We start from the raw sequence: 142566 nt of genomic DNA, 5'->3' as shown, positions 1-142566 counted from the left end.
CTGCATCTCGCAGTGCTAACGCAGGGTGGAGGGGAATGCAATCCCCAGCTGATCTGGCATGATCCAGTCTGAGCGAACAGAAGGAGAAGGGTGCAGGGTCTGTGCCAGGGTACATGCCACAGTTTCACCCTGCCACTGGGCATACTCCAGCTCTGGATTGCTTCTGGGTGGTTGTACAGCTGCATGCAATATTCACTCGCTTCTATAAAATAGTCAGCTCACAAAACAGTGCAACACAGACATTGTACATGGTGCAAGCAAAGGGTATGACAGCCGAGTAAATAGCTCTGCAAAACAACTGCACAGGGCTTCCGAAGTGGGCTCACACCAGGGCTGAGACAACCGGCATCCTCACAGTCTGGAAATGGGGCTGTCTCAGTGTTCTGAACTACAGTTTGCTGAGATGAGTTAACTGAGGATAGGTGAAACATAAGCAGCTATAAATATTCACTGAAGGCCCAGGCAGATGAGGAAGCTCACTTCTCCAGTGCACAGCGAGCACATGACTGTCAGGAAGGAGACCCAGGGATCAACGTAGAGGGTGCACTCAAAATACTACCCTACGAGGGGGCAAAACAGACCCTCAGAAGCAAGAAATTATTAGGAAAGGAGTCAAGAACATCACTGCTCCTTCAGCAGACCAGGAGCCGTAGGGAGAGAGGACACTGGAGGAGATGAGCGTGAGAAAGGGACTGGGAACAGCTATTGAGAGTGCCAGGCCCAGCACTCTGACCAGGCAGCAGCCTGAGCATACCAATTTAGCCAGTGCATAATTAAAACCTGGAACTCATTGCCCTGGGGGGTGGCATGGACCAAAAACATAAACAGATCTGAAAAGAGATTAGACAAAGCCGCTGCACTGAACATAACCCAGGTGCAACTTCCATCTTTGAAAGCTCCTGAAACATTGTTTGTGGGATGCTGGGGGAGGGCTGAGAGGAGAAGCACCTCCATGAACCTCTGTTGTTTCTTACACCCTTCCTTTCTGCACCCTCCAACATCCATCTAGAGGATGACTGCCAGGCTACAGGAACCTTTGGCCTGAGCCAACACGGCCACGTTATGCTCTTGTGATCTTTATGCATTTCTCTGTTCTCACGCCTGCTCTATGCGAGAGCAGATCTCTCATGGGAGCTTTCCCCTTCAGCCTGCCAGCACGCCCTGCCTGCTCAATGCACTCAGCGCTGGGGGCTCGGAGCGGGGATTGCATCAGTCCCGGCACGACAAGCGCTGTGCTAAGCATCGCTGCCACAGCAAGGGCAGTGCTACCAACAACGGCACTGTGCAGGAGGCCAGATTCCTCCTAGGCATTCTGTTTGGTCACACACAAAGCTACAGCCATGGAGTTATCGTCTCTCCTATTAAAAGAGAATTCAAATGCAGCTAAAAATGTTGGAAGCATTGCAAACTGCTGGGGTTTGACAGACTAGCCCATACGAGAGGAGAGGGCTCTTTTCTGTTAGTAGAGTTACACCCTTCCCAGTCTCCCAGGTGTAATTTTGGGGTTCAACCTGCAGAGAAGATATCTGCAAGCTTCCTCCTAAGACCCAGATAGATACCATGCAGGAGCTGGCAACCTTTCCGAAGTGATGAAAATAGATTAGGTTTTGCAAGACATGCGTGAGATTGCATTTTTCAAACACAGATTAGAAGTTAAACTCCCTGAAAGCTGGGACATGGTGTCCCTCTTGGAGGTAGTCAACTGCTTCATGGCATCCTCCCGCAGCAGAAGGCAGGTCCAAGCTGAGCGTGTGGATGCTGCCTGTCATGCAGCTGCTTGCTCACTCCTTCCCTCTCAGGAATGAGGAAGAGAAAATAAAACAAAAGCCTCGGGGACTGAGACAAGGACAGGGAGGGAAGACTCACCAGTTTTGGTCAGTGGCAAAAGAAAGACTCAACTGGGGAAGAAAAAATTATATCAATTTAATTTGGACACCACCACCACTAATGTACCAGAGTAGGACAGTGAGGAATACAGCCACATCTTACAAACACCTTCAGCCCATCCCTTCCTTCTTCCTGGGCTCAGCTTTGCTCCCCATTTCTCTCCCTCCTCCCACCCAGGGACACAGGGGGATGGGCAAGGGGGTTGCCATCAGTTTGTCACCGTTGTTTCTGCTGCAACTGCTTACTCAGGGGAGGACTCCTCACACTCTTCCCCTGATTCAGTGTGGTGTCCCTTCCATAGGAGACAGACCTCCACGAACTTCTCCAACGTGGGTCCTTCCCACAGGGCTGCAGCTCCTCACGAGCTGCTCCAGTGTGGGTCTCTCCCACGGCGTGCAGTCCCTCAGGAGCAGACTGCCCTGGTGTGGGCTGCCCTCAGAGTCGCGGCATCTTTCGGGCGCAGCCCCCTGCTCCAGCATGGTGTCATCCATGAGCTGCAGGAGGGCACCTGCTCCACCAGTGACCTCCATGGGTGCAGGGACAGCCTTCTCTCTCACCGTGGGCTGCAGGGGACTCTGCTCCAGCTCACCTCACCCACTCCTTCTTCATTGACCTGAGTGTCTGCAGAGGTATTTCCCTCAGAACCCTTCCTCCTCCCAGGTTCCCCTTCTTAAATATGTTATCACAGAGTCACAGCCACCATCGCTAATTGATCCAGCCTTGGTGCAAAGGTGGGTCTGACTTGGAGCCAGGGGAGCTTTCAAGAAGCTTCTCACAGAGGGCCATGGCTGTAGCCCCCTCCCCTGCTACTAAAACCCCACCACACACACAAACCCAACACACTGTCTCTCACAGATGTGCCAGGTCCTGGGCCAGTTCTGCTTATGTTACACACTATTTTAAATCTCTGCTCTAAAGCTCTGACTTCTGGGTAATAACTGATATATGTTATATATGTTAATAAATGTCCCATGCCGCATGTGAGTTCTCCACCCCATTCAACCCTTCAAAGCTGGCTCCACTTTATTTTATAAAGTGGCAAACAAAACTGGTGCATTTTGCTTTGCATTTCTTTCATGGCAGCTCTCATCACCACCTTTCTCTCCCTGCCACCACCATGGATCAAGGTGATCTTTTTGCTGGAAGCAGGTGGTGTAACTCCAAGGTCCCTTCCCTGTGCTCTGGATGTACAGTTTTGTCTTCCATGCACATTCCTTTCCACTGAAGTTAAATGTCACTGGATCATTTTCTGGCTCAGGCATTCAGTCCCACAATAATATTTGGTAGTTCTTCACACTCAGATTTTGTTAGCCTGACCAAGTTAATTTAATGCCATCAGTCAGTTCTGCAGCCTCACTGCTCCCTGCCTTCCCAGACCATTTATGCCTGTACAGAGCACCACAGCCCAGGTCCTCATTTGACTTCATGGGTCAACTCCCTCCCATGTGTGAAAATAACTAATTTTTTGTACCCTTTCTTCCTATTTTCTCTACTAGGAGAGTTACTCATGAAAGGAATTTCCTTTTTGACCCATAGCAAGTTCATTTCCCGATGAGTCTCTGATAAGGGACATTGCCCAAAAGCATTTTGAAAATCCTAACAGATTATGTTGACCAGACCACCCTTGTGCACATATTGATCCCTTCAGTGAACATTAATGAATTTCTAATGTCTAATTTCATTCCACAGAAATGGAAGCAACTTTCTCCTATTATATCCTATTCATTAATTTACCCAATAGCTCTATTCTTTGTTACAATTTCTACCTATTTGCATGTCACAGAAGTCTGACCTACTGCTCTGTAAGACTCTACATCCCATTTAATACTTAAAAAATCCAAAACCAACCAACACACAACCCCCCTAATGTCACACTTGATACCTTCCCTTAATTTGCTACAGAGACCATTTTAAACTATAGGTTATGCATTACAGTTAGTAGATGGGAAATGTCATCTTTACTTTCCATATGTTTTTTGGGTGAATCTCCCTGTTTCTGGCAATTAGTTCTAATTCATGCTGCCAATTTGTTCTAAATTCTCTCTTCTAATGGCACTTCCATTTGAATCAATTCCTTTGATTTTCTAATATCAACCTGGAGTGTTTGTTACCTGAGGTAAGCCAGCCTCGGGGAATCGAGGAGTCCTGTTCTCTCCCTCTTTTCCCTTTCTCTTTTATTTTCTTCCTGACTCTCTAGCTGAAGTTCCTCCCCCTCTATTTTTCGCTGGGACTGGGTTTCTCTCTTGCCAGCCCTGGTATCTTCTCTGGATTTATAGCCTGACTGTGTTCTCAATTAGCATGTTCCTTCCAGCTTTTATGGCTTTCAAGTCACAACATTTTCAAGACTATGGCAACATATTATAGACTGTACATGTAAAATAGGTATTAACTGCATCTATATCTTCCTAGGCTCATAATTTCCATCTTCTGTGAGCTCTCCAAAGACTACACAAGACTTGGAGGTAGACATGACTTTAGACAGTGCTCTCTAAATTACCTTCCCTAGAGCATCCTGATGAACAGAAGACCTTCCTGCCATTCATCCCCCACCCTCGCTTCTCTTGTACAACTGCACTGAGTTGGAAATAAATGCAGATACCCTTCCAACAACTTCTCTGTTGCTTGCCTCCTCCTCCAGCTCCTCTAGACTTGTGCAAGGCAACAGAGGCCTGGTCAGATCTACCCCTTTCCCCAGGACAACCCACACTGCTCTCCTCCAGGATAAAGCAGAGTGTGGTGGGAAGCCAACTGTCAAGTTTTTGGGTTGCCTCTTTAATAAGTGAGGAATCAGTTTGTGGATGGAGACAAGAACAGATGCCTGCCGAGCTGGTATGAAATGTCCCGGAGCAAAGGATTGCTCTCAGTGAGGGGCTCCACACTGTGGCATCTGCAGGCTGTTTGTGTGGGCATCCAGGAAACTCTTTCAAAATCTCCCAGCGGGGTGATTTAGACTGACTGCTGACTTGCAATGTCTCGGGGCGTGCTCTCTGGTCTGCACACCATCAGGGCTTCTTAGCTGGGCTGCCGAGCTGCTGTGGAGAGAGAGAGAGAGGAAAGGAGGGTCTAGCTTGAAAGGGCATCCTTGTGGATCTCTTGGCCCCCCACACCAGGAGTTTTATGCAGAACAGTATCAGCAGACAGTGAACAGACACTCCCTTCAGCCTTTGTCAGGGGTCTCTCATAAACTGCCTGCCTGCTAAAGGCTGACTCGTGAACGCAACTTTTCTCCTGCTACATCTCCTCTCTCATTGCCCAACTTTATTAGTACATGAAATGAAGCTGAACATCCCTTAGGAAAAGACTGTAAACCCTGCTTGACTCGCTAACTTCCTCCGCTGTAAACTGGGGTTGTATCACTTAGTGAGCATGTGGCTTGACGGACCATTTCAAGACTAAAGAGGTAAATGCCTGGTAAGATAACAGAGAGTTGCCTGCTGTGGTGGAGAAAGTTGCATGCGAGACTGCATTCATACCCGACATGAGGCTGAAGTGTCTCTGTGACCCCAGACTAAATTTGCAACACATACATGATTTAAGGACCTTGCTTTGCTGCCTGAATGGAGATGCAGTGCAGCAGTAACTTGGTCAAGCCCTTTGCAGTTCTCTTCTGATGGTGCAAACCGCATGAGGTCAGATGACTCAAGCAGTCCAGTGACCAAGAGAAATCCATTCTCCCTACAAGCTCAACTTAAACCCAAACACGACAAAATTCAAAAATTGTGAACCATTGAAAAGACAAAGCCACATGCACACCTGATTAATTCAGAGGTCATAAATAAAATTAGAGGGGCTTTCATCTACATGATTCTTAAGAGCGAGAAGCAGGCAGTGAAGATATTACAGAAATGGCAATGAAGCTTTTGGGAGGAGCACAATGTGCACTTTGGCAAGGTGGATGACAGGATCACTAAGTTGAAGCTAGTGGCTTTTATTAAACCATTTGGACATCAGGAATGTAAGTGAATGTCTTTTGGTGTTCGTTCTGCTCCCAAGGCATTGGAAAGAATAATAGAACTGATCTTGGAGGGATTTCAAGAAGCTGAAATTAGAATGAATGCTGTTTTTAATTTGGACTAAAGAGCTTAAAGAGCAAAATGAAAGACTCCAAGCAATTTTGCAGAGTCAAGACACTTAACACTAAGCTGAGGAACATCAGAATCTGATCTTTGCAAGCATTTTCCGTCTTATACACAGAAAGAGCAAACAAGACCCAGTGTCTGATTCAGATTAAATGGTTAATTATTACTGCTATTGTTGAACTCTGACAGTGTAGCAAATCAGTGATGTACGAGAGCAAAATAAAGCCAGCTTTGCTATGAACAGCCTGCGATGCAAGGGAGAATACAGAGAGCACCAGAGACTCACAGCATCACAAGCATATTTATTAGTGTCATCTCACTTCTCCCAAGATTGACAGAAGATGGGCATCTTTAGCATGGACTTGACTGGAGCAAGATGATAGCCTGGGGGCCAAGCACTGGGTGAGTGTTAATAGAAAAAAAAAATCACAAGAAATACCCAGATTTATTGGGATGGTCACCTGCTCAGCAAAACTCACTCCAAATCTGTCTGTGGTAGATAAACCCTGAGGGATTTGTTGGACGGTGACATTGTCTCGTTCTGAGCAGTCATACTGGTATTAAGTTAAAATTAAAATACCCAGTGCCTTGCAACAACAGACTTCAAGGTTGGTTTGGAGAGCATCTGGCTGTACTATCTGAAAAAAATGTGCAAATTACAATCGCGGCAAGATCTCTGCAGCAAGGTGCAAAACAGAAAATAAATGTTCCCAGCTGTGTCAGAAAGTCTACTTATGTGAAAGCCCTTACACCATCTCCCTATTTCTTGAGAACCAGGTCTTTGCAGCTGCTGCTTGAACTCCCTTGCACAATGCAAAAAAGAAGAGGTCTGTGAGGACTCGCGTACAATGTTTCCCACGGTAGGGACCTCAGGCGACTGAGCAGTAGTTACAAGATTTGTCTTTCTTCACAGAATCAGCTTCTCGTTCCGATGGATGCTGTGCCAGGGCTGAGCAGTTTTCTGGTGTCATTATGTGGCACATGTAGCAACAGAGTATGGCAACATGCAGGCATGGTCCCTCCTGGGTAGCAAGAACAAACCTGCAGTGCTGTGTCCCTCAACTCAGCAAGCACGAACGTTAGCAGGAAGTTGCCAAATAAGTGAAACCAATCTGTGTGACTAGCCAACCTCATCTGGAAGAAGCTTTTCCTCCTCTTCTTCTCCTGATATCACACACGTTACTGTTCCTCTCGTCCTGTGGCTGCTGATTCTTGATTTTGCATTAGCTTTCTTCCTACTCCATCTTTACACACATGTGCAAATCACATGTGCATGGAGGTGAAGGTGGCCAGTGCTTCCTCCATCCTGCACGCTTGCTGGTCACCATAAACCCTGCTTACATGGTATAACTGTCAGTGGGCCTCGTTTTGGGGATCATCCCCTTGGACTATTGTTCCATACTGTTTCAGCTGATGCTGTTTGGGAGAAAATGTAATTGTTCTTTCCCTGGAGACTGAGTTAAGTTTGACAGGAATGTCCAACACTTTCAACCAGGGCTTGATAGGTCCTCTTACCACCTTTCAATGGAGGTTTATAGTTTAATTTGTTGCAAAGAAAATCTTGTGCCTTATAACATGCACCTCAATGTTTCAGATGAAAAGCAACAAGTGATGTGTTTCCTAGTTTGCCAGGATAAGGGTACTGATGTGAGATGCACTTCCAGATGTTGGGGGGAGCTCAGATGACTCCCTCCTCATATCCCAAAGGCCGTGCTGGTCTAGGCTCCTTGGGACACCATGTGTTAATCAGCCTGTGCCCGGTCAACTTGAGAAACACTGCCTAGGTCAGTAGGTGCCCCCTCAGACCTTGTCTCTTAGTCCATCTGTTACCCCTAATGACTTGCCATGACACACTGTCCCCCAATGAGTCTGATTTAGACTGCACACCCTGAAACGGCAACCCTTGCAGCACTAGGACAGAGGCAGAGCCCTTTGCATGGAGGGGCTTTGTTCTGCTGCTGCTGGGAAGAGGCACAGCTTCCCTTGGCCAAAGCAAGAGAGAGCTACCTGCCAGGGCTCAGCACTGCTCCCAGCTCTTGTCTGGGAAAGGACATGCAAGGAGCAAGGCCCTCCCTTCCAGCCTGCCCTGCTCTTTGTCCCTACACCCGGCCACTGTCCCTCTCTGCCCTGAGGAATCCCCCATCTGGTCTCTTTGGCAGGACGGGGAGGAGGTGTATCCTGATTTCTTATGGTATAACAAGGATTAAAGTGTGGCTGAAAAATCACTCACTTTCCTCTGAGCTCCATCTGCATCCCTGTTAGAGCTTTCTCCCTCATCCTTCCGCCCTTCCTGAACCCATCGACTCTGCTTCTCTTTTCCAAACACTTGCCAGTAACCAGAAAGTGCCTGCGCACAGAGGAGCAGCGGAAGGGACGTGCACGGAGCCTCAGGCAGCAACCTGCACTTCCCACCTCAGGGAGTGGCAGCAGCAGAGATCGGGCTGCAGCTCCGAGCGAGCGAGGACTGTGCCTGCTTCAGCACGGGATGCCAGTACACTGATGCAGAAGCTCTCTCTCTGCTCTGGCATCCCTCTTCTCCTCACTCCCAAGCCCTCCTCCAGGCAGGAGCATGCACAGTGTGCCGCAACCTCCCTCCCGCTCGCTTCTCGCTGGGAGAGGACATCAAGGTGAGGATGGGAAGCCGGGCGGGATCTGCCGGGCTCTCAGGGCCAGCAGGGCGGGGAGGCTTGAAACAATCCAATTTAGCAGGCGCTGCTCACAGGGACATGAATAATGGGAAGCTGATGCTAAACTGGAGCCATAATTTTCATACCAGTGCAAACAGATCCAAATTGTGATAAAAGGTTTTCATCTGCGGAGGCTTGGAGAGGCCCCTGTGCTCTGATTTACTGCGCCTCTTAATGTCGCATCTGACAGCACTTTGCAAACAAAATGTTCTGGCCATAAACTAGCAGGAGAGTGAGTTAGTGAGACTGGGGGAGGGGATGAAAGGAGAGGGTGGGAGAGGGGCGAGAGGGATGCCGTTACTGCACTGTTGCTCGGGTATCGCTGCGGTGTTTGCCAATTTACCCGCGAGGGCAGCAGAAGAGCCTGAGGGAAGAGACCAAGTCAGAAGGCAAAAGGAAGATGATGCTGAAGGCAGAGAGGTACCCAGATTTGTGAAGCTCAAAGGAAAGCACCCAGCTCCTTCTGCCAACCTCTATGGGAGCTGCATGTCCAAATGGGAATCTGGACTATTCCCCTCCCTGAGGGCAGCCCAGGGGTATTAGTGCCGGCTCCTGTTCTGCTGAGTCAGCAGAGTCCCAGGAGCAGCGGTTCTGACTGCTTTGGCTTTGCAGGGACACACATCAGACAGGGCTGCTTCGTCTGCGCTTCTCTGACAGTTCTTCTGTGCCTACAGCTGCCCCATCCTCAGCCCCTGCCACCTTCCCCTTCTTCTGCCAGGGAGCCTGACCCCAAGCTGAGACCAGAGTGTACCACATCTCCAAAGAAAAGACCTCCAGCGAGCCAGAGAGATCACAGAGTCCAGAGGTGGACATCGTGTATCTTGTCTGGGAAGGGCTGTCTTCTGCCGTGATTTCCCCTTTCAGCACCAGACACGGCCAGCTGAGAAGCCTGCTGCTGGGATAAAGCTGGTCTCAGCAAGTGTGAGACTCTTCAGGTCCTGGGCTGGAGTCTGGCAAGGATGCTGGGTTAGTTGGGAATACGGGTAAAGAAGCAGGAGCTGCGGGCTGATGGATCACAGCCCCCAGGCGTCTGAGCACGCAGGCTGCTACGTTTTGCACCAGTGGAAGCTTTCTCAGCCTGCTTGGCTCCATTCCCAGATATAATGAGCTGCAGTAATTGAGCCCGGAGGTCAAAAATGTGCAGCTCACTGTTGCCAGAGTGTAGAGGGCACTGTCTTCTGTGCAGGAAAGCCTTGGCGAAGGTGATGTCTTGTCTCCATGAATATTTGAATGTTGAGCAGCATGGATGGCGCTGAAATGACCAAGAAACCTTCTGGGAACTGTAGTGCCAGGCAAACCGAAACTGGCCAGGCCCAAAGTCAATGTGCAGGGAGGTGCTCAGCTCTGCCCGCAACACTGCCCGGGCCAACACCACATCAGAGCAGTGCCAGGAGGAGCCCAGTGTCCAGCCTGTGGCTCCAAGGTGCTTGCAGGAGCTGCAGCACCTGACTGGCAGGCAGCCTGGGTGGCAGGGAGGGCAGGCAGCCCACGTGTACTGCTTCTGTATCCCCTTTTCTCCCTGCCAGCTCCAGGGTAATATGGGATCTCATCCAGCTTTTGTTGTCTACAATGCTGGGCTAGAGCTCTGATGGTCATGCTCGGCTTCCTGAGTCATTGCAGAGGAGTAGGAGATGGTTTGCCCAACCTACCTGAGGACAAGGGATTTTGTACACTCAGCAAGACTGAGTAGGTCTCCATTGGAGTCCATGCTGAAATTCAATGAGATGAGTCTCTTGATGCTGGATCGTGCTTTTTTTCTCCCCAGACCTTGTGACCAGGTTCAGGATGATTTGTTATGCTCTTCCCTGATCTCTCCATCACATTTCCCTTTCTCTCTAGCCTGGGCAGAACCTCCTGCCATGCACACATTGTCACTTTTTTAAAACATCTAGATGTTGTCAGTTCATAGTTTGTTCAGGTTTCTGAGGAGGTCCCATGGCCCAGACCCATGAGATACCAGAAAACCTGCAGCACTGTGCTACACGCTCACTTAGCAAGTGACCTATCCAGCAACACTCTGACTAAAGCGCTGACACATTTGCCATCAGAGCTGCCTCCTGTCCCCTGGGAAAAGCAAATGACATTATTGTAACCCAGGCGGTTAATATCAGGCCCTCCTGCCTCCTGTCCCCTGCATGTGCAATGACCACTTCAGCGCTGAAGGCAGATGAGCATGTTCTTAATGACATTCCCAGCAGCGCATCCTTGCTCTGGAGAGGACTAATCCCTGCAGCCATTCATAATGTGGCTGAAAGCAAGCAGGCTGGGATTTGCTTCCCCATCTTTATATGTCAGGCCCTGCTCCTGTTGAAGAAGCATCAAGCTCAGCAGGGAAGGAAAACTGAATGAAAATAACCCAGGCAAGCAGTCTGCCTTGGGTTCCTCTGCCTGCAGCATGCCCCTCTCTCCCTCGAGGCGCAGACTAATCAGCGCCAGCAAAACACTTCTCCGTGTCAGACGTGGTCCCCCCTGCTCTGCAGCATGGGTGTGCTCACAGAGGCTGTGTCCCTCCATGCCTGTGTCTGCCCTCTCTTTCTCAATTTTGAGGCAGGATCTCCCCTACCCTTCTTGGGGATTTGTCCTCATCTCCATCAGCAGGCTGGAGATGATAAAATTTAAAAGTTTCTTTTTTTTGATATAACTACTGTTGTCCCACTGAGTTTGGCCATGAGTTGTGATGTTTGATGTGGGCAACTGAAGGTTGCTGATGTTGCAGCAGTTTTCTCAGTCTCCACTGGGTCTCCACTTGGTCTCTCTCAATGTGCATTGCCCTGGAGTGAGACATGGGAGTTTCCATGATGTTAGGAATGGTCCTGGAGAAAATCCAGAACATGAAGGAAAGCCGGACAATGGCTGTTTTTCATGGGAAAAAGGGCACCAAAGTCAGGGTCCTGAAGCAGAGAGGTGCACAGCCACATCCAAGACCTAGGCACAGACAAAGTAACTTGGAAACCAAACCCAGGGTGAAACCCATAGTCTTCCTCCACAGAGACTGAGTGGCACTGAACACAGGCACCACACAGAGCACTCCCCAACCCTGGTCAAGTGGAAGGGATCACAGTGTCAAGCCCTGATGCATGGCTGGGTATAATGTTCACCAGACATCATGTACTCTATTGCCTGCACCCAAATCTGTTTTTTTTTATTTGATCCAGGTGGTGAAGGAATGATGGACCCATATGCTGAGATTTTTCATGTTTCTTTTCACCAGCTTGTCTCTAGCAAGGGATCCTAGGTGGGAGACAGGAGTTCTCAGACACAAATATGTGCTCTGGGTTTAGGTGGACCTCTTCATGGTACCTTCTGACCGATGCAGCACTGTGTGGTGGAGCTGACAGCTAGACCACCCTAGAAAACAAGGGCTTTATTTCAGAGACTGGAGCTTTTTAATACCCCTGAGGTATGGTTTAGTCCAAAAAGCAGGTATTCATAAGGCCAGAGATTTTATCTGCTGAATCAAGGAAAGGCACATGCTGTGCCTTCAAAGCCAGATCCATCAGTGGGCACACAAGAGCTGATGGTGCTGGTAGACACACTCATACAGCTCGCACAGAGCTCACATCCACCTCACCAAGGGACCAGGCTGCTTCAGCTGTTGTCAAAGCAACGGCAGCTGTTCTGCAGTTTCTCCTGGCAATAAAGTTTTGCACTGAACCTCAACGACAGTTACATGTACTCTCAGCCCAGATGCTTTCATGATATCTCATTCTCATGTTGCTGCACAGAAGAGCTAGCACACATGGCAGCATAAACCACTTTTGAATTGCCCCCAGTGAGAAACCTCATGACAGAGATCACCAGGCCAGTAAAAACAACCCCATTCACCAGTTAATTCCCCCTATAAACCACACCACAATAACACAGGGCAGATCATACCTTATTGCCAGCTGTGTTCCCCACCTGCATGCTGTTTGAAACTGTGGGAAGTCAGAGGTGATGGGATCAGTTCCTTGGAGTCAGGTCTGGGCCTTGAGTTTCATTTCACTGCTGAGGGTATGGCAAGTGCATGATGTGGGGATTTGTTTGTGTACAGGTCATTGCTGACAGATAAAGTGGAAGGTCCCCATCACACTGTCACCCTACAGCATTGCCTAGAGATGTGAGTTAAACGTCCTGCCCTCCTGCCACCACCTGCAAGGAGCTTTTGGTCCTTAGGTGCAACCCTGGGTGTTCAACATCTCTCAGGTGGCAAGGAGAGCACTCATGATGCTGGTGCCCTTGAGGGGATCTGGTACAGCATAAATAGCCTTTCTGAATATCTTATACTCTAGAATTTCTAACAAGCATGGATATGGACACCTCACAAAAAACAAACAAACAAACAAAAAAAAAAACAAAACCAAACAAACAAAGAAAAAAAAACCAAAACAAAACACAACAAAACCCAACAAAATCTTGCTGTCCCAGTTAGGAAGGGTGTCATGTAGTGCCTCTGGGGTCCTGCCTACCAAACCCTAGCATGTAGAGCAGACATCCAGGGTGATGTGCTCTCCACTTCCCACAGTCTACTGTTGTTGTCCCCTGGGATGGTGCACCAGGCGGCTTGGAGCAGTGCAGAGAGCTGCCAGCCCTCATGGCTAAAAACTCTGCTGTGAGAAAAAGGGCATATGTCTACAGGGAGCAAAACGAGCACCAGCTGGATTTTGGGGTAAAAACTGGAAGAGCTGCCTTCTCTCAGGGTCCTGCTTTGTTCTCTCCTAGTGTTTCTGCCACTGCCTCCAGCTCCCATGCCCGGGGGTGCTGGTAAAACTGCTGGATCAAAACTGCAAACCCAAACTGGTGGGCATCTTTAAGAAAGATGGCAAAGAGGCAGACTCTCTTTCTGCCAACAGGAGTGCTCGGCACTGGCCAGCACAGCGGCTCAGTAGGACAAATCCCCCACGTGTGGTTGCTCTGCATCCAAGGAAATTCCTAATCCACCTGCTCCTTGGAGCTGCTGGCCTGAGAGGGCTTAATGCTTCCAGCACAGAGAGCCCTGGAGCCCTGCCATCCGCCTCCCATAGTCTGGTGCCATTGCAGCACCGAGTCCTTCCTGAGCAGCACAATAGCTCTTTACAATAGCTCTTCCTCTGCCCCTCTGAGGACAGAGCTGCAATCTTTCTAATGAGTTTGTTCAAAATGAATTTTCCAGGTTTTTACCACAATTGCTCCCCCCGCCCCCTCATTCCTTCTTTCCAGCTGCCTGATTCCAGCACTCCCCAGCTCACCCAGCACTGAGACTGTTTCCCTCTTCAGTCACAGTTTAATTATATGAACTGGGTTTTTTTCCTTCCTTTTGGTTGCTATTTGGTGTGTGAATTCAATGTTCATAATGTACCCTGGGAACCCCCGCTCTGCGTGTGCTCCGCTGGGTCCCAGCACTGCTGATTAGAAAGAGATCCTTTATCCGTGCCGGAGAGGCTGGTGTGTCAAAGCAACCCAAACTTCAACATTCACATCTCCCCCCTTCTGAAATTCCTGTGGGTCCCTGTCACACTCAGAGTCCCTTTGAAAATCCCTGCAATTCGAATAGCCAGACCAACACTTTCATTGCTGGGGTCATGGCTCCTACCAAGAGTTATTAGTGTGCCTTTCTCTATTCTTTAAAGCTCTTTCATATAATGTTCTGTCTGTTTGTATTTAGAAAGGATTTTGTATAGATTTGCCACTGATGTGGCTCTTTGTGGAGCTTTCTCTGGACTGGGGCTGATGGTGCCCTTTGTTTCTCCCCTTGCCTGGAGACATTGCTTCCCACCATGGGCATCTTCCTCAAGGGGCTGTGGGACTGGGGGCTGCTCGTCTGGTGACTGTGCTCTGCCAGGGCATCTGTAAGCAGCACAGATTTTGCAGTGTCTCATATGTCCATGAGGATGTGCTGGGGCTCCTACGAGTGATATCAAGCCCAATGGACACTGATACTGGCAGCTGTTAGGCACAGGCTCTGCAGCCTGACTTCTGTGACAGAGGTGTTTCCATCCCTGTTTGACTATAGATGTTTCCTGTCTTTGAAATTTGTAAGCACAGCTGCATTCTCCTGTCCCCATCAACCTGTCCCCTAAAGGGCTGAGTATCCCCACACCACCAGGGCTTTTCCCACCCTGCTTGTGACAGCCACATCCTGCTCAGAAACCAGCTCTTGCTTTTTGTTCCCTCTTTGTTTCTGCAGTCAGAAGCAGATTCCTGTTCTCCTCTCTCCACGTCTCAGCCAACAAACAGTTTACCCAGAAAGAGGGAGCTGGCAGCCCTCAGGGTCCCGCAGCAAGGACGAGGCACTTGGTGGATCCAGGGAAGCAGTGGTCAGGTCCTGTACCCAGTGGGACACTCCAGCTTTGCTGCTCTTCTCCATGACTGTGCTGTTTCTTTTCCCAGTCTCCACTGCTACCATCGCAGCCTGCATCTCCTCTTCAGGCTGTTGTCTGACCTTGTCTCCAGCCTCCAGACAAAGTTCTGCCATATACCCAGACGGGAATCCCTTTCCTTGCAGATGCCCGAGAGCATGAACAAGTGGTTGGTTTATGGCCCAAAGCATGCAGGCTTCTCTCCTGGCTAAGGCAAATGTGTGATCCTGTCCAAGGGTGACCTCCAGGGACCTCATCTAGCCCATTTACAGACCTAACCCTCTTCTGATCCCTGATAAATCTACATCCTTAGGCATGCCTTGTGGCCATGAGTCCCTCCAGCTAAGCTTTTGCTGTACATATGAAACTGTTTCCTTTTATCAGCTTTAATTAGGTTGCCTTCTGCTTAATGGTCTGGCACTTTCTTTTTGAGTAAAGGCAAGCAGCAGTACAGGCTGTTGATTACATGATACCTGTAATGAACAGGTACCCTGCACCACATCCCTACTCATCTCTTCCCAAGACAAAATGGTCCCAGACTTTTCCAATTCCCTGTATGCCAAGTCCCTGGAGTGCAGCACTTCTGTCACCCTGATGTTGGCTGCTTCCTAGTGTGCTTGCTTCCAGGTAGCATGACAAAAAGGAACATCTAACTATTTCTTACAATTTTCCTGCAAGAAACCAAACCCGTGAGCTTCACCTGTGATCAGCTGCAGATCAGGGACCTTGCCTGTGGTAGCTTTTTCCCAGCCTCTAACATGAAGACAGATCCATAGCATCTATTTTCCCACTTCTGTATCTTGGCATGGTTGGTGGGTCCCTAATCAAAGAGGATGCAAGTGAAGAAGGATGTCCATGGTGAACCATGGCCCTGCATATGAATTCACAGTCATGTCCACCTTCTTTCTCAGATGTACGCTCTTCCTCTTGCTGGCACATATATTTACACTCTTAGGTCATTCTCCTTCTACTTCTACAGGCCTGACTTGCCTTAATTATTAATGTCATATGCAAGGTCACTGTTGCCCTTTTTTCCCATGTTATTAGCTAAGGCCTTGTGCCACAGCTGATATGTTGTACCACTGGAAAAAGTCTTTCAGATCTTCCTGAGCAAGTGAGAAAACAGTTAGTCTTGAGAAGGCAGGCAGTACCTGTGAAATAAGGGACACGTAGGATGGAAGCGGGTGAGAGCAGGACATCTATTAGCTAAAAGCCCTGCAGGAAAATCAATTCACTGCTGCTGAGTTCCCCTCTGCAGGTGCTGATATTGTGCTACAGTTCCTGGAAAAAGATATTGCCCTGCCTGATGTAGTGTGTGTGTGCACAAGGGTGTGACCATGCAGGATTGTGCTCAGACACCTGAGCAGAGTTCTTCTCACTTGGCTTTAGATGTCTGTGGTGTACATGTCACCAACTGGGCCACTCATTTCTGTTTCATTTGCACTCACTGCAGAGAAAAATACACTTCCAGGCAAGATACGTCTGATGTACTCTGGCACACACCCCAAACCTGCTGTAAGAGGAGCCCAGGATGATTAACTCAGGTGAAGATGCTTACCTCTGGTCAGATTAGACTGACCCTGTGGTTAGTTTCATCTTTCCAGAAAGCATTTTGCAAGGAGACCCTGTGACAAAAAAAAAAAAAAAAAAAAAAAGAGTCTGTACAAACACTGTGTCCAAGGAAGCTGGGAGCTCTTATTCCTAAACGAAGAAGAAACAAATAGGTGAAGCATACAAAAAAAGAAAAAAAATCTAGAAGGGCTGGAAGGACTTCAAGGTCTGTCTAGAAGCTTTCTAGGAGACACAGAGATATGCCCTACAGCTACGAAGAGGTCAAAGCCAATTGCCTGGAAGTAGAAGCTCTGCTGAGGGCTCAGATGTTCAGGCATATTTTCAAGTGCAGCCTCAAACTTCCCAGCTGTGGCTGGCAAAGGGGGTTGAGGAGCTGACCCCCAACATGTCTCATTGTAACCATAAGGCTTCATGAAAATAGAAAGAAGGCATCATACCCTGGCCTCTCTGGCACTTGCTAAGAGATGAGGGGCCCAGAAAACTGTCTTGTGCACAAACCTGAAGGCTGACAAAGCACAGGCAACCATCCAGCACAGCCCACATGCAGAGCCCAATTAAGGCATGACAACCCCTGCTCTTCCTGCTTTCTCTGCGTCCCATGGGAGCACTCAGGTCCAGGGAACCTCCTCCTCTTTCCACTGCTGCTAACCTCTCCCATGCAATAGTGGCTCAGGTCCATGTTGTGGTTTATATGGACAAGGCAGGGAGATGAACCAGAAGGAAAAGTGAACTAGGCAGGGTAAGGCAGAGAGATAAAGCAGGCAGGGGGATGATGCAGGCAGGGGGATGATTCTAGGCTGAGCAGCCAAGCCCTAGTGCTGCTGCACAAGTTCCCCTGGACTGACTTATCCAGAGCTGGCACTGCTCCTTGCATGCTGCCTGGGACCAGATGACAGCCTGCATTGGCCAGGACTCAACAGAGGTGCGGGCGAGGAGGTTCCGCAGGACCTCCACCTGCATTAACCGGGGAACTGAGGTTCACGGCAGGAGCACAACCAGGTCCCAGCAAGGAGCCCAGGCTTGAATGCTGAGAACAGCGGCCAGGACAGCAGCCAAAGTCAACTGAGAAGAGCAAGCTTATGGTGAGGCTGCAGGACGTGCTGCAGAGCTTGAGTCCAGCCATGCAAAGGAGAGACTGACTTCCACGGGGCTGCGCACATGAATGTGTCTCACGTACAGCGTGAAGCAGGGGCTGCTCATTTGATTAATGGCCCTTTTGGACAGTTAGAGAAATTGTTAGATTCGGCTAGTGAAACAAAAGAGATTGGCAATCATGTGAAAAATAAGGAAAGGGGTTCAGTGAAATCCTGGCACTGTGAAATGAATGTTATTAATTCAAAGTGAGCCAGGCCAGAGTGTCGCAAACTTCAAGGCCAGGCATTGCCCTGCTTAGGAAATGGGCAGATGCTGAGCGGAGAGAGCAAAGACAAGTAGCGTGGGCAGTGGCCCCATGGTCTTCCCATAGATCTGGGCAGCTGAACAGCAGGGAGGAGTATTTGGCCACAGCATGCATCAGGGTACCTGGGAAGTGCCTGGTAGCCACAGCCAGTGGCTCGTGGGTGATGGTGATGAGAGCAGATGTGTGAGAAGTTCCAAGGGTTGGGATGCAGAGCACAGGGATGCTCAGGCAGGACAGCAGTGAGGCAGAGTGTGAAGGAAAACAGCACTCTTGATGCTGCATGGAAGAGATGGGGAGATGGGGGAGATCTAGGAACTGCCCCAGATTCCATCATGGTTAATTCAACCTATGGATGATAGGAGCACCTGGTTGGCAGGTGACAAACCTTGCTGCGATCAGGCTATCCCACAGGTGCTCCAGCACTGGTGACACACAGTGGGGACAGGCGTGGGCAGCAGGGTCAGGCTGGGAGCCAAGAGCTGCAGCAGGCTGGGAGCCAAACGCTGCAGCGGCTGTATTAGCTGCTGCTGTGTTCGTAGGCTCAGAGCAGGTCCAGGTTCCTGTCTGGTCACAAAATGATTCAGTTTCACAAGAACTGAAAGAAAGGCCCAAAGCAAAAAAACCATCCAGGGACAAGGAGTAGTTGTTAGCATTTTGAAAATGAAAAAGAAACCAGCAACAGCCATTTCCCAAGGTGCCTGATGGACTCCTTCTCTACCAGAGATTTGCAAGAGCAGCAGGACATGTGGAGGGCTGCACAGATGCTCTGCCCCAGGCAGGGATGGGGTGTGCTGCAGTGAGGCCTGAGGGGGACACAGATCTGTGTGCTGGAGCATCTCTCACACATAGCGTCAAAGCGCAGCTCAGCAGGGACTGAGGGAGCCCGGGAAGTTCCTAGCATGAGTGGGGTAAGATGGTCCCTGCTGGACGACTTCCCAAAATGCCTCCTTGGATATTAAAATCCCCTGTGGCAGCTAGTCAATTTTCAGCGCTACCCATGAGGTTATCCAGCTCTTCACAGTGCAGACCCCACTGCAGACCTGCACAGATCTAATTTCTGTCCACACATGGCTGGTTACAACCCAATGGAGCTCCTCAACCCACACCCCACTGCTGGCAGGTCCTCTGCAAGAACCAGAGCAGGACCCAACAGGACCAGTGAGACACAGACTGCACGGTGTGGTGTCTGCAGTACACCTGGGGACAGCTTCATCCCAACAGCGAAGGCACTGCCTTTGGTGTCCTGCCCAAGGGAAGGGACTAAGTGTGTCTGTTGGACACAGTGGGTTTACAGTCTGTGATGTAAAGCAGAGAACAGGTTTGAAGGGAAAGGGAAACACTCTGGCCTCCAAATTATGGGGGATTTGAGGTGGAAAGGCACCTTTTTGTGTCCCTCTAAATGCATGTGTCTTTTTGAATGCCTTTTGGACATGAGATTGTCAGCTTCTGCAGGAAGAGAGGTAAATTGCTTGGCCTGGGGAGTTTCTGGTGTCTTTGGAGGGTCTGGAAAGCAAAGCAAGAGTATGAGGTCAGTTTGCAGAAGCATGCCAACCTGGATTTAACACATCACAGCTCCCCACACTGTCCTTCACTGCTCGTGACCCAGAATGCTTGTCACCCTGAATGGCTCACTCCTGTCATCTCAGAGCTGGCTCCCCTGTGAGGGGACTATGCCTCCAACACAAACATTTCTGCAGCTGCTGACAGACAATATTTTAAAAATCAAGGGTTTAGGTTGATGAGATGAATATGCCCAAGGCATTTCAATGTAAGAAACTCCAAAGACATTTGTGCCATTTCGGAGACCTAGGACCACCCCAGCAAAACCAAGTTATATGACTGACAAGGCAGGTTGGAATGGTAAGGAGCACGACAGGCAAAGGTGCCTATGAGATTGAAGTTTTGGACTCAACTGAAGGAGCAGAGGAGTCTGGAGCACCTTAAAACCTCAGATCTAAATCACAGGCAACTCTACAGATACAGGGTTTCTCTGCTGACATCAGCTTAAGTGATTTGGAGTACTTTATGTTCAGAGTTTGACAGATTGTCATGAGGACAGTCTATCTAAAATAGCTCGTGGAAGTACATTGTGCTAATTACAATCATGAGACCTGAAGCAAGGATTGTAAGCACTCCTCTCCTTGCCTGCCAGTGACCATATTTTGTAATTCTTTAAGTGGACCATGGGTTTTAGCAATATCTGCCAAAGGAGAATGAGCAAAAACCTCTGGAGCTTGAGAGAGTTTTCTGGCAGCCTCCAGGGATGGAGGACCAGTAGTAGCACAGAGCCAGGGGAGCCCTTTGCACTGTACCTCTCTAAGGCATAGCTGTTGCCTCCTGACAGAACTGCTATCCCTCGTTATTGTGCTGCAAGTCTCCTCATCTGCTGTTCATGAGCCAGGGGACTTAGATGTCACAGATAGGCTTTGACAGTCATCCCAGAGGAGTTTTCTTTCCAAAATCTGTCTCCAGGGCCTGAGCCAAGAAATCTGTCCTCTCTCCTGGAATTTGGTTGTCGCCATGGGATCCTTCCTATGAATCAGGGTGCTGGGTTAAAAGGGTCTACGGTTCAAGGAGCTTGCTCTTGTGGAGAAGGAGGGTCCTTTCTTCCCCAGGCCTACAGATCCAGGCATTTTCCCCTGCCATGCCTGAAGCTTTAGTGAAACTGCGCCCTTTGGACAGACAAGGAATAGCTGCAATATCAAGCTGTGAGGCTGTATGTTTTGGTTGATCGTAATTCATTAGTAAAACCAGAGAGGCAAAGACACATGGAAAAGGTTATATGAGCAGGCAGCTGTCTGTTGTTACTTTACTGAAGTTAGCATCACAGTTAAGCTGCTAGTTCTATAATAACCTCACTGGGGATTTTTGACAGGAGCAGTGCCTTGTTGGTACACAAATACCGTCACATTATACCAGCAAAATTCCTTGCACAGATGAAGCTATCTCAGGAAAACAGCTTTTATACCTACCATACCCAAACCGAGAAAGCAAACTCTTCCAGACCACAGAAAACACAGCTCTGCCTATGAATCGCTCCTTCAGGAAGGACTTTGTGTAATCCCACAGTCTCCTCTCCCAGCAGCACTCCTGCCTGCAGATGCCTGCAGGGTTTAGCTGCATGAGAAGCTGTCACAACTCAACTGACAAGCTACAACATTGTCATCTAGCACTCAGGAGCTCCACAGAAGAGCACTTCTCGTTTGACAAACCCTGCTCCTGGTGCTTGCTTGTACGTTGGACAATTGCACCTGCCGAAAAAATCCCTGGGAGTCAGGGCTGTGCACAGGCATGCTTGGATGGGGGGACAAGACCTGCTGACACCGCTTGTTAGTTCAGCTGCATGAAAGCTCTGGTTCCTATTTGGAGGTGACAATAAGGAGCATGAAGGAGTCAGCAGGAGAAGGCTGGAGACTGCAGACTTGAACATCCAGTTTTTGAAAGCTGAGAAATGGGAAGCGACAAAAGCCAAGTTGAGAAATGGGAAGTGACAAAAGCCGGGCTCCTTTTGCCGACAGAGGAGATGTTCTTGGCACTAACGGTCCACTCAGCATTTCTGTCGGCCGCAGCTCCCTGCTGGAGGCCCTGCCCTGGAGCTGATGCCACTGCGGCACAGGCAGAATCAGAATCTTTTTTCCTTCCAGCAGATTTGCTTCTTCAGCCAGTGAGGCGTAGCACGTGTGTGTGGTAGGAGATCCAGGCATTGCTCGCAGGGGAAGGCAGAACGAGACTGATGACTGTAACAGGTTACATGCTGCTCCAACATGTTTTACCAACTGGGTTACAGAGGAGTTTTGTGTCTTTAGCCTGGAGTGCATGGTTTAGCCCCCAGCACATGGCTGCACACTCCAGAGACAACCAAGTCAAACGGACAAGCTCCAGAGATGACCAAGAGGCTGTCTGAGATTTCAACATGGAGGCTGCAATTTCCACCCCTGTCCCAATCCTCCAGTTACCCATACTGGTACATACTGTGCCTCTACCTTTTATGTTAAAACATGATAGAGGCAAGGAGGAGAAATGGAAGAGGATACCCACTGGGAGTGGGCAACAGCCCATGCATGGAGATGTGCTCCTGGACCCAGGGAGGAGCTGCTCCCCATGAGCAGCCTCTGCTTTGGAGCACCCTGTGATCCCAGGCTTCAGGGGCCAGGGCCTGGTCCAGTTAAAAGGTATTTTTAGGCTTTCAGTAGGAAGAGCTAGCAAATTCTTAGTGTCTGAAGAGTACATATAAGTAATAGGTGACCAAAATTCAGGGTCTGGGGAAGCTCCAGGAACTCCTCTGGCTCTTTCACTCCCTAGTTCAAAGATGTGCAATGTTTCCAGCACTTCAGGCTGCTTTGGGAACTAACCAAAAATTCCTAGGCTACACCTCATTTGTATATAATCTGCATCTGAGTTTTGCTATGAGATAAATGCAGGCTGGCAAGAAGACACAGTTGTTTATACACCGGAGCTGCTAAGCACAGATCTTTGCAAACACAGAGAGAGCAGGGTGAAGGGGCTGTCAGAGTGGAAATGCAGCTTCCTGAACCTCTGAAAGCAAATGTTTGCTCTCCATTTTCCCCTTGGGTCTGCACAGTGTGGAAAGAGGGTCAGGCAAAAGCGGCCCTTCTTTGGTCACATTCCCATAGGAAGCATCTGCTACTAAACATATGTTGCTGAGAAAAAAAACCCCAACATAAATACATACACAGTCTTTTAGTTTGTTTCTGGTTCACAGGCACTTCTGTAAATTCAGAGTGGGGTTCTTTGAAGCTGGGAGAGGACCTGTCTTTGTACCCTGCGTAGCAATCTCAGAGTCAAGCCTGCTGGGAGCTGGACACAGGGTCAGTGGAACCTCTCCATGGATCCGTACACTGAAGGTCAGAAGCAAGCTCAGACAAGCCCTGGCAGGGCTGGTATCTATCCCAGCTGTGCCACCTTCACAGGAAGATAGAGTAGTGAGAAGGGTGAGGAAGATGGAGGAGTAGGGGCAGGCACAGTGCAGGAGTGGGGGAGGACAAGGGGGCTGTCTAAGGGTCTCCAGTCTGGAGTGCATCTTCTGGGCAAAGGTCTGGTTTATCTGCTGCTCCAGACATCTGATGCCCTTATTCAACATCGGGACCTACCAAGATCTTCCATGCAAAGCTCAGGCAGGAGCATACAGGCACACGATTTTTGCATCCCCAGTATCTATTGCACGGTGCCTCATGCTGTCAGATAATGTGTTTGGGAAGAGACCCAGGCCTGCCATCTCATTCCTGTCCTTGTGTGGGGACACTGAGCCTGGGCACAGTGGTGGTGTGAGAGCCACATCCAGTCATGGGGGGTTCTTCAGAATCAAGGTCATCCCATACCATGTGGGGCACTCCTGCTCTCTCCCCATCCACGACACATCACCATCACTACATGGCCTCATACCAAACCCAAATGGCTCCTTGAGAGTGATTTCCATCCCCTCCTGGGTGACAGCACTGGTGGTTATCACAGTTTAATCCCAGCCAGCAACTAAGCCCCACACAGCCACTTGCTCACTCCCCCCATGGCCGGATAGGGGAGCAAACCAGAAGAGTAAGAGTGATAAAACTCGTGAGTTGAGATAAAAATGGTTTAACAGGTAAACCAAAAGCCACATACAGAAGCAAAACAAAACAAGGAATTCATTCACCACTTCCCATTGCCAGGCAGGTGTTCAGACATCTCCAGGACAGCGGGGCTCTATCATGCATAACAGTGACTTGGGAAAACAAATGTCATAGCTGCAAACATTCCCCCCCTCCTTCTTCTTTCCTCAGCTTTATATGCTGAGCATGACCCCATATGGTACAGAACATCCCTTTGGTCAGTTTGGGTCAGCTGTCCCAGCTGTATCCCCTCCCAGCTCCCTGTGCCCCCCAGCCTCCTCACCGGTGGATGAGGTGAGAGGCAGAAAAGACCTTGACTCTGTGCAAGCTCTGCTCAGCAGTAACTAAAACATCCCTGTGTTATCAACACTGCTTCCAGCACAAATCCAAAACATACTTCCATACTAGCTACTATGAAGAAAATTAACTCTATCCCAGCCAAAACCAGCACAGCAGTTCCAGCCTGTTCCTCTCCTGCAGAGTGATCACTACCTCTGTCCCTCACTACCTCTGTTCCTCACTACCTCTGTCCCTCACTTGCATTTCAGGGGACCATTTACCAGCAAAGAGTTTAGGAATTTAAAATAACTTTGCTTCTTCCTGATTGAACAGAGGGCCCAGCTCAGAGGAGAATGGTTTCTAGTTGTTGTTAATAGGAAAAAAAATAATTTCCCTTTTCTTAAGCAAAGAAAATCAAGAGCTGGATAAATAAGAAAAGATGTCATGTTCAGACATGGTAATTTCAGGGGTGCTGATCCCCACAGCTTTTCCTCACCTCTCCAGAGGAAAGCTTTGAGCCCCACAGCAAAGAAGAGCACAAGCCTCCTGGGGCAGTGATGGCACCTGAGAAGGACAGAGGGTTGGGGAGGCAGCAGGTCATGGTGTAGCTCCTCCCATGTGGACCTCAGTGGTGCGGGACCCTCCCTCCTTGCCCCTGGGAGCAGGGTGACCTGCACAAGCCAAGAAGCTCTGAGCCTCTTTCATAAACATTGAAAAGGCTCTGAGCCAAACTCTCCCTGCCCCTCCAGGGAGGCTTTTCCACAGCCATCCTGATCTTCTGATGGCTTCAGCAGTTTTTCCAATTTCTGCTCAAAATATATTCATGAATAGTTTATCCCATTTGCTCTTGTGCCAACACTGGCCTATAGTTTAAATAACATGCTGTCGTGCTGATGTTTACCCTTCCCTCCCTATCTTTTTCCCAAAAATATTTATAGAGAGCTATCACGTGTCTTTCAGCCATCATTTTTTGGGTTAAACATTATGGGGCAGTCCCATGGTTTATACATGAGCTGATCCAGGAGAAGTCTGCTGCAGGGTCAATAGCTCCAGTGAGCATGTGCACTGAGCAGCCTGAGGTGCACCAGGAGAAAAGCATCCCACAACTGTAGTAGCCTCATGAAATGCCAACACAAACAGGCAGAAGGGGCAGAACAGTGTTATCTACTTTTAATGAGGAGAATCCCATGGGCACAGCACATCGCTGCACCGGTTTCCAGCAGGTGGGAGGCTTGGGGGTGGGGGATCAGGCCAGGAGTCTCAGCAGGAAAGGAGGGTAATTTCGTGGTGACCCATCTCATGTGCTGCACGAGTTGCCCTTGTTCCTCCTCCTGTAGGTTCCTTGTCTCAGTATACTGCTAACAGTCTCCTCTCCAGCTCTGCAGATATCTGGGCTGGGTAAGACACGTGGCTTTCCTGGGCAGGGATCTACCTGGGTGCTGTCCTTACAACTGTCCACACTGCCTCTCTCCTGGATGCCCATCCGTTCTTTATTTTTTTTTATTATTTCTTCTCCCTGGGTATTGAAATCAGATATAGAGATGATGTGGGTCCTTCCAGCCTTTCTCTGGTGTCATCTGATGACTGATCCTGTCTAACATGCCAAGCGTGATCCCATGAAGCCCAAAGCATTCTGGTGCCTTCTGAAACCTCTAGCAGAGAAGCTCGTCTGCAGAGACACTAATGGGCACCGTCACCTCCTGGGGACATGTGCTGACCTGGGCTCCAAATTCCGCAGCTCCCCTGTATGGAGACCCAGCTACCTCACAGCACATGGTGGGGAACCACCCCTGGAAAACCTTCCTGGGAAGGTTTAGATGTTTGCTTGCAGTGGGTGTATGGGCATCGCAGCCACGCTCTGGGCTTTGATTGTCTGCCCCTACCAGGCATCAGCCCCTTCTCAGTAAGTCTTCCAGCACCTACTGCAGAGCAGGACACCCCTGGCAGCTGGCGGTGGGTCACAGGTGGCAGTCTGCTCCAAGATGCCCAACCGTGCCCAGACTGCATTTCCAATAACTCTCTTCTAGACCACACCAGAGCTTGTGCTCACAGGAGTCTTTCACAGGGCTGACCAGAAACAGGATAAAAAAGGATCTGGAGAAGACAACTTGAGACCTGACCTGAGCAATAGGCCAGGCTTTATAATAGACTTTAAAGGAAGTTGTAATTAAAAGCATTGAAGTAAATAGAAAACAGGATTAAATACCACATGGATTTACCAAACGCATATTGTGGTAAGTTGGCTTGATAGCTTTCTTTAAGAAGGTATATGCTTTCCCAGACAAAAGAATTGAAGTAGATCTCATCTCTCTGAACCTCAGTCAAGCACTTGATGTAATGCACATGAGAAATTATTAATTAAACTGGTGAAGATGGGGATTAATGGAGAAATGATAAGGAACAAGGGTAAGATGGGAAATGGCTGGAGGGGAGGCAGCAATGGATAGTGTTAAAACAGCAAGCACTAAGCTGCAGGCAGGCTACTAATGGAGTTTCTCAAAGATCCATTTAGGGTCTGATTTTACTTAATATTTCCACTAATGATCTTTGCACAAAAGGTAGAAGACTGCTGATAAAACCTGCTGAGGATTCAAAGGAGGAAGGCAATGCATGGTAGCAGTGGAATATCAAACAGAAGCGATTGGGTGACCTTAAAGATTGCAGTAAGAGACCTGGAAGGAAATTCAATAGTACAAATGTGAGGTCAGGTGCTTAGGAACTGATGCAGGAACTTCAGCTGTAGCTGGAAGTAAATGAAAAGCACAGGGAGCTTGCTGGGGGAGTCAGTCACCAAAGGGCCATAAACTGCCAATTTGGTTCAGCAGCAAAAAAGGCGTGTGTGAGCCAAGCTGCAATATTTCCTGGAGAGAGAAACACATGAGTGCTCAGACAGTGTATTAGTGAGGCCTCATCAGGAACAGTCTCACCAGTCCTGCTCACTCCAAGACTCTCTCACCCCATCTTTGGAAGGATTTGGTCTTTCTGCCCACCAGGATGGCTCAGAGGGCATCCCACTCCCCCAAAATGCTGCAGGGAGGGCAATGGAGGAGAATCCTTTGAGCTAATGGGTGACATTGGCACAAAGGAAAATAGGTTTGAACAAACTACAAGTCCTGCATAACCTGCCGACAGCAGGGGGGGTGAAAAGACACAATAAAATGTATTGAACAGTTTGTGCAAAGGGCTACGCACTGTGGTGTAAACACTGGAAGGGATCTGGGACCCCCCTGAGATCTCCAGCGCTGTGACCATGCAGAGCTGCTCTGCACACTATGCTCCAGGTTTGCTGGTATAATGCTGTTGCCCTCACGTATCATTCTCATTTCCCTGTCTGCTGCCCAAAAGTTTGTCACCAAACTGGGTGAAAAGGACATCTATCAGAATACATCACCTGCTGTGCTTATCCTCCAAACCTGACAGGACACTATGTGATGTTGTGACCCAGTCTCAGTGTTGACAGTGGCCAAATCTCCTCCATGGCCACTCATTGAGAGCAGGCATGTCTTGGCTTCTACTGGTGGGTGATAAACCACCAGAGGACCCATGCAGGTGTCAAGCCCAGCCATCAACCATCCCCACTGAAAACTCCACTTCCCTGTGCCAAGCCGCAGCACTGCCTCCTTTCAAGATGTCATTTCTTTTGGCCTCCCCAAAGCCCATGGCTCTCGTCAGCTGGTGAGAGTTGCACATGCCACTGCTGACATGCTGCATCCCCCCCCACCAACATGACCTGATGAGGCTGATGTGGCACTCCTCCATCTGACCTGATAGCTCAGAAAATTCAGTCAGGCTGGCAGGACGCACACACCACTTGCTGAATGCAGCAGGTCCCAGCACTGGCACCAGCTGTTTCTGCTTCCACTTCATCACTCCTCTTGGACCAGCTCTTCAGCACTGGCAGCAGCAGCAGCTCCTTGACTCAAGACCTCATGGACGTCAGCTCTTGGAGAAAGCCTGTGCATCTGTGTCAGGCCGCTGACAGGGACTGCCAGGCATCCCATGGCAACATGGAACTTCTGCAGTGCAGCAAAGCAACAGCCTGGGCAGGATGCAAACCTGGCTGGGCATGTCTGGAGAGGAAACTGCTTGGGAGAGGGTTGCAGGTGTTCACAGCTCTTGGGATACCTGGGTCTGTAAAGCCCAGACTGGAGGGGATGGGATGCCCCATGGCAGCTTAGAGGAATGACCACTTTCCCTGGTCAGAAGATAGCTGCTGATGCTGCTGCCTCCAGCTGAACTCCTGGAGAAAAGCCGTGAATCCTCATTCACCTCCTCCCACAAAGGTCTCTCACTCTTTCTTTGAATCATATTTATTCCGTTTTAGGGCTGAAAATACAGCTTCGCTCCTGTACTTGTGAGCAGAGTGTGAACCCATACTACCTTCATCCTCGGTCAAAAAAAAGTGCCGTGGACCTCTTGGGAGCAGCCAGAGCAGGCACCTGGCAAGGAGAAGTGTCAAAACAGCCTGGGGATCCAGTTTGGTCCTGGGAGATGCACATCAGCTGAAATAAGAGCTCTAGGTATCTGCTGCAACTCATCCAGTCTCTAAGCTGTCCCAATGAGCTTCCAGCTCCCAGCTCAGCACAGTGCCCATCACCCTGTGACACAGGGCTGTCTTAGCCAGTGCACCCACCGTGGGGTGCAGCTAACACTCACAGTCTGACCCCCAAACCACCTGAAAAAGGGCATCTCCCAGCAGCTTGCCCTGCAGTTTGCTGCAGCCACCACCTCTGCTTACCGTGCTGTTTGCACCAGGGAGAGTCTGGGATCAGGTGCAGGCTGACGGGTGCTTCTGGCCTCTGGTGACAAGGGCATGCAGCACCCTTGGGCGCTCCCCTGGCACCCACTGCCCTGCATCCTCCGTGGGGTGACTGCAGCTGCTGCTGCAGACACAGTGCTCTCTCCTGACACATCAGCAGTTTCTCCATATTATTGCTGTGATGATAGTACCCCAAAACCTGATTTGAGATCCTCAAAGCCTGGCTGGGAAGTCAATCCCACACAATACCGGCTTCGTTACTTGCTATATATCACCAAGTATGTGAGAAGAAACACGGCAGTCATTCCACAGCCGAGCAATCTCTGCCACCTTGATGTGCCTGCAAGTGCTGGAGAAGCAGGTCTGCAGCTGGGGTGAAAGGATGTGCCCTGAGAGCACGCAAGAGCTGCGAGTGAGTCCTTTAAAGCCTTTAGAGCCCATCCTGCAGAGCTGAATGTTTTTCCACATACTGATTCGTGGGTTAGGAGGCACTGAAACACGTGTAGCTGCCTGTGTCAGAGTAGGGAAGGGCTGCCTGGCGTGAGGCATGGCTAGTGACGCAGGTACCTCCAGCACCCAGGTGGACCGATGTGACACCTGCTTGTCATCACTGTGCGTGCTCACTCCAGCAGATGGGGACATTTGTTCCTTGGGGTCAAGTGAACCATGAGTCAGCCCAGAGCAATGTTTTCCTGTTTCTTTTGTCCTCCTGCCTTCTACTCTGAGTCTGCTGGTAGAAATACGAATCTCTGCCTGGTTAGATGGCTGCTTTTCTCCTCTCTATAATTAGATCTTCTCATTGTCTGCACAGTGTTTGTGCGACTGTATCTGAGGATGGCTTCTGCTGTCAGGCAACTACAGGGCATCCCAGTCCAAGTGCTGTTGATTTCTGCTTTTATCCATCTGAAAAGAAATGAATGAAGAGACTGACATGCCAGTCCTGGCCCCAGTCCACATCACAGGCAGACGCCTGTCGCTCAGCCCTGCTCAGGAGCAGTTCTGGGAGGGAGGAAGCCAAGCTGCCCTCACACCACCTGAGCCACCTCTGCTGCTGGCTATGGAAATAAGAGATGCTGGGTGTTGTGTAGGGCTGTGCACAAGAGAGGGTCTTTGCTTCAGCCTCTCAGTGCCTGTGCTCATGCCTCTCCCATTTTCCTTTCCAGGGAATGCTCTGGGAATGGGAACTGGTGTCTCTTCAGCTTCACAAGCATGATGGGAGATTTGCAAGTGCATTGATGGCCAGTAATGAAATTACAACAGCTCATGTGGGAGACAGGCTCCTGTTTGGCTTCTGACCAGGATCCTGGCTACTGCAGGGTAAATGGTGCCATCACTGGCATGGGGCAGGGCAATGCAGGCAGCTACAGGGAGAAATCAGCAGTGGTCCTGGCCTGCCATCCCATCCATGGGAGTGACAGGTACGCAGTCTTGGCTCCCTTTTAGGCAGGGTCTGCATTTTATAGCTGCTAGCAATTTAGATGAAAAATTTCATCACAGCAGTCAAAACAGGTTGGCTAGATACAGTGCAAGTTTGAGTGAAAAATACCACAGATATTTCAAGTAATGATTTGGTCATCAGAGAGAAAACCCGGGGAGCATGGAGACAGAGAGGCATGGTAGCAGGAGAGATGGGGATTTTTAGTACTCAGGAGTCAGGAGTGCTTGTGAGGGTCACTGAGCACACAGAGCAAGGTGGTTCAAACCCAGGGAAACATCGGGGGGGGGGGGGGGGGGGGGAAGGCAGGGACCTAGCACCCTCCACACTGGGGGAATGTGAGCTGCAAACATGACGGGCTGTCACACATATCAAAATCTGCAGCATGAAGAAGAGCAGCTGCATCACAGGGAGAGATCTAAAACAATCCTGAGCAAACAACAGGGCAGAGGAGCCCCAGCTGCTGCTGACCAGACTCCATTTTGCTCATTTCTAGCAATCCGGGAACACAATTTTACTTTGACAGTTCCAGTTCATGATAACAATTTTTTTTCTCCTAACTTGATTTTGCTCTGAAATGAACTGACACAGAAGTTCATCAGTCCTACAGAACTGGAGTCATACTAGTCAGGCAGCTTCAGGGCGAGCCTCCAGGTGCTTTCAAAGTGCCTCACTTTGGGGAGGACTGTGGGCATGTGAAGGCACCTAGCTGAAGCACTGTTGAAAATCTGGCAGATCCCAGGTGCTCTGAGCAAAACACTTCTTGCTTAAATCAGCATTTCATGATGTGTCCCAAAAAGGGATGTTTTTTGGTTAGATTCTTCAGCAGCACAGCATGCAATGCTGACGTGGTCACACAGAGCTGCTGCACCCATCAATGATACCGTCGGTGCACCCAGGACACCATGGGCAAAGCTGGCACCTCCTAACACAGCATCCTGGAGGAGCTAGGGTGATGGAGTCCTGTAGCTGCTTCCCCTCTTCTGACCCAGACACTACTACAGCCCCACATGCTTCCACAGAGCAGGGGTCCCATCACCTTGCTTGGAACACACAACGCTAAATGTCTCTCAGAAAGTTTGCGATTCTATCTTTTATGCTGGTTTTGTCCAAATCAAAAAAATGGAATAAAATATCTCTTTTCCCAACTTATTTTATTTTAATAGGATTAACTACTCTAGTGCTATCAAAATGTCTGTTTCAACATTTCCAGGCTGAGGAATTTCTCTCTTTGTTCAAAATGACATTTAGGAACAAATTTAATTTAAGTGTTCTTTCTACTTCTGTTTGAAAAAGTCCAAATTGCAATGACGTATTTTGGCTTTGTTGACACTGAACATTTGGACTGATCCAAAAGAAATGCTTCCAGAACTTCATTTCTCGAAAAAAATCAGACTTTGATGGGCCTGTTTCATTTGCAAATGAAGAAAAGGGGGGGGGGGGGGGGGGGAAGAAAAAAAAAAAAGTCATATCCTCAGTATTTGCTGTAAAAATACAGCTTGTTTCCTTCCCCCCTAGTCTCTGAGGCTACATGGGGCAGATGTGAGATGCTGTGTCCATGGGGTAATCGGCTGCTTCCCAGCAGTGGGTGCATTTGCAGCTGGAGGTGTTAGTGCAGAGCCCTGTGAGCGGTGAGGAGGGTGGTGGGGATGCAGGTGCAGGCAGTATTCAGGCAGATCTGAGAGGTTGGGGAACTCCCAGGACCTGGGCTGGCTGGGTCCCCAGCGGTGGGATCTGCCAGCGGGATCCAAGTTGCATTTCAGAAGAAGCCGCCCCTGGCAGATACCACCCATCCTTCTCCCAACCAGCTCTTTGGCAAGTCCAGATTCCTACAAGTGGATCAGTTATTACCAAGTTTCAAGTGATGGGGAGATTTCAGGGCCCCTTGCTAATGCCTGGAGCACTTCAGAGGGATTTGGAGCCACTGGGATCTTGTGCCACACAGGGGACTTCAACCAGTGATGGATTAAATCTAATATATTTACTGCTACAGGTCAGTCTTGGCACTTCTCTCCCACTTTTTAAGTGATGTTTGCTTATCAGTTTACCCCATTTATCATGTGTTAGCTCGTGTACGCTAGCAACTCCAGGTCTTGCCTGTGGAGTACAGTTGATTAGGAGAGATTTCAAAGTCTCGGGCTGCCTTAGCAGCTCAGGGAGGGATGCACCTTTTCTGGGCTGCATTTATCAAACCAGCAAGTTACAGACCCTGCATCATACCCACCTCTCCCCTGCCTGCCAGCAAGGCATGTGAGGAAGAAAGGGTGTTATTCCTTGCGGTGGCATGGGGAAAGTCTGACATATTCCCTCAGCAAGGAGGCAGCTTCCAGCAAGTCACCTAACAAGAAGCACACAAAGAGCAGGCAGCAAAACTGCTGGGAGATTCGATGGGATGGGGTGTGATGCTCTCAGAGACAGGGAGGACAGTGACTGACCTCAACCTGCTGGAAAGAGGGAGGAAAGGCAGAATGAACTAACACTGCCACAGAGGTTAAGGGAAATAAGATGGTTTTTACAAATATACCAGGGGAGTCTCAAATACTGGAGAGAAAGTAGGAGCCATTAATAAATTAGGAAGAAGATTAAATTAATGATGACTCTCAAATGGCTGAACTGCTGCACAGCCTTCTAAAATCTGCCTTTAACAAAAAAAAAAAAAAAAAAAAAGCTAAAGAGCATATACAGACAATAAGAAAACAAAGAAAACCTTGTCAAATTGTCAAATATAATTCCTGAGCAAAGACAGGGTGAACCTGTACAGCTCAGCAGGGCTGGGGGCATGCAGTAGGGAACAGGGTGGGACAGAGCTTATGAAATAAAGCAGGGACTGACAATAGAGTTGTTTAAGTTACAGAGAAGCAGGAAATTACCAGAGGATTTGGAAAAAGGAAGTACACCAGCCTTCATGAAAAGACAGTGATCCCAGCAGCGATAACTTTACGGCTCCATCTTCAACCCAACAATAGAGCCGATAGCCAGGGAGACTTCTGGAAAATAACAAAATCGTGCCAGTGTGCAGTGGGACCATGAGGGCAGAGGTGGACCAGACACATGACCCACCACGTCTGCAGGCTGTGCATGTGGTTTTGTCCCCGTGACTTACCCCAGGCACTCCTGCCCTCTCCCTACAGTCTTTTGTGCCAGAAATTAGAAGGCTGGTGCAATATGCACCCCTGGTGATATGGGAGATGTGTTTTCTACTTTCAGGCTCCTTCCTTGTGGAGTGGCCAGCTCTGGGAATCTCAGCAGCAGCTGCAGTCCTTCTTCTTTGGACAGAGCCGCACTGGGTGTCTGGCGCTGGACGTTCACCAACAGCTCTCGTAGGGAATCTGGAGTCAGAGGCAGCCAGAGGAAGGTCCTAATCAGATAGAGGTATGAACATCAATTATAGGTACATCTGTTGGATCACTCTGGGATGGAAATGTTGAATTCTATGTCATCTGGGTGAAATGTTTTATTGCACAGGAATGGGAGAAGAGCCCCTGAAGCACTGACTCAGAGGGTCAGAACAGGTTCCCACGCTCTGACCTTCAGTCTTGGTCTCTGCAGGATCAGGCAAGCCTTGCCAGATCAGTCACACATCCTCATCATCATAGGATTTTTCTCCACAAGTTCGAGAAACATTGCTGGGTTTAGCAGCAAAGCAGAGATTTTGGATCAAATTTTGCAGTGAGAAAAACTGCAGCAGTGAATCCTTGTGAGAGCAGAGCCCTGAGTTTGCCCAGAAGAAGCTCTCCAGTGCCTGGTGCTCGACTGGGGACAGAGAGGATGCCAGGGCACCTGGAGGGCTGTGTCAGGGAGGGGATGCTGCAGCACAACAGGCACCAGCATGGAGAGCTGAGCAGCTGCGGCATGCCCCATGCCTCCTCTTCCTGCCCTGGTGCTGCCAGCTTTGGCAGCTCTTTTCTGCAGTGCTCGTCAAGGATATTATAGGGATCTGAACAAGGGCATTGGGGACTGCCATCACATCAGAGGGTCTTGGAGCAGTGTTTGCAAAGGAGGCAGAGGGAATAGCTAGAGGCAAATGGTGCCTGGCATGCAAGGTTTCCCAAAGCATCCTTAGGAACCCTGACTTCCCAGGATGGCACCTCGCAGGGACAGCCCAGGGACATGGGTGCCCTGGTGCAGCAGCCGTGCCACACACACAGGGCTGTCAGGCATCTGCTGGCACTGGCAGCCCCTGTCTGCAGCCTGTGCGTCTGGGCACAGCTGGAGGCACTGCTGTCCAAGGGAGATACAGACACAATAGAGAGACACAAGGAAAATGATGAAGGGGCTGAAGGATGGGATTTAGGAGGCAGATTAAATGAACTAAATCTGTCTAGGTTTGCCGATCAATCATGCAGGCAGGAGCCGGATAACTGTCTCTGAGTGCCTGAAGGGTGCAAACACTGAGGGAGAAGGAAATTACTTAGGGGACTTCAGGATGTCAGAGGGGGAAGAGGAATGCCAGAGCTGCTGACTCAGCTATTCCTCCTGTTCATGACAGGTCTTCAGCAGCAGGAGATGGGACTGAGCCCTAACCAGACTGTGCCTGGGCCACAAGGGAAGCTTCTGGCCTGTGGCTGTCAGGTCAATGAGCTCTGCAGAATTCGTCTGTAAGATGAGGGGAGGGTGGTGGAGCAAGAACATGGCGGGATAAGAGGACTGTGCAAGGAGAGCAGTTGGGTGAGGAAGGTTGGATGGGACTGATAAACAGCTGCAAAAATTGCATTTCCTGTTGTGTCTGTGTTGTTACAGACCTTGACTTTGTCAACGTGCTCCATGGAATGCTGCCATCATGCCTGCATGGAGTTTGTCAGAGTCAGCTGTCTGTCCTGGAGATCTCTAGACAGAAGCTGTGGTGGGAGAGCCAAACATAGGGGAAGGTGGTCCTCTGCACTGCAGTCCATAACAGTCCTTGGCCATGGGACAGAGGTCGCCCAAGTCCCCATCAGCATGGAAAGAGCATGGAGTTGGTACTGAAGGGGGTGGGTTTGGGTGCCCTCCTGACAGGGGAGAGCCATCATTCCTCCCCAGTGGCATTCACAAGGCACATATCCCAGCACTGTGGACCAGACCTGCCACCCTCCATGCCTCCTTCCCCAGCTGCAGAGCAGGCGGGAGCACTGGCTTGCAGGACGAATCATTTTAACTTATCCCACCATGCCGGCCTCCCCCCATCAGCTCAGCCTGCTGGTTTATTAGGGCCTCTGGCAGAGCTCTGCCTCGTTCAGGCTCTTTATCTGTTTTCATTTTCTATGCACACCTCTGGGGCACTGTGCAGATATAAAATAATCAAAATGACAGTCCCCAGATAAAGGCCACTTTTGTTAGAAACACATCAAGTTCTCATGTAAAAACATACAAATGGCAGTTTATTTTCTATCTCAGCACCTTTTGGATCTTGCAAGCATCAAATACCTTGCAAGTCCAAAGAAAAATATCCCGGTCAGCTCTTTCACACCCATGAAACATGGTGCAGTGCATAAAGTTCAGAGCCAGGAGTGAATAACAGCGACTTTCATTAACTGTCAAGTGAAACCAGAGGCAGGCTGAAGTGCTAATTCCAGTTGGGACCCGTTCAATAGCAAATTAACCTGCCAGTGATCTCCCAGTAGGCTACTGAAGAGAGCAGAAGGAATAATTTGAAACTAGGTTTGTAGAGGTAGGTAATATCTTTTTTATTAGATCAGCAGATAATTTGTAGCCAGATATTTATTCAATGAGCCTCTGTGTGTGTGAGTGGCAATCTGCCTCTCCCTCTCCCTCCTGTACCTGAACAAAAGACGAAAACCTTTTCAGATTTTGCCTCAGACTGTTTGCATGTAGGCAAAACCCAAGCAGGGGATCCCTGAGGGACCTCGTACATCAGGAGTCAGGGCTGACAACCCACAACGGGAAGGGTGCAAGAGCACTTTTGGTGCCAACACTGAAGCCAGTTTCTGCAAACTCTTGGTTCCTGTACTCATAGGAGGGGACGGAGCACAACACAGACTGAGGAAGGCCACAGCAATGTCTGTAAAGGCTTTTTCATTTTCTCCTCCATGGCTGGAAGGGAGAGGCCGGGCAGTCCAGCAGTGAGTGGTGCCAGAGGAGCATTACGTCACCAGCGCCAAGCCGCGTTGGCTGTGCGGCGCCCAAGGAGGAGGATGCTGTCTCCTGGCAACCCCAGTGCCTGTCACATACATCAGCATCAGCAGCGGATGCAATGCAGGGCCGATCGCCTCTTACAGCACCCCTCTGCCAAGAGGGGAGCTTGCTGCCATACAGAGAGGGACCTGGGGTTTTGCTGGGTGCTAATGAGGTCTCCTATCCGATGGGGGTTCCAACTGCAACTCAGCTCCCCACCATCCCTTGAAATGGGCTTTTCTGACACTGTGGGCAAGAGTAAAGGCAGCTCTGTGACAAGGCTTCTCAGCCAGCAACAGGAGCAAGAACAGTGTCGGGAAATTAGACTCTAGATAGGATGGCTCACACCCAGAATTGAGCACCGTGCTAGGACCAGCTGTAGAAACACTGTGCTTGTCCCAAATGTCCCACTCTTGCCATCCACATGCACTGGAGTGGGGGCTACTGTGGCATTGAGGGTCTTTCCTGCAATATCAGCTCTAATTTTCTCCATGCTTTGAGGCAGGGGCAAGGATGCAGAGAGCTGCCAGCTGCAGGTAGCACCTGCTCTTGCAGGGACTCTCTTCCTCCAGGATCAGGGGAGGGCAGCAACGGAGCAGATACCATCTCCACACAGAGCTGCCATCAGTCTGGGCTGATCGATTTCTCTAGGTGCATGGCAGCCACTGCCAACCCATTTCACTTACCTGAGTCCTTCAATACTCCGGACTTTCACCTTGTTGTCCCCAAAGGGAGGGATATGAGGCAAAATATTTGAGTCTTCTCTGCTGAGGGATGTAGGATATGTCTTCATCCATCCCTTTAGCCAAAGGTGACTTCCAGAGCATCCCTCCATGCAGTGCCGTCTCCCCGTGCCTCAAAGCCTGAGGTCCACCAGCAGCTCTGTTCTCTGTTTGGTCTCCATAGTCTCTGGGCATGCAATTCCACCCCACCACATGGCCGTACGCCTGCCCTGATCTCCCTGACGTGACTGCAGGTCTGTGCAGGCGGAGGCACCCTTGCAGACGCTGGGATAAGAGGCAATAAAGGCTGTGAATTGGCCTGGGGCTGTCAGCCAGGGCCTCTTCTGGCAACTGGCAAGCTGCCTTCAGTCACGCAGATGAGTCCTACAGCACCAGCCTATTCAGGGACTTCTACTACTAGCCTGGAAGAGGAATGGGGATGAGGCACAAGACGAGTGCTTTTGCTGCTGGAGGACGCATGCTGGGATGGACTGAAGGAGGAAAGGGATGGAAAAGTGGGAGCAATGCACAATCATCCAAGGGGATCTGCTTCTTCTTGGAGGAGATGTCAGCTCCTGAGCTGCTTTGAGCCAGGGGCTTAATTGGCAACTGATTCAGCAGTATAGCAGCTTCCACACTGGTGCAGGGCTCAGAGGCACTCAGCATCCCCAGGCTGCTTCTGGCAGCTAGGAAAATCCCCAGTGCCTGGCAGCTGGGGCAGTGATGGAGATGGAGTGGGAACTCTCAGAGGGCCAGTGGCTGAGCAGTCACCAGCTTCTGGAAAAGACCCACAATGGCCCCACACTTCCTGACCACTCCACACTCACGGTCTCCCACAGCAGCAGGGGAGACAAGACAGGAGGGTGGAAAGCTGTGTGGAGGAGAGATGGAGAGGGAGAGTGGGGGAGGGTGTGAGAGAGAGCGCCTGATGAAGAATACGGGAATGGGAGGCAGACAGAAAAACTAATCGAGGATGATTGAGGGGGAGAAGGAGGACGAGTGAAAGATTGAGACAGCGTGATAAAGAATATGTCAGACGGACAGGAAAACTAATAAAGAATAATAACCGCCCCTGGCCGAATGCAGCACACGCACCTGCCTGTGGCTGCATGTGTGAGCACAGGCAGCTAGTGCTCCCCCAGCCCCGTACCCAGGGAGGACACACAGGGACATAGTCTGTGGCTGGCCACATGCACGGCCCCCCCCGGGACATATGGCCACACATAGAGCATCTCTGCCAGCGCAGGCTTGCACACACACAAAGCCCTCCTGGGAGCCCCACAGAGTGCTCTCAGCTGTGCAGGGAGGAGGGCAGCATGTGTGGGCAACATCAAGCACCGCATACTGATGCTGGTCACTGTGCCCCATATGTGCTGTAGGCAGTGTGCCTCACACCCCCATGGTGTCCAGGCTGCTGTGGGCACCCTTTTGTCCCAGGAAGGGGGAAGGATGAGGGTGCTTGGAGGAAGGGTTGCCCTCAAGGTGTTTGCCTTGCCTGGGTTAGTTGGCAAAACCCAGCTGTACAGCCCAGGATGCAGGACCCCACAAAGCTTGTCCTACGCCATTCCACACTGTCTTGTCTTCAGCGGATCTACACATGCCACTTGGTCTCTGCCCATCTTTGCAGCAGGTACATAGGCTGGCTGGTCCTGGCATTGCTTCTCTGTTTCTTTTACGACTTGAGATGTTGAGAAAGCATGGATATGCCTTTCTGCTCCTCCCTCTTCATAGCTAGCCTCCCTGTGCTTTCCTCCACCCCAGCCCTTGCTCAGACACCCTTCCTGCCCCAGGGAGGCTATGGGTCAGGAGAAGAGAGAGTTGCTCAGTGCCAGGCTACAGAAAGCTGCATGCCATGTTTGCTGGTGGGGCAGGCTCAGTCTCTTACTCCTTTGCTGTCTCCACTGAGCCTTGCTGGTTGCTAGGTTAAACAGGAGCAGACAGGGTAAGTGGAGGATTGCTGCCGAAGCAGTGTCTCCTCTGCATCAATCCCCCCCTGCCATGACTGACCTCTGGCCCTGGAAAACTCCCAGAGAGTGTCCAGCTCCAGATAAGGCAGGAGTTGATTAAGTGAGTCCACCTCCAGAGCATGTGGGAGCTCTGCTGCCTTTCGTTTGGACTTGGGGAGGTGGGATGCTGATTTCAGACTGGCTGAGAAAAGCCTGTTGCCACAGGACAGGAATGTAGAAGGACAGGCCTCAGACTGGCCAGGTTGTGGCTGGTGACTCATTCTAGGTCACCAGGACTGAGGACATGCTGCCAAGGGGACCAGGACCTCTCTCCAGGCACAAGGCAGGCTTCAGGGGTCCTCAGGGGCTGGTGCTAGGCTGCCCTGGAGGAAGAGGATGGGAGGACAAACACAAGGGATGGAAAAAGACAGGAGTGAGAAATCTGGATGAGACAGCCCACAGTTTCAGCATGAGAACTGTAGTATCTGGTGCTTCCTGAGAGCTCCTAGACAGGGTGAGGTGCTTAGCTTTGCCAGGAGTGGGGAAAACCAGCTCCCAGAAGGCTCAGCTGTGGCTGATTTTATGTGACCCATTTGGGATCTCACTGTGTCCCAAAGGCTGTTTGACGGGCAACATCTGTGAAGGGTTTAAGCGTTGCCTCCGGTTTGCCGCTGTGCTCAGCCGTTGCTGGTGGCTGTCCTGTTGGAGCATATGCCAACATCTCATCGGGCTGGAGGCGGAGCCCTGCAACAGCAAGTAGGATTTTATCATCTCTTCATCTCTTGCAAATTTGAGTCATGAGCATAATTCAGTAGGTTTCAGGCTACAGAGAGCTACACAAGGCAGGGGAAAAGAGCCTCTCCTTTGCTTTTTGCTCTTTAGAAATGGCCAGTCCCTCCCCACCCGCCTTACACCCAGCAAAGCATTTTGGGATGTAGGTGGTGTCGTCAGAATTTTGGATGAGCTTGTCCACATGGTGAGGGAGCTGTGCCATGGCAGACTTACTTTGGCAGCCAAAGACGACCTGGGAAAGATGCCATCCTTTCCAGCAAGCTTGGAAAGGGCTGGGATGAGCACAGCTTATCCCAGGAAAGGAGTGCCATGCCCTCACAGCCGTGCTTGGAGGTGGCTGTTGGGCTGTGATATAAATAATGCAGGGGGTGTGGTGCCGTCAGGCCTCCCACACGTGAGTGATGGGTCTGCTTGCAGTGAGCAAGCACGGTGCGTGGGAGCAGCTCAATCTGTGCGCCAAGTGTGCACGGAGGAGTCTGACCTGCCAGGGCCAGAGGAGAAGGTCCCCTGTGAAACTGGAGACAGCAGAAACACTGGTCAGGATCAGGAGCAGAGTAGTGAGTGGGACGGGATGGAGAACATGAGGGAAGGTTTTAGTCCAAGGTAAGATAAAGTAGGGAAAGAAGGCTCCATCCCTTCTAACACCTTCGCACTCACCTCACTGCTCTGCATCTCCCTCCTGCCTCGTTTTTTCCCCTGGCCATCCCTCCCAGCACACCAGCCCAGCCCCAGCTGTATGCATTTCCAGCTGTGCCCATCACCTTCCCCACTGTCCTGCCCAGGCCTGGCACAGTTACAGCTGAGCACGGCTGGCACACAGCCATTTGCTTCCTTCAAGGCTTTCCTGCTGGCTTCGATTTTTGTTGCAGCAAGGCAGTACTCATGCAGGGGCAGGTGGAAGTGGTTGCTTGGAGTGGAGCACACGGGATACACTGTCAGGGTGATGTGTTTAGTGTGTGGGCAAGGCAAAATGACATTTGTTTTCCATTTCCTATTGATGGACATTGTCCATTTGCAAACCTCCACTGTGCTTTGGTAGAAAGCACTGAGCTTTAGGGGTTTCCCCAGCTTTGTAAGTGGCTTATGTTTGAATGAAGGATGAGTTGCTGGGCTGTGACATCATCATGCAGGCCACAGATTGTGAATAGGCAGAGCAGCCTGCCCCGATGGTTTCTCCAGATCAGATCCACATATTCACAGGGAAACTGAGGCCTGACCCACTTCAGCTGACTCCAGAGATATTGCCCAAAGTTGACACAAAGTCCTGGAAAAGCCCTTCATCTGCTAGACCATCAATGGAAGACTACCCCAGGATTGTGTGGTCTTTAGAAAAGACATTTAAGTAAGTCATTCACTCCCTGCTGTCTTTCTGAGTCTGGAAAGCAGACTGTGCAGCCTTTTCCTCAGATGTGAAATTATTTCATAGGGTAGGAGGAGAAGCAAGGCTGGGAGACACAGCAGCAAGACATCCATGAATTTCCCCTGATGACTATGAAGAGGCTCAAAGCTCATCTTTGATGGGTGCAGAGATGCTGCTGCAGCTCACCTCCATGATCTTACCATGCAGGTGTCCACAGACACCTCGCGTGGTGGGAGACCCAGGAGCAGTTTCTGTAGTGGCATCCCTCCACCCTTTTCAAGCTGCAGCAGCCAGGAGAGGGTAGCTAGCATCACACCCCCAGGACACCACCCTGCCCACAATGGCCTTGTGTGACAGCCACTTACAACTTTGCCCAATTAAAGGCCCCCTCCAGCTGATAGCCATCCTTGTGCCATCTCCAAGGGATCGTCTCAGCTGTAGAGTTACAACCCCTGATACCCAGGTTCAGTCTACACATGCAGTTGCCCTCTCGCAGACAGCCGGGCTTCCCAGGCAGGGTAGCTGGTGTGGAGAGCGTCTGCTTGGGGTTGTGGTCATGTGGGTTGGTTGACTGCCCACAGCCCAGCAGAAGCATGTTATAAATGACATCGGTGTGGCAATGCCAGAGAAGCAAACACCTCTGGTCCAAGTTTGCATGGTGCCATGTGTAACACCGCAGTAGTTTATGCCGGGAGCCTCGCTGTTACTGCAATGCTAACTAACCAAGAGTAGCTGCTGATGGTTCTCCGGACCTTCCCATGTAGGCCCAGAAAGACAAGCAGAGCATCGTGAGGCTCCAGAGCATCACGACTCCCTTCAGCACTGGACCTGTGATAAGGCTGCTGCAAAAAGAGAGAACTGAGGAAGGGTTTGCTGTCCATCCTGACATTGCAAAATGTCTGTTTAAAGCCTTTTGAAAAAACTTCTTTTTCCAGAGTCAAATCGGGTAATGTTGCAATTTGGGGCTGTTTCACAAGTGAAAGTGGGACTCAGCTGGGTCCTGCAACAGAAGCTGGCTGTCCATAATGAGATCAGGGTGGAAAGATAGGCTCAGGGAGCTAAGACATCTGATGCATCGCATCTATTAATTTGGAGAAGCCCAGAACAGCGAGTTTTAGAAAGCTGCTTTTTCTGAGGAGTATGGGTACTGAGATATCTGGTGATTGGCACCCTGCTCAGGGTTGATGGACAGGCGAGGAGGGAAAGGCGAGCTCAGGGAGGGAGGGCAGGCATGCTTCCCTCTCTGCTGGAGCAGAGCGTGGCTCCCATTTGTGCTAATCCCATTAGGTCTTTTTGCACTAAACCCCTGTGAGCATTCCCTTGTCGAGAGAGTGTCTGCCTTTGTGTGGGCCAGGCTCAGCTCCACGACCGCCACGAGCAGATGGGGAGGAAGAGCGTGGTCCAACCAACCGTGTCTCCTTGTGTGATTAAAACATGGTGCCAGGCCATTCTGGTTGTGGGAGCTCGGAGATTCGTGCTGGGCTTGCAACACTGCAGAGGGGTTGGAATCGGCTCAAGAAAGGGATGGTAACAACAATGTGGGGTGAAAGGTGCTGGACCATGGAGGAAACTGATAGACACTCCTTGTCTTGGACAATGCAGTTCCCTGCTAGCAGAGGGGGAAAAGCTCCTGCTCTTAGATTAGCTGCTGTTAGCAGCACCCCAGACTTCTCTCTGTCAATCTGCCTATGGGAATAAACTGAGCTACATATTCTGCTGGGGCTTCAGTTCGAGAGCCCCCTGGAGAGGGGGCTGGGCTTGCTCTAAATCTCCTAATCCCCTTCATCATACTGCCAGACAAACAGAGACACTGCGGCAAACTGCCTGAGGGTGGGCCCCCCTGCCTCCCCTGAGCTGCTTGCAAATCCCAATCATCCTGTGGGCGATTACAGGGGCTTCTCCTGTAGCACAATATCCAAGCTTCCCCAGAGGCCAGCGCAACATATGAAGGGCCAGGCTCCACGGCTGCTGTGAGCAGAGGCAACCCCGCTCATCCTTCTAACAGCAGTACACAGAGGGATGAGCAGGGCAGGGACAAACTCCCTGCAGCCTAGAGCCAGCTGGGGAAGGAGGGCTTTGCAGCTTCCCCACACCATGGTCCCGCTCCTCCCACACAGTGGGCTCTGTTCCTCACAGAATCTCACCGTGGGGTATGGTTATTGAAGCCCACCAGTGCCTTCTCTGTGGCCAGCCCTGCTCTTGTGGCTCCACAGCTCTCCACACTGCCTGTGGGCATCATGGCATAAAACATATCCCCTGCCGGAAGGTGTGTCAGCTCTTAAACTGCTTTCAGCAGTTTTTGTACGTCTGCTCTGAGCATCAGGCTGGCACAGCAGTGGCCCATCGCCCTGCTCCCATGCCAGGAGAGCATCTGTGGCCACCATCACAGCACAGGTAGGCAGCAAAAGCTGTGCTGTCCTGTGGGTCACCGAGCAAGAAAGCCACCTTGGTGGGGACTCACTGTCTGGCCACTTCAGCCAGCTCTGTGCAGAGCTCTGCTGGATCACTTTGTCCTCCCACCAAATCTGCTTGGTCCTGGAACAATCTCAGTGCAAGTTTCCGTGAAAATAGAACAGGCAGTTCTAAAATATCCACCTGGTTCCCTGTTTCTAGCTTGAAGAAATGCTCATTACAGGTAAGGAGCTGAGACAAGGAACCAAGTAAGCACAGATCTTCTGTGGTTGCTGACAACACTGCTTTAAACTTCACAGTGCTTTTTACTGAGCAAAGCCATGCTGGGACAAAGCCTCAGGAGAGGCAGCCTCCATGAGGAAGATGGTGTTGCTGCACCTGGTCACTCCCGGTTAGAGCAAGAATGAGATCCCAAACCTCATCCAATTTACCATGCAAGCACTGAAAATGAATCTGCCAGATCTGTGCAGGCAGCTGGACAGCTGAAGCTGCAAGGTCAGGCCCTCAGGAGACACAAGAATTAAGTTTTCCATCAAAATGGATGTCCCTGGCCTGGCACATTCCCAGATCCTGCTGTAAGCCGAGGACCCTATTAAACCAGATGTACTTGAAAAACCCAGGTCAGAACAAAGCTTATGCAGCAAACGGTTCCTTGCCCAGCCCATGTCCCTTCACACGCCATCCCCACCAGACAGCCAGGAAGACCATCACCCCTCTTTGCAGATGCCCCCACCCCAGGGGAGGCCACCAAGGAGTGGATAGGAGGAGCAGCTTCCCATCTCCTCCACCTTAGGCTAGGAGTAATTCTTGTGGAGCCCCAGACTGTGCAAACCTCCAAGGACTAGTGGACTTGGCAGGGACACCGAGGCCACGTCACTCAACTCCATTTTGATTGTTTATGAGGTCCAGCCCAGTGTGACCATCCTGGGTTGAAGGATACCCCTTCCATGTCCACCTGCAGGGCTCATTGGACACAGAAACCCATCCTGAGGGCAGTACTGACTGGGAAGCCTTGTGTCCAAGTCCCCAGGCAACCACGGCATCCTCACCAGCATCATCCACCAGGCCTCTTCCCACCCGCTAATCAATGCATGCTGCCATGGAAACCAAACAGTTTTCAGCCCAGCACATAGCTGGCTGGATGTGATGCTCAGGAATGTGCAGGAGGATGCTGCTGCACTGGCAGGTGAGGGTAGGGCACTGAGTGTCTCTGCGGGGAGCACAGTGGAGTAGGGGAGGAGAGGCAAGGAGGGAATGGAGGATGTGGAGTGGGTGGGATGAGGCATGCTGGGGCGCAGAGAAAGGTAGAGCAGAGGCAGAAAAGGAGACACTAATGGGGGGACACAGAGGGTCTGCACAGCCTGGGCTGACTGGGCAGGAGGAGGGAGCATGAGGAGCAACTGTAGGGCACAGCACAAGGCTAGGCATGTTCCAGAGAGGCAGGGAGGTCCTGGGACTGCATCTCTTCTTAGGAAGATGCTCTGCTGATCCTGGTTATCCTGGGGGCGGGTGGGTGCTGACAGCCCCGTGTGGGTGCTACCTGCCCCCCTGTGCCAGCCATGGCAGTCTGGCACCATCCTCAACATCTGGATCATCTTTCCCTGGGATGGGCCATCAGCAGGCAGCAAGGCCACTTGCTTTCCCAGGACCCCTGGAGGCACATCCCTTCTGCCCTGGGTGGTGTGTGCCTGCACAGAGTGGCAGCTGAGAGCCCCCCACTCCCTCACACATGAAGACATGATCCCCTGGGAGCAGGGAGCATTGGTTCCCCTCTGCATGGCCCAGAGCAGAGCCCAGGGAGAAGCGGCTGGTAGAAAAGTAGTCTCTATAGAACTCCACTGAAGGGACGATGGTCTTCACTTTCATTTAGAAACTCTTCCTTCCCAGAGACACTTGCCAGTGTCTTCCAAGCTGGGGGTGAGTCTTTGCCTCTGCCTGGTGCTAAGACCATGGCAAGCCCAGTATCTGCAGCTCATTAAAGAGAGGCATGGTGTTGTGTGTGAACCTAAAACAGTCAAGGCACATCACACCAATATGTAACCTGACTAATGAGGGAAGCATCTCTACTCTGAGCTAAGAAACTGCCCTGTACAGCTATTGATCTTTCCTAGCGCAATCCTGTGCAAAGGCAAGCAGAAAAACACAACAGCTGCAGCTGAGCAAGATCCCTCAGCTGCAGTAGGAAGCAGCCACAATTGTGCCCTGGTTTGAAGTGGCCCAGCTGTTTCCAAAGGTTCTAAACCACTAAAAAAAATCAAACATGCTTGGTAAAGGAGATGGTGAAATACGGGAAATGGCATCAGGTCAGCGATGGAGGACAGAGGGAGTGTGGAGCTGGTTGGCAGGACTTTCTGTGGTTCACGTCTCATCTGGTGAGAGGCACAAATGCAGGCAGCCTTGGGGCTGAAGGTGTTTTTCCACTAAAACATTTTGGTTTTAAATAAAGGAGACTGGTCTGTGGCAAACTGCTTTGTGGGGTCATCTTGCTCGTACCTGTGCAGACACATCTTTAGTCTGGAAAACAAGAGGAAGGAGCCAAGAGCGGCCACATCAGGGCCGCACATGGGGGAGGGCAGCAGGAGCATCTCCCCACAGCCACCAAGGCTCTTCACTGCCTCCATGTGCTTTCTTCCCTGAGGATGCCCCGAACCACCCGCAAGGATGTGACACATGGGAAGAATCTGTCAGGCACAGGCACCTGGGTTTTCACACTTTTATTGTAAAGCTTTAGGAAGGGCTAATTACAATGGAGTTGGTCATCTGACAGCTCAGCAAACAAACAGAACAGGAGAGAACGGAAAGGGGATCACGACGGTGTCATGCTCACTGCTCTGAACAGAAAGAATTACAAGGGAATCAATTGTGCTCACAGCGCCCGGGGAAAACCAAGCCCAAGGCCCAAAGCCTTCCCCGCACAGGGAAATGCATCACACATTGAGAGCAATACAACCTTAGCAAGAGGCATTGCCTTAGACATAGGTCACCATCTGAAAAATAGTTGGGTACTTTACTCTGCCATAGGATTTCTCCTTTAGAAAAGCTACACCTGCATGTACATAAAACTGTACAAAAAACAAGGCATCACAAGCAAGGAAATGAAATCTCGTATAAATAGAACCAACACTGAAGAGCTACAAAGGGGTCACTTAGATCCTTCCCACGCAGCCCGCCTGCTCCCTGGCTCCCACCTTTGGTTTTACCCCTGGCTTGTCCTAGTGCAGTGTGAGATACAGTGAACCCCTCCGCAGAGGCGTTGAACCCCCCTCCTCTTCCCTGTGCTTGTCTAGACTGGAGCCCGTGGGGAGCTTCTCCCCCCCCTCCCCACGTGCACAGAGGCTTTATCCTTCTGGCTTATAATTGTGCAAATGAGCTTCTTTCCAACAGCACCTCTTCGCTCTCCCCCCAAGACTGATCCCCAGTGACACTGTCAACTTCATCCCGGGACAAATCCCCAGTGATCCCTCTCCCAGGACTAATATCTAGCACCTTCTCCTCCCCAGGGACCCATCCTCACTGCACCCCACTTAGCCTCCCACCCCTTGGCACCCCACCGAGGACACACTCCCAGTGTCCCCTCAGTTCTTCCCCACAGTCCCACCCTCACCCCTCCCCATGCTCCCCTAGTCACGCATCCCCCTCCACCCCCCAGATACCCATCCCCCTCCACCTCCCAGATACCCACCCCCTCTCCACCCCCCAGATACCCATGCCCTCTCCCCACTGTGCTCCCCCACAAAGACCCAGCCCCAGCATCCCTCTGTGCACCCCCACGAGACTCATCCCCCCCCCACTCTCCCTCCCCACAGCACACATACCCAGCACCCATCCCTCCCACCCCTCAGGGACCCCCTCTGCACTCACCCCACCCTTGCACCATGCTCGCACTGAGAACATCACCAGGTGACAAGACAGCAACTCCAGCCACAGGGCTTCAAACTTCAGGGTCCCTCTGGTGACCCCAAGCAGAAGGTAGGGAGCCCACCCACAGGTGAGGGTCCAAGGGAGCTGGTCTTGGACAAGCACCCCTCAGATGTGGCTACGTCGCTCTCCCACGGGGTCCCCAAGAGGGGCACTGGACACTGCCACTGCCTGAGCCAAGGGGAGGCGTGAGCAGTCGAGTTGGCAGTGGAGTCAAAGATCCTGGCCAGCACGGCCAAATTGCACATTCTGCCCAGTTTGGCCCTGAAACTACAGAGCTACAATAAAAACAAGTTCAGGAGCGTGACCTGCTCAGGCAGCCAGACCAGGGGAACGTGGGCCCCGCCAGGCGGCCACCGCACGCAGGGGTAGAGCAGGGATGCCCAGACAGGTGGGTGGACATCCACCGGGAGCATGGCGCCTGCCTCGAGGGACCCCCGGCCAGTCGGTGGGGAGCAGCAGCAGGAGGCCAGGAGGAGGGTCCTGCCTCCTCCAGGTGGCACCCCAAGGTGCCGGGGCCATGGGCGATGCAGTGTGGCACGGTGCTGCCCGGGGAAGGTGAGGAGCAAGGCTAGAGCACGAGGGAGCAGGTGCAAGCAGGAGCCTTCTGCCACCCTTTCCCTGTCACCCAGGCTCGGCTTGCGCCGCATCCCCTCAGGTCAACCGGAGCCACACCAGGACCTGGCTGGTTTTTGCCACCGCCACTGAAGCAAAGGGAGAGGAGCTGCTCAGAGAGAGGGATGCTGGAGGAGGGGAGGAGGCTGGTCAGGGTGGTCCCCCGGTGTGCTGCACCCCGACAGGCACTACAGCTATGGCAGGGCAGTCTCTGACCCACAGCAGCTGGGGTGCCCTGTCCCTGCGGTGTCCCCATGTCAGTTGAGCCCGGCAGAGCCATCTGTGAGCCCCATGGTGATGGACCGCGTGGACCAAAGTTGAGCCATGGGGGAACCAACCTGCATTTACCACTGGCCTCGCTCCCTAAGGAAGATCCCAGAGATGAAGACGATTGATGCGCGCGCGAGTATGGGAAGAACAACGGTGCAGCACAGCCCCTCCCCGCGTCCTGCTGGGGGAGGACCAGGAAGGGCTACCCAGGAATGAGGCGGGTGCGAGTTCCACGGACCCCTCCTGCCAGGGGTGCACCTGGAGTCCCCCAAAACAGGACTGTGCCCTGGCTCCCAAGGAAGCAGAGAGGCTCAGGAAAGCTCCCAGGCATCCCCCTCCGGGGAGTCCCTTGAGGGGCAAGAGGGTCCTCCCCACACTGCATGCACAGCATTGCTCCAGTTGGGTACCCTGCAAGGGAACTGAGGATGCCGGAGCAGCGGAGACCTGCCAGGGAGTCGACCTTTGACAATGGAAGAGAAAGCTGGATCCCGTGAGAGTGGCCCTGTGGCCTAAGGGCAGCGGGAGTCCAGTGGGCAGGGGCTCGGTGGCCCCTGGTGTGACCCTGAGACAAAGCTCCTCCTCACAAAGGCAATGGTGGCTTACAGGCGGACGGGACGGAGGTCAAAGGCATGGCACAGCTGGCCTCACGGCATCCCCTGCCCTGGAGGAGGCACAAGGCGATGGGCTGAGACGCCACAGCCAATGACGACCTCCCTGCCAGCAGAGTCGGCTTGAGGGCTTCTCCGGACCCAGCCGGTCCCTTGACCGGGGGCTTCCCCATCCCTCCTTCACCTGTTGGGCACAGGGCCACCACCAGGGACCCCCCCCCAAAGCAGACCCTGCCTATGGCACCGGGCAGTCCCTAGGGACCCTGCAGCTTGTGGGCACAGTGACAACGTTCAGAAAGAGATCCAGGCTGAAAAATAGCGAAGTCCCTACAGTCCGGCTAGGACACTGCCCCTCTCCTCCAGCTCCCCAGCTGCTGTTTCAGGGACTGGTCACATCTCTATTTACAATATAGAACATGAGTGTGGGCCGGACGCTGCGCTCCCGTGGGCTCTTCCACGCAGCAAACCATTCAAAGCTGGAACTTGCTCCCTGTGGTTTGTTTCTGTTTTCTTTTTTTTTTTTTTTTCTCTTTTTTTGTGTTTTTTGTTTTTGTTTAAAGGTCTTTTGTTTCAAGGACAATAAAAAGTTTCAATCAGGCAGGACTTGAATGTCATTCCTAAGATTCGTATTTACAGGAGTCTACAGCAAAGAGACAGGCAGCTCGCTCCCCATGTGCGGGGACACCCCTCGTCCTATGCCCCTGGAACTCCACCAGCTCTGCGTGGACCTTTGGTACGTAAGCCCTTCTCCCCAGCCGTGCCCTCCGCACCAGGAGCCTGCCCAGCCCTCCCCGGTGACGAAGCAGTTCGGAGACATGCACCCACAAGTGCTCAGAAATCGGGTTTCGGATGCTTTCATCCTTCCCACCCACTCCCTGGCCCCAGGAAACAATGGGTTAAAAAGGTGCTCCTCTTATCCCTGCCTTGCCCTGCCCTGCTGTCCGCAGGGCCCACTGCCTGGAGAACCGGCCGCTGGAGCAATAAAGCATTGAAGTTTAAAATGTTCCTCTGGACGCTGGCCTCAGAAGCACGTCTGCTCCCTGCCCCTCACGCCCAGCCTCACAGGTATATCTCCCTCTTGGTGGTCTGGGACGAGGGGGTGGTGGCTGGCTGGAAGTCCGAGGTCTGGGTGAGAGGAATTTCCTCCATGGGAGAGTCCTTGCAGGGCTCATGGCTACTATTGGAGAAGGCACTGTACGTGGGGAGCAGGCGGAGGTTGGCCATTTTGGTGCTGCGCTCTTCTGAGAGTCTGGGGCTGCCATTCCCGACTTGCTCTTGACTCCCTCTGTCTTGGTAAGGCACAAAAGTGGAGAGTTTGAGGGCATTCTTGGGCCTGCGGCTGGGGGAGGACTGACCAGGCATCCAGCAGGTATCGGAGTGGCCGAACTCTGTGCACTCCCGGGTACAGGTCCCAGTCATGGCTACATCGGGCAGAGGCCGGAGATCTGCAGAGAAGCAAGCGAGAGCATCGTTACGCACACCTAGATACCACTGGCTCAGGACACGAGGGTGGAGCACAGGGACGAGCTGCAGAACCTGAACATTTCCATCCTACTGGCACCCTTCCACAGTGGGAAGGGACAGCTGGACCCATGGCCACCCGAGAAGTCAGACCCACGGCCACCCAGGGAGTGAAAGCAGAGTTTGGAGGTGAACCCAAGGCTCCTGGCAGCTTCTGTCCAAGCTCACAGCCCCAGCTCTCGCTGGACAAGCATCCTCCCTGCAGTGTGTGCATGTACAGAAAAGGGAGGCAGACCACAGGCCAGAGCTCACTGAGCCCACCCTCTTTGGAGGCCAGCTTTGCACAGGAGGGGTTTCACAGCCTGGATTTGCACAGCAGGAGACAGGCTGGCACTGGGCTCATCACTGCACAGCTGTGGGCACCACCTGGACCCTGCTAGGCTTCAGGAACCCCCTTGGTCCAGCACCTTTGGATACCACTGACAGCTTCACCATGCAGAGACAGGGAACCGCCCTAAACACAGCGCCCTAACACTGCCCTCAGGTACAACCATGTTTCCTGAGCACCATCCTTGGGCAGTCCTGCCCTGCTTACCATCAGGCATGCCAGGCCACCTGCAAGCCTCCGCAGGTACCCATCAGCAGGAACTCCAAGCCCAGACAGAAGTCCTCAGACATCAGCTGGTCTCCTGCAGAGCCTGAAATCCCCAAGCACACCGAAGTACACATGGGCAAACCCAGAGAGGCTAGACATATCTGATATTTGAAAGTCCCTGTCCCAGGAGTGCCCAAGCCTCTCTGTGCACCAAACACCAGCCCCTGAGAAAGACAGGTATCTGAGGGCATCAATAGCTCCCTGCTCCTGGCATAGCTTAGAAACTCTGACCACCAGCTACACCAGTTCATGGTCTGGTGTCCTCACATGCCAGCCACCCTCTACCCCAGACACTACAGGGCCTTCCTGAGCCTTGGCCATGCATGCTTTACACAGGGACTACCTGTCATGAGTCTTCAAAGGTTGAAATTTGGCATTTCCATGCAGAGGTGAGTGTCCCTCCAAGAGCCATCCCAGACACAAGTCATTCCTTGCCATCTACCCCAACTTGGGGCACAGTCTAGCCCCCTGCCACTGCCTGGGACACATCACTGCTCACTACCACAAGCACCTGCTGCAGGTCAAGCCTGGTGCTAATGCTGAGATGAAAGGGGAAGGCTGCTCATGACCTTGAGACTGCTCTGACTTGCAGACATCCCTTCTGGTTCACAGAAGTCCTCTCCACCTGGGATCTCGCTCCACTGCATTGCTGACAAACAGCCCTGCAGACTGATGGAGGCAGATACTAATGAGCTCTGGGGACCTGAGACATATGGGGCTTTCACCAGCTCAGGGCATGCCCCTTCCCACCAGATACATACTGGTACACATAATCCCCTCCTCCCAAGAAAGGACAGACGTGCTGGCACTCCCTCAGCCCTGGGAAGAAGCAAACTGGAGCTATTCACATTGTGCTGGGGCTCTGCACTCATCAGCATGTCCCTCCTGCCACCAGCTCAGGGATCTTGGACAGAGGTGTCCCCGAGTCACCCTGGCACAGCTTTCACACACAGACAACACCGCGATGTGAGGAAGGTTTCTGCAGGAGAAGGCTCCATACAATGCCAGGAATGGCTGACAAAGGTCATAAGTCAGAGCTAAAGAGATGGGCATGGAAGAAGGGGCAAAGTTAGCAGCAAACCAGTGCATCAGCATATCTTGCCCTAGAACAACCCCCATTGACTGTATCCCAGATTCTCAGCTCCTCTGGGGGCTGAGGCACCCCAGTTTTTCCCTCTGGTTCCTGCGGAGGCTCTGGCACCCACGCTGTTCCCTGTGCTCGGAGCCGCCTCCTGTGTCCCATCCCCTGGCACACACATAAGCTGTGATATCCTGGCAGAAGCCATAAGGACATACCTCAGCGCAGACCCCCTTCACAGCCTGCTCCGCTCAGGGGACTCTAATGAGGAGCAGAAAAAGGACGAGAGGGTCACATCATTGCACAGCCCCCAGCCTCCACACCCACCCTTAAGATCCTCCTGGACCCTTCAGCCTCCGCCAGCCCTCCCCGTCACACTGCACTGAGCCCCACAGCATCCTTCTGGTACCCACTGCCTTCAGGAATCCCCTGGCCTCTCCTGGCCCTGCTCCAGCCTCCTTGAGGCTGCTTGGCCACCATTGCTGACCTCTCACTAGTTTCTCCAGCCTTAACCCAGCCTCTCTGGAGCCCACTGGCCCTTGCAGGACTCACATGGGAACCTGCGGCAAAGCTTGAAGCCACCTGTCCTGTGGCACCTCAAGCCCCTGTGTACAGAGGAACCAGGGCTGTGCACCACATGGCACTGTGCACACACACTCACACACAGATACAGCCCAGCTGGATGTGCGCTGACGTACTCATGCACCACAAATGGCCACACTCAAATGAACTCGAGTGCAGGGGACAGCCATGCTCACATTGCAGGGTACAAAAGCAGGAGCCCAAGCATCACAGAGGACAAGATGCCCGCACAGACCAGTGTGAAAGGATAGCTTGCCAGTGCATGTCTTTGGGGTCATTCTCAGGGCTGGCCACAGACCAGCTGTCCTATTTCCTAAGCATGTGGAAAGTTGCCTCATTTCGTTCTCCAAGCTACAGATAGAAAGCAAGATACGAAACCAGAGGCAAGACAGCTCAGTTTTCATCTCTACTCTGTGCAAGTCAAAGCAGAGCCTGGAGCCTGTGTCCTACATGATCCACCAGGTCTTCCTCTCAGGACAGCAGGATGCCCCACTGGCCACCGGCTTGGTCAGTTTGAGGTTGCTTTGCACTGTCTCACAGTTCTGTTCAAGAGGCGTGCTCCCAGGATGGGGAGTGGATGAGTGCCATCACTTCTTGCTCTAGCAGAAGGTGCTTTGCTGAGCCTGTGAAGGGTACTGGCAGGACCAAAATAAAAGTTACCTCTCCAATGAACAAAGCCATGGTGATTTCCTTGTGCCAATGGCCGCTTAGAAATCACAGGATCAAGCAGGAACGCTGTGTTCAAGGTCTTTTATTCTGGTTTTCCCATTGTCTGTTTCTGGCATTAAAGCCTTTTTCCAGTGTTGTCCCTTCGCTTGCAGTGAGATGCTGGCATCGGAGCTCTGCTGCTAAAGAAGTGTATTATGTGCCATGAGCACAACCCGCTCTGCTTTAAGAGCCCGGGAACCGGGCAGGGTGTCATTCCTGAATAGCTGTGATTTAGAGCAAACACAACCCTACAGCCTAATTCTCAGCACATGATGGTGGTTCAGAGACACTGATGTGCCACTGCAGACAAGCAGAAATCTTTCTTTGGGGGAAACCTCTGGTGGAAATTTTGCCCACAAAGTGCTGATTCTGGATGCCCTGCAGTATGGTGAGGAGGCAGTGCCCAAACCTCACCTTGGGGTCGAGGTGCCCACTTCACCTCACGAAGTGTATTCGGGATTTCAGATCCCTCCTTCACTCCAGGAATGCAGTTTTGTGACTCTAAACTTTTCAAATCTGACAAAGTTCCCAGGTGATGAAGAGGATGGCCACGTCCTCTCCAGCATCTCATTCCTCCACGGCAACCTGGCCATGCAAAGTAAAAGTTATGTTTGTGCAGCTGCTGTGTTTTCCTGAGTTTTACCCTCTCACTGTGCTCCTTCAGAGGGCTGGCCCATCCTGTTATCGGCATTTCCATGCCAGAAGTCTGTACTTCACAGCCAGGAGGGTTGCATGGTTGTTTGCACATTCACAGCCCTCAGTCTTCTGGCTCACCCCTTTCTATAGCTTTGCATTTCTCTGGCATCCTCTTGTTAGCTGCCTCAGCACATTGCATAGGAATGAATGCGGGGTAGTAAAAGTCGCATCCCTTTGAACTTTTCAGATGAAAAGGGGGCACAACTGGGGCTATACACTGAGATGCATTCAGAGATGCACCCTGGGCCCTCGTTCTGGCTGGAGGAGGGGAAGCTCTCTCGAGTCATGGCTCTGTTCTCAATGCCGGCGTGGCTGTTTTCGTCTCCTGACATCCAGGGCACCTCTGCTCTTGTGAAGGAGACTGTGCCAGGCTGTCTCCTCCGGGAAGAGGCACATATTGGTGCCGCTGCTAATTATTTCTCTCTATATATCCCCATGCAGGGCAGGAACACATCCTGTTGCAGCCACTTCCAAAGGCTCCTCTAATAGTATTATTGCTCTTAGTAGGGGATTTCAACAGCGCACTTGAGTACTGTTAGACAGGAGACAAAAGCAAGCAGCCTCATTCAGTAGGCACTTCCACCTCCTGCAGTAGATGTGCAGAGGTTCACTCACCCACTGCAAGCCAGATAGCTTCAAGCAGAGGCTGAGAGCCAGCCTCAGCTGCTTCTTTTTTGCCATCAGCTGCAATGTCCGTGGTCTGCTTTGCTTCTCCCTGTCTTCAGTTCGTGTCAGACATCAGCATGTTACGTGTGGTGTGCAGTGCTGGGTGAGCAGGGATGATACAGGACGGGAGGCCAGATGAGGGTGAGGGGATTTAGTGGAGCAGCTCTGGGAGGGAAGACAGTTGGACTGTGGGGACGTGACACAGCAGAGCATGGCAGAGGATGCAGAGAAGCCCAGAAGGGAGAAGAAGGGGAGTGCTGCATGCTAGGAGTGACTGGAGAGGTTCAATGGTACAGAGAAATGGGGAATATGACAGTGTGGGGAGAGCAGCTTGGAGGCAAAACAGGATGCTTTCCTGAATTGTTATATCAGAAAGACTCATATTCCCTACCTGGCAGCACGGTAATTTCAACCACCTACCCATCCCTGTTCAGAGCCCAAAAGCACTGTACCTCTTCTAGACCTGGTCAGGGGGAAGAAGGGTGGAGCACACCCCACGCTGCAAACTGAGGGCTGGGGTGCAAGGTATTTCTTCAAAATGGCTGTCTTTCAGCCAGGGAAGGATGCAGTGTTTCAGTACAGGCAGCCTTACCACCTCTATTGCCCTGGTGTGGGCACCTGGAAACACTCCTTCTCCCACATCAAGCCCTCAGGGCTCTGCACACCACTCCTGGGACATCCCTTATGGCGGCGACCTCCCATGATATCATATCCCAGCAGCACTGTCCTCCCTGCCTGCCCCTACAGCATCTATGCAATGGGAACAGCCTCTCCAGTGCTGCTCTTTCCAATGACTCCCTTCCTACAGCACAGCTCCTGAGAGTAGGCACCATTCCCCTACTCCACCATAGCTTACTGGTGCCATTCCCCTGCACCATTGCTCCCTCCAGGTACCACTCCCTGGAGTGCTTACACCTACAGGTAGCATTGCCTACAGCTCTGTTCCCTACAGGCACCACTCCACTATCTCGGTACTGCTGGCAGGTACATTGTCCCATGCCACTGTTCCCTATAGGTACTACCCTCCTACAGCTCAACTACCTACAGGTATCGTTTCCCTACAGCGCCATTCGCCACAGGTACCGTCCCCCATGGCGCGCTCACCGAACGTTCCACTCTCCCGCAGCGTTGCTCTCTACAGGTGCCGTTCTCCTGCAGCGCCATTCCTGGGAAGCACCATTTCCCCACAACGCTACTGCCTACAGGTACTGGTCCCCCACAGTGCCTCGTCCTCCAGGTGCGGTGTTCTGTGCTGTTGCACCCCCCAGGTATTGCCTCCCCCCACTGCTGTCTTCCCTTCAGGCACTGCTGCTCTAATGGTGCCATTTCCTCCAGGTGCCATGTTTTACAGTGCTGTTCCCTCCAGATACCACTCCCCTGCAGTGCTGCTTCCTCCAGGCACCATTGCTTCATGGTCTGTTCCCTCTTCACTGCACCCTAACAAACAGTACAGCTATTTGGATAGTGTGCCCCAACATCCCATTGTTATACTGTTTACTTATAATGGCAGCCCCATTGCTACTGCTATTCTATTCTATTCTATTCTATTCTATTCTATTCTATTCTATTCTACCCTATCCTATCTTCATGACCTTGCATCCCAGCACTGCTTACCTTGGCTCACCCCTCTCCATGCCTTTCCCCCACAGCAGCATGCCCAACCCAGCAGCCTGGAGGAGTCTCCTCACACTGTCAGCAGGAGATGCTCAACAGCCTGTGCCCTCCTGGCCAACTCAGCATGAGCTTCCTTTAGTGTACAGGAGCTCAATGGCTCCTTCCCAACACATCTTCCCTTTGCAGAGGCTTTTGGGAGAGGGGAGCTGTGCTGTAGGTAGCTGTGGAGCCATGATGTCCTTTTCAAAGCCCAGGCACAAGGTCCCCAGATGAGGTGGGCGCAGCCAGTGCATTATCCCCATCGGGGAATGCGCACTCTCCAGACACAGGGCACCAGAGCGGCAAACTCGCCTTCTGCAGCTCCTCAGTCCATCTCCTTTCTGGCCTCTGATTCCCACATCACACTTGACGTGAACAGAGCCCTCTACTCCAGAGCAGCAACAAGCACAACACCAATTTCACTTTCCATGCCTTGGGGAAGGCTGCTGGACTGCTGCCCATTTCCACAGCAATGCTACAGAGATCAATGAGTACAGAAATATCAGAAGCTGAAAACACAAACGGAGAGCTCCCTGCAGTCCACGTCAGTCCCTATTTTTCCTAGACTGAGCTAACATCATCCCTACAACACCCAGGCAGACGGTTTGCAGGACCATTCCTAGCACTACAACACCCAGACAGACGGCTTTGGGGACCAATTCTAGCACTACAACACCCAGACAGATGGCTTTCCAAACTTAACACCGTCACTACAGCACGCAGACAGATGGCTTCTGGTATCTGAGACCGACCCAACACTGCCCATAAAGGTGGTTACTGCAGTTCAACGCCACACCTACAGCTCTCAGGGCAATAACGAGTAACACCCTCTCTTACAATAAATACTGAGAAAGATTCTCAGACTGATGTCAGCACACAGATGGATTTCTCCTAGGCACTAGAGTCAAGAGATACAACGTGCACAGCCATCTCCCCCGGACCCTACAGCACTGAGCATCTCTCCCCTCATGCTAAACAACAGTATCTAAACACCAGTACAGACAGCTTGCTCCAAAGTTAATGGCCTGTCAGCCCCCAGATGCACGCGTGGATCAAACCATGGCCTCTGGAGTATATTACAACAGCACACAGTAACTGCAGCATCAAAGCAAATGACTTCCCAGATCCTGCCCAGGGTATCACAGCAGAACCAGCATGTAATTACTGTGGACAGATGCCCCCAACAGTCTCAGCCTCAACCAGCACAGGTAGTGCTAAACCACTTGGTCGGCAGCGAGGGCATGAGCCCAGACTCCCAGAGGACATGTTCTTCCCTGCTCGCTGTAGCTGGAGCTTGGGGGACCACCTCTGCAGTGCTGTTATGCCTGCACACTGCAGGCAGCTGTGCGACAGTGGCAGACTGGCTGGGAAGCACAGGCATCCCACAGCCACATCGTCACAGCAACAGGACGTGGTCCGGACCCTGTGCCAGCAGCAGAGGCACCCAGACGGATGGCTCTGGACACTGACCGTGTTCCTGTAGGGAACAGGCAGGGCTCACAGGGCTCAGCAACAGGCTACGGCACCCAAGAGACTCCCAAAACCACTATCTGCCCCCTGGCTTCACTGCAATCCCTGAGATATCCAGCAAAACAAATTCAATCCCCCTATAACAGATTTTGTGCTTGTCGTGCCACTTACATGATCTCCTACCCTGGCACAGTGGGGCTTCAACCTTCACTGCACTATAAAAAGCAGAATTAATACATTAAATTACTGAATAATTACGTTAAGAACTACCTTAATAGGATTACAGGGTTCAAAGGTTAGGAAATGCCAAAATTAGGATTGTCCATGAAGTCTTAATTCGCTTCATGAAAGTCTGCCTCATGATGCAGACCAGAATTATGCTCTGGTGGAAAATATTTTCCCTAGGGTCCCTTTGCACCTCCAGGGGAGAGGACAGAACCACCTGGGAGATATAACAAGCTTTACAGGAAGAAGAGGCTTAACCAGTGCAACTCTACCCCACAAGCTGCAGAAACTGGGAAAGGTACAATGAAAGGGTCAAGAGATCACAGAAAATTACCTCTCTAAAGCATGGGTCTGGAGGGTGGGGGGATTGCTTTACTGCTGAGAAAAAAACTGACAATTTCCTTTTCTACCTCCTTTTGGAAGTGAAATATCTGGACAAATTTAACTGCCACTTTTCAAAATATTTTGTTAGTGGCATATGTCCTCTATGAAAAATTGTGCCCTTGCAGTTGAAGTTTGCCAAAACTTCAAGCAACTGAAAACAGTCAAGTAATGAGCATTACTGGGCAATCTCCTTCATCCGCATTGCATAAAACACAGTAAGTCTAGATCCAAAATGAAATCCCAGTTCCTATTGTATCTAAACGCTGTCCTCTTCTCATGACACCTGCAGACAACAGACATTCAACAAAACCACCAGAAAGGTCAAGGAGTCACGCAATAACCAAACCAAACTGTGCAATAACCAAACCATCTTCCCAGTCTCATTATTTGCTCCTGCAATATCCAGTCCAGGTGAGTAACATCTCCTGTAGTACCTTCAGGAGTGCACAAAGGTTGTGGCCAGCAGAGCAGCAGCCTTTCTTCCCCTCCTGACCAAAGAGGAGGGGCAGGTCAGAGCACAAGGAAGGCTCTTCTGGCTTTTGAGTCTTCTCTTGCAAGGGCTAATGACGGTTATGTAAATACAAAGCCAAACACCACCTGCTATCCCCAGGGGCTGTCAGCTCATGCATGCCTTGTATGCACATTCCTGCTACCCAAATACCTACACAATTGCTCCTTCCACATCCTCACCTTGTCTTTGCAAATGCCTCCCATGCATAAGATTCCTCCCAGTCTCTCCCAGTGGGGGTCCCAGCCTGGGTCTATGGGGCTGACCTGTCACCCTGTCCAGACAGGGGGTTCCCAGGAACACGTGGATGTGGCCCAGAGCCTCCTGACATGCCCTGGGTACAGATGTGCTGCCAGCTCATGGGAGGGGGTGACCAGAAGGGGCCAGGCCACCCCTGCCAGTGGGAGCTCTGGCTTCCCGCCAGCTGAGCTACACGGTGCCTACAGCTGAGGTGTCCTTGCCCAGCCCTGGAGAGACCTCCAACTGGGGTCTGCTGCATCTACGGCAGGAGAGCTGAGGTTGCAGCCCTTGTGGCAGCAGGTCCTGGGGAGTTCCTGGCCCATATTATTGAGTTGCTGACATGAAGTGGTCCTCTTGCCCCATCTCCCTCCTCCCCTCTCAGACCATCACTGAGACACATCATGGCTTCTGGAGGGGACTAGAGACCTGTCCACAGCTGTGCCCTGCACTCCTGCCACTGCTCCAGAGGCTGGGGCTTGCACTGAAAGCCTTTGGGCAGCAATGGGGGGGCAAGGGCAGCACCCCACATGCCCTGGGTCACCCCACAGGTGTCAGGCAGAGAATGGGTTAAAGCAGAAAATGCTTCTTACAGAAGGAACCTGAGTGGCTAATCCTCGAGCTTTACCTTGTGCCTGAGCCTTCGAAAGGCAGGGCTTTAATCTTCTCTGACCCAGCTCCTCTGTTCAGGCACGGGGCACGGGAAGAGTGCATGGAGGGGTGCCCCCATCCCACATTCTACACATGCTTCCAGGTGAATTGCAGCCCCCCCATCCCTAGGGCTGGCCTCAGCACCCTCTGTCTGCTGCAGCCCACCACTCCAGCCACCTTCCCTCCAAGGGTTAAATCTTCCTCTGTAGAGCTCCTCAAAGCTAATTAGAAAGAGCCTGGGCAAGTGTGGTGGCAGACACCGCTGCACTTATCTCCTCACTTCCGGGGCTCTGCCCTTATCATTTAATTAAAGCTGCAGTCGTGCTTCCCTTCCTGGCAGCAGCTAATCAGGGAGGGCACTGGAGCTTGAGGCAACCTTTACCAGTTCGCCAGGGAAGAAGCGGGAGAAGGGCAGGGAACATGCCCCGGGAAGGACAATAAAAGGGAGAAAAAGATAGAGTCCCTTTGTGCTGGCAGCCTGGGGGCCGGGAGGACAGCGAGGGACAGAGCCCCAGCCCCAGTGGTAGTCTGCCAGCTGCAGGGCTGTGCATGGGGGGACACAGGGTGCTCTCAGCTCTGGATGGACATCCACCATGTCAGCCTGGAAGTGATCCAAGAAAGTTGCCTGCACCACAGGCAGGCTGGGAGGCACTACGGCTAGCTCCATCTCCCAGCAGGAACAGGACCCTGGACCCCCGCCCTGCCCCAAAGCAGCTCTTTCAGCAAGGTGCGCTCAGGAGCACGTGTGCCACACGCCTCAGCGGCAGAACAAGCCATGGTCAGTCCTCCCATAGGCAAGGAACAACCCATGCCATGCAGTACCCAGCACCCCAAAGAAAACTGCGGACCCCCAGAGTACTGGGGAAGGGCCATGTCCAGGAGGGATGCCATCAAGCAAGAGGAGGGATATCCATCAAGCAACAGCAGCTGCAGTAAGCTCCTGCACCAGGACTCTGAGGGAGGGCAAGGATGCATAAGCCCTGAGAAATGCTGTTGTTTGAAGGCCACACCACAGTGTGTGGGCACAGCTATGCAGGGATGCATGCTGGCATACATTCAATGAGAGACTCAGCCATTTTGGGGCAAACAGCTCCCAGGTGATGCTGACAGCTTCCATGCCCAATTCCACACCTCTCTTCCAAAGCATGGTTAAGCGAATAGATCTTGAAAAGAAATTCTTAGAACCAGTTTGTCAGCAGGACTGAGACAACATGTCTTGTTCTCAAAAAACAGCTGGAACTCCTCTGCTAAAACTTAAGAAAAAAAAAGAAATCAACCTGAGGGAAATCCAGCATGGAAAATTTAAGCTTTAGTGCTGGAAATCTGCTGAAGTGATAAGCAATCAAAAATAAGTCTGTATAATACAAAATGTCAAGCAGCCTGAGGCTGCGCAGTCTATATAATGATCCTCATTGCAGGTTCCAAAAGCTGCTCTAAAGGCGCAGCGTGGTTGGGAGATGTATGTGTGTTCTTGGCATGCTCTGAGAAGGACAAATAGAGCAATTGTTTCAGCTTTATGCCAACACGGTACAACCCTTCCACTGCTCCTGGAAAGGGTGGTCCTCTCCCACCATCACTCACCCGCTACTTCCCCAATCCTCCTAGTGTCCCAATCATATGAGCAAGAATGAACACATGATTTTATTTTTTTTTTAAATTTAATTTTTAGCAAGACCAGTTTTCTCACCTCACCTACAGGCTTGTGATGGATGGGAGCAAGCGGGTAGCCACAGGCGCAGCCTGGAAGCGTACTGCAAGGTACACCAGTTCATGTGCAAAGGGACTTAGGAATACTGGTCTGGTTTTATGAGCACTCTCTGTTTGCTCCTTGGTGGCTGCCTTTCATTGTACGTTTGTATTAAAGCTCTTGTGTCAAGGAGAAAAGAACTGGCATACGCATGTCTGCCTTTGAACAAAACCATTGTCAAGCTCCATCAACAATTTAATAATCTTTCACTAGCAGGACAATGAATCAGGGGAAATTATTCTTGCAGGGGGGCCAGTAGCCACACAGCAAAGTGCTGTTCAAGGCCTTTGAAGTCACATAGGTGTTTAACTGACAAAAGAAATCACAACTTTATGAAAAGGGCTTTCCTCAACAAGGGGATCTGGAAACAAAGACCACTCAGAGAGAAGAAGAGCAGGGGAGAAGGAAGAGCCCTTGGAAGAGAGCCAAGCCAAACCCCAAGGAAACTGGGAGAGGAAATGACAGTATGGATTTGCATGCATATGCTTTGTTTTCTTTCCACATATCTTTCCTAGGCTGCTTAAGAGTAAAGCGAACACATTCACTTGTCATTTCAGCTTTTTTACAATCTTTTCTGATTGTAGAAACGTGCTGGTTGCCTGAACCATAATGCAGACACAGAGGAGGAAGAGGCCAGATCCTTGCCAGAAATTTGTGGTGGATATTTGAAGGATCGGGGATAGGCACTAAATCCAGAGCTGATGCTCTTGGCTGCCCTGAGGAAATGTCTGCCTGCTGATGGAGGATGCACACACAGACCCAAATACCACACCCAGCCACAGAGAACCAAACGCACATGAACGTAGAGCAGTTTTGTGAGCATCAGACTGGGAGTATTGTAATGAAAATTTGGAGGAATGATCCAACACCAAATGAGAGTCTCTGATGAGAACAGCCCAAGCAGGAGAGCCCAAACTTTTGAACTACCCAGCCCATTTCTCTGCAGTGAAGACACATGACATAAACCCAGCTGAAAATGCACATTATTGATGCCTCAAACATCCACAGGCTCAGAGGTTGAAAATCTGCAGTGGAAGCTAAATGGGGAGACATTCTATGGCTGGCACATGGCAGAAGTGGCATATGTACTGGTCATATCTTCCTGTGGTGCAGCCAAAATACACGCCAAGAAATCAACCCAGGTGGTTAACATTTCTGAATTGAACCACTTGCCATCTTGCTGGCATGATTCCCCACTGAAGCATTGAAAGGATTTGCAGTGCTGATGGCCGCAGCCAGGGAGAAGTCACCTCCTCATGTAAAAATAGGAAGTATCAACACCAACGCAGTCTGCTGAGCAAATAGGAGGAAATTAGTGTGCTGATGCAAATGGGGAGGATTAGGAATGGAGCACACTGGTTGTGGTTTGTTTGGAAGACCCAGGAAAAAAAGCCCAGATGCTGATGAACTGCTCTGTCCTGTGTTTATTATTAGGATGGCAGAAAGGTGCTCTTGTGGGACAGTGGGAAAAAGGATAATCGCTTCCAATAGGGAATATCAACCTCCAGCTACCCCTGGGTGCTGCAGTTTACAGACTGCTGGAGGTTAGATGCAATAAAGTTTGCACCACTCCAGGGAGACCCGCCAGAGGCAGTCCTAAAGGCACAGAATGAATAAAACAGGCTTTAAAGAACAAGCGAGGATTAAACCTGCTGCCTAACATCCTGGCAGGACAACGGGGATACATCATCTCCTTGCATTAGAGGCAGATTGGCAAAGGGGATTTGCCAGCTCTGTCACCCCCAAAGCACAACACAAGGGAACAGCAGGATGATCATGAGAAGATTTTGATTTCATGGTCCAACAGAGATGTATGGAAACTTGCAGAATCAGTCCAAGGACATAATTTTTACAGATGGGTTTTTTTTTTCAAAAGGGAGAAGATGGTAATAGCAGGTCTGCTTCTTATGCATAGTCCATAGCAATAGAAAATGTGTGTGCAGCACTGAGCAAAGCAGTGGTGTACTTGTTCAAAAGAGCAGCCCAGAAGCAGACAGGTAAAGAGCTCAAAAGGATCTGTGATTTGAGAGGTCTGGGATCAGCAATTGACCCTCTGAAGTAAGCCATTAATCATCATTAAGGAGGTTTATGTCCCAAGGTACCAAGAGGCAAAACAAGGTGAGTCCTGTGTCTTATGATGTGGGTTAGCAAAGAGACAAAACAGGGCTTGAGGAATGAAAAATAAAGTGTGTGTGGGCAGCAGGGTTTACCTGCAGCGGGGAACTTCCTCAACAGGGGAAGGGTTTGGGATCCGGCTGCTGAGGAAAACTGATAGCGTGAACAATAACGTCAAAGTAGCATTGTTTTCAGGAGAGGTGAGATATTTGCCTCCTCTCACTGATTTATCTGCATCTCTGTGGGTGCCCCTTCCTGTGTGGCTAATAAGCAGCAAGACACTAGACACGGAATACACAATTTCTTTTGCTTTTATTCATTTTCTTTCTAGATATAATAAGTCTTGCTTTTGTCAAGATCCCTGTTGTCTGAGTAATTTCATCTAGAGATCCTCAAGGAGCAGAAATCTCCATATCCCTCAAAGTTTAATATCTTGGTTTTAGTTGGCATATTTTCAAGCAATAACTTATACAGCTGAAGAAGAAAAAAAGATTACTTATGTCTAATTGGTATTATACTAATTACCAGCAAAATACATCAGGCAAATATCACATCTACTCACTCTCTGTCATTTTACATTCTCTACTCCATCTTCTCTTTCCTCAGCAGCTATAAAACAATACAACATGCTGTTCTGACACATCCCTGAACAAAGACCATATCCTAACCCTCTCCTTTCTCTCACTGCCTCCTTGTTTTTTCATTTCCAAGAAAGGTTGTTTTAAAACAGACATGGACATATAATTGTTTGAGAATTGTTGGTTTTATAAACTTGTGCCTGTGTACTCCAGCATACTGCTCCTTTCTGCTGGATCCCTTCCTCAGCCTCTCACAGTGTTTCTTGTACAGAGGGTTTATGGCCACCCATGTAAGAATGTTTTACTTTTTATATCTGAATAAGTATACGAACACAGATAGACTAAAGCAGAGGCACACGTTCTCTCATACATGGGCCATCTGAGCTGATTTATTCCTCACTCATGGCATTTTTGACTGCTTACCCTAAATGATTTTAAAAGTGAAATAAGATAAACCTGATAATGCCAGTCTTTCTTACACTGGAGTATGGGTCCTTAGTATAAATCTAAGCATCTCCAAGACCCTCCACAAGCACCGTTCTCATTGTCCAGCTCATTTTGAGGTTAGCCTGTTTTCACCTGGTTCAGAGCAGCTGTCTGTCAGACAAGAGCCCTGGTGCAGTTTGGGGGTGAGCACTGTGGAGGAACCCTTCTCAATGGACAGGATGGATGAAGCAACACTGACTGAAAGAGTTTAGCCTAGTAAACATAAGCTGTGCTGGGGGAGTTGGCCTCAAAGTCCAAGAACAAGATCTGGGTCTTTGTTTTTAGCGATAAAAAAACCCCAACCCAAAACAAAACCAAAAATAAAAAACCTTGGTGGAAGGAGCACCCATGTAGGAGTCAGTATCCATCAGACCCTGGGCAGTCCCCTTCTTCCATCAGTGAAGTGCAGCCCTCCTTTCCCACAAGGAGTGAGGCTGAAGCCCATTGCAAAGATTATCTGGGAAGCCTTGTACTTGATGCAAAGGCACAGCCTCTTCTCCATCCCACTGTCATCTCCAGTAACAACAAACACAGACAGCTTGTCACTGCACGCCTCCAAGACCTGTTTAGATGTGCCTGCCTGGGAAAATGGAGCCTGCCAGCCAAAGCACATAAGCTTCCTCCATTGCTGCTTGTTGAAAGCTTCTTGTCCTGCTCTGACTGGTTAGAGGGCTGAGATGTTGGAAAGGGAGCCCAGGTCCAACCACACTGCCCGGGAAGAAGGAGCTGACCACTATGTGGCTTCTCTACACCTCTGTTGTGTCAGCACTGGCCCTGCGCTGACTGCATGGTTGCATCAGCTCACACGAAATGAGCCCTGGTTCCTGCAGGGGAACCTCAGCTCTCTGAGAAGAAAGGCAAATGCAGGGGCTGATACGGTTAGATAACCTCTGAGTCAAAGCAGCCTATCCTTGGTATCTCTTGCCAGATGCCATGACTAATGTTAGATTTATGGAGTGTCCTCTCTGCAAGTAAAGCAAAGACCTAGCGTTACAACCACTTAATGGAGGTGACTTCAAATCAGGATGGATGAGAGCTTGTGGGAAGGAGACAGGAAGAGAGATTCATTAATACTGAGAGTAAAAAAGATAAAATCCTGGGGAAGAGCGAACAACAGAGACTGACATTTGACCTGTCTCAATAGCAAAGCTCACATTGATTTCACTAGGGACAGGAATGAATCCCTTATCCTCTATCTCATGCCCATGAGAGGGATTTTCCACCTGAAGGATCTGCACCTGACCGATCCTTTAAACTCAGGCACATGCTATTTTTATGAGAAACAAAATGCAGTGTGAAGTCTTCAAGAAGCTCAAAGGGGAGACCTCACAAGCTTCCCTAGCATTAAGTTTAAATCCCACACTAATGCAGGTCCCTTTACATGGGAAGAGGAACTGCCAAGCTGGAAGGTTTATAGAGATATTCAGGAGCATTCAGAGGCAGATAAAGGGGAAGTCACTGAGTTAGATCATACAGGAGCTGGAAATGGCATGTCAAATTACTTCAAAAGGAGCTTTCTAAGGAAGCAGGTCTGTGAAAACAACAAATAGTCTGGCACTGCTGAGGGATCCTAGTTGTCTGTTGCTTTTACACTTGGTCGGTTTTTCTGGTTTAGACATATTCTAAACATGAGCGCCAACCTCATCTGGGTGCTCACTGCCCTTCTGCAAAATACCTGTTTTCTGCAAGCTCTTCTCTTTGTGGAGCCATAGAATAGTCAGGTTAGGAAAACTGCTCTGACTGAAGAGTAATATGGCAAAAAAAAGTGATCCAGCAAAACTTCAGCCTGATCAGCTCCCCAGTCCAGTTCACCATGCAGCCAGACAAACAGCTGTGTTGGCACAACAGAGCACATGGCATAGGGACACGGATGAGCCAACCAAGACACAGAGGAGAAGAGCTGCCTAGTTTGGCACTCTTGCTAACAAAACACATGGGGGGCTGGCTGTGGTTAACAGGTTCATCAACAGAAATGCTCATAACTCAGCTGCTGGCTCTTCCCCATGGATGTCACATGGACCATCTGCAAAATTGTTCCAGAGCACCTGTCCAAAGGCAGGACACCAGGTCTCAAGCCCTGTCCAAATGCATATTTTACAATGTTATAGAAAACACAAAAGACGAGTCTGAAGGAGTTTCATCCAACCACCTCATTCAGAGGAAATGTTCTCTCTGGAGACCAACATAGTACAAACAAAGAAGGCAACCACCCTCTTGTTCCTGTTGTGGATGTAAATCTGAAAGCCTCTTCCTGTAACACAATTTAGCAAACTTGAGTTGAACATGAATAGTTTGAGGATGACATAAACTACTCCTTGGAAAACAGACTTTATACAAGAAGGCATGTTTAGATTCGGTACAGATAAGAATAGCTATGCATGACCATTTACATGGACATTTTCAGCCACTGCCAGGCAAAAGCAAAAAACCTAAGGAGACCTGTGCAGACTGAGTGGCAGTCACCTATATCTCACCTTGTAGCCACCTTGGAAGGTGAAGTTCCCTGTTTTGGTGTCACTAGGACTGCAGGAGTGCATGTCCTGCCAGGTGAAAGCTATGACCCAGCCACAGGCCTCCTGAGATGAAATGGTGGTGGAAAGTGTTCCTGTCCTGGACTGGAGAAAGAACATGACATTGCTTCATCTCCCTCGTCTGGAAGACTGGGAAAGCCTCCTTTCCCTGGGAGCATAGAAGTCATTTCCCCTGCATAAGCTCATTTATAGTTTTTAGATAAAAACTATATGTTCCCATCTGTTTGCAGTTGGTTCCTATAAGAAAAGTCTCAAAGTTTGCTGTGGGGCTGACCACACCTAGTGAACAGAGCGGTTCCAAAAAGCCAGGTGAGTTTTGGACTAGCTTTTGGCATATTCTCCAAGCTTGTGGTCTCTGCAGTATTGCCCAATAAAACCGCAAATTTAGAGCAGGGTCACCTCCCTGAGATGTGCACTCATGACAGTGCAGGAAGAGGATCATGTTGGGTAGGGCTTCCAAATGGAAGAAAGAATAAATATTAAGAAAAACGACAGGATTTTCTCCATCCAGTAGGTTCAAAGCAGGAAGAATGTGAAGGACATAAAAGCAGGGAGATGACATTCACCAATTTCCATCATCCTGCCAGAGACAGAAAGAGGGAATGGAAGATGTCACATCCCATCCGAGGATCACAAGGAATAGAAAAAAACTCAAAAAACACAATCTTGAATGCAGGAGGCATGCATATAGCCACAGGGACCTATATATTCTGCAAGAGAAGGCATCTCCCTACTGAAACATAAAGCTTTTTGTCTCTTGGGCATTGACTCAGAACAACTGTCCTGCCTAGATTTTTTATAATCATGTAATGCAACCACAGTTCAGGGACAGAAGGGGTGAAAAAAGTAATCAGAATCCAACAGGGAAATTTGGTTCCTTCAAATAACTCCTCTAGAGATGTCCAGAATCTGCTAAGGATCTTTGGAGAACTTGAGGACAATCTTACATGTGTACTGTCACATAATCCTCTGAGACAAGAAAAACACTGTCAAATTATGAAAGCTATTTTGGACAACGTCTGAACCAAGTAGCATCCTTCTTAGAAGGTCTTGAGAGGATTAAAGGCATTCTCTGTAGCTAGTAGCAATGTACTTGTTACTCAGTCTGGGGAAGTAAAACCAGCTGTATCCTGTTTACCCTGGGATCCTTGGTACAATTAAGAAAGGTGACCTGATTGATGTGGCATGACACAACTGCTCTGACCTAAATGGCTCTTTCATAAGAGAGAATTTACCCAGGCACAGCTGCTGGAAAATATGGAAAAGAAGAAATAGGGTGAGAACAAGTTTGAAATTACAGCTCATACAGAAATGGCATGTTGAAACCAAGATGGTGTAATCCATGACCATTTGCAATCTGTCGGATGTTGTCTCTCGTGATAAAAATCTTCTCTCACATCTCTCTTCAGTAGTGATTAGGAAAATCAGAAATTGTCTTTGGGGATGAATCAACATTAAGTGAAGAAAGTGGAGAAGCTCGCAATTTCTTATGAAGAAATGCAGATATCTGTAGAGCTGAAGATCACTGAGAAACCCAGACATAATCTGTAGAAGTAGACGTGCAGTCTTCATGGAGAAGATGGTCACAAGGACTATGCATACCCTAAACAAGAGCAGGACTTGGAAACTACTAGTAATGACAAAACATCTACAATAAGTAATTCCAGCCCTGATGTCAATACTCAGTGTTAAATAGGAAAGGGCTGCGTATCAGTTAAAAAAAAAATCCCACAATATTGCAGCTAGAGAGCTGTCCAAGCACCAGTCAGACCCAACCCAGTGGTTCTCAGCTGTCAGGTGTGTGACCTGCTGGTTCTCAGTCAGCAAACGGGAGACTGGTCTACAGCACCAGCCAAAGACCTTCTTTCTTTATTTTATGGACAGCAGCATTTATCTTATCCTACATCAAACCTTCAGTTTTCTCTCACAAGGTGTAAGATCTTTCAGTAACAACAGATCCGGGCTCACAGGCCTTTGACTGGCAATGGCACAGAGCTACCGTGAGTCCCACACCCCAGACAGGGACCCAGTATAAAGCATTCCTCAGCGCTCTGCAACAAAGCAAAAATGCTGCAGAGTATGTTTGAAAAAAAAAAAAATCTGCAGACTGAACATGTGCCTGGAACACTTTCATCAAGACAAAAGGGACATTTAAAGATAATGCAAAAAAAAAGAAAAATAGGTTTTAAGATCTAGAGACTTCACTCTGCCAGAGGAAGAGACAGAAAGTAATTTTTTTTGTCCTGTCTGCTGGCTGGAAGGAACTGAACAACAATAGCAGTGAGAACCTTAAAAAGAAGCTCATGACCAGACTGACACTAAGCAGAAGACAAGAGATAGTGGCTATCCACTGCTGCAAATCCACCTCATCACCATGAGCAGTGAGAAGGCACCACTGGGAGCCCTCTTCTGAGCCACACTGCTTCCCAAAGTGCTGTGATATTGCAGGGTGCACACACAGCCCAGTGCCAGGCAGCAGCAGCTCTGCAGGCGACGGACATACATGCCTGTCATGAGACTATGAAGACAAACACTAGCAGTCACATTATCTCTGTGCCTGGTGCTACTATGGATGTCACTGAGTGCTGCCGGAGAGTTGCGGGCTATCAGCTGGGCACATCCACACCGCTAAAAGGTTGCTGGCAAATTGGTGATCATGCAGAGAAAAAATGCTATGAAGGAACAGAACACTTGAACTATAATCAGAAGTGTAGCAAAGGGGAGCAGGAGGGAAAAATCTCCCCAGGCTGCCTTTGCAAGGGTTGCCAAAAAGCAGCACATACATCCAAGATGTGCCAGATGTTGCTGCTGCCCAGGAATGGGTCTGCAGGTCTGTGGTGGCGTCATGAGCAGATGGCAATGGCTGGGAGGAGCGCAAGGAAGGGTGGGAGGAAAGGAAGAGAGACCCAGCTGCCAAAATGTCTTGCCTTGGCTCTGCTCACTGTAAGGGACTTGACTCAGTTTTTGAGTGTATCAAAGAGAACTTTAAATGTTGACTTGCTTGCATGTGATCTACAAGTACGCATCAAGTCAGGTGTCTTCTAATATCGTAAGATTCAATGGGAAATGGGAGCTAGAGCACCTTAAGCAGAGTTTAAATGTAGGCTTGTGAAACGGGGGGCAGACAGAATCTACCACTGGAAGGGCTCACCAGGGGTCTCTCACACTTGCCACCATTTGCAATCTGCTATCAAAATGGGATCTTTCCAAAGGAGAGCTCCCGCTCAGCCATGGTGAGACACAGAAATCACAGGGGGAAATTTTATGGCCTGTCATGCAGGGGTTAGATAAGCTGCTCCTCCTGGCTTTACAAAGCATCAATCTACTAATCTTTCTTGAAACAATGAAAAATCTGCACTGAAAGGGTTTTATTAAGTCCAGCAGTCAAATTCTGGGAATGGTATCTCAATTCACTTGCTCAAGCTGTGCTTAGGTGTACAGAGGAGGTAGGAGACCATGAGAAAAAGGCTGGTCTTGTCAGAAAAGCCTATGGCTATAAACCAGGAGAGAAAGGTTTACATCTAGCTCTGCCACAAAGTCCCAAAGCCATGATGATCATGCCTCGTATGTCAGCAGCTGCCCAGAGGCAGCCGATACAGCCTCAGATTTGCCATCCAAGAGCAGCTGGAGACCTGCCTCATGGCTCAGGAGCACTGGGATGTTATGGTGGCTCTCACCCTCCAAAAAGAGCAGACCAAGGAGCTGCTAGCTCATCCAGGGCTCACCCAAAGCTAGCAGACATCTCAGAAACGCAGATTATAATTTTCTGTTTCATTCTCCACCTATAGCAGAATTTCTTCCCTGGAAGGGGAGCTGAGAGGATAAACTCATTAACATTGGTGAAGTACAGATACTACTGCACCAAGTGCATTGCGAAAGCTCATGAGATGATTGTTAATTGCATATTCAGTGCGGGGTTGTAATGACATGTATTAAAAATGCCACGAGGTCCCCACTTTAAATAATGGGGATAAAACAAATTATATGTTTGCCCCTTTCTGTGGGTCGAAGAACATAATTCAGAAATACTTCATCCAGTGTATCATCATCTCAGGTACCTTCATACCACACAGGGACAGAGTGACACTACCTTCATGTAATGTTTCCTAAATTGCACGTATTTGGTCCTGTAATCTTGCTAAATTCTCTCCATCATCAGTGGAGAGAGACTGGCACTTTCATAATCCAAGCTCTGCATGCATTACGACAGGGCAGATCCTCTGCAGAGCAGAATCACTCCCAGGCTCCTTCCAACTAAAGCAAATCTGTGATACAGGGGGAGCAGATGTCTTCAGCAAAAGCAACGGGTGGCCAAGTGGGAGACTAAGCTCAGTTCCCAGCTCAGTGTAACCCAAGAAGTGGATAACAGCATGGTAAAATGTTGGGGAGGAAACAGTGGGCAGCTAGGTAAAATACCAGGGATGACAAATGCCTGGGATGACTGAGGAGCTGGCACATCAGTGCCAAGATACTGGAGAAGTCTTCATCAGAAACATCGTAATTCCTCCTGAAAAAGACCTGGCTCAGCCCCTGCAATACAGCATTTTACTGCAGTCTGCACAGTAAAAAGTGTCCAAAAAAGGAGGACACTGATATGTGTGTTAATCAAGTGAAGAACCATCTACAAAGAAAAGGCATGGATCTGTCTTCCAGTTGAAACGCTATAAATAGCCTTGCATACTTGCTTATCAGATTGGTTCGGCTGCAGGGATAATCTCCTGGAGAAAGCAATGGAAGCCCTGTTATGTTGGATATTTATAACTAGATGAAAGCCTAGAAAATGCACAGTCGTGTCAGTCTTGCACTCGTGCCGCAAGATAGGATGTGTGGGATCCAATTCATCTCTTCAGCTTAATATAAGGTCAAGAATGGCTTAGTCTTCCCAGCTTCACTAAAAACAAAATCTGATCTCTTTGGGGGGCTGGTGCTGCTCAAGCAGCTGCAAAAGCCAAGACAAGGGCATGGTGGGACAGTTCCCAGAAAGGTCATGATGGTCCCACATCACTGGAGACTCTTTGCAGGAAGCAAGACATGACCCTTCTCTGGACAAACAAGATGGAGAGGTCTTCTTTGTGCCACAGAGAGGTCTGATGTGCCACATCTTGGGCAGGTGGATCGTGGGAAACACAACTCGGATGAACTGACCTAACACAATCAGTACTTCCTAATCTCCAAATCACCTGGCCTGGTGCTAGAGTCCCCTGATAGTCTGCTTAAGTGATCACAACCCTGACCCCAGCCCCTCAAGTTGAACTGGCTTTGCCAGATTATCTGCAGAGCACCAGGACTGACCAGTGAACTCCCCAGAGCCTTGGCCTGCCGTGGCCTCTGCACTGAACCTGGTTTACATAGGTCAGAACAGCTGCTGGAGGCATTGGAGCCTGACTTGCCAACCACTGCCACGTGAAGGGAGCCAAGACAGGACAGGCTGGGGAATGGTGAGCAGAACAGGGTCACAGTTATCCCCTGGGAGCCTCTGCACATGTCTGTATCACACGTGGATTTGTTCATGGATGGGTGTGTGGTGATTTCTGTCCTGAGCGATGAACTGCCCAATTTATAGGGCAGGTTGGGTTTTGTGATGCTGTGGGCAGGAAGCCGTGCCTGGTTGCTCTGTCCCTGTGACAGCCACTGCTCTGGGCAGTGTCCCCTAGCCTTCCTCGGATCTGCTCATCCCCATCGGGCAAACAATGAACATCCCCAGGACTACAGGCAGCCCTCTCTGCCCTCCATCTCCTGCTGCACACCCTCCAGGTCCTCCTCTCTCTCTCTCTCTCTCTCTCTCTCTCTCTCTCTCCTCTTTCTACTTTTAGCCCTGATCCTCCCTCATCATCTCTGGGTTGCCTGCCACCTTCAGGGGCTCAAACTTCCCTCTTCCAGGCCCATCATCATCACTGCCCCACTATATCCTTCAGCACAGCCATGTAGCATGTCCTTGCTCACATGACCCTCAACCCTCTCTGGCAGGCACAGCCTGGTACTCAAGGGCACTTGGGAAGTCCATTATTGTCATCCCACACCAGGACTCCAGGGACCTCTCCATAATGCTCTTCCCACTTGACTGACCAGTACTTTTGGGAAGAAAGTGATCTGCACAACACTCCTAGACAGGAGTGTGCCTCATATTGCAAGAGCAACAAATGGATTTGAGAACCCTGCCAGACCTGGCACCACCATGCCTTGCTTCAATGGTCGTAGTGTAGGGAACTCCAGTGTTACTCCAGGAACTAACCTGGCAAGAAGGAAGAGATGTTCCACTAGACCTTCAAGACCACAAACTACCCCAAGGCCCATGTGTTCTTTAATAGGGGGACCCAGCAGGTTTGCAACTCCCTAGATGAGCTGAACACACTCTCAGCCATTTTCATACCACATACAGACCTGTCCCAAAGTCAAGGGTGCTCCCAGAAGTAGGAGGAGACTTCAGGAGAACCCTTTGCATCTCCTTTTTTTCCCTCCCAGAGGTTTTCTTTGAACTTGCCAGCTCCACTGCAACCTCCCCTCAGTACAAGAGCACAGAAGGCAGCAGGTATAGGAAAGTAGATGTTATGTACACAGCCAGAGCCAAGTCCGAGGAAGCAACTTAAGCTGGCCAGCGAAGATAGCTTGGGAAGTGGGCTCACTGAGGGTAGTCAGGCAGGCAGCACAGAGGCAGCACAAGGAGCAGAACTGGGGTTGAAGCTGCGCCAGGGCAGGGGAAAGCCAGCTCTCCCATGGTGAGATTGCAGACACCTCTGGTGGGGTTCTCAGGTAAAGGTGGACCCAAGCAGGAGGTGATCTGAAGGGCCCAATGAAGGCAGAACATGTCGCTCTCGGGTTTACCACCACCACACTCTCTGATCCTGCACTCCACACATCTCCTCACCCCAGCCTGTGCCACTAACACTGCTCTACTCCTCTGCTCCCCAGGAAACTCCCACGACTCCAACACCCACCACAGCACGGAGAGCTGCATCACACCCCAACTGTCCCTACACCCCTGCCCTGCCATGGGGGGAAGCACCCATGGGACCACCTGACTGTAGTACACAAGCTCACCATCAGTCGGGCTACAACCCCCTCTGCATGCCACCTGCACGGCCATCTCAGACCATCCTGTTGGGCCCCCTGCCTACATCATGCCAAACCCATCTGCCTCCTGCCAAACCCATATGACCCCTCACTCTTCCCACTCCTACGTCTCCTAACCTCCCCCAGACCTCCTCTCCCTCACCCACCTCTCCCCTCCCCACCATGTTCTTGATTCTCTCTTGCTTTGAGCCTCACCTCTTCTCCAATCTCCCAGCCCCACCAGACTTGAGCATGGCAAGCCTGTCCCAACCGAGCTCCTCACCCCATCTCACCCACACCAAGGGAGGTGCAGCCTTGGGGATGAAGAGCCTCGGGTGCAGGGTCCCTGGGGAGGGGCAGGCACACATGCGGCGAGCACATACCGTTCTCAGGGTGCTCCATCTCCCCGATGCTGCCATCGGGCGTGGTGCGTTCGTAGTGATCCTCAGGCAGGGCTAGTGGCCCGATGCGGGGCCCCGACGATGATTTGCTGCTTGGGGTCTCTGATTCCTCCAGCCCACTGTCGTAGTAGCTGTGCTGGGAGGGATCCTGCAGGTCCTGAGCCTGGCTGGCTGCAGAGAACGTCACTCGGCGATGAGGTAACTGGGAGAGAAGAAAAAAGCTGTTGCATCACCCACCCAGCAGATGAAGGCAAAGGGAGGTCACCAAACCTGACCCCTAAACAGAGGCAGAGTGCTCCTGTCCAGCACTCCTGACACCAGCAGCGTCCATCATCAGCCCCCCACAGCCAGCCCAACAGACATGGCACTGGGCCCCACCCCAGGCAAGAGCATCCCATCAGACACCACCCATGCAGGGAGCACACCTTGTGTGGTACCTGTGCTCCCCTGACACAACACCTCCCTCCACAGCTCGTGCCCCAGCCTCCTCTTCCATCCAGAGACAACCCTGGGCAGATGACCTCTCCCATGACCAGCAAGTTCCAGAAAGGTCCCCTGTTAGCACAGCATCCTGAATCACTGCCCCCCACCCCACTCTTCATCTGAGGTCTCCACTCTGCACTCACACTCTCAGACACTCACCTGGCCAAACCCACCCAAGAGCCTCTCTAATGGGATCACTGCCCAGCACAGAACTAAGGTGACATCATCCCTCCCCTTTCAGCCTCTGGTCTGACACCGTCTCTCATCCTAAGAGGTTCTCCATCAAGGATCACCATCGCTTCTTTTGTCTGCTTGTTAAACATTTCAAAGACTCTACTTTACACTTTGTCTCTCCAGCTTTGCCTTATGCTTGGGAGGAGTTCCCTGCAAACAACCATTAAACTACACCATTATCCTCCTCCAAATCCTTCCATACAATCCTTTGTTATGATTACCAAGGAATAGAAAGGGTAGCACAAGTTCGTAGGGCAAGAGCAGTATGATGAATGCAGAGAATGAAACACAAACACCAAGAGAGAGGAAAAGACACAAAATCACCCACAAAGGTAGGAAGGAGCTATTTGATGGGGATCTGAATGTGATCAGGAGAGAGAGGAACCAACACACCATTTAGGCTGAATACCTTTTTTTTGCTGATGACTTTACTACAACTGAGTGGCAATCAGGCATCCCACACAGTTAGCACCAAGGAGGAAGGGGAAGGAATTGAGACTAACTGAGGGAAGGAACACACAGGGAGCATTTAGATGAGCTAGCTGCTTTTAGGTTGGTTGAACCTGATTAAATTCACCCCAGGTGCTTAGAGACCTGATTTAAACAAGTTCAGAGCTGTTAGGGCGCTTTTTTTTGCCTTTTTTTTTTTAATATATACTTTTTTTAAAGAATTTGTAGAGAATCAGGGAGCTTCCAGAAGACTGTAAGTGAGCTAAAATAGCTCCTGTCTTTAAAGATGAGAAAAAAGAAGATCTGGAGAATTATAAAACAGTTAGCTTAATTTCAGTTCCTGGAAAAATACCGAAACAGATAAAAGAACTCTTTGTAAGTACCTACAAGATAACAAGGAAATGAGTAACAGCCACTGTAGGTTTGTCACAAACAAACATGTCAAGCCATTGAACTTCTTCCTTTGAAAAGACATCAGGCCTTGTGTATGGAGGAGGAGCAGTAAATGTTATATTTTGACTTTAGGAAGTTTTTTGACACTATTTTAGTCAATATTCTCATAAGTAATGCAGGAAAACAGTGTAGGTGCAGCATAGTATTTTTCTGCTTAGGTGCAATTTACTGCAGGGTGGATGCAAAGCATTTAGAAAGTTGCATTCAGAAAGTAATTACTGAAGACAGGCCTTTCAGCTGGGACGATGTATCAAATGAAATTCTTCGGGTTGTGTTCGAGTTCATCGCTAGCCTGTATTTTCATTAACTGCTTGGATGACAGATGTGGAATATATCTGTCACATTTGCACACTTGGGAAAAATAATCACCACGCAAGCAGCAGGCTGGCTGAGGGATTGGGGGTTACAACAGATCATGGGTTGACTATCCATCAACAGTGTCAATCTCTCACCAAAAAATGCATCTATATTGGGATGCATAAACAGGCGCTTTGTCTTTAAGACACACAGGGATCTGTCTGCTCTGCTGGGTTCAGGCAGGACTTCAGAGGCAGAGCTGTGTCCAGTCTGGGCACCACTCTCAAGAACACACGCACCAGATAAGCAGAGAATAGAAACTAGCAGCTGTTAGAAATCATGACAAAACCTAGAAAGACTGAGGAAACTGGTCTGGGAAGGAGAAGGCTAAGGGTGGCAAAGGCATCACTCTTGAAGCTCATAAAAGCCTTCTGCAAGGAGAAAGCTGCTGCTTTTAACCATGGACAGAGAAAAAGGAATGGCCTTCACCTGCAGCAGGGAAGACCAAGCTTCGCCACTCTGGAAAAAAAATACAGTGGTAGGTTTAGTCAAGTGCAATAGATTGCCAAAGCAGACGGTGCAATCTTTGTCATGAAGGGATAGGCAAGCACCTCCCAGGAGGCCTTCGTGTACAGCTCTGGAGCTGAGGTGAAGGCAGTCCTGCCCACAGCAGAACTGTGTGCAGGTGACCCTCCAGACGTCATCCCCCAGCCGGCTTTGTAGGCTGTGCAGCTGTGTAAAGCCTGCAAAAGCCTTCACTGCACAGACGTCACTACCCACCATGCCAGGCAATGCTGGCCCACAGCTGCTTCCTGCACCCTGACTGAAATTGCTTTCCTCCATCGCTGTGGCTCATCCCTAGCTCAAAGCTTCTGCTTTCACCTAGGCTTGTAAAACCCCAGACAAACTGCTAGGGTTCCTTGGGGTGCCTGCAATAATACAAACAGCCTCAGAAAACCAGCCTCTGACAGCTACTATCCCTCCCCTGAGGGGTCTCCTGCCACACAGCATCACTTTTACCTAAAAAATACCTCTTTTAGGTGTCAGATCCTGCCTGGCAGCCCTTAGAAGGGCTCTTCTCCTCACTACAGGGCAAAGGCAATCCACATTCAACCCCAATCCCCTCCAAGCCTCCAAGACTGTGCAGCAGCATGGCACTGGCAGGGGCTAGTGCTCCCCTTGTACTCAGCACAGTCCTAGTATCTTGTGTCTGACTGAAGCTCTCCACCCAGAGAGCCTTGTTCTGGAGTCATGGAAAGACTGAATCCATTTGTTTGGCACTGACTTACAGAAATTGGGTTTTGTATGACCTTTCTCTGCTAGGTTAAAGAGCCTTTCAGCACACAGCATTTTCTACACAAGAAGTTCCTTGTACACTGCAATCAAGGCAGGCCTCAATCTTCTTTTTGAGAAGTTAAACAAACCAGGTTCCTTAAGTCTCAACCTCCAAGCCAGCAAATCAGTTTTGTGGCCCTCATCTTTACTTGCCCCAGTTTTTCCCCATTCCTCACCAGAAGCGATCAGTGTGGGGCTGCTGGTGCCATCTCACCAGGGCTTTCTGCAGAGCCTTGTTTTACCTCCTACCTCTCAGGTTTTTTCATCTGAGGACTGTATTAGCCCTTCGGCAGGAGCACCACAAGTGCTCACACTGAGCTACTCATGCAGTGTGACCCTTAAATCCATTTTAGAGTCAGTGCTTTCCAGGATATAAACCAGCATTCACTATTTCTCAATGTACAGCTTAGCATTTGGCTGTGTTAAAATGCACTTTGTTTAAATGGGCCCGGTTTACCAAGCAATCTGGATTGCTCTGCATGACTGCTCTATCCTCATCATGATCTCCCACTCCACCAATCTCCGTGTCAGCTGCAAATTTTATCAGCGGTGATTTTATATTTACTTCCAGATCATTGATTACAACGTTGAATGGCAGCAGGCACAGTACTGCTGTGGAAGAGCTCCTCTAGGAGAACCTCGTTCCACGAGGACTCCCAACCAACGACTGCTTTTCTTCACTAAGCTGTTGATAAACCAGATCTTCATCTATTTAACAATGCTTTACTTACAATGACTAGTGTTAATTCAAAATAATAATAATAATAATAATAACAACAACCATGCATTATCAACTTGGCTCTTCATCAAACTCCAAGCTGATCAGCTGTATGATCTCACACCAACATAAAACCAGTTCTGCTGCTTCAGACCCACAGGTATGCCTAGAGTCGATCCTGTTTCTCACAGTGGCCAGGAGCAGATGCCTAAGGAAAGGTTTAAGAGCTGGACCTGTCATGTAATGACACTGCCCAGTATCCCTCCCCATCAAACTGCACTGACTGACGTCAATGCTATTTCCATCATTGAGCTTCCTGCCTTAGCTATTAATCCAGTTGTTCCCTGGGGCTGGTGAGGACAGTGTGCAGTGCACACAGCATCCCCATCGCAACCGCAGCTGGCTCACAGCACCACTGCCCACCCACTCATCCTGGCCCATCCTGGAGTCCTCAGCTCCATTAGCACCGCAGGATCAGAGAGCTCCTACTCTAGATCTTTAAAGACTCTTTGGTGCAAATTATTTTATCCGATTATTTCAAATATCACTGTTTGAAGGAGATGATATTTTGAATGTCTTTGCTGGTTACCAACACATTGGCAGGTACCAAATCCTACATTATGTCTCAGTCCAGATCACTAGAAGTATTTATTGAATACTTGTGCATTTTTCTACATAATTAACAATTTTGCAGTCTCCAGTTGGAAATGACAATTGCTGGATTCCACCTCTTCCTAACATATTTTTAAAGTACTCCTTATTGTGTTTAGTGTGTCAAAATTGCTTTTCCCCCAACGTTTTTGGCTTTCCTTGTCAATTTTCCACACTCCACAACTACTCATTTCTACTAATTGCTCTACGCTCCCTCCCTTTTCCCTTTTTCCCCCCTAGTATTTATTGGTTTTCTATTTCTAACTGCTGTCTCCACTTTGTCACTGCACTAGAATAGGATTTGGGGCAAAGCTGTCTGTTTTCTTAGCTGAGGAATTGTAGCTCTGAAAAAAACTCCTTTCAAGGCCTCCCCAGTGCTCGCTAATATTTCTGATGGGGAGACATGCCTGTGCCAGCCTGTATCTGAGGAGCACCCCGAGACCCCGTCCCCCACTTTCCGCAGGGATTCCCAGCACCGGCGGCTGCCTCCAGCAACAGCCGATGCTCTGATGAAGACTTTCAACCCCAGGTAAATCCTGCGGGTTTCTGTTGTGCCGCAGCTCTTTTTCTTTTTTTTTTTTTTTTTTTTCTAAGCAAGGAATCGTTTGCAGCTCATACGTTTAATGACCCCCATTCTCTGTGAAGTGCTCTCAAGCCTTTTTGAGTCCACGCCTCCTTTTGGCCCCCGTGGCATCCTGCAGCAACGAACTCTCTGCCCGTGTGCTGGGTGGAAAAGCACTTCCCTTTGGTTTTACATCTGCTGCCTGATAATTTTTCCTTGAACTTCTCCTACCTGCAGGGTTATAAGAAAACATGAGTAATTGCTCCTCGCTCTATCCCTTTCCAGTTTCACAGATCCGTGCTGCATCCTGCTCCGCTGTGTCCTCTGCGAGCTGCAGCGTGCGAGTGCGTGCAGCCCGTCCTCCTGCAGACTCCGGGCAGGTCGGGCCAGCTTTGCTGCCCTTCTCTGTGCCTGTTCCAGCTCCGCTACAGCCCTTCTGCAGCAGGGAAGGCAGGGTCACACATACGGTTCTAGTTTTGGGGCTTTGACAGTAGCAGAGACTTGCTCTGATGAGAAATTTTCTCGACATCTCCTCAACAGCCATCCCCAGCCTGTCTGGTTCTGGTTGCACACCCCAAAACCCCCCAACACCAGTGCCTGCCAAGGGGCTGCTCCATCCTGATGCCCTCTACCATGAGGATCCCCACCCCATGGATGCTGGAAGGGTACTAAGGGGACCCCCTCCCTCCTCAGCCCCACTCAGCTTCCTCCTGCCTCTTCCCTTCATCACAAACATCTCCAGCTCTCATCGAGACTGCACCAAGCTGATTGCCCTTGCTAAACCCAGAGAAAACAACTCAGCCAAAATGGGAGCCGTGCTACAAGAGAACAGGGCTGTGGGGTGCTGCACCAGATCCCCTCAAAACACACAGCATAACCCCTGCGCAGATGGCATGGACCAAGTGGCAGGAGATGCAGTTCCATCTGATAGACCAGAAACTCTGCTGTTCACAAAGGAAACCTTAAAATCCACCCCGGGCACCCTTTTCCTGCTGACAGCAATGGTGCAGTGCAACAGCCCCCCCAGAGGTGAGTCACCCTGCTCCCCCCCGAGCGCCGATTAATGCTGGAGTGATGGAAATATCAAACTTGTTAACTACCTCGCTGCTGATCTGAAAGCAGGATCCACGGCTAATGGGCTTATCTGGCAGCTTCCAATTGCTCCTGCACCTCCCCACATGCCAGAAGCCTCAACGGCCTTTCAGCCAGCTGCCAAAGGAGCTTGCTTCCCCAACAGCCGCCACAATGCAGCAACTCACAGGGCTGAAAGTGAAAGGCAATGTCAGACCCAATGCCCAGAATATAAAAATAAGTGACAAGGGAGCCATTGTAGCACATGAGTTAGTCAACTTCAGATTAATTCATGAACCCTTCTTTTTTACAAACCAACCTGGAGCTATGCAACATCCCTGGTTACTGAAAAAATTAAAAATTAAAAAAATCCCAGGGACTATGCCCCAAACTACGCAGATCCAGCTTTTCATGTACAGAGGCTTTGCTGCATGTGGGAATTATTTTATTTGCTAGCGTCATGTCTGGAGTGGAGCATGGCTCCAGCGCAATGCAACACAGGCTTCGGAGCAGGAGGCTGAGGGGAATATTATGCCCGTGGAAACCAGGGCAAGCCTCGAGGAAAGCTGGACCTGAATTGCCAAGAACTATCCAGGGCAATGTTCTAGCTCTAGGAAACAGGACACAAGCTCCGCTCATGATTGTAAGCAGTCGATCATTTTACAGCTTATCTGAAAAACAGCATGTGCTTCTGCTGGTGTTTCGGGGTGAGGACAGAGCCAGAGCAGGTAGCTCTTCCCATCCCTTCCCGTGCTACCCCAGCAGCACACTGTCTGCCTGCTGAACTGCCTTTGGAGAAGAAACCTCCCAAGAGCATCCCCCCACTCCTCCTGCACCCACCCTCACGCTTAGGTCTGCCAAACTTGCTCATGATGTGAAGAGCTCACAACGTTATGTGGCACCAGGCAGAGCAGCATAATAAGGGACAGTGTTTGTGTATGAACAGCGAAGGCAAATGCTGCCCTGGCTCGGTGTCAGCCTCCTGGCACCTACGGTACCCCTCTGCCTCTCAAGGACTGAGCTTCTCCCTCCTGTGCCCCTCCAGTCCCCTTTGTGGTCTGAGGATCCTGCCTGCCCCAGAGGTTCCTCCCTGCCCTGACACAGCATCTCCAGGTCCAGATTTTCAGAGGCACAAGGGCTAACTATCACTTCATAAAGTGGACCAAACCACACCAGAGCTGCAGTTCCCAGCAGTACTAGATTGCTCCCCTTCAGCACAAAATGAAGGAACTGAGGAAAGAGCTGTTGCAGAGCGAGGGAACAGGTCCCAGGGTCTCTGCCTGCTTTAGACAAGGGAGGGATGGAGCAACCAGGCAGGACAACTACCTGCCTGGAGCTCCAGCCAGCACAGACAAGAGAGGAATATAGGTAAACCCAGCTCTAAGAAAAAGTGTGGTCTGTGCATGCCTCTAAGACCCCTCCTTCGTTAAAAAACAAGTTCAGGCCTTCCCAAAACTTTGTCATTGGAGGTGGTGTCTCCAACCAAGCACTGACAATTCCCAACAGGACTACTAGTAGACTTAAAGGTCCAGTTTTCTGATCTAGCAGTCTGATGATTTGCTAGCGTCACCTCCATCACAGCTACTGTGGTTGTACAAGGCTGCAGCAACGGGGCTGACAGTTCTGGTCCATCTGATGTTCATGAGGTCTTGTTTGATGGCTGCGCTCTGCACACAGATCCTTGTGTCCATCCCCATCCCAGTGTCTGAAGTGAGGGTTGTTCCCAACAATCCTTTAGCTCTCTCACAGTTGACAAATGAAGCTACAGAATGAATCCACAGCTCGAGGAGAGACACACAGGAATCCATGTGAATCACACCGCCCAAAACCAGATATTCTCTGAAAAGCAACTGCTCGCTCTTCAAAGTGGCTCTTCGCATGGCTTCCATTGCTGACAATTAGCAAGTGCTGACCTTGCAGTTACAAGAGAGGTGCTACAAGTCCTGCTGAAATAATGATAGCAGAACAGCCATCCTAAAATGGACATCAGATCCCGAGGCACTATTTAATGAATAAATCTGGGTAAAATGTGGACTGACTCCACATAGGTGCCTGAAGCCTCCTGAAATTTGCATGATGCTCAAAGAAGCCGCCAAAGCCTGGTGCCAACCTGCCTGGTCAGATCAAATTTATCTAACTCATAGCAAGATCTAGCACAATTAGAAACCCATTCAGGCAGCCTCAGGACAGAGATTGCCTAACCTCTCAGCCTATCAGAGCTCTGAGCCCATCAAGGATGTGCAATTTGGCTTTTCTTTGGTTGAAATGAAGACTGGAATGGAAAATATGGAAATAAATCATCTGAAGGGTGAATCATAAAAATCTAAAGGGGTCATAATCTTTAAGGAATAATGTCTAAATTGGACTGACCGTGGTGTCCTGAAATGTCTATCACCTTCAAGCTGACAATAGAGCCATTTTGTAGATAGTTGGTATAGAGCAGAAATTGCTCGGGACACAGAAGGAGGTCTCATAATCACATTAAAACCATCTGAAGATCCCAGGGAGAAAAAGGTTCCAGGACTGGGAGTAACACTTGAATAAAGCCCTTGAGGAATCCAACAGCTGTAGAGTGGGAAAATAATGCTGGGAAAATAATGAGCTAATCTGGCTTCCAGTTGCACCCAGTGGAGCTGACAGATAGCATTGAAAACTCTGGGGAGAGCAGGGGGTCCCAAGCCATAGACTCAGGACTCTTAAAAAAAAAGAGAGATAACCAGGAATGCTTCAACGGAAGGCTTCGCATGGAAAAAATGTCAATTCATTGAAATCAAATCATTTTTCAAGGGAGTTTCTTGTTTCAAAGTTGGGGCAGGGGGGATATCTTTGCTGACATGTAAAAATGAAAAAATGATGCTCTTGCAAATGTAACTTTCACTTTAGAATTCAAGCCAAGTATTAATTATGAAGCTAAATTTAAAAGGGCCAGTCAGAATCGTGCCTTTAGAAATTATTAGGAAAAAAAAAATATATATTTATACATCTATATCCGTTGGCTTGAACCAAAATAGAAAAAAAAAAAAATGTCAATTCTTGCTGATTTGTTTTCAAATTGAAAAATTTCCTCTGATGGCAACCCTGTTTTCTAACCACTTCTATTTCCAAAGGCAAAGGGCAGAAGCTTTTCCTGTTTGATTAAGGTATTGTGTTTATTCTGTAAGTCCGTGCACCAACATACTCTAGACATTAGCAGAGTCCTCCCTTTAGTGGTCTGCAACCAACCTGCACCTAATGAATGATGATACTGGGTAAGACAAGCCTTCATTTGGAGAGATCAAACAGGTAAGACAAGTAATATTGTAAGGCTTGTTAAGGCCACTTGTCTTGCCTGCACTGGTCTGGCACTACAGCTCTTGCTGGCACACGAGCCATGGTATGGATGAGCTGAGGACAGCTTTCTTTTACCCTATCCTCAAATCCCGGGTGAGCTGTCGAGTCCTTGGGCCAGACCTTGCAGATTGTGGCTCAAGAAAAATTTCCTGAACATTAGAGAAAATTTCTGAGCTCTCTTCTCCGGGCAAAAGACATCCTGATAGTCCCTAATAAACTGTGATCTACTTGAAATCCTCTGAAAAAAAAAAAAAAAACCAAAAAACAGCCCAAGCTCCTCCAGGCACTCCCAGGACCTTGAATCACACCACCCCAAAAGGTCTTGCCCAGACTGAATAATAATGAAGGGCTCTTCAAACATCTGAAATACTGATTTTGCTTTCTACTGGGCTTGAGTGCTTTTGATGAAGAAGCAGAAAGATTAACAGATTAGTGTAAGAGGAACATCAGACATCACATTAGCAAGACATTTAGAGCACAATCTCAGTCCTGAGCTCAGACAAGAAGTTCCCCCACAGCAGGGAGGAATATCTGTCAGAGCCTCGCTGGCAGCAGCTTTGCAGCTGCTCAGGAGCACCAGGGAGTTTTGGAGCATGTGAAAACCAGGCCACGTGGGAGCTAAATAGCTCCAGGCTTTCAGGTTGCTCGGGCCTTTAGAGATGTCTCAGAGGAGCTGAATCAGGGCACTCTGCTCAGACAACTTCGGAGCAGGATCAGTTCCAAGGGAGAGGCGGTGATTCGCTGCCCTCCCAAAATGATGGCTCTAAAGCCAGCTCTGATGAAACCTGCCAAGATCTGCGGCTGCCCAGCCATGCCATGTTTAGATAGTAGTCAGAAGGCCGGTATTTTGCAAGCGAAGAGGTGTTCAGAAGGGCGTTTACCTCCCAGGGCAGGGGCATCTTTAGGGATCTTTGGACAGGATCCACCAGGCATGGCTGTGAATGCCAAAATGGATGTAAATGATGAGATAATGTATGAGGTTTCTCCTGCCCTCCTAGCAGGTCACTGCCACAAGCCTACTCTCCCACCCACTCTTTCCTGTGAGCATCTGAAGGAGTGAGGCAGTAAACAGCTTACACCACGGGAAGACATTGATGCAAAACAACTAGGAGATGTTTTTAAGGGATCTTGGGGAGTTGTTTTTCTATTCCTTTGTCTGACCTCCTACTCCTCGTGTGCTCTCAACCACAGGGTTGAGTCGGGAACCCCACGAGATAAAGAAACCTATACTGCTGGTGGGATATGGAAAGCAGGTCCTCAAGGGTGCAGACTGAAACCTCCAGAAAAGTCCGGAAAGACAGAAGACAAGGTCAGTGGGGGACCTACTGGGGGAGGCTGAGCGGGTCTGAGTCACAAGTGACCCTGGCTCCCAGAGGTGAAACCAAGACCAAGCTCCACCCCGGTCAGACTGATGGACACTGCAGCACATCAGTGGTGGTAAGGAGGGGGGGACCAAGGTGCCAGATGTGGCCTGTGCCCCTGCAGCCAGGCTTACCCATGTTCTCTGCCTCAGCCAAGCAGACTATGTCCTTCCTGGGGCACTGAAGGAGCAGGGGATTGTGGGAAGAGTCCCTTTTGGAGTAATCTCCATTGACCATCTTGGTTTCTCCAAAGAGCAGAGCCTGGGTTGTGTAACTGCAGCTTGGGTTGCAGGGCAGTAGGTAGGAGCACAGCTCTCCCATGAGATGGGCTGTGCCTGGGGTTTCATGGGCAGGTGCTCTCACACAACAGGTATGCATGGGGATGGAGGGTGGAGGGGAGGAAGGTGCTTTGGGCTTGGCACAGGGCTCAGCTCCAGGGGCAGCGTTCAAAAGAACATTCTGGCAAGAGAGAGATTTGGCAGGGTACCATGGGGGCTGGATGTCCAAGACCCCACAACGCACGAAGGGGAGCTCCCACTCTTTGTCACCCACCCCAGCACGGCCCCACATGAGTCAGCCCCTGCACAGTTGCACACCTCTTGCACACAATTCACACCGGGGGTCCTGAGTGGACACCAGCTCCAGGGACACAAGCACACACCATCCACCTCTTCACTGCTGTCTCACACCCCACCGGGACTGCCTTCCCCACCTTGGGCTGACATGGTTCACAGGGACAGAGCCCTTCAATGTCCCTTTGTTCCACGCATCCTTTAGCCCTTGCTCTCCCCCGCAACACCCCACCCCATCCTGACCTACATCAAGCACCCTCTCATTACCCCAGCCCCTCTCCATCCCGTCCCAGAACATCCCATCTCTGTCCTCACCCAGGAGCACCCCACCCTCCACGCCCTCCAGCTCCAATCCCCCCTCCACCCTTTATCCCATCCATGGCCTCCTGGCTGCTCTCTGGGTGGAGGGCCCATGAAGTGCCCGGGGACACACCCCAGTGCAGCACCGGGTTTTGCCCCAGGTTTTGGGTGACAGATTTAGCAGGCTGCAGGGCTGGGCCCCACTCCAGGCTGGTCTGTGCGCGCAGAGAACAGCACTGCAGCTGAGAGCCCGGCCGAGCGGGCAGAGCAGTGCTGGGAATATCAATCAGTACAGCTTGGACTGGGCGGCTGCCCACACAGCCAGCGCTTTCATCGCACAGAGGATCCACAGCTCGGCTGTCGAAGCCAGCCGGGGACTCAGCCCTGTGCTGCAGAGGGCTCAGCATCTCTCTGTGCTGGGGCCAGCAGACAGCCGGTCAGGAGAGACCAATGAGGAGGGGAAGCAACAAGGAAGGGCAAGGTCACTGCCCAAGCAGAGCAGGGGGAGAGATGGGGAGAGGGGGATGGAGAGGAGCAGATATTATTGTGAAAGAAAAGAGGTGAGAGTTGGGGAGGAGAAGTCATCCACCAGATCCAAGCTAGGGAAGCCCCCGTGCTCACCACAGACCACCGCTGGCTCCAAGGGCATCAGGCAGGGAGAGCTTGAGGGTCTGAGAAGATGAAGAGGAAGGCAGAGAGGAAGAAGCAGCATCTGGCTCAGCAGGCTGGACAAAGGGGAACCGGACAGAGCTGCAAGCCACCCAGGGCAGCCCAGCCCCATGTGAGGAGCCCCAGGCAGGTAGTACAGGCTGGGTGAGCCTTCAAGGAAGCAAAGGATGAGGTCCCAAGTGCTGGTGTGGCCAAGGATTATCAGGCAGGAGAGAGTCAATGCTCTCTTCGATGGGATCGGGACAGTAAGTGCCACCACCTCCTTGCAGACATGCTGCTTACAGAGGAGTCGTCACCTGCCCAAGGCTGCATGCTATGCACATCCCGCTGTCACCTCCCGCTGTGTACACCCCACTGCCACCGCTCCGCACAGTACAGCTTGCACATAACCCTGTGCCACCTCTCCCATGGTACCGGCTGTGTAACCCCTCTGTGCCTCGTCCCGCGGCAGTACAGGCTGCATGTACCCCACTGCCACCTCCTCCGGGGACAGGGGTTGTACCCCTCCCTGTGCCACCTCTTCATGGAGGAGAGACTGGCTGCACCCCCTCACATCACCTACCAGTGCCACACAGCCCAGACACATGCCTCCGCTCCCCCTGCCACAGAGACCACGCACCCCTCCGTGCCACCCCTGCAAGGGGGACAGGCTGTGAGCACCCTGCTGTCACCTCCCACACGCATAGAGCAGGCTGAGTACACCCCGCTGTCACCTCCCCTGCCGCACAGCCTGCGCACACCCATGCTGCCTCTGGCTGTACAGGCCAGGCTGTACTGTGGGGTTGCTCATCTACTGTGGCTGAAGCTCTTCATTTTAAGGTCCCGAAGGCCCCACGGTGCTCCCCCAGGCATAGGCACCCCTCCCTGCCATAAACCCAAGTCCCCCAGCACAGACCTGCCAGGAATCACTGCACATTCCTGCCTTGCTCGTGGCGGTCTCAGCATCCTCAGCAACTCCCCAGAAGCCATCACGGTATATGACCCACCCCAGCTCCCACAAGCACTCCACTGATGCTCACAAGCCACCGTGCATCCATAGTTGTTTTGTGGAGCCCAGCTGCTCTCCCCAGCACAGCCAGGGCTCAGCCCCAACCCTGCGGCCTCCAGGACCTCACTGACACGCTCCCTCATTTGGTCTCTGCATGCCAGAGCCAAACCTGAACGAAATGCAATTGATCCCAGGAGCAGGAGCTGATTTGCAGTGCCTGGGAACTGCTGCCAGCATAGTGTCTTTCTGAAACTGGGGAAAAACAGGGCAGGTCCCCCATGAACCCTCAGCTCCATCTGCAGCTAGTTGCTGGATCCATTTATCAGCTCATTCCACGTGAACGACCTTGAGAAAATCCACTGACCCAGGACAGTAAGAGACTTTCCCAGACATCTGCCGACACCTAAACCGGCAATTTATGAAGACTCTTAAGCTAAATTCTAAAACAAGACAATTTCATTTTTGTCCATTACAGGTACAATATTCCTCTTATCCGCCCCCCACAGAGACTAATTAATACTGCACGGTGCTCCTGAGCCTGCAGGCAGGTGCAGGCACCTCTGCTGAGCTGGCAGTAGCACGCTGAAGTTAACACCACTCCAGCCAGTTTCTCAGATGGTGGGGGACTGCAAGGACCCGAGGCAGTCTTAAGCTTGTCAACCAGGAAAGGACGTAGCGTAGCTTCCCCCCTCCCCCCACTTTTTGTAAAAAAGCCCCAAAGCCTGGGAGACTGTCACAGGAAAGAGATGCTCCCCACGTCAGCATCTGAGAGGCTGCATTCTCACCCCAGGTTCATCAAAGAGCTGCCGAGGCCAAGAAAGGAAGGGAAACTTCTCTCAGAAAGTTCCCAAAGGGAAGCAGGTAGCAACGCTGAGCCAAGCCCCCAGACTGCCCTGCCCAGCCCTGCAGGGACTAGTTATTTAGGTGGTTGCTGGTGTCTCCTTTCCATCTCTGCAGCCATCGCATCTCCCCGCAGGTCTCAGCCCTGCCTGCCTAGGAGGCCCAGACACTTCCTGGACGGTTCAAGATAAAACCTTATGCTGTTAGCAAAACAAACTAGGAGGCTGTGAGAGCCAAGGCTGGCACAGGGCTGAAACCACAGAAGCCAGAACCACTGGTTTCCCCGGATGATCTAATCTCTCCCAGCGCCAGAGCTCCTCTTCTCCAGCAGTCTGGTGCGGCCAGTTGGAGCCTCTGGGAAAGAGGTGAAGCTGGTGTGATGGGCACAAGGATGTCTGCCCCAGTTTGAAAGAAAAACCATGAGAAAGAGGAAGGGGTAGCCAAGGAGGGGGTCCCTGAGATGTGATGCTTGCCTGGAGGGAGGGGGGTGCAGGACGGCCTCATCCAGGGCCTGGGGAAGGGGCACTGTGCAGCTCCTGCCTACCAGGATTCATTCCTCTCTCCAGCCTGCTAGAGACAAGAGCCTGAGCCAAGACCCAGAGCAGCAGCATCGCCCCCAACCTGCCCAACAGGAGGGGCAGAGCCATCTTTACGGGGAGTGTGGCTGCCTGACTCCATTGCCGTCCCACAGCCCTGCTGCCACCAGCCTGCCTGGGAGGACCTCTCCTTCACTGCAAAGGTGCCCACTGCATCCCGGGATGGGGGGAGCACCTTGCTTCGTGTGCTTCCCCCCACCGCTGCTGACACATCGAGGCTCCATCTGCAACCGCGTCCTCATTCCAGCACTGTGGTGGGTGAGAGGCAGGCATCTTCCAGCCCTCGCTGACAGGATTTGGGTCATGCTAGCCAGGCACTGTGCGGCAGGGATCTGTTCCTCCATGTGCTGGCTTTGGGACATGAGTGGGTCTCAAAAGGACAGGAGATGCTATGCAGGGAGATGTTGGGGTAGAAGAAAGCCAGGCTGGCTGGTCAGACTGCCTCCACGTCCACACATGTACATGTGTGTGTGTATGCACATGCATGTGTTGTGAACAATGTCCCGGAGGAAGCTGTCTCCTTAGAGGGCCAGGCAGTGACTGGAGATGGGAGATGTCAATCTGGAGAGCTGGGTCAGTACCATGAGGCCTCTGGACTGGCCACACTGGGGCACGGTAGAGGGCTTGTGGAAATGGCTGGCCCACAGAAGCATCACTTCTGGGAACTGCGGGGCCTGGGTGCTCTGGTGGCCAAGAAGGTGGAAAATATGCCTGGGAAATTGCTGGGAGCAAGAGCATCTTCAGGGGTAGGAGGGAAAATAAGGCACAACCGGTCAAAAATAGAAAACTTTATTGAAGTCAAATCCAACAGGGCAGCTGAGCTCAGCCCCACGGCAGGAGCCCAGCCTGCCGCTCACCGGGATACAAAGGGAGCGGGAGTCTCCATAGGGCACAGAGGGTACAGCACGGTGGGGGAGTGGGTGGTCCTCACCCACGGAGCCCCAGGAAGAAGGCAAAGCCACAGGCACTCATCCCCCGTCTCCCTCCCTAGCTAGTTAAGGATAGACCCGACGGGTGCCAAAGCAGAAATGTGGTGCAAGCTAACTGGCCAGACAGCCAGAGGAAAGAGGGTCCTGCAAGCTCCTGGCTCATCCCACAACCTCCTGGGACAGCTCCAAGCTCCACTGCACACCAGCAAGCAGCCTTTCCCAGTCGGCAGCCAAGACCTACCTCCACCCTGCTCCACAGGCAGCAGAAACCCCCAGCTAGACCAAGAGCAGTGACCCGACCGCAGCACGCAGCAGAGACCCCAGTGCTCCTCTCCGCCAACCCTGAGCACGAGACCCAGCCCCGGCACATGACTGGACCCAGGCTGCCTGGAGGAAGAGCCCTGCCTGCCGGATCCGCTCCCCCCCTCTGCAGTGGCTGCAGCACGGCTCCCGCAGAGCCGTAGCTCCGGGCCCGATGCTCGCACTAAGGGAAGCCCGGTTTTCACCGCACCAGCTATGGCAGAGGGCCCAAGCCTGGGGGAAGCCACAGCCTGAGCCTGGGAAAAAGGCAGAGCTTTGCTCCTCCACCCAGCCCCACCTGCCTGGGCAGCCACGGCGGGTGCAGAACTCCCTTTCAGGCGGCTTTGCACAGGAATGGTGAAAAGTTCAGCCATACCAGCAGAGCTGGGCTGGCAACAGCCTTCCTCACTGCTGCCTGGACAGGGGCAGGGCTGGAAACTGCATGCCCAGAGCTGTGGCAGGAGCAGGACCAGTCTCTCCTCCCCACCAGTCAGCCCAAGTGGAGGGATGGGTGGGAAGGTTGGCATTGCCCTCCTGAGTGCTCGTAGAGCCAGTCCCTAAAGGGGAGCCGGGCAGGTGGGATTCCCTCCCTGGAGCTCCACATGCAGAGGCACACACATGCAGCGCCCTTCACATCACCATCACCCAGGGAGCGCCACCAGGACCCAGCCCCGGGCACTCTGACAAGGGCTCTGACAGTTTCTGGTCTCCCCCCTCCCGCACCACCCCATCCCCTCCCCACCCCATGACCAGGCTCCGTGGCTCGGCTCCGGGGTAGTCCTCTGCCAGCCCCCCAAGGCCACGCATGCAGGGCTTGGGGCCAGTCCACGCTCATTCCCACACCTCTGTCCAGATGGCTCCCCGGTGCAGGGGAGGGGCCGCTGCCGGCCTCAGGATGAGCTCTCCTACCTGCTTGTTGGTGTATTTCTGGGGATTGGTGCGGTAGCTGTAGTCCGAGTACTGCTCGGAGCCCGTAGAGTTGTTGTCCCCGGTGCCAACAAAGGTGTTGGTGGCTGGCAGGTCCTGCACCACTTGGTGCTTCTTGGAGGCAGAGGGTGACTGAGGCTGCAGCTGGATGGAGGGCAGTGGCGAGTTGGAGCGGTAGTGGCGACCCAGATCTGGGCTGCCTGGTGGGTAGTTGAGGGGCAGATGGATTCGGGGGCTGTCACTGACAGAGTCGTTCATGAGGTTGAACTTGAGCGATTTCTGCAGCCCTGTCTCCTCTTCATCCTCTGTGGGCTTGGGTGGCTTCGGAGACTTGCTCTTCTTCACCTTGCTCTTGCTCTTACTACTCTTGCTGGCCTGCTTGGGTGCATACAGGTCCTTGGTCTCCTTCTTGCCTGCCTGGTAGCCACTCTTGGCTTCCCGCTGCCGGCAGTAGCGCACCAGGACGACCAGCACGATGACCAGGGTGACAGCCACGATGCCAGCGATGACACCGAAAAGGATGTTGCTTCGCTGCTTGCTGCGCTCGTATTCAGGGTCTCCAGCGATGTCTATGTCGAGCGGTGTGTCCAGGCTGTGCCCCACCAGCGTGTCCAGCAGCGTGCGGTTGGCCAGTGTCTCGTTGACGTAGAAGTGCACCAGCGCCGTGCCATGCCGCGAGGGCTTGCCCTTGTCATTGACACGCACTACCAAGCGGTGCAGGCCATGGTGCTTGCGCAGGATCTCCTTCTCCAGGGTGATATCTCCACTGTGTGGGGAGATCTGGAAGAGCTCGAAGGGGTTGCCACCTGTGATGCTGTAGGTCAGCTCTGCATTGACACCAGAGTCAATGTCCTCTGCCTTGACCTTGCTCACCTGCTGACCAGGGCTGGTGTGGGGCAGGATGTGTTTGTAGGTGGCATTGGAGGGTGAAGTGATGAAGGGGGCATTATCATTCTCATCCAAGACGTTGATGGTCACCCCCACGTAGGCAGACCTGGGAGGATCCCCACCATCCACTGCCTTGAGTCGGAAAGTGTACGTGCTCTGCTGCTCCCGGTCAAAAGAGATGCTGGAGAGGATGGTGCCAGTGCCATTCTGGATGACAAAATCCCCGTTGTCTTGCTCCACTGACAGCTGGATGCGGGCGTTTTCTCCTTTGTCAGCATCAATCACCGTCACCATGCCCACAGGGCTGAGGGGCGGCATGTTCTCCATCACTGAGAAGTTGTAGCCACTCAGCATGAACTTGGGGTCGTTGTCATTCCTGTCCATGACATTGATGGCCACAGACGCTGTGCCCTTGAGGCTGGGGCTGCCCTTGTCTGCCGCCACCACCAAGAACTCATAGCGCTCCCGCTGCTCTCGGTCCAGCACTGCCTTCACCCGGATCTCCCCAGAGTCGGGGTCAATGGTGAAGGAGCCCTTGGAAGAGGGGTCTGTTACCAGGGAGTAAACCAGCTTGGCGTTGGAGCCACTGTCAGCATCACTGGCACTCACCTCCATCACCAGGTCATCAGGCTCATTGTTCTCAGGGAAGGCCACCTCGGTGAAGCTCTGGCTGAAGACAGGAGCATTGTCATTCACATCCACCACCTGCACCTTCAAAGAGTTGGTGCTGGAGAGGGGCGGGTTCCCCGAGTCCACTGCCACAATCTCAATAGTGTACTCCTTCACTGACTCATAGTCCAGTGGCGTGGTGGTCTGTAGGAAATATTTCTTCTTGCTGTCGCTCCCTGTTTCACTAGCCTGCCGCAGCTGGAATGGGACATCACCAGCCACCACACAGGTCACCACGGCATTTTCACCCTCATCTCGGTCGGACACCTGCACCAAAGCCACTGCTGTCTCTACTGGCACGTCCTCCGAGATATTTGCCATGCCATCCTGGTGGGTGACAAGCCCAATGCCTCGGATCTCTATGGAGGGCGCGTTGTCATTCATGTCCTTGATGGTGACCACCACCTGGGTGCGGGCGCTCTTGGGGTTGGCCCCCTTGTCCTTGGCCATGACGGAGAACTTGAGGATGTTGACATCCTCACGGTCGATGGGCCCCTGCACGGTGATGAGCCCTGTGGCGCGGTCCAGGCGCAGCAGCCGGCGCACCATGTCTGAGGCTTGGTGGAAGGAGTAGTCAATTTCGGCATTGGCACCCTGGTCCGAGTCGTTGGCTTTCACCTGCAGGATGAGGGAGAAACAGTGAGCAGGAGGGGCAAGGCGGCATGAGCCCCTCCACCAACTGCTGCGCTGCCTGCTGCAGCCTCCTCTGGGGACTGCTGGGGGGCAAAAACCATGATTTCCTCTTCTGGGGCCAAGGACTATGGGGCAAAGAGCCTGGGACTGGCAGAGCAGCTGGGAGCGGCCCTCTAGCACAGAGGCTTTTCCTTGCTCTTCCAGCAAAACCGGCTGGGCCGGTTGGCCATGCTCCCCTCCCGGCCAGCTCCGGCACGCAGGGAATCCTCCAGGAACCCATGCCGCTTCGGGGAGACATGCTGCATGGAGTGATGTCTCCAGCTGTGCCTGCTCCGCAAAACCCTCCCAAAGAGGGGTCTGAGCAGCTGCCTGGCCAAGGTAAGGATGAGGAGGAGGGAAGCATGGGTGTGCAACGCTGCAGCAGCTCCATGCAGGCATTCAGGGATGCAGCCAAGCTGGGACTGGGGTTGCCTAAGCTCTGCATGGCACCAGTCATCCCTGCTCGCCCGTCAGGAGCTCTGCATTCACATAAACCTGCCTCTACGCCTATTATTTGCTTTCTAAAGAAGATGAGGTTTGTCTAACATTTGCCTCCCTAATCGGCTCTCCGAGCAGCCTCTTCTCTGCACCATTTGCTGCTCCGCCGTTATCTTGCTCAGCAGATTTGGAAGGAGAACGAAAGTTGTTAAATGTAAATTCCACCTTTTACCTCCACTCACAAAAAAGGCGGAAGTCATTTTCCCCCTGAAAGATAAAAGCTGAGCAATGGCAGCAGCGGCGTCTCAGCCCATTCTCCTCCTGGCCGTGCGGCTCCCTTATCTGCTTCCAACTTCCATTCTCTTAACAGTGAAAAATGAATTCTTAAAAAATTCACATCAGAATTAGCAAGCAGATGAGAGCTGGCCGAGCTCCGCTTATTAAGATGGCAGCTGCAGATAAACAGATGTCGGCTACTATCATCTCAATGCCCCCTCCAAGCCAAATCCACGGAGATCCACCCCCTCGGGCTCCCTGGGCCAGTCTGTATTGCTGCCTGAGATGGGGCAGAGCCCCTGTCTCCTGCAGACAGCAAGGCACCCCTGGAGTCACGGGCAGCCCTCCTAGACAGGCAGCAGGGATGCTGCCTGCCCCCCATCTCCTGTGTGAGCCCGAGTTTCCATGGAGCAGCCATGGGAATGCAACTTATGAAAGGGTCTATGTCTTGTCTGCAGGCAGCATTGAGACTGGTCTGGCATGAAGCCAGACTCCCCATGGACCTCAGGTCCCAGCCCTCCCTGTAACCCAGAGCCTTGCTCTCACATACCCGCCAGTCCTGCTGCTGCCCCTCAGTCATGTCCTGCAGCCCCCACTCTGGCTGCACCTTCCCACACATCCTTTTCAACCTTGTTTTAGGAGATGTGACATCCCAGGGACCTGCCTGCCCACTGGCCCCGGGTGACACTGTGGGCTTTTAGGGCTTGCAGCCCTTCTAGGCTCCCTCCTCCCTCGAGGAACCATGGCAGTAAACCATCATATAAATGCTCCCCGGGTTGTCCCTCCTGCAGCCAGGCAGAAGGGGAGCTGGGGAGGACAAGAAAGCCCCTGCACTCACCTGGAGGACAGAGTGCCCCACAGGGCTGTTTTCAGAGAGCTCCGCCTCATACAGGGCCTTCTCGAACTTGGGTGCGTTGTCATTCATGTCCAGGATGGTGATGCGAAGCAAGGCGCTGCTTGCCCGTGGCGGGTTGCCTCCATCCTGCACCTTGATGGTCAGATCGTAGGAGTCCCACTGCTCCCGGTCCAGGTTCCCCATGACGATCAGCTGCGGCTGCTTCTCATCCTGATCCTCCGCCACCTGCAGCCCAAAGAGCTCCTGCGCCTCCGGACCAGCCGTCAGCTCGTAGGAGGCAACGCCATTGGGGCCCGAGTCCCGGTCCATGGCCAGGGGGATGGGGAAGAGTGTCCCAATGTTGGTGTTTTCGGGGATGGAGAGGGTGAGAACAGGCGAGGCAAAGTTGGGGGTGTTGTCATTGATATCGAGCACCTCTATCTGCCCTTCGAGCAGGCGTGGGCTGCTGTTCAAGATCAGGTCAGTGATGGACACTTCGAACTCCAGGAAGCAGGGCTGTCCAGGCAGGAGGTGCTGGCACTCACGCAAGCTCTCCCGGTCGATGGAGGTCTCTGTGGTGTAGATGTCCCCAGTCTTGCCGTCCACACGTAGGTACGGAGCTCCCACTTCCAGTTTGTAGAGGTGTCCCACATCTGGGAAGCCGTAGTCAGAGGCCAGGCTCCCTATGAGGGTGTTGGGGGGTTGTTCCTCCTGCACTTTGTAGACCACACGCGTCCCAGAGACCAGGGCAGGGATCTGGAAGAGGAGCCACAGGCCCAGGCAGGACGCCAGCAGTTTCATCCTGCGCTGCAGGGGAGCTGCAAGGAGACACAGACACCGGAGGTTAGGCAGCCCCAGGCCCCTGGGACCGCTCCGCCTCAGCCCACCTCCCCGGTGTATGCTTCTGGGTGCACCCCCTGTGCCATGCAGGACTGCACATGGTCCCAAAGCAGCCCCCCAAAAGGAAGGGGCTTCAGGGTCTTGCCAGGCAGAGTGCCCAGGAGGACTGGTCCCGGCTTGCAAAGTTCCTGCAACGCCCTGCTCAAGGGAGCGACCCAGTCACTGAAACCTCAGCCCTGGCTTCCTGTCACTTGCAGGAAGCCACTCCTGCCACTGTCCACCCTCTTCGTCACCACGCAAACTGTAATTAGACCCAATGAGGCACACTAACAGGGTGGACAGCACGCAGCCTGCTGCCAGCAACCCGATGGGAGCCGGCCAGGCTCAGAGACAGCTTCTCACCACAGAAACACAGGAGCATTGTGTGCCACGCACTGCAGGGGCACTGCCTGCCACGCACGGCGGGGACACAGAGGCACTGCATGCATCTGCCAGCCCTGCAGAAACAGAAGCACCAAAAGGGGGGCAGGGGCTCTGCCTGCTCTGTAGGGGTGCAGGGCTGCCACCCATCCAGCACTGCAGGGACATGGGGCGCTGCCAGGACACAGAGCTACCTCCCATCCATCGCTGCAGGGACACAGGGCACTGCCACGGCAGGGACAGAGCAGCACTGCCCTCCCTGCACTGCCGACCCAGCAGCACTGCCAGCCTCGCACTGCGAGGGATGAAGGCACCACCCACCCAGCACTGCAGGGATGCAGAAGCCCTGTGCATCATCCATCCTGCACTGCACATGGGGCACTGCCACCCACCTGTGCCCCTCGCAGAAAGAGGGGCACTGCCCACCACTGTGTCAGAGGGACACGAGCTCACTGCCCACGCTGCACTGGAGCGCAGACCTCTCCTGTGGGGCAGACCCTATGCTTCTCCACAGAGCAGTGGCACTGCACAGCCCCAGCACACTGCAATGGTAGGCACAGCATCTCCCCTCGGCTGCACAGTCACTAGGCAACCCCACACCCTGCGCCAGCAAATACTGTTCCCTTCGCTCACTGCAGACACACTGTTCCTTCCCATTCCCTCCCACTCCAGACTGGGACACTGCACACACCCACTGGGTGCCCACCCTGCTCCGCAGGGGCAGCCCCACGCTGCCCACCCAGTGCCAGCGTCCACCCCACCTGCTGCAAAGGCAGTGACACGAGTACTGCCCCCCTGCATTGCAGAGACGCACACTGCACGCGCTGCACCGCAGGCACCCAGCCACTGGAAACCTCCTCCCAGTATGCACACACTGCAGAGGCAGTGCCAGGCACACCACCAGCCCCATAGAGAATTCCCCCTTCTGCGCTGCCCACATGCCCTGTCACCAAGCCCCTGCCTGGTGCTGTGCTTGGCCACCAGCTTTCCTGTCCCCCGCTTTCCGTTCTGGGAACACACCTTCCTCCTCCAGGGTCCAGGCGCACCCACGCAGCTTCTGCTGAGCCATGAGCGTGAAGGGGTGCAGCCCAGCTCACCAGCACCCAGAAATCCCAGTGGTTGGATGCCTTAAAATCAACAGGCACAAGCATCTGCCATGGCCCCACAGCAGCAACCCTCTCTTGCCACTCCCATCACTCCTTCTCTCCATACTCTGCACCCAGCCTGTGGGATGGGTGAGAGCTCCTCCACCATCTCCCCTCCACAGTGTCACGGAGCAAGTGCTTAATTCCTGGTTACCTCAGCACTGTACTGATCCTCAACAAGTGGAGCATCGTGCACTGTCCACCTGCGAGCTGTACTTCCTGCAAGCCAGCAGCTCCCAGTTCCTCCACCCCTCCTCCTCCCCACGGACAAGCGCCTCATCTGTGGCATGGAAGAGGAGCTCTCCCTCCGCAGGTGAAAATACATCTCTGTTTCTGGAGACGAAACTATGGTCCTGAAGCCTTGCTTAACTCTGCCTCCCTTCTCCTGCAAGCATCCTTCATGCAGAGAAGAGGCATTTCCACCTTGCTGAGGGCATGCATAACTGTCCAGACCAGCGCTGTGTGCAGACAGCTCTGAGATGTATGTCCCCGCGAGGAAGGGAACGGACAAACAAGACTTCTTCGATCCCTGCACAGGGCTGAGGATGGAGGAGGTAAGAAGCTGAGCAGAAACACAACGCATCTCTGCATCAATACGGGCAAAACCCAGCAATGCCTGTACGTGCACACGTGTGTGTCTGCACTGAGGGTGCACGTCCCTGTGTGTGCACTGTGAGCACTGGGCGTATGGGCAGCTGCTCAGAGCATGACCGTGTGTCCATAGGAAAAAGCATACATGTGCACACACATGCAGGAGCAGGGCGCACAGGCGTGCCACACGTGTGCACACTCTGCAAGGAGCACACCCGTGCCTGCACCGGGACAGCCTGTGCACCAGACACAAGTTCGCATTCCTGCACCAAGCACACGTGTGGTGCACCGAGCAATGCGTGTGCCTGCGCGGGGGGAGCACGCCCCGTCACCACCGGCTGTGCATTTGTGTGATCTCACCCCATGCGGGGGCACTTGCACCATATGTGTGCACACCCCAGCTGGGTCACAGATGTGTGCGCCCGCAGCATACGTGTGCACTCACACCGGACCCCCCCATGTGTCCCCCTGGCTTCACGGGATGTCCAAACCCACACTGAGCTTCACCGGGCTGTTGTGCTGTGCTCCCTTTGGAAATGGCTGTGCGGTGAGCACAGGGAGAAGGGGAAGATGGGCAGCCCCAGCTGCTGGGAAGAGGCTCCCGGAGGATGCCCGGGCCGGGAGAGGCACCTGAGCCCACTGTTTGCACAAGGCTGTTTGCACTAGGCTGGGCTGTGACTGCCGATGACGTAGCGCCATCCTGACTAAGCCTTGGTGTGAGGTGGAAGATCACAGGTAAAGGTAATAGTTCCAGTGCAGGGTGATGCCTCACATGTCCCTGACTGAGCTGGGAGGGAGGGCCCCGGGAGCTGGCATCGTCTGGAGCTCTGTGCCAGCCTGGAGGAGGAAGGGAGTCACTCAACGGTGCTCAGCACCCACGCTTTCTGCTCCAAAAAGGAGGCTGGAGCCTGAGCTCAAGCCCCATTCCCACAGGTGAAGGAAACCTCCAAAGCGGTGAGGCTGGAGGAAGAGAGAGGCCGGGGACCCTAGCAGGCTCATCGCCCCGCAAGGGACTGCCGGCAGGCACGAGAGGCCCCGGGCTGGCCGGGGTACGGAATCCTGCTTGGCGACCAGGGGTGCGAATGACACAGCGCAGACATGAGAGCGTGAGGAGGAGGAGGAGGAGGAGGAAGCCTCCACCACCGGGGAAGAGCACGTCTGTGCAGGAGACAGAGGCTTCCCAGGGGCCAGTGCAAGGCATCGGGCTATTTTCCCATGGGATCTAAGGACCATCCCACACCTTCTTCTCTGGTGCCAGGCACCTTTTTCCGACCTGCTGGCAGAGCACAGAGCACTTAAAAATAAAAACCCCTCCCAAAACAACTATTCCTCCGCACACACAATTCTCCCTACGGGGAGAGTGTGAGAGAGACTGAACCACATGAGAGAGGCGTTAGTCATGCTGCTTAATGCATGACTGGGAAGCTCTCGGAGGACAGTGGCATGCAAAATCCTACAGAATCCAGCCATCCCCCCCCTTCAAAAAAAAGCAAGCCTTAATGAGAGAGAGGTTATAAAGCGCCGAGAATTTAAGCAACTGCTCGAACAAGCCTGTGCTCCCTGTGATTCCCACAGCCCCTTGGCCCCGTTCCACAGAAGGCAGCACCGCTCCGGGAACGGGCACCAAAGTCCACCCTCTTATTGCTCCCAACGGCTGATTGCGTGGCTCGGAGCCATGCTTGCGAGTCTATCCAAACCCTGCACTGAGCACACAAGTACTAATCCCCCCCACCCCCCACCCCTCGAGCTCTGTTCTGACGCTCGGAGCCGGAGCAACATCCGAGCAAGCAGCAAATGCTAAGCACGGCTCCACTGCGCCGAGCGGCTGGGATCGAGGACCACACTGCCCAGAAAACGGCCACGGATGTTCAATCCTGCGTGGAAGGCAGGGATGGGCTGAACCCTGGGCATTCTGTGGCACGTCCCACGGTTTCCTCAGGCTCCGGCTGCCACTGCGGCTGCTCAGCATTTATGCAGGCTGGGCCCAAGCACCCCGAGCCCGAGCACCCCGCGACGAGGAACCCCAGTCGCTTGTGAACAGCTTTACCCCCAAATCATTTCTTAGGAGCTACACAGTGATGAAGGGAGGGTGAAGTCCGGGGCCCTCCCTCCTCCTGCCTCCTTCTTCCACATCCTTTCCAACTCCGGCAGCCTCCGGCAGAGACCTGTCAGAGCCTCCCCTGGGAGCAGCCCCCATCCTCCCACCCCGGGGGTCCCCCACAGCCCCTGCGGGCTCCTGTCCCTCCCTGCCACCATCCCGCTCGCCATCCCGGCCTGGAGGGGGGTCCTGGGGGGAGCCAAAAATGTCGCGGGCCTGAAACATCCCGGCAGGGCCGCAGGGAGCCGGCAGCGGCGGGAGCGGCTCTCCTCCAGGAGCGCAGCCCGGAGGGGCTGGGGAGGCCTTGGGGAGGGGGCAGACGGAACCCCCCCCCTACCCCTCAGGGTGCCGGGGGGAGCCGTGGCTCCCGGGCCCCGCCGGCTGGGAGGGAGGATGGACGCTGGGCTCCGCTGCCCGCCCGCTGCGGCCGCGGGTCCCCGGCCCCCGGCGGGGCTGCCCGGGCGGAGGCTCCCGCGGCCGGTAGCGCCGGCTCCGGGCAGGGAGCGCCCCGCTGCGCCGCTCCCCGGCGAGCCCCGCAGGATGAACCGGGCGCCTCCCGCCAGCGCCGCACACACACACACTCAGACACCCGCGGAAAACACACACAGGAGCCGCTCTCCCGGCACCGGCTTCACACTCAGCCTCGTGTACAGGGAGACGGGGGGGGGGGGGTTCTAAGGCGCAGGCACGCACACCCCGCTGACACATTCACTCGCACACACCCCCCGCTGCTCTTAGACACACCAACACACCCCCCGCTCCCCGCACACGAACGCAGCCGGTTCCTCGACACGCACACCACGCCTGTATCCCACACCCCAGTGGCACACGCACACACACACGCAGAGACACCCCGTCACGGCCACGGGCGTGCGCGCCCGCCAGAGCCCTTCAGCCCGCTCCTCCCGCACACACACGCACACGCTCAGCCCCGCTCCCAGCCGGCTCCCGCCTCACCCGCAACTTCTCTCGTTCCAACGCACCAGCGCACCCCGAGCCGCGCTCACCCCCCCGGCTCACACACCCAGGGGTGGAAAGGGACACACACACACACACACACGGCCACCCCCGAAGGGAAAAAAACCCCACACGCGCTCACCCCGACACAGCCGCGCACCCACGGCCACCCCACGCCACCCGCCCGGCCCGGGCCGGGGCTGGCCCCGCTCCGCGCCGCACAACAAGTGGCAGCGCCGGGCGGGACCGGGAGCCACCCGCCGCCGCTGCCCGCGGAGCCCCGCACCCCGGTGCCGCCGCCCGCGTCCCCCGGCGCGGAGAGGCGCGGAGGGGAGCGGGATGCTCGCCAGCGCCGCTCCCGCCGCCGCCCGGCCCCCCGCTCCCGCACGGCGGCGGGCTCCCGCCCGGGGCATCCCTCACCGCTCCGCACGGCTCCGCAGCTCTCCGCGGCCGCGGGCGGGGGCTCCCGGCCCTGCCGCAGCTCTTACTTGGATGCGGACAGCGCTGCGCTCCGTACCGGCCCCTTGCGCGCTGATCCAGCGGCGTCTGCATCGCCTCCTCCCCGCCGGGACCCGGCTCCCCCCACCCCCCCCGGCTCCTCTCGGTCGTTATCCACGGATGAAAACCAAATTTTTTTTTAAAAAAAAAGAAAAGAAAAAAAAGAAAAAAAGGAGGGGGGGCAAAAAAAAATGTCCCGTGGGAACCGCCCCCCTCCCCCGGGCCGGGGCTGCGGCTCCTCCGGCGGAGCGGCGGCGGCAGGGCTGGCGGCAGCCCCGGTGGGCAGCTCCGTCCGTGCCCGCCTCCGTCCCTCGGTGTGTGTGAGGATGTGCAAGGGAAGCGCAGCGCAGGCACGGCCCCTTCCCCCCCCCGCTGCCTCCGCCTCTCTCCGCCACCACGGGGAGGTGGAGCTCCGGCTCCTTATCAGATGCCGAGCCCCGCCGGGCCGGGACGAGCGGGCAGCGGCTGCCGGGCAGAGCCGCCCGCCTGTCGCACCGCCCGGCTCCGGGCTGCAGGCACCGCGCCAAGCCCCGCGTCCGTGGAGAAAGGGGTGGGTTCCCGCACCCCCCCGGGACCTCCTCACCCCGGGGACGCCTCCACTCCTCGCCCGCACACGTGTGGGACGGCTCTGGCCTTTTGCTCCCCTCTCGGTGCTCTTATTTATTAATTCACTCGTTTATTTTTCCACCAGGCGCTTCACACCCCCGCAGCCCCGCTGCATGGGGAAAGGGGGCCCGGCTGGCCGTGCACCCCCCCTGTGCCAAGGAGAGGGCCCCTCCGTGGGAGCGAGCCCACCGGGAGGGGCTGTGCCCACCCCTCCTCGGATCCGCCCCAGCCGAGCAGGGCTCCTGGCAAGCTGGAAGCAATGGCTCCTGCATTCCTGCCCGGGTGAGGTGGTGGGGCCTGGAAAAGCAACTGTCCCCTCCCGTCACACCTTGGTGAATCACGTTTTTATTGCAGGGTGTCGGGACTCGGGAGCAGAGAGCAACTTGCGAGCTCCCGGCTGCACTGGTGATGCCTTCACAAGCTGTGCTACCTCAGCTGGCCCCTCACTCGCCCGCTGGCCTATGTGGGAGCTCAGACAGGGCAAGTGCAAGTCCCAGAGGGACTGGGGACAGCGTGCTCTAAGGACTGCCCCTTCCCTCGATGGCCTCTGCCAAAGGCTCTCTCAGATGGAGATGCCGGGGTGGCTCCTGACACCCCGCCAAGGACCGGGCACCCCATGGGGCTGCAGGGCCCCTCACCAAGCAGCACCCCCCTCCCCGGCCGGTTGTAGCGCAGCTTTCTCGCCAGGATGCTGGAAAGTCCTTTCTGCTCGGCCGCGGCGTGCGGACGGGAGCGCGGAGCCACGCCGACCTGTTGCGCAGCCCCCGCCGCACAGGCTGGGCTCGGCTGCGCTGACTGCACCATCTAGAGGCTGCGGCGGCCGGCTCGGGGGAGCCCCGGCCCAGGCTCAGCCCAAATCGCCCCTCTTTTCCTCCGCAAAAAGGCAGCTCAGCCCCTGGAAGCGCTTCTTCCCGCTGGGCCGGAGAAAAGGGCTGGAGAGTCATCCTCTCTGGGCGAAAATCGCCGCTCTCCTCCGAGATTTCCCTGTAGCAGGGCCGTCGCCACTCGTGCAGAGATGTCGGCTTCTCTACGGCTGTGTGTTGGTGTTTTTTTTTTTTCTAGGTGTCAATTCTCATGAAGCCGATTTAGCAGAGGATGTGAAGTGAGAACCCAGGGAAGGTCAAAGCCCACCGGGGAAGGGCAGGGAAGGGAGCTGTGGGGTTTGTCAGGGTTTACCCTGATGATACAGTGTGAGCCGGAGATCTGGACAGAGAGAGGGAATTAAACCCTCTGGAGATGATGTGAGATTTAATTTATCAGTCATTGGCAGCCCTCCTTGGAGGGCTGGAGAGCTGCGGCAAAGGAAGCAATGGAGGAAGTGACCCCATGGTTCCGAGGTGAAGGCAAACTTAAGACATCACTGGTGACCAAAGGTTTCTATTTCACAAGAGGCAGAGGGAGTCGATAGGCAGCGTGGGGAGCAGCCAGGACAGCTGTGCATGCACGCGCTGTGCGAGGTGCCACCTATCTGGGGGGACGGGTGCCTGCCCTCTGCAGCCTCTGCTCAGGCATGTCTCTGAGAGGCAGGTCCAGGCTCTAAGAGCGTGAAGGGGAAAAATGCCCCAGCCTCAGGAGCCACCTCCTCTGCAGCCCAGAGGAGCTGCCTGGCAAAGCTGCAGTGCTGGCAGCACCTGATGGCCAGGGGAGCTGGTGGGACACCGTGTCCAGGCCACCGGAGACCTGGCATCCCAGCAGTGATTTGTCTGTCCACCTTCCTCCCCTGCCCGCTGCCTGTGAAAGAGGCCAGGCTCCTCACGGAGTGCTCCTAGCCCTCTGACAGCAAGAAAAGCTTGATGCTGGCATTGCCGTTCCCTGTCCTCTCTTTTCTTGGGCGCTATAGTATGAGTCACCAGTCCTTACCTTGTGTTTACCAGTTCCCAGAAAGCAGGGAAACCACCAAACTGCAGCTTTGGCTGCAGAGTTATTTCATGAGACCCTCCAGATCCTTCCCACCCACCTGCCCCAGTTCTGGCAGTACCACCGAGCCTGGAGATGCTGCTGGAGGCGCTGGCTTGCCCTGCGCAGCAGGTACCCCGTGCTGGGATGCTCTGGCGTCATGCAGAGACAGCTGCTTCGTGGTGCCGGTGGGGCCTTGTCAGAAGAACAAAGCCTGCGAGGGAAGAGCATCCAGCTAAATCTCTGGGAAAGCAAGAATAAAGGGAAACACGGAGAGCAAATGAACCTTACAAGAGAATAAATACCCCCTCCCCAACACACACACGCAGCAACCTGGCTGCCGTCTGCTGCAAGGAGTTCAAAGGCTCTTCTGTTCTCTCTCTCGTCAGTTCTGGGCTCCACAGGAGAAGCAGCAGCGCGGATTTGGGCAGCAAATGCTAATAACACAGATGTTCTGACAATTCGCTTGTTTCTACAATTAAAAACAAAAAGATCCTCAAAACCCAAATGCAAGGAAATGAGCACTTTAAAGAACTTCTCCACATGCCTACCGAGTAATGAAGGGCTGCAGTTTTGCGGGGGTAGGGGCTGGGCGGTTTCAGCCCGATCTGGAGCATAAGCAGGATGCTGCGGGAGAGGCGCATCCCTCGCACTGTGCCGTGCTGGGGAGCGCAGCCAGGAGATGCGCTGGCCACGGGATGTGGGCGGCCGACCCTTGCGCCGGGATTGATGGAGGGGCTGAACAACTCGGATGGTCACTGCCTGTCTTGTCTGTGGGACGCTTGCTGCTGAATTATTGGGAGATTGCTTTTATTACTGTTTTAACTCTTTTTTTAACCTTGTTTTTCTCTCGACTGCACTTTCACTCACTCATTAATTTTGGTATTTTTCTCACGGTATATAACCCCTGTCACGGCTGCCATGGCAACAGGAGGGAATGTGCTCAGCGCTAAAATATCCTCTCAAAAATAACAAAAATAAGACAACAGAGGCAGCTTCTGTGGGCTGCTGCAAAAGCAGATCTGGCCCGGCTTTGTGGTGACGGAGGATGAAAGATCCTGCAAGCCGGGGAAGCCCTTGAGCTCTTGTCCTCCCACAGCACTCAGCCCACCTCACAGCTCGGAGCCACATGGACTCCACCATTGCTACTCTGAAAGCTCCTCCTAGGACAGACCCTTGGGGATGAGCATCACACAGGCCTCCTCATCCAGCCTTGTAAGCTCATCCCCTTCCTCAGGGTCCACACTACCCAAAATATCACTGCAAATGAGGAGGAAACATGGGTATAAGCTAGGAGAAGGGAATGAGGGCATTGCTCAGGGGGTTTTGCTGGGCTCTGGTGGGTTTTCAGTCTACTCGTGGATCCCTGGGTCGAGAAACAAATGGCAATGTGAGGTCCCCAGAATCAGGAGCTGCCGCCAGCATGGTGGCATGGATGGCGGGGCTTGTCACACAAACCTGTTGTCTTTTTCTGACAGGATTACCGGTCTGGTTGAGAAAGGCAATTGTGTTGATATAGTACACTCAGATCTCTCCGAGGCATTCAACTTACTTCCACCTGACATTTTGATTAAAACTTGCATTATAAGGAATTAACAGGGCACATATTAGGTGGATTAAAAATGCTTCCCTGGCAGATCTCAGAGGTAGTTGCTAATGGGTAGATATCAGTAAGTAGCACTATTTCTACCTACCTCCCCTCGGGGACCCGTTCTTCGTCCACTGCTATTAAACATTTTTATCAATGATGTAGATGAAGATATGAAATCTTTGCTGGTAAAGCTTGAAAATGACACCAAGAATGATGAGATAGAAATGAACAAGGATGGTTTCATGCTGAATCACCTGGTTAAATGGTCAGGGTGCATTTTAATACAGATAAACACAGGAATATATCTAGAAGTGAAGCTTGCACGATAAGCCTGCAGGCTAAATCTTGGAAAGCAATGACTCCAGGCGTGCCTATACAGGGGAGAGATATGAACACTGGCTTTTAACCGGCAACCAAGGGACCTCATTTGAAGCCCTCCCAGGAGTATCTGCCTCATCCAGTGATGCAGATTTGTCCATGGAAGAGGAATTGGGGATCAGCGTGAACAGGTACCCCAAAATGAACTTGGTGTGCCCTGCTGTGGGTGTCTGAAAGGGGAGCGCTAGTAAATAGCTCACTTCTGGAGTGCTGCATCTGGACCCACACTCGTTGGGAGGCAAGGAAATGCTAGGAGAGCTTGAAGAAACACCACAGACCTGAGCGCAGGCTGGAAAGCCAGGCCTAATGATGTGATGCTTGTTTAAAGGCTGTTGTCAGGTGATCTGAGGACCTGTGCTATGCCCTCCCTTGTGGAAAAGAGAGTGGGGAATGGTTAAATCCCACAGAAAGGTGTGACAAGAGAAGGGTGGGGGCTGAAGAGAGACAGATTCAGCCTTGAATTGAAAGCCAGTATTATAGTGGTGAAAGCATTTGAAGGTTGGAAGAGCTTTTCTCGGGGAGACCATGGTCTCACAGCATCTCTCAAGCTTTTGTAAAGAGATTAGATCTTTAGATCTAAAAGAAACCATTTAATCCAGTTTCTGGGAGCAACTCTGAGACTGATGTGCGAATGGGCTGGGGTGAGCGACTTCCCCTGGCCTAGCAGGGGCCCAATCGTCCACTTCATCCCTTCCCTTCACAGGCGGTTGGGAACAGATTGTCTGCAGTGCCCTGCAATTATTCAAGCAATGATTAATCAATTTGTTGCTTCAGGGTTCAGGCGGACTTCTGCAGAGAACAGGAAGGTTTCTCCAATCTCCACGCATCCTCTGCAGCACCAGAGATTTCTACAAGTAGAAACAGCAGAGCACCAAAAATGAAACCCTGCTGGCAAATTGAGCTTGGGTGCTCAAAGCCTGAGCTGATCTTGGGATTCAGACTCGAGAGGAGCTTCCCAGAGACTATCAGACTATCAGAAGCCCTTGGGGATGCTCAGCTTCCCTGGGCTGTGAGACGTCTCCCAAGGGCAGCTCCTGCTACCCAGCACCATGCCCGTGCCAGGGACTTGGGCTGTGGTGGCCTCCCTCCCATCCCCTGCCTCTTGCACTCTGTTTACTCCCCCACAGACTCAAATTCTTGCTCATGGGGTTTAGCATGGGGACTCTTGGATAGAAAGCAGTGACCTGTGCTGTGCACGAGGTGGGGAGGTCCTTTGGCCCCCTTTGCTGCCTCCCCACCCATACACCCCTGGACCTGGCAGGGTGCAGATCCGGGAGCAGGCACCCTCAGCCGTGCCCTGGCCACTGGTGGGTTCATGTCCTGCTCGTGCAGGAGCTGCTGAGGGTCTGGCAGAGCTGGCCCAAAGGGAGGAGAGGCTAGAGAAGAGCAGAAGAGGGAAGTTCTCTGGAAGAACAGCTTTGCAAGGATTCAGCTGAATCTACCATATCCCTCCTGCTTTCTAAACTGGCCTCACCTCCTCCGGGGGAATATGCTATTCATACCTCCTCCGCAAAGAGAATTACACCCATTTCCTGCTTTTGTTAGGGTCCAATGGTCTCCTGCTTGTAAGCCCACCTCCAGCCAGCCTCCAGCTGCTGCTGGGAGATGGTCCAGCCCTGGAGACAGTCTCTGCAAGCAGGCACCGGTGAAAGGTTTCCACATCCTCAGAACAGGAGTTGTCAGCTGCCGGGGCAGCCGTGACCTCTCCCCACAAGATCCTCCCTTTTGGCTGCAGTCTAAGGGAGGCAGGAGGAAACTCGGGGAGAGGAGACCAGACCAGACCTGCCCTGCCCGGCATGACTTACACGGGGGACTGGAGACACAACAGCAGGAAACTCAGCTCAGGCTCTGACTTGCCCACAGAGACTGGGCTGGGCAGGAGAGGAGCTGCCCTGCATACGGAGAAATGGAGAGGCTGGGCTCCCCTCTCCACTGCTCCTGGCAGGCTGGACACATCCTGGGGAGCCCTGGCCAGCTGTGTTGTCAGGTGTGCTTCTGTAGGACTCAGGGTTGCATCAGGGGCAGGCATCATGGCAGGGAGGGTGCTGGGTACTGACTGCAGGGCAGGGATCATGGCTGGGACAGACAGACCGTGCTCACGGACACCAGAAGATGGAGAGCTCAGCATCAGCATGGACTTGGAGATGGCAGGGACAGACTGAGAGCAGGAGCCCAAGGCAAGGTTAGCGGATGGAGACAGCAAAGGAGAAAGGAGATGGAGGACAGGGACCCCAAGATGCCATGAACATTAGCAAGGTAGAAACAAGATCATTGTGGACATGGAGGGCAGGAACAGGCATCCCTGGCACTGGGAGCTCATGGATGGGGGAGACCAGGGCAGCGCGGGCTGGGAGTGGAGAAGCACTGCAGCCATACGGGCGATGCCTGGTGGGAGGCAGGCATGCTGCCTGCTGGGGCTGGCTTGTGGCCTCCCTGCACCAGCAGGCAGGAGCACAGGCAGAGGCTTGGGGCTGGAGAGCAGCAGAGGTGGGACATGAGGTCAGTGATGGACCTGTGTGGCCTTTGCAGTCACTGGGATGGAGGTTGGAGAGTTGTGTTTGCTCTGATGGGATGATGCTGTCCCTTTATCTCTGCTGTTTGCTCTGCAATATCCTAGAGCCAGCAGTCTTCCAGGGCAAAATCCAGAGACATTTGAGTGAGACTGCAAGGGGAATGCAGTGCTAAACAAGTGACAAACAGGATGGGCTCTGCTGAAAAGGCTAACTGAGGGCTGCAATTCCCAGCGGCAGGAGCTGGCCACAGTGGCCGTGATCCAGCCCCGTACAGGTACAGCATATCCCTGGGGAGAGAACAAACCTGAACTAGGAGGTCTGGAGGCCTGGAGTGTGGAATCCTTGTACTGGAATCTTCACATGAGGCTGGGGCACGTGAGGATGATGAAAGTGCCAGGGTACCTGTGCTGGTGCAGGAATCAGTGGGGGTGCAGTGGATGGCATAGTGGGGAGGGGATGTGTGTGGTGAGCATTGCTGTGCTCTGTACACTCCCAGCTTGTGCCCAGCCACCAGGATGATGGACACATTGCTGCCACAGAGCACACAGCACATCCTGCTTCCCCTTCTCCCTGAGCATCACCACTCCAGGCTGGGATCCAGTGTGGGCCTTCGCCTCTCCTGCCCCTTGGCAGAGTTCTCTGTGGCCAAAGCCCCTGGCCCATACATCATTGTGTCAGCTTGTTTGCTTGGTGCCACGCAGGTGAGTGTGCTCTCCCCACAAGCAGGAAGGCCAGGGAGGTGGAGAGGTGTCAGGGCTGTGTGGGCAGGGTGGTGAGACAGCTTTGGGGAAGGTTCATGAGGAGCTGTAAGATGTGTCCAGGGAGACTAGACTTTGCCCATCTTAGTAAACAAATAGCATCGATTGCTCCAAAGCAATAACTGACTCAGTCATCCGTTTCTCTTGCTAACAGACACAACCTGCAGGGCCCTGAACTTTTGTATATTTATTTTAGGACAAAAGCATTAAAAGGAAAATATCAAACAACAAATAATCTATATGCATACTGGCTTCCCAGGCATTCTGTGATCCCTGGGGCATGCTGTCAGGTACAGCCTGTGCTGGTGAGTCCCAGATCACATAAGCATGCCTGCCTGTCCCCAAAACCACAGCAAGATTGTCTCTAGTCCCTCCACATCTACCATTCATCCAGCATCTCAAAGCAGAAAAACCCAGTCTGGGTAGTTTCCTCCAGCAGTTGAGGCTTTTTTCAGATTCATTTGCTGCACTGGTCCTTGCATTTATTTATACCCTCCAGATGGGCCCTGTGGGTCCTGGGGACTTGAGGATTTGTGCAGCACCTTATTGCGTGGGGTGCCCTTTGAACATCTATCACATCTCCACATAAACCTCTAAAACATTTCTTTGTTGGTTGTCTTTCATGCCACACAATTGCCAGCGTGCAGCCAGTTAGAAATGAATTAGAAAAGCCCTGTGTTGGTGGGCTTTGTCTGACGGGGGAAATTTCAGCCTGGAGGATGGCTCCTTTGGCCTCAAGCCTGCTGAGGTCACCAAAGTGCCCAGCTTGGGGTAGCCCCAGGACCACTGACCTGATCCAGTGCTCACCAGCAGTCAACTCACTGTCCCACCAGGAGCTCCAGCTTAGCAGCAACCGCTCATGCTTGCAAACAGACTTATTTCATCTCCAGAGGAAACTCTTCAAAGCCACCTAAGCACTTTGATTTGGGAAAGGTTTTTATTCCTGTGAAGGTAAGAAAAGCTCCCTTGGCACAGTGCAAGGGCCCCCGAGAGGCACTGCAGCCCACATGCATTTGAGCCTGGCAAGCCAGGGGGTAAGAGAGCAAGGCAGGCAAACAAGTCCATGGCCACTGCCTGGCAGTGTGCATCATGGGTGGCCTGGCACGGGACAGGAGCTGACCCTGTACTGCTGGATCTGGACCCTCCCCTCTTCCAGGGCCAGCTATGATGTGTGGTGACCCAGGGTCTCAGCCCCTGGGAAATGGGGTGGCCACCTCCAGGCACTCAGGACAAGGCTTGCAATGGGTGACAGGGAGGTGTCTCTTTGCCAGGGTCTGGGAGGGAGGCGAGCAGCATGCCTGGCATGGCCTCCTGCAGGGATGAAGGTGTGCAGCCCAGGTGCTGCACTCAGGACTCTGCTGCCAGGGACTTGTTTTGGAAACAGATGGAGTATGTCTGGATTTGAGAGCTGTGAAAGTGCAAGAGGGACAGCTTGATGGGATGGACAGAGAGCAGGGAGTGATGGGGTGTAAAGAGCCACGCAGGGACTGGCGAGGATAGGAACCAGGTTCTTGGGACAGTCTATCTCTCTCTAGGGAATGATGGGGACAGTCACCACCATGGGGGGGATGACAGGATGTTCTTCCTGTTACCCCTCCTGTGGCCAGAGCCTTGCCCTGGCCCTCCAACCTTATCCTGGCCCAGCATAAGCAAGGCTTTAATCACAAGAGGCTTTGAGCTGCAGGATCTAGGGGCCAAGAAGAAAAAACAGTCTTGGTTTCTGAGTCTTCTCCATAGCAAGAAATAAACCTAATATTCTTAGACAGTTTGGAGGGGAGGTTTGGATAATGAGATCCCATCCACCCATCTGAGGTCCCTGGCAAAACCACCATGACCTGGCCAACAGGCAGCAAGAAAAGCATTTTGGAAATCAAGACAATCCCAAGCCTGAGTATGAAGATGGCTCTATGAGTCAGAAGGGTATCACAGGGAGCTGCAGCCTTTGGTAAGAGCTGGAGGAAAGTAAATTCGGTGCTGCATGGCAAGAAACCATGGTCTCCCCCACCCAGCAAATTCCATGGCACTGTGCATGAGATGTGAAAGCAACACCAATTGGAGCCAAGCGTGGGAAGTGCCACTGGGGTTGGAGAGGGCTGTGCACACCAGGTACATGTTTTCAAGCAAGGAGGTAGATGAGCAGAGAAAGGAAAAACACTGGATAGTGCTGGCCTGGCTCACAGCAAGACCTTTTTAATGAACCTGATCACATTACATTTTGCTCACAAAATTAAATCTCCTGGCCTGATTACAGCAGCATCACTTGGACGTGGAACCAGCTGAAGAGCTGCATGCACAGGGAATTGTGAAGTGGTGCAGGGAGCTCCTTGTCCCCTGATCAGTAGTGAGGAAGGTGAAGGGGGCAGTATGCCAGTGTCACTGGGGTGCTCTGTGATGGGAGGTGGCAGCACAGGGAGGGATGATGCAAGACAGCCAGCACACAGGCTGCTGAAATGTGAGGGGGAAGGAGACCCTGTGCTCCCCTTCCTGCTCCCCTACTACGTGCAGGGGCTGCCCTGCAGGTTCAAAGCCCATCAAGCTGAAGCAGGGCTGGCCCCAAGTGAGAGCTGAGCTGTCGACCCTTGTACAGAACCCACTCCAGTGCAGCCCCACAGACAGTTATGATGGTGCAGCTACAGAAGGCACAGGGGATATCATTCTGCCATGTCAGCCTTGCAGGGACACCAGCACCAGATCCACCGTTGATGTGCATAGTGCTCATCATGGGTATGTCAGAGAGTGTGAGTGCCTCACCGAACACCAAGAGGCTCCTGAACTGCCTGCAGTAGCAGTTTTAGCTGGCCTGAAGGGGCAGTTCCCAGGCAGCGTGTTCCTCTTCGCTGCCTTTCTTTAGCTCTTTGTGGCTCCATGCCTGCAGTATTAGTGTCCTGTGAGACACCAGACAGGCCCAGCTCAAAGGGGGTTAAATCAGGGACAGTATTGAGTTTGAAGATTACATTGGTGGAGCAAGAGAGGGCAGGGTTAGGCAGGAGTGAACTGGAGAGATGCTGGGAGTGATGGAAGGAGCACAGGAGAGCCTGGGAGACCTGTCCTACTTCTTCAATAGTAAGAGTTGGGGGGGGCGTCCCTCCTGATTTCTTGTCCTCAGGCCCCTTGGCATATGCTGTGGGAAGCTGCAGTGGGGATTTCCAGACCAGTATCCCTCCAGACTAGCCTGCAGTCTCTGTGGTGCCCTGTGCTAATGCTCTAGAGAAAGGTGCACAAACGCCCCGGGGCACAAGGCAGGCATAGGAGGCCCTTGAGGGAGGTGCTTGCTCTTCTTTCTGCCAAGAAAAGCCCACGGCAGAAACATTAATCTGTGCCAGCTGCCTGCCTATACCCTCATCTCATAACAACAGGGCCTTAGCAGGGCTGGTCTGGGGGCATGGTGAGCTCCAAAGGACTGGAGCAGGCAAAAAGGTACTGTCCAAGCATCGGGATCTGTGCTGATGGGTCCCAAGGGCCTGAGGTTCCTTGCAGGGGGCTTTGTCACAAAAGGTATTATAGAAAAGTCTTTCTTAGCTGGTTTCTTTTGGTGTTTTCTTTCAGTCTGAGTCAGGTATTTAAAACCCTGGGGACTTTTCCATGCCCCTCCACCTATTTAGGAAAGTGGGAGGGGAGGAAGTGATACAACAGATCCCATAATACATTTTTGGTTTGCAATCCTATTGTTAGCACTGAAAAAATATAACCCAAACACTGTCTGTGAAACCAGCCCACTCAGAGACACCCTAGCTGACTGCAGGGGACTGATGGCTATTTGGTCATTGGGGGATTAGGTTTATGTTCCTTACATTTCAGCCTGGTTTTCTAAGAAAATGAGATCATTTTAGCTCTTGGCTGATTTCACCAATGGGAGGGAGTTTTGCAGGATTTACCTTCCTTGAGGTGTGCCCAGAAATGGTGGTTGGGTATGGGAAGGTGCAAAAAGAACCCTGAAGGAAGAAAAGACACAACATGAATGAATGGCAACCTCTTGCATGGCTGCCAGCATCTTCCTGGCACTACAGTACCCCTGAGCCACGGTGCTGGTGGCAGGGGCCAGTTCTCAGTCACAGGCCAGATCCTGATGTGCAGACATGCAAAAACACCGGGGATGGAGCTGCTCAGTGCTCTCATGGCAACTTCGTTGTCTGTGAATGAACAGCAGGTTCCCATCCATGTTTGAATGTGCTCTTTCCTCCCAGCTAGCACCTCCTTGTTTGTGCAGAGCACCCGTGCTGGGGGCAGCATCTTGGGGAAATGAAGAGGGATGTTCTGGGTCTGACCTGCTGCTGTTAGCGTGGGTGCCAGCAGCTTGGCAGAGTTTAAGCCCCTCTGTCTGATAAGAGTCCCACTGTCCCCAAGCCCCTGGGGTCTGCTCACAGCTTCACTGGCAGCTCTGCTTGCTGTCAGCCCCTCCATGCTGGCCCCAAGTTGTGCGTCCTGTAGCACGGGCACAACTTGTGTGTCCACAACGGGACCACACCTACAAATAACCTGGCCTAGAAAAGGGGAGCTGCTCGGGCGATGTGCACTCGTTTGAAGTGGCTGGATACGGCAGCTCAGGAACCCCTGCTCCATGAGATTTCTAATTACGTTTCTGCATAATTGTTTCAACCATTTCCTCACACTGAAGCAAAGCTTATTGGTTTGTAATCCCTAGCACACCCTGGGGCCTTCTTTAAAATGTAGGCCCAGCATTTACTGCCCCCGGTCCAATAGTTGGAGGATGTGAATTTGTGTGTTATTGCTAAGAGCTTAGTCACTTGGTTTTTAGCTCTTTGAGGACTCCAGATGTGTCATCTGGGCTCAGGGATTTGCTACTTTTTGTGCGTTCCAGCATCGCAGCTTTGAATCCTCCATCTCTGCCTTTTTCTTCCCTGCCTGAGGAGGATAAGTTTGGGAACATGGCTCCCCACTCCTGCACAAGGATTTCATTTTGGGATGCCCTTCTGTTTGCCCATGTGGGCCCAGAGCTCCACGACGTTTCCTCCATGCCCCCATCCCCAGCAGGCTCCCCTGTGCATGCATTGCATTGGCTGTGTGTGCTCTCAGCCATCTCTGCCTCCCAATTTCCATCCCACGTTTTACCCGCTGCATTTTCTCTTTCTTTCTGTTAGCTCTCTGGAGGTTAATACCTATTTTCTCAACAGCATTTGCCTCAAACAATCTCATGCATCTGCCATAAGAGCAATATGAACCTTCCCTGTTTCTCTTCACAGTTGTCCCCAAAGCACTGCTAAGCAGGCTCAAGCCTGAGTCTCATCACATTGCACACTACCACATTCAGTTCTCTCCCTTTCCTGCAGCTCTGCAGGGCCAGACTTGAGCCTCCTTCATCTCCACACTCATAGGAGATGTGTCGCAGTGAGAACTGCCCGTCCTTCAATCCCAGGCATGGCAGCTTTAATCACCTGCCTCCATATCTACAGGATTGCTTTGTGGGTGTCACAGCACCCCTGAGAGAAGGATCAGAGGCAAAGTCATAAGCAGGGACTGGGATTAAACACAGCTCTGGCTTGTGCCAGACTTACAGGACAGGACAGCCTAAATGGGAACCTCCATGAGAAGGGAAAGGCCATGCCACCCTGATAAGGGAGATGGCCTCATGCTGATGCTGGGCCAATCATGAGCTTTGGGGATGCATAAATGACGTGCCCTGTGTGGCCTTCCAGCTGAGGTGGCACAGCGAGGCTTGGGATGTGGGTGCTCGGAGGTGCACAGGCGGGGAAGGTGGTATCCCCTGGCATGGGCAGTACTAGAGCAGCAAGCTGATACCTCGGTAGGAACAGCTCCTGCAATTGCTGTTTCCTCCCAACTCCACCTGCAGCCTCCTCTCATTTCACAGGTGCTGCCAGAACCTTCCTGCCCCCTGCTCCACGTGCCCCTCTGCAGAGATCATGTCACAAGCCCAGGGGACTGCTCCTGGTAGGATTTTGTGATCAGCCCCCATGATATTCCCGTTCCCTTAAGCCTTTGTGGAGGGATGGGAAGTGCAGAGCTTCAGGACAGTCTGCCAGCAGGCAGGAACCTGTGCAAAGTGGAGTGCTCCCAGGAAGGGAGGCTGACTGTGTTTGGCACAGATTGTTTGCAGAGCACCAGCATCTTCAGCCAGAGAGGGACATTGCAGACCATCAGTGTCTTGCCATGATTTCTGCCGAGGGCCTGGCCCCACCTGCACAGTCCAAGTCAGCAATGAGCTGTTGAATACATGAGCTTCCCACACCCTCCCAGACTGTCAGGAATTAGGAAAGCATCCCTGGCAGCCCCCTGTGCCCTGTGGGGTCACACCTGGGGAGACACAATATGTGATGAAGTAACAGTAATTTGGGAACGTGTCTCCACCAAAGTCCCAATGAAGTTGGGGAATGTGGTGCCAAGAAGCCACCTGTGAAGTCCTGTACACTTAGAACCACTGGGAGCATGGGCAAGTGTCTTCCAAATGGCTTCTTCCACAAGTTCCAAATCCTGGTGCTGCTGTCCACACTGGGATGGAGAAAGGCTACCTTGTGTAAGACCTGCTGTGGCTCTTGAGAAAACAGAAAGGAGCAGTTTTGGGGTCCAAGCAGCAGCAGATCCAATGGGGCAGCAGCACCAAGCGGAGATGTATGCCAATAGCAACAGCTTCCCCCTGATCCAGAGATGCTTCACACTGGTTGTTCTGGGGATCCAGCTACCCAGGCTGGAGCTCCCAGTGCTCTCCTCCATGGACAAAGCCTCTTGAGTGGCTCCAAAGCTGCTGACTTCCACAGAGAAGCCCTGAGTACCTCAGCCAGGACACAGCCTTCCTTCGGTTGTGCATGTAGCATCCCCAGAAAGGGATCTCTCCTAAGAGACAAGGCCACCACAGGGTCTCTGCAGAGCTCCCAGGGCAGGACACACACAGCTGTGCCATGAGGCTGCCCAGGCAGAGAAGAATAGCAGCAGCAGGCCTGCACACAGTTCTGCAGTAATATCCAAATCTGCTTACTGTCTGCCGCTGTGATTGAAGGAGTTTCTGTAATAATGTATTAGCTAAAGCTTCCAGATTATCCCAAAAACATCAGCTTTAACAAAGGGGTAATGCCTCTTTAATCCCCGCATGATCCTGGTTCCCAGTCTCTGCAGGACATTAATTCACGGCTAATACACAGACTCCAGGCAGGCTGCTAATGTGGGCTGCATCCTAGGCCGGGGCCAGCCGGCTGCATGCTGCTTCTGCCTCACCAGGCCCCCACTTTGTTCCCCCTGTTCCCTGGGAGCAGCTGAGATCTCCAGCCTGGCCCTGGTTTCTGAGCAGGGCTCCTGGCTCTGTCTGGCTGCAGGTCTCAGGGCAATACGGGATGCTTCTCCCTTCCCTGCCCTGTGAGACAGACAGGCATTCAACACTGGGTGTTGGACATTTGTTCCTCAACCCTACATCCCTGGAGGAGGACAAGCCAGTGTAATTGGCTGTGGCTGGTTTTGTTGCACTTGGCAAACATCTTCCTTGAGGCTTCCTGGCTGGAAATGCTATGACCATGGCTGCTGGGGGCTGCTGGACAAGCACAGAAAGGTGTATCCCTTGCGAACAGCAAGGCCTCAGGGGCACTTCACCCTGGCCCCATCCCTTGTGCCAGAGAAGCTGTCCTGGGAGCTCATTTTTGGAAAAGTGCAGGCTGCTGGTGGTCAACAGCCTCCTGAGAGCCCAGCAAAAGCAGGGCTTCAGGTCCAAACCCAGTGTGTGGAGACTAGCCAGGAAACAAGACAAGAGATGGATAGACAAACATATTAGCAGATGGGGACTATGCGATGCCCATCCCCTTCAGCAGGACCTCAAGAGCCAGACTGCCCCAGTGACAGGTTGTAAAACACCACAGAATTTGCTGTTGTCATCCAGGAGTGCTGCAGGCGGAGCTGCTGAGCCTCTGTGCCCACCCCTTGCCAGTTTAGCCATGTACAGAATGAAGGTCATTCAAGGAGAGATCCCTTGTGAAACAGCTTCTCAACCTTCTCCTTCTGCACACCATTCTTGTTCTTCTCCAGGCCCAACTCTATGAGCAGAAGGAGCTGTAACTGATACTGCTGCTGCTTGTCCAAAATCTGCTTTATCAGAGAAGATAAAGGCCCACAAAAATATGGTGGCAACATCTGGCTGGTTCCAGACAACCCTTCAGAAAGTTTTTTTCTCCATGACTCAGAAAGCAATCCCTTCCACCTTGATCTGCTAGGGGTGTGCAAGTGGTGCCAGCTATCTGGAAAACATTTGATGATGGAGGAACCATGGGATTTTGTAGATATGAGCCCTGTGTGGGCAATGTCCCTTCCCTCCATGAAGCCTGGGACAAGGCCATGGTGCAGAGCACAAGACAAAAGGCCGAGAAAAACAACCCCTGCGATACTAGCTAAAGCATCACAGATGGTGGCTGAGTGGCCGCACACTTGTGGGATCCCTGGCCATGAAACCTTTGCCGTGGTGCTTTCCATCTCACCGGTTGTTCCCACATGTAGCCAAACCCTGGGATCTGTGCCCACGGGCTATTCCTGAAGCAGTCTAGAATCCTGTCTTGGAGCTACTCGAGAATGTTAGAAATTGTCTTCCAGAGGTATTCGTCTCCCCCACAGCCTATAAAGGGACAACTCAGAGCAGACTCAACGGGGAGGCAGTTTGAGCTGGGAGGAACGCGTCCTACCCCATCTGCTGAGGCCAGTAGCCACCTGGGTGAGGACCTGAGCACAGTTCAGCTGCAACCTTTGGGCAGGCTTTTCTCAGTTTCCTCTTTTGATGTGTAAATTGGCAGCTACCTCAAAGAGCTTCGTGATGGCTGAATTCAGCAGCAGGTGCCTTTTTCAGGTTTTTCCTTTCTCACCAATTACTTTTCTGGTATCCACGGTTACTGCATCATCCTGCATCAGGAAGGTTTCTCCGCCTGCTTGTCCATCACCTGGAACCTGTGGGGCATTGCTGTAGACGTAGTGCTGCAGACACAGAACTGCAACAAGAGCAGGAGGCAGGAGGGTCCCCAGAGAGAGGATCTTCCCTGCTTGCTCATGATGCCTGACTACCCTGAGATGCAGCCTGGCGTGCTGGGAACATGCAGGCACCTGCCCTGACCATGCCTCTGTTTCTGCTGCTCCACTGTGTGCATACAGACACTGGTGGTATTGAGGCACCGGCATTGGCCGAGCTCCTGAGAAAACACACAAACGGATCCATATGAAGACATAAACTCATACGGGGATATCGTCTGGACATGCAGAGGCCAAGCATACTACTGTTTGGCAGAAATTTTGCCCTTGATTCTTCCTAGGCAACACGAAGGTTCTCAGGCAGAGCCACAAACAAGCAGTGCGACTGTGAGACACCACCTTTGAACCAGCTACAGCTGGTGGTGTAGGCATAAACCAGGAGCCATCACTGGTCATACTGGGAGCCTGGTGGAGACAGGACCTGAAACCAGCCCTCCCACAGTGTCTGGACCTGCAGTGAGTCAGTCACATCCTGTCTGCTCTCTGCCATGTAGGCACTGGAGAGGTTGCTGTAACAGGTCCTTTCTAAGGTGGTTGCCCATGCCTGGACATTCCCCGGAGCTGCATCACTGTGGGGAAGATACCTGTGAGCTTGCACACACAGACACATGCACGTGCACACACAGATGTGCAGAGAATATGTGCAAGCACAGATCTTATCATGGGGTGAACAACAGAGGGTCCAGGGCAGCAAAACAGCCAGAACACCCTCCTGTTCAGATCTGGGAGATGTCTCCAAGGTTCATTTTGTCACCTGCTTTCCCAGCCTCTGTTTTCTCCCCTGCGTTCAGTTCCCACACAGTTCTCGCAGCCAGTACTCTCGCGAACACCACTTAATGCTCCCCCTACCTCTGATCTGGATTTCTAATGCTGGCACAAGGAGCTGCAGCAGCAAACCTGGGCCGGTGCCAGCTTCTGAAAGTCTGGCTCTGACATACCACGTCTCCGCGCGCTCACAGGGAATCGGCCCCCTCGATCAGGTGGGGGCAGGGAGGATGGAGGGGGAGCAGCACGTGTTGAGATGGTCAGTGGAGCCAGAGGTGTGACCACTGTGCAAGAAGAAGCCGAGGCTGGACTTGCCCTCCCCACCGCGGTGCAGAGGGCAGGGCTTGCCTGCAGCCTGGCAGCCTGGCCCCGCACTGGGATGGGGCCGGTGCAGCCAGTAGCCTCCATGCAGGCGCGGTGCTCTCCGCTCGTGTTCCCGACGAGCGTGATGCTACACCTGGCCCCGTGCCATGGAGCTGCCTCCCACAGGGCTCTCCCTCATGCCAGGGAATGCGTGATCCTTGCAGTGAGGAATTCATGTGCCAGGGAGGCTCCAGCAGCCTGCGGAGGTTTGGGAAAGGCACAGGGCTCCCTGCAGAGAGCTACCCCAACAGGTTGGATAGTATTTTCCTGCAGGGCACCATTTCAGAGCTACAGGGAGTTTTCTCCCCAGTGACACCTGTGCAGGAGGTGCACAGGCAGGCATGGAGGAGCAGGACAAGGCAGGCAGAGAGCCTGGATGCAGGCTTGGGAATGCCAGGAGCCAAGCCAAGGGTCTGGCATGAGAAAAAATGGGTCCAACCTGGGCATGGACACATGGAGGCTAGAAAGAGGAGGCAGCTCTTGCCTGATTAGAGATGGCATCTCCCAAGGGTGTGGAGAGGCAGGACACACAAATGCTTTCACATAGAGCCCAGCCATAGTTTCAACAGTGTTGCCTGTGTAAACACAGATGGATTTGTGAACCTGTTCACCTGTCCTTCTACCTACAGTTTACGCAGCTGGCTTGGGTCTCTTGCATTTCTAAGCACATCCATACAGCTTCCCTCTGACATGGGGAGAGTCAGCTGAACCTTTGGGCATGGGAGCAGGGAGAGCCTGCAGGACCACTGCCCCAGCAGCCAGGGCTTGGGGGTTAGTGATGGTACCTTTAGCACGTTTCAGCTCCATGTCATAACTCCTGCCGTGTAAGCAGCCTGCCACCCTAATTACAAATACTTTAACGACAAATAAATGCCACATACCGCCCACAGCAAGAGGGAGTGGAAAGCTAAAAATACCCTCCCCTTACGGCTGCCAGCAAACCCCATCAGGCCACCTGCTAGTGGAGAGCCAGAACCACCCAGAGCAGAGACAGGCACCCACCGCACGTTAAGGAATATAAATGAGTCTTGCAGTGTGACCCCATGCTGCCAGCATGGGCTCCATGGTATGGCCCTCGCAGCAGAGATGAGTGCCCCAGCAGCTCAGCCCAACTGACATCTCCCTGCGCTGCCTCCAGACAGAGAGGGAGATGGAGTGCGTGGGGAGACAGGCTTGGAGAATACCAGGGGTGTTATATGCTTCCCTGCCTCCTCCCCAGGGTGACAGAGAGGACATGCCAAGGGAAATGCATCAGCAAGGGCATTGGGGGTGATGGCAGATAGGATGGGGAGATGGGGGAGACACTGCTGTAGTGGGGGCACCTTCTTGGTAGGATGGGGTGTTGCAGTGGGGGCTACAGCAGAGGCATTGGCATTGGGGTAGGGAAGTTTGTTCTGTCGATACAGACTGTTCTGCACTGGAGGCAGATGAATACAGCACCAGCAGTGATGGAGGTATAGGGATGATGGTGAGGAGGTGCCCCTGAGCCTGCAGTGCCCTGGACAATGTATCCCTGGGTCTAGATGATGGAGATAGCACCTTCCCACCAGTGGCTGCAGGGAAGGACATCAGTGGCCTGCAGAGACCCATGGAGCAGGGAGGCATGGACGGCACAGGGACACATGTTGATGCATGGAGGTGCAGACTGAGCAGGAGTCCTGTATGGCACTCCTGTCTCCAGAAAAAGATCCTGCCAAGCTCAGCTCCTTCCCACCGTCTTCTGACCAGCATTCATCAAAGTGCCCACAAAGAGCAAGGTTTGCTCCCTGTTTTGAAAGCACCTGGATACTCAGGGATGGCCAGTACAGACTGAAATTCCTCTTATCTCTGGGTAGGCAGCACCTCAGGAGCTGCAGGAAGCACAGGGGTGGGTATGCTGGAGCAGCTCCCTTCGGCTCCCCTTGCTCAGGTAAACACCTGGGACCTCAGTGAATGAATCTGAAGAGGATCACACACTCTGCCTCTCAGCCAACAAAATGGAAAAAAAGAGGTCCTGAAGGACCCATCACAGTGTAAAGAGCATGAAACTAGAAAACATCTTGCAGCTCCCTGCCTGCCTAGCTCTGGAGAGATCTGCCCACTCAGCCCGAATGATGAAAGAGGGAAAAGGAGCAAACCCGGAGAGCTTTGTCTCTGTTCCAACCCATCGGAGATTTGAAACTTGACAACAATACAGGAGAGATTTTCACCCTATTGTTACCGATTATCAGTGCATGAAGATGCCTGCCGCACTTTGCACCAGACCCACGAAGCAAACCTGCTCTGAAAGCCCACATTGAGGAAACGCAAGCAAGCCCCAGCAAGCAGCACGTGTCCCATCCGCACCAGAAAGCCTGTGGCTTCCCCAGCAGCACCAGAGCACCAGGTGAGCAGGACCCAGAGCCCCTCGGGAAGCTGCAGGCAGGCTCTTGCTCAGGTTGGCTTTGCTTGGGCTGCATTTCACTCCCCATATGTGACCTCTCTTCCCCGTGTATCCTTCATGGATTCAAGCTTTTGTGTCCTGCTGCCTGCGTTTGTGAGATCTGGGGGCCCACGCAAGCTCACCCCATCCTTCAGCAGGACAGACAATTTGCCCAGGGGAAGTCAAGCCTGGAGGATGCCGTTTCCCACAGAATAGGAGTTCAGCTAGAATGACAAAACCAATGTAGCAACCTTCAGCCGGTGGCAGTCCTCAAGACACAGGAAGTCACAGAGGAGCTGCATTGCGAACAACTGAGTCATACAGTCTTTCTTGCTGTGTCATGTTCAATATAATGGGCATAAAAAAAAAAAAAAAAAAAAAAAGAAAAAGCAAGGACTAGGTTTTCCTTTCTTGCACACAGTAATGATGCTGCAGTGTGTGTCAGTGGCATGGTGGGGATGGGGCTGACTCCTTCTGGGGAAAAAATCAACCCTGCAAAGCCTGTAAGAGTCTCACATTGCTGTCTGAAGGTTTTCTTACCTGCACAGGGTTTCCTCACTAGGTACAGAGTAGGCCAGATGCTTTCAGAGGGTATCTGCTCCAGGACCAGGGCACCAGCACATAATGGGTGCCACATTACAGGTTATGAGCTGTTATTATGCCATGTTTATTCAATCAATCAGTAGTTGAATAGCCAGGGTTAGGAAAAGCTCTGATTCACCACTCGAGTGGGCTAATTTGAGGGCAGCATTTCCTGTCCCTGCTCCTTGCTCCACCCTCTGTCTGTGCTGCCACACTAGCTGCCTGCTAGTAAAGCACCCGATGAACCTCCATGGCATAAGACAGACACGTCAAACACATCTCAGGTCTGCTCCACGTGCCAGGCAGCAGCTTTGCACAGGCAGTGGTTCACCCTGCAGTTGGAGAACCCACGGGACCAGTCAGGGTAGTCGTGGAAGGGGGCGTCACCCCCACCAGCCCGCCTGAGGTGGTCCCCTCCACTTGTGAATCCGTCCCTGCACCTTGAAACACTCACGCTAGAAACTTCCCCAGAGGATGTGGAGATCAGCAAAAGTGCCGTTCATTGCTATGCCACATTTTCATCAGTGGTCTGGAAGTAAATCTAAAATCTTGCTGCTAATATTTGCAGCTGACACATGAGCCTGGCAGAGCAGTAAATAGTGATGAAGAGACGGCAGTCTTCAGACCAGCACAGGCCGATTCAACCATCCTATTTAATACAACCAGCTGAGAGTTATAACTAGGAACAAGCAGTGCAGGCTGTTCCTGCCAAACTGAGGTTGGTGTTTTGAGAAGAAATATGCAGGAGCCATAGCAAGTGAGCATTAGCATCCCTGCAAGCACTGAGGAAAGGGCAGCTGTGGATCTGAGCAGAGGAGGGGAGAGCTGCTACTGGTGGCTCATGCATGTACCAAGAAGTGCTGAGCCTCAGTCCCTGCCCAAGGTGGCATGTGAGGTTTGCAGCATTAGGTTTTGGCTTTCCCAAAGGTGCACCCAGCTCCATGCCAATGAACACCCTGCCTGGCTAGGAGATAGCCAAGCCACAGAGAAAGGCAAGGTAGATGTTTGCAGGAGCATCTGCCCTGAAAACACAGCCCTGACCAAGGGGCCTGCACAGTCCCGTCCCAACACAGCTGGGCATGGCAAGGATTGCACCATGCAGTTGATGTGAGGTGCAGTGCCCTCAAATCACTGGATTTCCCTCAACTCACGGGCACCCCGGGCAGGAGGCTCCTGCTCTCACTGTGTTTCCGAGTCTGGAGCACTGGCCAGGCCCTGGCTGCCAAGATGGGTTTAAGTTCCCATGAAAGATGGATAGATGTGTCTTGAAGAGCAAGAAAGTAATGGGAGCAGTAAGGGGAGCATTGCTATTGGATATAGCCCTAGGGAAAAGGCTGCAGAAATGCTGCCATCAGCAGGGAATGCCCACCTCCCCCAAGAATAAACAGTCCCACTCCCTCCCTGTGCTGGCAGGGGAGTTGTGGAGCTGACATGGGGAGTCTGTGGAGCCGACAGCTCAGCAAGCTATCCAGCTATGAAGTGATACAGCAAAGGAAAAAAGAGAAAAGGAGCATTTTTTTCACCACACTGACTCATGTCTGCATTGTCATGAGCTGGGGTGGCAGGACCAACTAGAAGCAGCTAGGGCTGGGGTGGCAGAGCAGCTTCTGGTGCTCCAGTTGACTCAGGCAGGCTGCAGCCTGGTGTGAACACCTCTGGGAGATGACCCTGGGTCCTGGTGTGTGTCCTGTCTGCATTGGCACCGATGCCAGGTCAGGGTACCCTGTCCCATGTCCCCTTGCTCTTTCCCAGTCCCACCCAGCACTTCTGGCACAGCCAGGGAGTGTCAGATCCAGATCCAGGAACTAATCCAGGCTAAAAATATCCCTTTCTTTTACCATATATATACATGTATTTTTACCTGGCTTAGTTCTGTGAGGTAGTTCCCTGCATGACCCCTGGTCCAGTGGGCTGGCATGCCGTGGGAGCGCACAGCCAGGAGCAGGAGAGCCCAACACTGTCCCACCACTGCCCCAGTTGCCCCCACTGCCCAGTATGTGACCACTGCCAATGTAGTAAGCAAGGCTAGCAGTGGGGAGAGACCCCTCCAACACAGGGGACCCACAAAATCACAAAGCCACTGTAGCCAGGTAGGAATCTCCCTTGCACTCAGATGCTCGGTCTCCTCCAGGCAGCGCTCTCTAATGGAGGTGAGCTGTGTTCAGCCCGGGAGCACGTCCCCATGTTCACTTGCACATAGGTTTAAAGAGGGTGACAAACAGCCTCTGCTTTCTCACATTTGCCTTCGGGAGAGCAGGCGTGTGCACAGAGCCATGTAGGAGAGCTAAGCAGAGCGGGTGAACAGGGCTGGAGCAATTTGCATCTGCTAACGCGCCTGAGCTCTGCACAGCCTCCCGAGACAGACTGCAGCCCTGTGCTGAGCGGGGCTCCCACCTCACCCAGCGCTCCTGCCTGGCACCCTGCCTTGCTTTTCCACCCCTCTTTCTGCCCACCCTGGCTTTCTGCCCTCTCCCGCTCCAGCCAGCTCCCAGGGCTGCATCCATGCAAAAGCATCCTCCTCCCAGCACCCCAGTCCCTGGCTGGCCTCCCGCCGAGCCGTGGCAGCTCCCCACCCCGCTACCAGTAAAGCAGAGAGTGCTGGGATTCCTGCCAGACCCCCGTCTCCCGCACTTCAGCTTCCAGCTAAATGCCAGAAACGTGATCTCCGGAGCCTGCCAGGTTACGGGGAGGGACGTTTTCTCCTGCCACCCACAGATGTAGTGGTGAGGTGGCTGGTGCAGTCCATGCCTCTCTGTGGGGTGCATCACCAGTGGTCCTGCTGCTGTGGGACCTCACCTCTCCCCCTGCCTGGGAACTTTCTAGTGAGCCAAAACCCACTGGAGCCTGCTGAGTTTCAGAGCTGCTTGCAAGAAAACACCTTGACGGGCACCAGCAGGTCAGGGATGCAGAGGGAGACAGCTCGCACTTCAGAGACACTGGGGGGAATGAGGCAGGACCCTACAAAGCCTGAAGAGAGCTGAGATCATACCCAAGCCAGGAGAGTCTCCTGCTCCTCATCTAGCCTTTCTCTGGACAAATCAATGGTGGCCATCTCACTCCTTGGAAAATCACCAGCAGGACAAGTAACATCCAGGACCTGGGTGACCTGGCTGGGTGCATGGGGCACCGTGGGGTGCTCAGACCCCATCCCCACATCCACACATCCCCACTACCCCCATTGCCTCCCAGGCTGTGGGCCCAGGGAACCCAGTGGAAGTTGGACACTGCATGGACCTGGGGATGTATTCAAAGCTGAGCATACCTTGCTGACATTGCCCGAAAGGGTTGTGTTACCCCTCCAGAGGCCAGAGGAGACAAGAGCCTGCCCTGTGACCATCCCTTGGATGCAACACTGTATTTGGGCTGTGTGTACCAGCCACTGGTCTCACAGTGTGGTGTAACACCTGGCTTGGTGCTCATACAGCAGTGGGATCCAGGATTATGCCAAAAGCTGCATCTTCCTGTGCTTGATGGACACAAAGTCCACATGAGCCCTGGTCAGCTCCCCACAGCATGTGGCCCATGATCCCCTTCATTGATGGCCAGCAGAGCTGAAGCTGCTTGGGGTGAGCTCAGCACTACCTGATCGCTGAGGCAGCACCAGCAGGACTCGCCGAGTCCCCAGAGCTCGCAGGAACAGGCATGTCACCTCCAACATGCCTGGGCACCCCTCACTGCATGGCCACGCCACGCAGGTCCAGGCTGTGGGATGCACAGGGCCTGAGTATTTTTATCCTCTGCATGTGTGTGTGAGTCACTCATTTGTCTCTCTTCAATATTAAACCATTTCAGCACAGTGAGAGCTCGGGGGGGGGGAAGTGAGCCACAGAAAAGCATTTAAAATAAAGCTCTCTTTACAAGCTGGAGGAGGGGAAAGGATGAAAACCATCTCCGATTACCCCAGTCCCCAGGCAGTAGCCCCCCCGCCCCGCTCTCACCCACCCACCCAACCCTCCCTCCTCTGCAGATCCTCTCTAGCTCAACCCTAGACCTGCAAATCTCCTTTCTCCAGGCATGGCCAGTCCCCACCACAGCTCAGTCCTCTCCCAACAAAGCAGCTGGGAATGGGCTGGCCCTCCACAGGAGTCGGACACATGTCTGGAGGAGACTTGAAATCCTAGTTTGCTGGGTCTGCCCTGGGGTCTGAGTGTGGCCATGCCCACATTACACATTTTATTTGCAAAGGAGAGAATTTCCCTGCATGCAACTTACCCCTCTGCAAAATGCCAGTGACTGGGAGACTCATAGCAATCGCACACATGTGCTTCCCAGTGGCTGTGCTGGTGTGTTCCTCTCTCTCGGTGCGTGCAATCATGTCGCTGTGTGTGAATTTAAACATGCAGCTTCCCCAGGGGTGTGCTGCCTGCATGTCGTCGTGCGTGGTACTATGGCCAGCACCAGGCAAGTCAGCCCTGGCTCTGCCTGGCCAAACCTCCAAGGAGGCAGATCCTCCCATTTCTCTAACAACCTGTGCCAGGGGAAGAAGTTTTTCCTTACATCCAGCACAAACTGAAGAGATGCAACCTCTGGCTGCCTGAGATACCATCTGCCACCACAGAGATGTTCTCCTCCAACATCTTTGCCACTTCTCTTTAGGCGGTTGTATGTTGCTGCTAGCTACCTCCTGGCCAGCTAAACCAGCCCAAATCACATAGCCTCACCTCGTGCCAACATGTAAGAACACATAGCCCCCTTGTAAGGGGTTACCTGTGAAGCAGCGAGGGGAGAGAAGAGGGTGGTAGGATCCAAGCCAAGGGCTTTGTGTCCATCTGACATGGTAAGGACAGATGTGACTTCAGGATCTTGGCTGAAGGCAAGGAGCAGAGGTCAGGGGGATGCTCCACTCCCTACAGCCCCCCAGGTTCCAGTGCTGCTGGCCCAAGAGCATCAGATGTCAGGAGCTGCAGTGTGGGGGTCCCACTGCACCCCGCTTGCTCTCCACAGCCTCTCGCTTGCCCTCAGCCATGCCTCCAGTGGGGCTGTGCCAGGAATGGAGCCAAGTCCTCTGTAGCTGGATCAATTCAGTGATCTAGGCTGCAGCATAACGCAGCAAGCTGATATATTGGCAGAAGATGAGGGCTGAGACGTGGGAGCCCAGAAACCGTCCCTGGCACTGCCACCACCGCCTAGGGCTGTCTGCCACTGCACCCAGCCAGAGACCCAGGGCCATCCCAGTCTCCATTCCTCAGCTTTTCCAGCTTCTAACCTTGGGTGGGTTTTGCTTGCCCCAGGGTGGTGTTTCAGAGGGGGAGTTGGGGTCCTGGGGACAGCTTGGGGAGCAAGGGACTCCCAGGAGCACCTCAGCTCACTGGAAAACCAGGCAGAGAGAGCGTCTCATGTGCCCAGCAGCCTCGAGTGGCAGGAGGCAGACATGGGATGCAGGCATCAGCTCTGCCTGCTGCAGCATCCTGGCTGTGGAGGGCTGAGTGGGGCCAGTCAGAAGCTGCTGTGCTGACACAGCCTCTACCCCAGGACTGCTGGTTTGTGGTGCTGGGGTGACAGGGAGGGTCTCATGGCCAGAAGCTACTGGCCAATGTGTCAGGGATGAGAGGTCCCTGCTAGGTGTGGGGACTTGCAGAGATCATAACATTGTTTTTTCACATTTCCCTGCTCTCCAAGGGCTTCCCACATGTTGCCTCTGCTCCCTGCCTGCTTCATGGGTCTCTGGGCCAAGGTCATGCAGGAATGGGCAGCTGAGCTGTGTGGATGGGGAAGATGGGCTCAGGCCAGGCTTGGGTTCAGTTGGCATGGTACAGGGTGGATTTGCATCCCACCAAGAGGACTAGGCAGAGTGCATCTTCTACAGGTCTGCGCATGGCCCTGATGCCCTAGGCATGGACCCATGAGGGACCAGCAGCCTTCAGATATGGGAGCAGGAGTCTGGGGTATCTCCAGAGCCCTCCCAGCCAGTCAAGGGACCCAGTCCTTTTGACTCAGTGCTTGTTTGCTGTGTGGCACCAGTAAGCAACCCTGCATCCTGTAGCACCCCCCACAACACTCCTAATCGCCCTAATCCTCTGAAACAAAGTATTAATCCTGCAGAGCTCAGTAAAGCAGAGCGGGGTTACTGCGCTGTGCTATGGCTAAACAGTGCTCTAATCCCAGAACAAACTGCTCTAATCCTGGCGCAAGGCTCCCCGCCCCCCGCCTGCCAGCGGATCCGTAACTGATCTGCACCGTGGGGCATGGATGCGGCTTGGGGCACTGATGGACCAGGGCCACCCTCAGCTGTCATCCCAGGGATGCTGCAGCCACGAGGGCGGGCTCAGGGTGATGGGGTGTCCCCATGCGGCTGTGCGGATGCACTGGCCAAGGGGAATGGAATGGGGACGTCCGAGGTGAGGCTGCTGGGATCGTGGCTGAGGCAGCCAGGCACCTGAGCCCTCTCCCCTCCATCCTGGACAGCTCTTGGCAAGCGCTGTGCTGGGCTCCTGCCCACCCCATCGATTGGCTTCAGCAATATTTAAAGCTCCCGTTTAATTTCCAAATGGAGAGGAGTGGTTTCCACTTGTCTGGCTGGCTGCGAGCATTTCTAGGTCTGCTGGGCTCCAGCATTCATGCCTGCACCAGAGCTGATGAGGAGGCAAGTAAGGAGGTGGGAGACAGAGTGCCTGGTGGCGGTGATAGGGGTGTCAGGGTGCCAAAAACCAGCTCCCTGCTTTCACAGCGTGGCTGGCTGCACCTTGCTGGGACAAGGCAGCTCGGAGCAGCACAGGGCGTGAGCAATGCCAGGAGCTGCAGAGCCTGAGCTGGCCAAGCCACGCATGCCTGGCAGCCTGCCCATGGGGCCATTTCAGTGCACAGGCGGACAGACGGGGAGGGCTCTGCAAGCGGTAATTGCCTCCTTCTCCCCATCAGGCAGAAGGAAGATGATTCCCCCTGGGGCTTCGCGCCCTCCCCTGCCACTGCTCAGCTCATTTCTGCAGCACCAAGCAGCACCCCAGCAGCCGCGGATCCTGGATCTCCTAGTGCCTCAGCCCCCCCAGCCCCACGGCAGCACCCAGGTCTTCCCATCACTTGGCAGCAGATCCCAAAGCAGCCTGCAGAGACACCGGTCACATCAGCTTCTTCCCCTGTGCAGGGCAGCCCCTTCCCTTGGGCCAGAGCTGGGGCTCTCACCCTGTGCTGTGATTTCCCAGCTCAGCATCCCCCCCGGTGAGTGATGTCCGCTGGTGTTTCAGGGGTGGAAGTCCCGGGTCCTATCCCTATTGCAGGGGAAGTTACTGTATCCAAACTGGGCAGCAGCAAGAACAGCTCCCGCAGGAGCAGTCTTCATACCTTGGTCCATAATGTGCTCTGGCCAGTGTGATTCAGTGGCTGTTTGTATAAATCTGTTCCCCTAATAGCCTTTGAAGCCCGCGCATGCAGTTAAAATACTGGCTGAAATATTTATTGAGTCAGTTTTCAACTAACATAAACTCTGTGCTTACTAAGTAAAAAAAAAAAAAAAAAAATCACTCTCATTTTCCGTGAATCCCAGAAACGCAAATACAGCAGTCAGCGCCAGGCGGGCTGGGCCACCATCTGCCCCAGGGCTGCTGCTGACCAGGGAGCCGGCCTTGAGCCTGCCCCATCCCTGGGCATGAGGGGTACGAAGGGGAGATGCTCTGCACTTCGGCACTGCCTCTGCCAGCTCCTGGTGCCCGTGGCCTCGACGGGCTGTGCGTGCTCTCCCCCATCTCCGCTCTCTACCTGGGTACATCTGCTTCTTGCACAAAGGACCTTTGTTCGCTCCCCCAGTGCTGGTTTAGCAGCTGCTCTGGACCTTTCCTTTGCAGACACCCAGGCCATGTGTCCTGCAGCCTGCTCCGCCTGGGCTCGGCCCCGGCAGCACTGAGCTTCCTCAGCCAGAGCGGCTTTGCTGGGGCTCTGCAGTGAAGAGCCTTTGTCTTCCTTGCGGGGGAGAGGGGAGGGGGGAAAAGATTTGCAATGAAAATGGAGCGGTTGCTATTTGAATATCCCCAGCAAAAGAGCCATTAGCGCTAATAACAGCTTTCAGCACAGTGCAGAGGGCACTTCCCATCCGCAGCCTCAGAGCACTTTGCACTGAGCCATTTCCCCATCACATGAGATACGAGGAGCGCAGAAGCACCTCACCCGGGAGTGCTGACTGGTGTGGGGATGCCAAGGCTGCTCCTTCCACTGCTCTTCCAGAGCTGCCAGGGGCTGAAACTGGAGGGCACGGGGGCTGGGACCCAGCTCCTTACCCCACAGCCATGGCTCCGGAGCAGCTGGTGCTCTAGCATAGGTGGCACTTCACTTGTTCTCTCCACTGGGGACTGTCTGTCAGCCCAAAAAGGTCTCTCAGGGAATATGGGTTGGAGATGGGTTGCCCAGTTCATCCTGCAAGGTCTTCCCTCAGCTCCTAGAGGTCACCTGGCCTGTGGACAGAGAGGGTGCAGAGGGACACCTACCAGCCCAGATGCCAGCAGAGCCAGGGGATGCAAGGAGTGGGACAGGCAGGGAGCTGAAGTGGTGTGAGCTTCCCTCGCCACAGTGCAAGTCGAGGCAGGGGATTGTGGGAAGATTTTCCAGGCAAAAAATGCAGGTCTGAAGCTGAGATCTTCCTGTAACAGAGCTGAGCTGAGAGCACTGCACTGAGAGGGGCTGGGGAGACAAGCTCCGACAGGCTCCAGCGATAAGCAGGAATTAGAAATGCATTAGAAGCTGCTTCAAAGTCCTCCACATCGGAGCAGCACATCTGATGCTGCAAATGCTCTCTGCTGAAAGGCAGGCAAAGCAGGCAGTCACATGGGTGCTCGCAGCTCGTGTCCCCAGGGTGACATGGGCTCACTAGCCACCACGCTGCTGGATGGCTGGTACCAGGACTGTGCATCCACCCTGGCCCCTGGGTGCCCCGGCACAAGTGTCACGTCCTGGGAAAGCCACGCTCACCAGCACCCATGAGCACATGGAGGGTGCCAGGGGATCGGAGCCACTTCTGCACCCGGCTCCTAACAGGTCCCAGCCCCTGGCGTGTGTGGATGCAGGTCTGGTGTGGATGCTCCTGGTAAGTCACCCCTGGGTGCAGGGGGCATGTGGGATCTGGGGGTTGTAGACAGGGTTTGTGAGCTGCAGCTGCAGCTAGGAGCAGGTCTGTTCTCCTGGGAATGCTGCTGTCAGGGCAGTGGTACCCCAATGTGGGGGTGACAGGTGATGCTGCCACCCTGCTATGGTGCTGGCCTCTCAGTACACATAACCAGCTTTGCTCATGGGGGTTGGGTTTCTGTCTGGCTTTCGCAGAGTGCGTAGAGCCCAGCTTTGCTGGGCTGAACTCTAGCCCTGTTCTTCCAGACAGATGTTGAGTGGATGTTAGGCAATGCTCCTTGCTGCATTGGCCCTGGGAGGGGATGTGTTCAGCTGGGATGGAGCCCCCTCTCCAGAGCAGACATCCCAGCTCTGGTTAGGAATCAAACTCACCTTCATTCCTCAGAGCAGGACATTCACCCTGTGTCTATTTTATAAATCTTGCCAGGGAAGAAAATATGCCAGCTTTGAGTCCCACGGGGTGATGCAGAGGCCCAGACACAGCAGTGGGATCCCAGCCAACAACATTTCCACCAGAGAATCTCATAGTGGGGAGATGACAGCCCTCGGGCCCCATCCTGTACAGGGCTGATCCCTCCTGTATAAAGGGGACTGAGGATGCTCAGCCCTTGGAAGCACTGAGCCCCAGCCCTGAGGGCAAAGGGAGGGTGCTGTGTTGGGGTGTGGAGGTTAACATCAGGGTCCTGCTCCTCCCACCAGCCCTGGGGCCTGTTTGCATGCTGTTTATTTTTATCCTGCGCTTGATGGATCGGTGCATGGCTTCGATGTTGCCAGATGATTTTCTACCAGTTCCATCACATAGCAATTTAAGGTTAGTCCTCACTGCCAGAATGAGTCAAAAGCTTTTAAAAAGCCTATAAAGCAGACATCTATCTTGCCCTGGTTTTATTCCACTTCTTTGTTTATTGCTGAGGTCACCGGCTCGTGTCTCAGGGAGGAATCCAGGTCACCGGTGACGGTAATGTGGGGTGAGGGAGGTGCTCCCTGCCTGGCTCTTGTGGAGCTGGGACACCTCTGCTTTTGTGTACGAGTCCACATGACGGCCACTCTTGCCTCTTCATGCGCTCAACACAGGGCTGCATGCCTAGGAACAGACCATGCAGGACAAGTGGACTGCAAGGGGCCCGTGATTTCAGACAGCAGCGACGCTGAAAGGCTGCGAGCATCAGGAAGCTGCAGGAGACAGACCTAAAAATACCTCCCCAGAGAGGAGCTTTCTCCTTGCAGAGTTCAGCAGGCAGCAGCGAGACCCAAGTGGTAGCTGGAAAAGACTCAAGGGAGAAGGAGGTTTATCCCCATCAGGGCAGGGGCTAACCTGAGAGCACCAGCTAGAGGATGCTGGAGATGCCCTGCTGTTGGTTTTTGGGAGGTGCTGGGTGTTTTCTTCCCAAAACCATATCTCTGCTGTCACATCAGATGGTGGTGGGGTCCCCTGCTAAGCAGGAGCTGGATGCCCCTCCAGACCACTGTCAGGAACATTCCAGAGAGCCAGTGAGGCACGGGGACACCCACCGTACTTCACAGACATTCAGGCAATAGGTTAGGATCAGCATGGCCAAAACGCATCCCTTAATCCTCCTCTCAGCCCTCCCTCCTCTGGCTCCAGCAGTTGCCATGGAGAGAGCACCACAGAGCACTTCTCACCCCCTGCCCTGGGTGAGACCCTCCTCCTAGTACTCTCTCTCTTCATTTTCCTATTCCAGTGTAAATCCTGCTGGTTTTCCCAGTGCAGCATCACTGCAAAAGCCCTCAGACTTTTCCAGCCTGGCTTTCATCATCCACATCTCTTCCTCCTGGCTGGGACAGTCCTCATCTGTCCATGCCCCCACCCAAACCTGCCCCAGCCAGGACTCTCAGACACCCCCCCTATGCAGACACCCACCTCACTACCCCCAAATCCAACCTCCTGCCGAGCTGGCACGTGCTCTTGCTGCATCTCTCCCTGCCTTTCCCCTGGGATGGTGACTGTGGTCCCTTGGGAGACCTGTCACCCTGGCACCGATGTGGCTACGTGGCCTCAGTGCCAGCATTGTGGGGAGGAAATGGCCAAGACCATGGTGGTGCAGAAAGCCCAGGCTATATATAAGTGCATAGTTATACCAGGGAGTGCACACACCCATCCGGGCTGCCAAGAGGGCACAGGGCCTCAGAGGCTGCCACTCAGTGAGCTGTGACCTGGCTCCTTCTGCTCATTCCCAGCCCCAGGCTGTGCATGTGCCAAACCAGGCTGGGCTTTTTTGAGAGTTATTTTTAAGACAGCTGATTTTGGGATGTGGCTGGCAGTGAGGATCCGTGGGGTCAGTGCAATTTAAGGGACAGCAGACTGCAGTTTGGAGAGGGGAAGGAGCAAGCAGATGGGCAGGATCTTTTATCTGGCGTCTCTGATGTTTCCAGGGGAGCCCAGCTCACTTCGCAGTCAGAGGAGGGCAACAGGGAACAGGAGGGCACCCAGGCTACGCCAGGAGGAGAGGACACATCACCTCTCTGCTCACCTCCAGTGATCCCTGGGCTACAGAGCAGCTCTGCCTGCACTTCACTTGGTGGTCCCTGGGGAGGATGCAGCAAAGTGGTGCCAGCAGCACGCTCAGCCCTGACGAGGAGGAGGAGAAGAAACAGGAGGCAGAGATGCCCTCCGAGGTCTGGGCTAGGTCCATGACAAATGCAGCTGCTACCCTCAAGACTGGGGTGCTGTAGGGGTGTGACATGGGGCAGTTGCTGTAACTGCCTCCTGACCTCACAGTTCAGCTGCTGAGCCGTGTCCTTGTACAGAGCGTGGACTCCTGAAATCCACCCCAGTCCCAAGATTGTGGTCTCTCTGTGGCCTTGTTTGACCCCTCCAAGAAAACAAGGGGAAGGCTCAGCTGCCCCATTGCCATGCAACATAGAGATGCCCAAACTACATGTGAATGAGCCAGTTCTTCCTTACAGTGCTACGCAGATCCCAGCCTGCCTCCTGCACGCCACATCCCAGCCTGCATTATCTGTCCAGGATGAATGGGATGGGAAGGCTGGTGCCAGAGTACGTGGGGCATCCTTTCAGCTACCTGGAAGGCTGCTGCCTGCTGCCCACCTCAGGAGGGGCATTTCATGTTTGGGATAGTATTGCAGATAACTCTGCTAGCCAACAATGGCTTTTGAGAAAAGCTTTGCAGGAAGAGCCATTATAACCTGCTGATGCCCAGCTGTCTCCCCAGGGAAGCACCCGCCTGGGAGCAGCAGCCTGTGCAGGGAAGGGCCCTGGCACAGCTGTGGTTGCCAGGGCCAGCTGTCTGCTGTGCCCTGCAGCCTAAGCACCACTTGCTGCAGCCTCCAAAACACTCAAAGGTTCTGTGCAAAATGCCTGCATGCCTCTCTCCACCCTCCCTCAAGCTCAAAAGTGGCCCCAAGGGAGAGCAAGTGAGAAATCATGCAGAAGCAAACCTGCGTGAGATTGCCTTCAAAAAGTGTTGCTCTAGAGCAGGCAGACCCTGCTGGAGTAGGGGCTGGCAAGCTGGCTGGTGTCCCAGAGCTCAGAGGTGAACCCGGGAGGACAATAGCTGCTTCCTAAACCAGCCCAGCATCAGAAACCAGGCCTGGAGCTCAGACGGTTTCCTTGTATGATGGAAAGAGGGACTGACACATCTGCCTGCGCCCCAGGCCAAACTGCTGCCCTCGGCATGCTCTTGACACCTGGATCAGAGAAGGGGAAGTCTGCAGGGGCTCCAGCAGTGCCAGAGCTAAATTGGGCTTTGCAGGAGGGGTCCCAATCTGGCTGCTCCACTGGTTTCTCCCCACTGATGCCTGGCTGCCGCGCGGTGGGCTGCAGGCTGTGGGTCAACCTAGGGCTGCCATCCCCACCACACCAAGTTGCCTCGCGCCGGCCCTGGTGCCTGCCTGCACACTGCTCCCTCCGAGGAGATGGGTTTTATACCCAGCCACCCTATCCCCCCTACTCCTCTCTGCAGCCAGTCAGCAGGACCTGGCTACCTAGCTCACCATAGATGGGCAGCTGTGGGCTCTGGAAATGCACAGGCACATGGATGCTGGAGTGTCCAGTTTGGGCCAACACCTCTGATTTTGGGTAAAAATGGATAAGCAGTGGCCATCTGTCTGCACAATGACCTTCAAACACACACAGCTGCCTCTGTTGGCACACAGGGAAGAACAGGGTCCATTCCAGGATCCTTTGATTTGACCCCAGCAAAGGGCTGACTGTTTCCTTGTCCCTTTTTTTTTCATCATGAGCTGCCCCACTCCAGGGAGTGGCAAAGGGGGTCAAGGAGTGCTGCAGTCCATGGCTGTGGTCCAGCAAGCATTTATGGAGGACACAGAGGCTTGAACCTTAAAGCAGGGTCTGGGAGGCGCCAGAGGAGGGACAGGATCTCCATCCGTGTCACCCCCTGTACTCACAGGGTTTGACCCACCCTGCCAAGACACCAGCCTTAAAAGTGGGGATGGGGATCCCACACCTGGCTCCATGCTGCAGCAAGCCAGCGGTGCTGGGGCTGTACCTCTGGTGCTGGAAGGTTCCTGTTTACCCCCCAGGTGCCCACCACTCCCAGCATCCCCACTGCCCTGGGGCGCCCCACAGCTCTGGCAGCCTCAGCCTGGCCATGGGCTCCTCTGGAGGTGAGGCAGAGCTGGACTGTCAGGAAGCACCAGAAGCTGGTAATGACAACGTGTCCACCCATTTGTCTGTAATTAAAAGTTGTGTGTAGAGATTTCCTGTGACATGTCCCGTGAGTCCAGCTGCAGACACGGCGCTGCTGAAACCAGGAGATGCTAATGAGTGCTTCTGCATATTAAATAGCTTGTTTACATTAAGACAACAGCCGGTGTAGCTGGGGGAGGGAGAGGAGTGGCTGTAATCTTCACTCATGCTTTCTGTCCCAGCAGCTTGCTGCCTGTCAGCCCCTCAGGAAGCTGCTGAACCTGAGTGTGGCTGCAGGCATGGTCCAGGGCTCTCAACAGTGATCCTACCACCCTGTCTCAAGCACTATGTGTTGGATTCATTGTCCCATCTCTGCTGTGGTCTTCCTCTCTGCTGTGGACCAGTGAGGGCAGGATGCTCTGCAGCACTCAAGTTTGCCCAGAGGTCCCCTGCATGGTGCTGAGGCAAGGGGGCTCTGGGGGAAAAGGGACTCAGCTGTCCACCCTGCCTTAAGCCTGATGGCATCCACTCTGCGAAAGACCTGTTCTCAATGGCTCCCTGGGCATGGTGTCCTGGAGGGAAGTGGTAAAGGGGGACCTCTACCCAGAAGAAGAATGCAGGATCAGGACCACAACAGGACTCACCATGCCCAAGACCTGGCCACAACACTGTCCCCCCCTGCCCAGCACATCCTGTGTACGAGAGATACAGGAAAGGTGCACAGGCCTTCACTGCCCCATGTCCGAGCTCTGGAGACTGCACCCTGGTCACAAGACTGGCAGGATCTCCCCATGCCGAAAGGGAGAGCGCTGGCACTGGGATCCAACTGAGGTGGGGTAGCACAACTGGCCCTTCCCCACCAGCATGAGGGTCCAGGAGGTGAGGGGTTGCAGGGTCTGTCCTGGCCGATGGTGGCCTTGGGCAGCTGCAGAGAGACAGACCCTGACCCCTTCCCACCTGGGTGCTCCTCATTGCATTGCTGTGACAACAGGCACCCCAAGACCATGGGCCCCTTCGTGGCCCCAAGAGAGCCCCTCATGTCTCTGCAGGGCAGGCACAAGGGACACAGCTCCACCCCTGATGACCCTCAGGCTCGCCAGGTTGGGGGAAAGCGCTCAGCAGGGCAGGACACAGGCAGCTCCCTGCATCAGCATGCAAAGAGCTGGACAAGCCTGGAGAGAAGCAGCTCCAAGGACATCAAACAACCTCAGGGTCTGTCCCCAGTCTGACAACAAGGTCCCTGCCCAGGCTGTGGGTCACCTTCCCCAAGCATCATCCCGTGCCAGCAGCCAGTCGCCATCCTGTACCCTGCAAGCTCCCACACCCCATGTCACCCCAGCTACTAGGACATCTTGGGCTAGAGAAGCCCTGCCTTCTCCCCCATCACTGAGGCACCCTTGGGGGACTGATGAGTCCCCATCACCCTGAAACTGCAGCTTCAGCTCTGCTGCTCATTTCCGCTGCCTTCGGGAGAGCATCTCACTGCCTTGCCACTGGGGTGACATGCACGCGGGCTTCACATGTGCCACTCGACATCCTTGCCCAGCATTATTCCAGATCCTCCTGCTAAACACATCCCAGGAGGCCAGGCTTGGCTGAATGATTGATGTGATCGCTGACAGGTTGCCTGAGCTGGGCACTGTGGAAGTGTCTCTTCCTACATCTTCCTCCAGGGACAGGCGAGCATCAGTGCCAGGAGCTGCAGGAGCAGCCTGAGAAGGGCTCCACTTTGCAAAGGCAGACCTGGTGTTGAGGGAAAGCTGAGCCCACTATTCTAGGGGAAATGCACCCCACAACCCAGAGGCAACAGTTGGATCATCAGTGGTGTTGTCTTTTCCCCTTGTTCCCTGTAGTGCCTGGAGGAACTTCTTGGAATATGGTCCCCTGACATACATGCCTGAGCAAGCCAAGCAAGGGTAGAGCCTTCGATCGGGACCACAGATGCCTCCAGTGGAGGAAAGACTGCAAGCAGGTGCAAGAGCAGTGGGAAGCAGGGCTGCATGAGCTCATGTCGGGCTGCTGAGGAGTCAAGGCAAGCAGGCAGTCCTCCACCATGCAGAGGGAAAGGCGAGGGCCCACAAGACCCCAGCATGTCCTGGGTGACAGCAGCAGGTCTCCTCTGCAACTGTATTTAATACTGCTCTGCTCCCGGTGCTTCCAGAGCCCCAGACTTGTGCTGCCCACACTCCAGACACTGCAGGAGCCTGCTCAGACCCCCTGACCCCTTAACCCACTGCCCGTGGTTATACCCTGGGCGAGAAGAACCCTTAGGGATAAGAGATGCACCATGGGGTGAGCATGGTGGGGCTGGGTCAGAAAGGTTTGCTGGTTTGGGAAGCAATCTCATGTGTGCCCATAGGTGATGAATGATCTACACATAGGCTGCACCAGCCAGAGGCTGCTCAACCCTGCTCTGCACTCCAGGGCGTTGTCTCTTCCCAAGCCCATGAAAAACCCCCTTTATCTACCTCTAGGGCACCACTTCTTCCCCAGTCTGTCCTACAACTCATGTGAGGGGGATGGTCAGTGCCTGGTCCCCTCCATGTTCTTTCCCATCTTCCGCAGGGTTGCTTGGGCAGAGCTGTGCTGGGGCTGCCTGGAGGAGGAGGCACTGCTCAAGGGCACAGTCGGGTGTAGGACTAAGACAGGCTTGACCCCAGTGTTCATGGTCTTCAGATGCTGTGGTGCAGTGGGAAGGCTGTAGCAAAGTTTTTTGGGAGACCAGAGGCTTTCTGGGGCCAAGAGAATCTTGGGAAGTGGGGTAAGCCTCTGGGAAATGTCCCTTCTCTTGGGGCATGGCATGGGGCACAGCAACATGCTGTGCTTGGCACCGAGGTGCCCCTGCCTGGGGATGCATCGCTGCCTGGGTGATGGGTGTCCCCCGCCGTGAGTCTGCCTGCCCACACAGGTTCCCCAAAGGCTGCAGCTTACACGCCACTGCAAGCAGCCAAGGTGCCACCAAGTGCCAGGTGCTGGTCCCTCCCCACACTCACCAAAGTGCCTGGGTGATGCATTTCCCTGCCACCCGCCCCCGTGGTGGGCTGGGGGCTAGCTGGAGCGGAGCAGAACAGCTCAGGGCCAGAGTGTGTGGGTGGCTGGCCGTGCCCCCCATTAGTGGGTTCCTCATCCCACCTGCACCCCAAGCATTGCCCACCCCTCTCACAGCTCCCCCCAGCCCACCCAGGCTTTGCTTTATATGGAGTTGCCAATCGCAAGCATTTTAAATGTTAATGACGACGTTTCAGATTTGTAGTGGAAACTAATTAAAATTGTTATTGTTAGCGGGTTTGAATTGCCCAGGTGTGAATCATTATCCTCATTAAAATAATCAGGGAGATGGGGATGTGACAGGAGAGCAGATGGATGAGAAGCAGCCTGAGCAAAAGACCTAGGTGGCGGGGGAGCCCTGATGCCCATGGGAAGTGGGGGCAACCCTGGCCAAGGTGGCATGGCCCCCCGGGTCTGGCGCAGCCCAGCATCTCCTGAATGTGGGATGCTCCACAGAAGTGCCCCACTCATGACCCCCCACATGCCAGGGGCTGCAGGGCACTGCAAGTAGGGTGCTGGGATTTGTCAGAGCAGGAGCAACGGCAGGGAGAGGCTGCAGGACAGGATGGGGTCATCACTACATCAGTCCTCCAGCATCCCTCCTGCTTCCACCTGAGCAGCCTTCAGCACTTCCTCATTGTGCTGCTCCATGTCGGCCCAGCGCGGCACGTGCCAGGGGAAGGTCCATGGAGCTGCGGGGTCTGGTCCCCGTCCCGTGAATCCAGAATGGGACTGTACATCCCAGCAGAGCCTGCCCCAGCCTCGGAAGATGAGTGGGTGCTGGACGCTGTGGAGCCCTGCCTGCACCCCTGCCCACAGCTGCCAGAAGTGGGAAACATCGCATAGCTCACAGCCAGCCCCGCCGGAGCCAGCCAGGCTGTGAAGCGCCCGAGGCTGGTCCTGCCCTGGGTGGACCCGCGTCGCCGCAGCTGGCCTGGCCCCTGCAGCCTGTCTGCAGGGAACAAGGGCCCCTTTCTGGCGGATGAATGGGCTCAGTGTGTGCAGCCCCCTACCAGACCCTGCAGCCCCAGACCGGCCGCTGCTGGGCGGCAGGGCTGGGGTCAGGGATACCCTGCGGGCATGGTGCAGCGGGGCAGCTATTCAGGGAAAGAGCATGGCCCTCCCAGTGCTCAAGGTCGCCTTTGTGCCATGCACCCCCGAGCAGGGGCTCCGCTGGGTAAGGCGGTGACACCAAACGGAGGAATGATGGCACATGGCCAGTGTCAGGACTCTACCCCCAGCCCCTCCCCACTGCAGCCAGTTTGTCCCGCCTCTTGTCCCCTGTGGGTCCAGATGTGTGGGTGGCCCTGAAGACATTCTTGCTTGTCCCTGCCACTGGCCACCAAGACTCCAGCCCATAAAGGTGGCACTGGGAGCTGTGCGGCAGCTGTTTTGCCGGGGCAGGTTGGAGCACATCTCTCAGGCACAGGCCAGAGATGACTGTGGGGATGTGCTGGCCAGGTGGCACTCAAGGCTAGGTTATCTCATGTTTTCATCTATTGACAAATGTATTATTGATGATACATTTCCCTGGACTTGGCAGAGCTCTGTCCATGCTCCAATCATATCTATCAAATAAATCTCAGCCAGGCTTTGCCATTGCTGCTGAATTAATTATCTCCAGATTGTTTTTTCATAAATATTTGACAAGCACTAACAATGCAAGGCGTGAAACCCCCTGGTAATTGTGTGGCTCCAAATTACCCTTAAAAGGTAGTTGTTACCTCCAGCACTGCAGAGCTAGGGCTGCTTCAGGGGGGATGTAAAGGCTGGGGCAAGACCTCTATTGAAGACTGGCTGCTCCCCCCCTGGGCTTTTGGGATGTCACACAATTAGGTGTAAATGGGGCACAGCACTGAGACCAATCTAATTCATGCACTGAAGGCATCCTGAAGCAAGGACAGAAAACTGGTCCCAAAAGGTTGAATATATTCTGTATGGGGCAGGGATCCTACCTGCAAGGGTGCAGTGCTCCTGCAGCTCTGCACAAAGGTGGTGCTCATCCTCCTCTGCGATAGCACAGCCAGGCTGCTGAGCAGTGTGGCATATGCTCGGGATATTCAGATGTTATTCAGCAGAAAGTCTTGGCATGATGCTTGCTTGGTGTGTTTGAGCTCTGATTAGCCATGGGGTGGAAAACCTGAAATGGGTAACCCAGTACAGAGGCATCTCTGCCTCTGCCCTCCCAGCTTCTCTTCACTCTGATGCCTTCAAACAGTTCCTGCCTTCCCCCGAGGCTCCACAAGCTCTCTTCAGGGCACAGAGACACAACCTCCATGCCAAGCCACTGAAAAAGCCGTGGGGTTCAGCCTTGGGGGTGGACTTCAGGCACCCCGCCTGCACAGCCCCTGGATGGAGGGCTTGCTGCGAGCTTTGGGGACAGGCACCTGGGAGCAGGAAACAACCCTGTGCCAAGAGGCTGGCACCCTGCCTAAGGAGGTCCAGGGCTGCACAGCTCAGGGGCTGTGCCCCCCTGCATGTGCCCACCATGCACACCCACCTCAGCCACGCTTCAGCAGTGGGCCTGAGGCGCCGGGAGGGAGTGGGCACCCAAAAGCAGTCACACAAATCGCCACTGGCCAGAAGGCTGGCAGAACCACAAATAAAAACAAAGCAATAACTGGAGGCTTTACAAGTCCGACTAGAATTGAATCTAGGAGAGAAAGTGGAAGCTTCCCAGAAAAGCTTGCAAAGCAGCCTGCAGTCAGCAGGGAAATCTTTGCTGGAGCAGAACCCACCATGAAGCAGCCCAAGCAGCCGGCCTACAGATCTCTCTACTGGGCCAGGCTGAGGATGTAACCAGCAGCCAGGATGCTGTTGGCTCAGTGGCATGGGACATCAGATACCAGACATCAGAGACTTCCAAAAAGCTCACAGAATTGAGCAAGCACAAGGACTTCAGGAGCTAAAGTGAAAAATGGACTCATTGTGTTGCACTATGGTCCAAGAACAACTGTCAGCCTCAGAGCAC

General features: G+C 53.0%; 1 protein-coding gene across 3 annotated transcripts; it reads right to left on the bottom strand.

Moving 5' to 3' along the window:
- Positions 1-49261: 49261 nt before the first annotated feature.
- On the bottom strand, positions 49262-102393 carry PCDH1 (protocadherin 1). Of its 3 annotated transcripts, XM_074915830.1 has the most exons (6): positions 102040-102393; positions 95504-96318; positions 91705-93897; positions 74639-74858; positions 52187-52229; positions 50081-50219 (listed from the first exon to the last, which is right to left on the bottom strand). In XM_074915830.1, the coding sequence occupies exons 1-5, from the start codon at positions 102101-102103 to the stop codon at positions 52204-52206; spliced, it is 3318 nt and encodes a 1105-aa protein (XP_074771931.1). In that variant the 5' UTR covers positions 102104-102393; the 3' UTR covers positions 50081-50219; positions 52187-52203. The 3 variants fall into 3 exon arrangements, with proteins under 3 accessions (XP_074771928.1, XP_074771929.1, XP_074771931.1); XM_074915827.1 differs by lacking the exon at positions 52187-52229 and having other exon boundaries at positions 49262-50219; XM_074915828.1 differs by lacking the exon at positions 52187-52229 and having other exon boundaries at positions 49262-50219; positions 102069-102135.
- Between the last annotated feature and the right edge of the window lie 40173 nt (positions 102394-142566).

The sequence above is a fragment of the Athene noctua genome, chromosome 12 (genome assembly GCF_965140245.1).
Source record: "Athene noctua chromosome 12, bAthNoc1.hap1.1, whole genome shotgun sequence".
In the NCBI taxonomy this organism is placed as follows: domain Eukaryota; kingdom Metazoa; phylum Chordata; class Aves; order Strigiformes; family Strigidae; genus Athene; species Athene noctua.
Note: the sequence above shows the minus strand (reverse complement) of the source record. Positions and strands in the feature narration are given on the sequence as shown.

Coding starts and splice junctions, on each gene's coding strand:
- PCDH1 (XM_074915827.1), bottom strand. CDS start 102,103: ATGCAGACGCCGCTGGATCAGCGCGCAAGGGGCCGGTACGGAGCGCAG. Junction 96,319..102,039: donor GCAGCGCTGTCCGCATCCAA/GTAAGAGCTGCG, acceptor GTCTCCTTGCAG/CTCCCCTGCAGCGCAGGATG. Junction 74,859..91,704: donor AGAAATACACCAACAAGCAG/GTAGGAGAGCTC, acceptor CTTCTCTCCCAG/TTACCTCATCGCCGAGTGAC.